Below are 101,060 nucleotides of genomic sequence, written 5' to 3'. Positions count from 1 at the left end.
CCGGGGTCCCCAGCCACGCCGGCTGCAAGGACTGGGCCATGACAGAGCGGGGATTTTGCATGGGCTTCCTGCACGGGGGGAAATGGCCATTTCAGGAGCGCGGCAGGGGCCGCCTCTCCCCTGCTGTGCCTCCGCTCCGGGACCCTCTGCCAGTGTCCCAGCTGGCAGTAGCATGGCGCCTGCCAGGTTCTCCTCACCTCCAGGACAGGACCTCAGCCCCCAGCCTGCCCTCAGCCCCCCCCAGGACAGGCTCTCCTCAGTCACAGAATGGTTTGGGTTGGAAGAGACCTGAAAGATCATCTAGTTACAACCCCTGTGTTTTTTACATGCTTGCATAAAAAAAAAATAAAACACCATAAAATAAGTACCCCCAGGGCAGGCTCCCCTCAGCACCAGGGTCTCCTCAGCCCACCACGGCTGGATCCAGTCAGCCCACTCCAGGACAGGATCCCCTCAGCTTGCCAGGACCGGATCCCCTCAAGGACTGGATCCCCCCAAGGACAGGCTCCCCTCAGACCCCCATGACTGGATCCAGTCAGCTCCCCCCAGCCCGCCATAACTGGATCCCCCCAAGGACAGGCTCCCCTCAGCCGCCATGACTGGATCCAGTCAGCTCCCCCCAGCACAGGCTCCCCTCAGCCCCTCATAACTGGATCCCCCCAAGCACAGGCTCCCCTCAGCCCCCCATGACCGGATCCCCCAGCCCCCCCGCTCCAGCGGGCCCAGCCGGGGCCGCGAAGGGCGCCGCCACCGCTCCCCCGCCCTCCCTGCATCTCCCGGCCGCTGCGTGACGGCCGCCTTCCCCCCCCCCCCCCCCGCCACCCCCCCGCTCTTTTCTCCGCGGTGATCCGCGCTGATCTCATCGCCGCGCCGCACGACACCCTTCCCCGCACGTTAGGCGGCCATCGCGTGAGAGCCGCTGGGCGCCCGGCCCGCCGCCGCCATCACGCAGAGGCAGAGGTGGGGCGGCGGCGGCGGCGGGGCGGGGGGGGGTTAAGTGGGGGGGGGCGGTGGGTGAACATATGCCGGCAAGGCGCGGCCAAACGCCCCGCTCTCCCCGCCGATCAAAGGCGCTGCCTTCCCCGCCTCTCCTCGTTAAATACCCCCGCGGGGGGCCAGCCGCCCTTCACACGCAACCCCACCCCCCCCCCCCACCCCGCAGGCGCGGCGTGGGGAGGGGTGGGGGGGAGTGGGTGCGGGGCGGGGGCGAGGTCATGTTTGCTTGGCGCTGCGGGTGACATTCCCACGCCTCACCCCCCCCGCCCCCCATTCCCATTTCCACGCGAGACACGCCATCTGCATCCCCTGACGCTCGCGTTGGATCACGAAGAGGTTAAAGGTGGGGGGGGGGCGGGGGGGAGGGGGAGAAGCTGGGGCATGCGGCTCCGGTTGCTGCCAAACCGGGGATTAACGATGGAGCGAAGCAGCGAGGTCGGCACGCAACGTGGAACCGGTCACGCCGGCAACACACGCGACGGCTGGCGGGGGGGAGCCCCTCGTGGGACCGGCTTTGCGTCCCTGTATCATTCCAACAGCTACGCATGCAATTTTCCATTTTCTTTCCAATAAAACCGTCTTCCTCAATAGCACCCCCCCCCCCCACTCTTGCCCCAAAAACACCATGGCGCTGCCCGCCACTGCTCTGCAAAAAAACACTGCATCGCTGACGCTTTGCCCTGCACAGCCCCCACGGACTGAAGCTTCGCAGCCGATGGCGGGGTCCTGCGTGAATTAAATGGGGTTAACGAGGCCGCTGGAAGGTCGCCCCGTTTTTTCCACGAAGGCCTCTTTCTGGTTTTTAGTGGCTGTCACTAAATTACTTTTTTTTTCGGGAGGGGTGTCTATTTTTGTATCGGGCTTGTAGGAATTGCTTTGGGCATATGGGAATTACTTTGGGTACATATGAGTTGCTTTGGGCATGTAGGGAATGCTTTGGGCTTGTAGAAAATACTTTGGGCATGCAGGAATGGCTTTGGGCATACAGGAATTGGGCATATAGAAAATGCTTTGGGCATGTAGGAATCGCTTTGGGCACACAGGGCCTGCTTTGGGCACGTAGAAATTGCTTTGAGCATGCAGGAATTTATTTACCAAATAGAAAATGCTTTGGGCATGTAGGAATTGCTTTGGGCACGCAGGAGTTACTTTGGGCACGTAGATATTTCTTCAGGCATATAGGGAGTGCTTTGGGCATGTAGGAATTGCTTTGGGCATGTAGGAATTGCTTTGGGCACGCAGGAATTGCTTTGGGCATGTAGGAATTTATTTGGGCACGCAGGAATTGCTTTGGGCATGTAGGAATTTATTTGGGCTTTAGGCATATAGAAATGGCTTTGGGCAAGCAGGAATCTCTTTGGGCACATAAGAATTGCTCTGGACATACAGGGAATGATTTGGGCATGTAGAAAATGCTTTGGGCATGTAGGAGCTGCTTTGGGCACACAGGATTTGGTTTGGGCGTGTGGGAATTTCTTTGGGCACATAGGAATTGCTTTGGGCACGTAGGAATGGTTTCGGGAGGCGAGCAGCCCTGCCGTGCTCACGTCCCCCGTCCGGCTGTGCCAGGTTCTGGTGGAGAGGCCCGGGCTGCGCCGGCGGCCTCCCCGGGGACGGCAGGGACGAAGCAGATGGCCGCTGCGGCACGGCTGATGCGGTGCGATAAAAACGAGTCTCAGCTCAACAGCAATTCATTATTTTTGGCCCGTGTTGAAGGGGCTGCACATAAAATAAGCAGGGATGAAAAGGAGAGGCAGGCAGAATGTGAAATTAATTCAATGGGGTTATACTGAGAAGTCCGGATTCTCACATCTTTTGCTGATTTATTTGATTTTATTGCTTCGCTGGGAGCTCCAGCGGATTTCATCGGGCGCTGGCAGCGCAGAGCCGGTTCACGCGGAGGCCTCGGTGGTGACAGGGAACCGACCCAGGCGCGAGGGCCGCTTTTGGGGCGACGGCTGAAAACGAGACAAAGGCTTTGCCGTCAAACCGTTTTCCTCCCCCTACAGAGCCAGCTCCCGTTCCCAGCTGTTAATTTTAATTTTAAACAGGGCCGGATCGCCATGGCGGGCGGCGGGGCACCGCGGCCCCCTCCTCGCGCCGCCTTTGCGCGAGCTCAGGCCAAGGGCGGCCCCGCCCACACGGCTGCGCATGCGCGGGGCGGCCCCGCGCGCCGTTGCCGTGGTTACGGAGGAAGCCGCGGTAAGAAAATGGCCGCCCCGGGTGCCTTCCCTCACCCCGCTTCCCTCCGGCGCCTCCCACGGCAGGCGGTCCCGGCTCGGGGGCTCCGCGCCGCCGCGACGCGGGGCAGGTGCTGTGTCCCCCCCCTACCTCCCTTCCCCTTCCCTCGGCCCCCCGCCGCGGCCTGTCCCCCGGGCGTGGGGAGGCCTCTCGGGGCTGGCCTGGGCCGCGTGTGGCATGCCTAGGCGTGCATTTCCGCGCGTGGGCCCAAGGAAACGTGTGCGGCCCCGTTGCTGAGGGCGGGTTCTGACCCTTCCCTGTCACCTCTGGCAGCTTCCCTGACCCCGCGGCGGAGTTTCGGGAGGCCATGGAGCGGCACGTCCCCGTTCACGCCCTGCCCGAGGAGATTCGAAAGGTACGAAGTCGTGGAAGTACAAAAAATTCCAGCACGTGGAGACTGGATACTGCAGTCATTTCGGGGTATTTCCCTGGCCTTTGAACACTGGTGCATTATCTGGTACAGTCTGGTCCTGGTTTTGGATTGGGCATGTTCTGAGTTTCATCACTATATACCAAGTGTAATTACACACTGGTGCTATGGGAACACTGCAGAGGAACATACTCGTTCTGTAATGGTGGTGTCACTGCTAGGTGAGTTTCACATTTTACCCCGTATGATGTGTTTTGTTGCCCTAAGTTTGAAGTGACCGCAGAGCATAACATGTAATTGTCCAGAGGAGTGTCAATACAAATAGGAACAGAACGTTCCCCTTCATATTTTCTTGTATCTTCTCTTTGTGTGTGAAGCTGCTCTTTTGTTTAGGAGACAAATTATCACCGAACTAATAGTGCTGCTGTTTATATGGAGTAACTTTTGAGGAGGCTCTTTGTATGCGGTGATGCACGCAAGCAGAACACGAGTCGCTTTTTGTAACACTGTGAAGTTTTTACTTTGGCAATAAAACAGCCTGCTGTCCTCATTTTTTTTTTTGGTATATGTCTAATAATGAGCATGTCATTAAAAAAAATTCTGTACTCAGGCTAGCACAGATAGGAGAAATTCTCTCTGGAGTAGTCCAGGAAACTGTTGAGACAATTTCTGAGCCATCAGCGATGATTTTGGAGAGTTCAAGGTTGGGTAAGATAGCCAAAGGAAAGGAAAAGGGAGAACTGCCCTTAAAGAAGGAGAGGGGAAGAACCTGGGAAATTTACAGACTCATTAGCAGGAAAGATACAGATGTGTGTGTTTGTTTATAAATTAGTTTGCAAGCATCAACAGGATAAGGTGGTTAGCAAAAATCAGTGCAAGTTTCTCAGAAAAACAGTTTGTGTCAAACTGTTGGATGGAGTACATCAGGAATTGTTCTGGACCTAGTACTGCTCAATATTTCCATTAATGACTTAAGTTTGGTGGCACTTCAGCTGCCTGTCTTTCATTTGGATGAGTTCCTGATCTGTGTGCTACACGTATGCTAGCACAAGGAGGAAGCAGGTGTAAGCGCAGGCACAAACGGGAACAGAAAGGGGTGACATTATTCCTTTTCAGTAGGAGTGTCGGTGTTTGCTGGTTTTCCTTGAGCTGGGACTCATTAATCCTCGGTAAGGGCTGTTAAGGTATTGGTTCTGAGCTGCAGACTTTAAGAAAAATAACACTACTAATGAGAATCTAGACAAAAAGAAAGAGCCTAAAAATTCTGTTGTTCTGGGAAAGGGTAGTAGAACTGGGTTTACTTATTCTAGAAGATACGTGAGGGCAGAGTAACAATATTTGCTTGTGTGGGAAGATGGTGGTTGTCCTTCATCTCCAGCTGCAAGTTAATCTTGTCCTCACCTTTCCAGACTTCCCTTGGTTGAGTGTTGTGGAACTCGAGATGTAGGGGTGGCTGAGCGCCGGAGCAGCTCACAGGGGAGCTGTGGAATTCCCCCAGTGGTACCGTGGGGGACAAGTAAGGCAAACTTCTGCTTTGGAGTGGAGGGCTGGGCAGGCAGTGTCTCCAGGTCCTTCAGTGCCGCGGTACGTGTTTAATGAAAAGATCGGTATGCAGAAGGCACAGTATTTCTAGACAGGTGCGTGAATAGGCTTATATTCCTGTCCCATCCTACCCTGTCGTCTCAGTGTGGGGTATGTGAACTCTAAGGCAGTGGCAGCCCAAGATTTTGGGATCAGTGAAGTGTCAGGGATTTACATATCCTTTACTGCTGCGCATCTCTTCACTCAGCTGACTCGCGTTGTAGTCACAGTACAGTTACAAGATAAAGAGCTTGATTACAAGTCATTCTCACAATTTCCTGTCCTTGTACTTTTTATCTTTTATGTACACATGTTCCTATTCCCTTTGCATTCCCTGCTCCTTGGATTTTATAGCATCTCCTTTGGAGTCTTTCCTTTAGATGGCTCCTAACATAAGCAGAACTTGTGCCAGCTGTAGATTGCTCTGCCAAACTGAGCACATGCTCCCAACATGCGCCTTGCTGGCCAGAGGAACGTGTGTGTCTGGAGGGAGCATGTTAAGCGCTGTGATTTCAGCTGCGGAGGGAAGAATATTCACTGCTAGGTGCTGTTCTGAGCTGGCTTGCTGGAGGTTGGGCTGTAGTGCTGACAGCAGATCACGCAGCTGTCTCAAAAGACAGGATGCAGACCAGAGCGCTCGTTGTTCCTCTCCTCTGTGCTCCTAGCAGATGGAGCTTCACGAGCTGTTTATCAGTACTTGGAGCAGTGACGTCGCTGCCTCCAAAACTGGACTCTTTTAGGGGATGGTACGGAAAGGGGAAGGAGCATCTTGTGTCCACCTGGAACAGCCTGTGCTACTGCCAGAGAGGAGGACCTGTTAGAGTAACGCCATGGATGCCATGGCAGAAGCTGATACAAATTGACCGTTTGCAGACTGGGTCCAGTGGGTGCTGCCTGCTGTCTTTATTAAAACTTCCTTTAAAATTTATTCTAGAGGGGAAGAGATTTCATGGTATTTTGTTAATGAAATGATAGATATGAAGGGACTTAGATTCCTCAGGTTCTGATCAATTTAGAAAAATCATGTAAGAATTTTACATGTGTCTCTTTTTTGTTCTCTCTCTCATTCCTTCTAGTGCCCTCATGCTTCTTTAACCCAATACGCATTGCAAGATGCATGCTAAATGAAAAAAAAAAAAAATCAATGGATAAACAAACATCCACATGTCAATTATGAAAGCTTGTAACGTTTTTTTTTGTGTGTGTGTTTACAGTTGCATACGTCATAGAAACTGACTATTAGTAAAGATCTAAATCATGGTTTGCTTCTAAAAAGGAATTAAAACCCCAGAATTATGACTTTGCCTGTCAGCATTTTGGTTACCGCACTGAGCAACATTTGTCAGGGTTAGAAGTCGGCAGGAGTCGGTTTTCCCTGCGAGTTCGGAAGGAAGCTGTGCCACATGGTGTGGTGGGGATGGCGAATGTGGAGAACAGCTGCTGCCGTTTCGGCAGCCAGCACAGGAGAGCTGGTACCTTCCCAGGAGGGAGATAACCAAGTCAGGCACTGGCAAAGTCAAGCAATGGCTTACGTTCTCTGCTGTGACACATTTTGGGGACGGTATTCTCTACCTCTTGGCCTTTTTACGGGTGCTTGTGTACTTCTGGGAGGTGATGCTTGCAGATTTGGTGTGCCAGGTAAGCAGATGTTCTAATGAGCTGAGTAAGCTGGTTGGTCTGCCGCAGTAAAATGCTACATTTTCTCTAACTCTGTTGTCACAGGACTGTAGAAATAACTTTGCGGAGATCGCTGGCTTGTAATGCCGACTTTTTCATATATTCACGTGTCTTAAATTTTATGGCATCAAGCTCAGTCTGCGAGGTATCATAGACTCCCAAATGGTTACAAAGAAGTTAATGTTTCCTTTACTCCAGTGTTATGATGGATGTGTATTTTGGGGGAGTTCTCTTTGTTGTTTGGGTTGCTTTGATTTGTTTTGTTTTGTTTTTTTCTTCCTTCTTGAGAGAAAAGAAGACTATCATATTGCACCTGATAGTCTTCTTTTGTTGCTGTTGCTAGTGGTGGACAAATCTTTTATATGCTTGTGAGTTTGTTCTGTTTGTTTCAGCGTTGTTGTTGTTCATTCAGTGTGAGTAGATGGGAAGATGCAGTTTTGCCCTGAAGATCTTAGTGAAGTGGGAAACAAATCAGCAACCACCTACATAAGACAGTAAAATGACAGCCTGAGCCCTCGGAGTACGAAACAAAAAGTTATATTTAATTTTATATTTTATTTGGCAAATAAGTAACCTTTGCTTAACATCAATCATAAAATTAATTGAGCACAAGATATCCTTACAGATCAGTAGTTCTCTCACCCGAGGAGCTTAGGAAAGCAAGCAGAGCAGGAACTTTGAAGCTGTGTTCTACATCAGTACAGAATGTTCTGTGGTATCCGACTATCCACAAAACATCACGTACATTACGAGTAGCAAATGGTTACTCATTAGTCGTACCACGTGTGCTATAGATTGAGCACATTATGATATCTTTATGAGCACATTATGTTATCTTTAATTTTCCCTGCTGTCTTTGAACCTGGGGTTATTTTTTTAATAAGTTCTTACATGGTTCCAGTTGCATTCATTAGGTCAAGAACTTGGCCTGTCCACCAAGTTAGCTTTGTAGAAGCAAACAGCATAGCTATGTATTTAGTACCTAAAATATCAATACGGATTTAGAAGCAGCAGCATTTCCATTTGTGCCTTCCAGGTAGTATCTACAGACAGAATGGCAGGAGGTCTTTTCAGAGTCCTGTTGTCATTTCCCTCAGGAATGCTTCTTAAGGTGACGTTCATAAGTTGCCCCTGTGCCCACAGAGATTTTCAGTATTTGGCTATAGAATTCTTAGATTTTTATTTCATTGGGATGACAAGGTACAGCTGTGTGAATATTCCAAATGGCTGTAATGTGCTTTGGAAATGTTAGAAAATACCTGCTTGTGTTTGGAATATGCCCACGTGTTACAGTCTAAAGATTTGGAAAGCTCTCAACAGTGAACTGGTTAGCCATGGACCCGTGGATGACGTGGGACAACCAACCCCCAGACAGTAAAGGCAACCTGCTTTGTTACCGCTCCGTATTGTGGTATCAGAGGGCTTGTGAGAGCAGGTCTTCTGAACTTGGGCAATGATCTTCCCTTCCTGATGTGAGAATCCTGGGGTCACCGGTCGTCACCCAGGGCAGCAGAGACTTTGATCTTTTGCTGTACTCACAAGGCTAGGACTGTACTCACTGTATTCAAGCTTTTCTCATATGCTTAGGGCTGGATTCACTATATTCAGGCTTTTCTGTACCCTTTCTGCAACCGGCGTCCAAGTGCGCTGCCAGGAACTGGAGGGATTGCAGTCTCTCTTGCTTCACAGGCAGTTGGGTTGCAGCCAGAAGGGGCTTCCCAACTGCTGCACCTACAGATGCAAAAAGTCAGTATTGCCAGGCAAAGATACGGTTAACAATGGGCTAAATTTTCTTTTCTCTGCACAGGCATCGTTTTGTTGCAGTGTCCTGCGGTTTGGTTTATAAGAACTCTCTGCTCTGTGTTGTGCTGGAGAGCCGGAGTGTGCCGTAACGCATCCTGAAGAGTTTACGGGTGCCAGGAAGGTCTGCCTGGCCTGCGGACATGTGTTAGGTATTTGCAGGGCTCGTGTGAGTGTGTGCAGTTACTAGCAGCGCACCACAGTCTTTTATGATTCATTAGTCTGCTTTACTCACAGGCAGGAAAAAATTAAAGCTACCTGAAATCTGAGTATTATTTCCTGTCGTGACAAGCTGGTTATTTCAGGGCATGTTTTGAATGAAACTTTTGAGAGCAGGACATTCTGTTTTTACTATAAGCCCGTTTCCTCACTATTCATATGTATTCAAAGCAAGTACTGTGATTTTTATTTTGCAACTCTTATTTTATGGAAGTGGAGCAAATAATTATGTATGCAGCATGGCTTAGCATTACAATCTGTATTACTGTCTGAGCAGATGCTGACTGAAAACTTGACTCACAATAAGCTTTTTTTAAAGAAGTGAAGTTTCTACTGAGACTCCTAAAAATCTTTTAATTAAAAAAAATATTTCAATTAAATAACACCCCAGTTTTGCACATACAGCAGAAGACTCCACGTTCTTCCTGGAATATCAGCTGTGTGGTTTGAGTAATGATTTCTTTTTGTGTGATAGGGATTAGCTAGTTTGTCAGGAGAGGGGCAAACATCATGAGAGAAATGAAAATAGCATGGCAGAGGGGGAGTAAAACAAAAATAAAATAGATCAGGTAGACTAAAACAATATACAGAAATAATTTAAAAGCAACTAGCTGCAGCATGATGATTTTTTAAATTTTAAGTTTTCTGTATTGTTCTGCTACAAGTGTAGGTCGGACAAATCCTTTTTGTTGTTGTTATTTGGCCAGTCCTTGCTAAAGCAGTCTGGGTCCTGCTTCATTAGTCCCTCAGAAAACTGGGGAGGGAGCAGGAGCTGTTATTTCTGCGTTGTGTGGCCTTTGTTTTTATTTCAGCAATGCGCAGAAACATAGTCAAAGCTTTTTAAAAGCATTTCATTAGTTGAGGAATTAAGTTCTGGCTTTTAAGAGTCATGGCTATTTATTAGCTGCTTGTAATGGACTGCTTCTAGCAGAAGTGATCCATATGCTGGATGTCGTAATACCAAGGTGCTGCTCAGTAAGAAAGCAGACTATTTTGCTCTTAACAAGAATTTAGCTCTTTATGGTGGTAATCTTTGTGGGTGGAATCTGAAATATCAGAGGAGAATAGCAGTGCACAGGCTGATGCTCCCTGTAGCTATTTGGGCAAGTTGAAATGATGTAAATTCCTGTCTTGTCATTCAAAAGGCTATACATGGTCCAGACCACCAAAGGCTTTTTTTTTTTTTTTTTTTTTTTCTTCTTATGCTCTACAGATGCTTACAGTACTGAGCCGGGCAGATGTAATTTGAGTGACTATCCATCTTGGCTCGGTTCTCCATTTGCCCTTGGTAGCGACAGAAATCTATGTAACCATGGAATAATATTAGTTCTTCCAAAAATGAACGCAACTCTGAGCTGGAACTACTCCCACAGATGCTGTAGTGGAACAGCTGCTGGAATATCGCAGCCAGAAATGCTACCTGGTTTGTTCTGGTACAGCTCTGTATGGTTTTTTCTGGGTATGGCTCTTGTCCTTTCTGTCCAGCATCAGTGACGTGGATCAGAGCTGTAGCCCAAAGTCATATGGATCAAATGTGTTCCTAGCTCAAGCACTTTGTCCTCAGTGAGTTTTGGTTTATGTTGTTGTTGATAGCACGCAGTGCTGTCATGCTAACTCAGATAGCAGGGTTTTTTAGTATCCCTCTGTTAGCTTTTTGTGTTCTGTTTGCTCTGTTTCCTTGTCCAGGCTGACCAAAATCACAATACTTTTAGTTTTGTTTTGGTTTTTAGTCCTAATTGATTTTTTTTTTTCTATTTGCTGCTTATTCTCACTGCTAAGGACATACACAGTCCCATTTCTAGTTAGAGCCCTCAGAGCTTCCTTTTTCTATTCCTGCCAAACTCTGCTTTCCCCCTGATTTTTTTCCTGCTTTGCATTTGAGAAGATAACGGTCCAAATGTAAATAGACAGAACGGATTCCATATTTCACTGTAATACACATTCTTAGTGGTTACTCAGTGAAAATACTATTTCAGAAAAGGTAACTTTCTAAGCGTAAGAACTAATGAAAACTTGTTTTCTACAGACTTTTGTGCAATGGTTGATCAACTTTGGTGTCTAAGATACAAGGGCTAATGGAATCTCTTCTCCTGGATGGACCATTTATAAGGCCCTCTCCTGGCTGGACTATCTGATAAGGACTGCGCACACATTCCAGAGCCATCTTCAGCAAGGAACTTAAGAAGTCTTTATTGTCCACCTGGCTAAAACTTTTAGACACTTAAATATTTCTGCCCTCAGTGTCAGAATTGGTTATAAATGACCAAACATTCTGGTTCACAAATGATTGAAGGGTGACAATACAGAAATATACACGTAGCCAATAGTGATTTTCTATCACATCGCATAGTGATGTTATATTTCTCTTGGAAACTCTACAAAACACCAAAACATTTTGTTTGTAAGTAGCCTTCGAAGTTACAAAATGCTTTCTGGCTCTGACCTTTAAATCAGTGTAGCCCTAAGATAGCTTTGTCATGATTTTGACTGAATGCAATCCAAATCTGCAACTTGACAGCATTCCTCTGCGCCTGTCTGTGGTGTGAAGCTTCAGTAGCTCCTGAAAAATGTCCAAATAGCTCAGGAATTTCAGGAGGCATTTTAAGTATCAGTATATTGGGCATAAATATGCTGGGTTTAAATTAGTTAGCTTGCTTATTGGTGTTAATCTACACTGCAGCATGGAACGTAGTTTGGGCTAGCTTGCCTGTTGAGCATCACTCAGCCCATGCCAAAGTTGCTACTGGTATTAAGAAGCCAGTACTTATACTGCAGAGAGATTGCTTAAAGTAAATTTGTGTCCATATAAAGTGTATTGCCATGGTTGCACGATAATTGTGCATGTGCAGAAGCAAGGATCTGATTAAAAGACAGGACTTTCTTTCCTTGCTGCAGTAATATAAAGCCCTCGGGCTCTCCTGTGATTTCTGACTCTGTAGCAAATACTTTAAAAATCCAACCTGATCTGAAGTGCTTTCCAGTTTTTACTTCACCTGAGGAATGGACGTGAAGAAGAACGGGACTCTTCCTGCTAAGTCCAGATGAATAATATTTACTGTTCTGTGACTTAATTTATTTTTAAGCTCAGTAACAAAATTGAATTTGACAACTAAAATGTTTTAGTACTTGCATAAAATACTTTCAGTTCAGGTCTCCATTTGTTCTATTTTGTTTTTAATCCTTGTACCCAGTGCAATTTCTATAACTGTTTATTTGAAAGACAGCAGTGGTGATGCTGCAAGAGAGCACAATGTTCTTTTGGGATAAGAGCTGCACTCCTGCGCTCCTTATAACAGCTCATTTTGTCCTCTTTCAGTATAGTAATTCTAGTGCTTTGGAACTTTATGGTAGTTATCCTGAATAACAGTTTCATATTTCCAAGCACAGTTTGCAGCTGCCAGGAAAAATAAGCTTGCATTTTCAGCTCCTTCAGAGCAACTGTAACTAGGAGTATTTTAAACTGGGGCAAAACTAAAAATTGGAAAATAAAGCTTGGCCTGGTATTTCCAGGCCATCCTGAAATAGCTTTTTTTATCAAGCTATATTTAAAGTGCTAATGATTATTGAATCATAAGATAATGAGTCTCTAGTTTATAATTTTTGAAAGCTGTTTTTTTACCTATGTATCATTTCTTTGAGTTTATCCCAATGTCTCAATGTCTTTTTTTTTTTTTCCGTTACACAAGGGATTCTTACATTCTTTGACTTAAACCACTTGCAGTTATCCAGCTTTCTGATTTTCGTAAGTCATTGTGTTAAAACCCTTGTAACAGTGGATAATTGCAAGAAGCGTTGAAGTGGGTTTTAAGCTCTCAGTACACAAACACACAACTATTGCAGCTGCCACCCATTTTCCATCTTTCCTGTCTCCAAGCTTACCAATCCCTTTATATTTGGTGCTTTGGGGTTGTCTCTTTAACTGTGTTATGAGCGTCCTCTGTCTAGTCTTAATTCTAACCGTCTCCTCTCAAACGCACTTGTGATCTGTGCCGGTAAGCAGATGCTCACGTCCCCTCCTGAAGTGTCAGATCTTGGGTCGGTCTGGCTGGTTTATTTACTCGATATCCATTTCTTCTGCAGGTTCATTTCTGCATCACTTGTAAACTCAGCAATTCTTTCTTGAAGTGAAAATTATTAAAATAGACAGGAATAACTGATATACTGAGTAGTAAGTACGTATAAGAGTCAGAGGCCACCTGTCTGTTCATATTTGTGAAGTCTTGCTCCCTGCAAAGCTTAATAATTTGATCACTTACAAAAGCGTGTTTCTCAATTTAAGAAATGGTCTTTCAATTAGATGCATATTACGTACTCTGTATTTTTTTAATCAGCAATGAATACTTCATACCTGGCAAATGGGTTGTATTTTCCACAACACTCAAGTGCTGTGGGCAATACATCAAAATAATTAGTCTCTTAGTAATTTGAATTATTTTTGTAAAAGCTGCTGGACTACGTCACTCTATTCACTTTCCACTCTTCATCTTCCTACTTAATTGGATACGAGTTGTCAAAAAACCACAGTAAATAACATTTTTCTGGCTCAGGCGATCACAAATTCATTAAAGAGATAGCTTTGTAAAACACAGCATTTTCTCTTAAATTAATACATCAAACATAATTCAGAGGTCTTTCGGCTTACAGATCCCACGGGAGTTCCCACAGAGTAAATGGCACAGTTGATATATCTTGTGAAGTTTCCAGTAAGCAAATGTACTGCTGTAGCTCAATTTCATTTTGCTAATGTAGAATTTTGGCTTTATTATTTGGTAAAGCAATAACATCATCTATCATAAATGCTCCAGAGCAGTAACCAGTTTAAACTATTCCAGACCTGTTATGATTATTTAGTGTCACTCAGGTTTTTTGTGTTCAACTTATTTCTTACAAACAATCTGACAATTTTATCTTTTTCTAGATGTCCCGGGATGAGACAGTGTGTAAATACTGTGGAGTCAGCTATTTGATACTTCATGAATTTAAGGTGATGGAAGAAAAAGTTAAAGCCATGGAGAAGGAGATTAAGTTTTACGAAGGAAGCATAGAACGGGAAAAAGGACTTCAAGCAGAACTGCAGTCTCTTTACCAAGACCTCGAACGCTATCGAGCTGACAGTGAGTCAAAAACAGAAAGGTCAGAGCATATTACCTCGTCTGATGTTATTCTCCTGTGTGTGCATTCCAAAGAAGTTTAAAATACAAATAAGATTTGTCTGTCTTTTGTCAGATGTAACATATATACTGTAATACTTAATTTAAATCACATTTCCTAGTATTGTCTAGAAGCAAGCTTTGAATTCTTTAATAATTTAGGAACAGTCAGTATATTTAAAGTGAAAGAAAGGCCAGAAGGCATTTCAGAGGTGTTTCCCTCGCACACACTCCCAAAGGGAAATGGTCAAATATTTCATCTTATCATTTTGTAATAAAATAGTTGTAACATTTTAAATTAAATTCCACAGTATTGGACGTTTCACAGTTCTGAATTTTTTACTTATTCTCTTACAGTAACATAGTAAGAGTTACTAGAATTCTTACCCTGAGCTTACAGTTCGTGCTCTGAAAGGGTGGTACAGAATGCTAAAGCAATTATGAAAATCTCCGTACTGCTTGTGTTCCTCAGAAACAGGAGTTTGCAAATGCTTACTGGCAGGTATGTGAAGGTCCCAGTTAAAGGGGAAATTTTGTGCTCTTAAGAACTCCAGTACTTAGCAGTAGTCCTCAGAGCCAGATTTATATTTTTAGGGCATGATGATTAGAACTTTTAAGTGTTTTCTCTCTCGCCCACACTTACAGGCTTTTGTTGTGTTCTACTTTATCACATCATGATAACTTTAAACTTGGAACAGGAAGTCATACTTCAAAAATATTTGTCCTTTTGATGAGCAGGCAGTGTATTTTGGAATATATTGTTATATTCCGTTGCTTACATTAGGACTGTCAACTTTAATATTTATAGTTGGCTAATGAAAGATACTCTATAAAAATGCAGTTTCTGAAGTTGGCTACTGATAGAATAATGAGGCATAAACAAGGGCATCAGAAACTTCTTGGTAATTTCTTGCTCATCTGAACCAAACTGTTTGTCAAAAGCTTTTTGTGAGAATGAGATTATAATTTTAATTATCGGCTCAGTCATTTTGATTCTAACAATCCCTAATAGGAGTGTTTCTTGCATGACTGACTCATACCTCATAGCAAGTGATCTAGAACTGATAACGTGGGGCATTTTGAGTGTTAAGGTGCTTTCCAGAACTTGAACAGGAATGCTTTGGAAATAGTACAGAAGAAACAACTGCAGCTTGTTTGTATGTGAAGCACTCCAATCCATTTATGCTCAAATCATAGAATCATAGAATGGTTAGAGTTGGAAGGGACCTTCAAAGGTCGTCTAGTCCAACCCCCCTGCCGGGAGCAGGGACATCTCCAGCCAGATCAGGTTGCTCAGAGCCCCGGCCAACCTGGCCTGGGATGTTTCCAGGGATGGGGCATCCACCACCTCTCTGGGCAACCCGGGCCAGTGCTCCACCACCTCACTGTAAAGAACTTGTTCCTTATGTCCAGTCTGAATCTACCCCCTTCTAGTTTAAAACCATCACCCCTTTTCCTATCACAAGAAGCCCCAGTGGGAAGTTTGTCCCCATTATTCTGTTACTAATAAAAGATTCATTTTAAAACACACAAGCTTACACAAAGTTGAACAAACTTAAAATTTTCATTTAGCAGACTTTTTGTAGCATAGCTGGAACAGTTAATAAAAATTTTATCTCTGCATTTTTTCCCCCCTAAGGCTCAACGTGATTTAAAACCTCCTGAAATCAAATGGAATACTTTCAGTAGGCTTTCATTCAGGCCATAAATCAACTCTTGTGCCTTGTTAAGTAACCTGTCTAAATATTCCTTATCTCCTCTCTACTGTCCTGGGTCTCTCTCGTTACCTTGTGCTGTTGGCATGAACTAACTGTTCAGCATACTATCTTCTTGTTCTTGCAAGGCTGACAAATCATTCCTCCCAAACGGCAAGTTTTTTTATCAGAAGCCAAATATGCCTTTTTTCATCTCTGGTAGACCAAGAGATTTAATCTTTCTTGCTAGTTGCAGGCTGTTTCATTTTTATATTTCTTTTAGGTTACAGTATTGCTACTGTTTGTACCTGTGGTTAACCCTGAAAGCCACCTGGGAACCTCAGCTTTTGCGGAAATTAGTTACCTACCCTTTAGGGTACACAATTTATCTATTCAAGTCTTGTTCCAGGTTAAAATTGCTTTAATTCCAGAATACTTGCATGACAGCTGTTCCTGAAGGGCTGTGGCTACCTTGAAATAGCAATTTTTATTTATTTATTTATTTATTTATTTTCCCCTGGCAGTGTCTTCTGATATTTGTGACACTGCGTGAGGGGTACTCTATATTTGTGGTCTGAATCTTGATCATTCTCACAACATCCAATATAAGAGATGTAAAATAGATTTAAATACTGAAGATGTTTTTTAAAGGTACAGTGATGAATACCAGCAGTGTGACAAGGAAAAAAAAGTTTTCATTATGTTTAAACATGAGAAGAAGTGTTTAGATATCACTTAGTGAGTCCTATACCAAAGATCCCTTGTAAAAACAGATTCTTGAAAACTTTTTTACAAATCTAGCAAGAGGAGGTACTTGTTGGTTACTACCATGAGACTTAGACTGCTGCGTCATGCATCTAGATGCTGAAAATTTTATCCATAAATAACAAAATCTTGAAGATAATGTAATCCTCACATTTTAACTTGTGGAAACTGTATTTTTCTGTATTTGTGCTTTTTCACATGTGTCGTCTTGAGTTTGTTAGTTCCCACCACAATGGCAAAACTTAACACCATGGAAAATGTTTTGTTGTTGAATTTGCCTAAAACAAATCTTTTTTTTTTCTTTTCCCAACATGATTGCTTAGGAGAACAACAGCAACTACCCGGCTTGGTAAAGTCTAAACTCCTGGTAAAACACTGCAGTGATAACAGCACAGTGCTCTACCCTTAGCTACTAACCTACGCAGCACTTTGGTGGAAATGACGTGTGGTTTCTTGTCTTAGGAGACTGAAAATCCTGGAAGTGGGGAGTGGTACATGCTTTAAGAACTCTGTCACCATTTTAAAAATAGATTTGAAGGGAAAGAACACAAGGCAAAAAGGTCATATGAATAGATTTTTTTTTTTTTTTTTGTGGAAGTGGGGGAGGAATGTGTCTGTTTCTGTTGAATATTTAGTGATAAGTAGAGTTGAGTTGGTGTAAAAATCACTGAGAGCTGCATCTGGATGAAATAAACAGGGGTAAAGAACTAACCGCTCCTTTTCTGGTTTAGGGCATACAGTTGGTTATTCTTATTCTATACCATCCTGTGTGGGTAACTTGGGAGATGCACATCTTATTGACTGTTGTAAAAAGCATGAGTAATGAACAAAACACTATAACCACTGCAGAGCTGTAATGTATTTTCAGAATGATGTTGGTGTGTCATCTAACACGTCAGAAGAAATCAGTTGATAAAGTAGTGAATGAGTGTTGTTCTTCATGCTACAGATGTTCTGTGCGCATCTCAGGCGTGTGGTCCTTCAGCGGCTGCTGGGAAGAGACAGGTGAATAAACAAGCTGCCGAGAGCTATCAGCTGGGCGTGGGATCCAGTGAGTCCCTGGGTTTTGCACTCATCACTTCCCAGCAAAAGGAAATAGTGTAGTGGTTTTTCACTGTAGGGAGAATATAGAGCACATAAGTGCTGAATTTTTCTGGCTCTTTATGCGTTTAATTCATGTTAGGAAGTGCGCAAGAGCTGGTTTGTACTTGGAAGTGCCAAGTGCTTGTGAGTTCTCTGAAGAGAGGGTACAAAGTTTACTGAGAAATAGCACCTTCAGCTTCTTTATTGAATCTGTTTTAGAAATCACAACGTAACAGTACGTACTTCTCTGATTAGCTACATGATAACTTACTAACCAGGAAAAAGCAGAATTGTGTATAATACCAGAGTGTTTTAATAGGTTCTTTCTAATTCTTGCAAACTGATTTGTATGATCTGCCCTGATGGTGTCGTCATGATGGCTCAGGTATGGCTCAGGCTTGTGCAGAGAGCCAGCAAAACTGCCCAACGGGGTTCAAGTGAGACCCCAGCACTGTGGTCACTCTCTGTACAGCAACGAACTTCACTTTTATACTTGAAAAAAATCACTGACGCATCCTGTCGCAGTCTCAGCAATCCAATCAGCACAGACCCTTGGGGGAGTAACATCTCACTGTTCGATCCGTATGTAAAGGATGTTGAAACCAGCGTCTTGCCAACAGGACGCGTGCTTTTTGCCGCTGGCTAGCGATAGCTCAGTCCCGCTCTCGATGTATTAAAACTGTGGTGGTTCCAGTTTTGACAAGGTTTTTTCTATTAACAAGATTGAGTGCTGAGATTGATTTTTAATAAGCATGACAAATTTGTTCACAGAGAGAGTTCAGAAGAGTGATCAATGAGGTTGCAAAACTCTGCAACAATGTGCAACCTTCTCCCAAATTCCTGATAAAATGAACTTTCTTTCGGCGAGACAAAATTCCTTATCTGGAAGAGGCAGTCAGTGGAAAATGCAAAAGGCAACATGAAAACTGCATTTTTGCTTTCATGCATACTTTTCATGTATATTTCATTAAAAGTATTTTCATATTTAATATGCAACTTTAAATTTTAAAGTTGGATTTTTTAAAGTTTTCATGGTTTTTAGCATCTGAGAAGAGCCTTGAGAGGTGTTTACTACCAAGAAAGCTCCAGCAAAAATTCCACATCAGTCTATATGGGCCTTCAAAAATGGCTAACTTTTCTCTGGAAAGTACAAGTAGTTGATCTCCTTCAGTGCAGGGTTTTGGATTAGGCATGTATTTTCAGTTCTTTCTCTGCTTATTGTTTGCAGTTTCTGCTGCAGTTCTTGAGGTTTTTCCAGTTTCAGTGCTCGCCACCATCTGCAATTACGGGGACCAGTTCCTCTGTTATCCCCTCGCGTGGTTCCAGCGCTGAGTCCCTGCACAGCATCGCGTACCACGACAAAGGCCGTATTTGCTCATTTGCTGGGGAAAGAGATCAGCAGGTCACTGTATAACTTAACTCACTGTGGACAGCACAGTCACATATTGGAGATTAAAGTAGTTCTTAGATATTATTTTATTGTAACCTGGTTAAGGTATTCATAAGCTGTGAGAGAACTGAATTTGTGTTTAATATCCTGTATTGAATGGTAGATATAAGAAAATGGTGTGATGCATGTTTGTTTAGCTTTTTTTTTTTTTTTTTCCTCTACTGGGGATCACTTACTTATTCACACTATAAACTCAAGTTAAAACTTTCAATTGCTTGGGTATAGTAAGTTACTATCCATGTTGTGACCGCTGATTAAAAGCAAGAAAGCAAAAATGCAAGAATCGCCCGTCAAGAAGGTTTTTAATAAAATCATTTTCATGCCTCCATTTGCCTCCACTTTGTAATTTGATGTGAGATTTGTAAGCTTGAGCTGTAGTTGTAAAATGATCCTGGGCATAACGGCAAAGCCTTAAACAGTTTCATCCAGCCTGTGCTCAGACAGAATGTCTGGCTGAAGCCCACAGGGGTTCTGCTTTATGATCTTTTGAGTGACATTTGGTTATTTACCGAAGAAGGTTAATATGTTGTGTGTGTGCGTGCAGGACAAGGTGTTAGGTTCTGGAGTTCTCTATGGCCACATGGCAGTGAAACCTGGATGGAACCAGAGGGTGAATGAACTCGGGCTAATCCCTGCATACTGAGACACCTGATTTCTCCTCTGTTTCTGACTTCCATTTGCTCTTGACTCCGCTTTTAAGAGTGCAAAACAGGAAGATGGCTACCCAGAGAAAAATCTGGGGTGAGCTCTTTTTGACCGTGGCTGCATTCTGAAGGATTCTCTAGTGAAGGGAAGAGGTGAGTATGGGATAGATGAAGGTCACTTGCTGCTCTCCATCACTGGGCTCTGTGGGTTTGGAGGTCAGGGAGCCTCTCATCACGGGGAAGATATGGAAAAAGAGGCTTCCTGTTTGGCAAGAAAAGAAGTAGTGAAAAGATGGGTTTACTCAGATTGTGAACATTTTAGACTTCAGAGGTAACGTATGTAACAGAGCTGACTTCATCAGCAAGACACTGGCCTAGTTTGAAAAAAATCCAAACACACAAAACGGAATATATTTGTATTATGTTAGGGAAATGTGTTGTCTTTCTTCATATAACTATATCCTCTCTACTGTACCTGCAGATCTAGGAACTAAGAAGATTTCTGCTTGGGAAGTATACACAAACATACACCTTGGGGAAACTTATGTTTGAATTTGCTGGTGCCAATTTGTAGTATAAGGATAAACTCACCTATCAATTTGTCTTGGCACCATTTCTTTTTTTATTCAGTCACCGAATTACTCATAACTGCAATCTAATTTTTTGAATGTGAATCAGTATAACTCCACTGGCTTCTAGGAAGTTACTCCTGATTTATACTGCTCTGACAGTACCGAGTGTGACTGCTATGACTGAGATTATGTAAACTGTAGTTACGGTAGATGAAACTGGTAGCTGGATTGGTAGGTCTAGGAAATTAAATACTTGGTTTCTTCAAATATAAATTTTGAACTGCTTGTGACAAGGCAGTCTTCTTTCTATCATTGTTTTTCAGACTTGTTCTAGAGATTTACCTTTGCTGGAGTAAAAATTATCCCATCTGTGTTTGTAATACGTTTTATATTTCTGCTGAGATAATAAAGATAGGTAACAATTAATGCAAGATTTGAAATGACTGTCAGCCTACACAAAGCTTGATAGAGACCTTCACAAAAAGCTGCTTGAGTGATCGTCAGAGATGATTTTCATTTGCTGTCAAATTGGGCCATATGCTAACCTGCCATCAAGAGGTGAATAATTCTGTAGTGGCAAATGAAAACTATTAAATAGTCTTGTCTGAACCTGAATAGTCTGTGCTGAACAAAATAGTAAAAAAACCCAAAATTATGAAGCAGTTTGTGACTGATGGTATGCGCAGTGAGTTTCAGACTGCAATTTTACACATTCTATGCCAAGTTTATGAATGAATACTCAACTTCACAGGGCTGCACCCTGACTTGAAGGGATGCACCATGGTGAAATGAAGATGAACAACTGCTGGCTCTGAGCAGGTCCTAGAGTTCCACGGAGCTGAAAACACTGTAGTGAAACTTTTCCACTGACAGCATGTTCCAGCCTCCTCTGCGCGTACTGTCCCTGCTGACTCCAGGCTGCTGGGGATGCAGTTCATTCAGGCTTAAATGGGTCCTACGGGGACTCGTAACGGGGCCATGGACCATGTAGGCTGCAAAGGTTACTTCTGATCTTGTGTGAATCGCGACGTCTTAAATCTGAACAAACACAGTCATTGCTCTTGTCGTTACTTTTAGGACAACGAGTTTATTTGTTTGCTGGCAGGAATCCCTTGCAACTACTTTATTTTCTCATGCTATTCTTTCTGTTGTCAGCACTAGTAGTTAACATGTTATAATTCACCTCCCACTCTGGGCAGGCTTCCTCCTGTGTTCATGAGGAAACTATGCGGGCAGCAAAGACAGGATGCTAACGTTCACATTTCATGTGAGCTATAGGATAGAGGCCGAGCTCGCTATGTTCTCACAATTCTCTCTTCATGCCAGCATTTAATGATCCATTGAGCTTTTTCCTTTGTGCTAAATACCACCAGAATAACATGTTTATTTTTCTTCCTTCTTATGGTGATGATAGTAGAGAGTGCAACTGTCTTGCCTTCTACGCCTGGCCTTTTGTGTGCGAGTGGCCAGGACACACTGATAACGTCCCCCTGCGCTCTGAGGCCGCGGTTCTGTGCTGACCTCGTTATATCAGATCTCTGGAATGTAAAGAGTAGGAAAATGTGTCTGTACTTATTTGCAAGTTTCTTTTTTAAACCAAAATGTCTTCAAATACTGCGTGTGCTGGAATGAGCACGAACAGAAAATGAGCATCCAGTTTTTCATGGATCCCAAGGTTTGGTTTGCTATTGTTCAGTGATAATCACTGTGTTTTTGAGGTTTTTTTTTTTGGTTTTTTTTTGGTTTTTTTTTCCTCTCTCAAGGGATAGTAAACAGAATATATCATCTGCAAAAGTAAGTTTGAATTTATGCGAGTGTGAAGGGGGTGGCCGTTTCCACATTGCTCAGTGACACCAATCTGGTTCTACTCCCAAATGCAATCAAACATTTTATTCTCTCCCCTCCTGCATTCACCCTCAAGAAATTTACAAGTAGGTATGGGTAAATTTTCCTAGCAATGTAAAACTTTCAATAAACTTTCTCTTTTTTTTTTTTTCTTTTTTTTTTTGCAGTGATCATAATTTAGTAGTTGAGTCCAAACAAGTTGCTTTTTGACTACCAGATGTTAGGTTTTGGTTTTGGCAGAGCTCTACAGATCCAGGTTTCTTTATCAGGACTAATATTTTTTTAAGTTTGCATTTTGGTGCAAATGTGTTAGAGATGACCTATCTGATAACAGTAACTAATGCACGTTAATATTATGGCTTAATTTATTTTTTAGTATAAATCATTCTCATTTCCTTTTGCTTTTTAAAATGTAAGCAAAGGCTGACGTAATGCATCTGCCATCCTTTGGTTTTGTAAAATACTTGTCGATTCAAATATTACTTATTTACTCGTGACAATGAGTCACCAGTAGACAAACAGATCATTTACCCTGCTTGCAGTAGGGTAGCAGTAAGCACTGAAAGCTTACAAAGGGACTGGTTTTTAATGGTTGCGTATCATTGTAGTCATACTTCTGGGGATAGATTATATTAGAACGGTGGTAGCTGTGCTTGAAAAATAAACAGGTGAGAACTGCTGCTATAATGAAAAAGTTCAAAAGGTAAACTTTAGAGGCCAAGAAAATCTTACAGGTCAGCCCTCTGCTTTTTTGAACTGGGCACCTGTTTGCTGTGGCTTGGGGTCCAGCACGAAGGTGGAGACCAGCACGTGCAGCTGTGCGCAGCTGTGTGGAGACGGAAACCTCCCCTCTGCTTCCCTGGGGCCACCCTTCTCCTCTCCTGTGAGCCCGCGGTGGTCGTGAACGAAACGCTGGTCTGTTCTCCTGTGGGGCTGATTTTTTTGGTAGGTTTTCGGGGTTTTTTGTGTTTTTTTTTTTTTCTTTTCTTTTTTTTTTTTTTTTTTCCAAAATATATGTGCAAAACTTGAAGCAATTAAAATGAGAAGATTGCTCAGATGTTAGCAAATGCACTGAGCGGGCGGCATCTCTACATGCTTCCAGGTGACCACAGGAATTGTGCCCGACCTCAACCTCTGCTGGGTGCAAGAGTGAGGCTGTGAGGGTGGGAAATCCCCCAAACGGGACAAGCCCTTGCTGGGTCAGCCTCTTCTGATGAGGCGCCTGACTTCATTCCCTCTTTTTCTGGGTGGGAAGCGCTGCAGCGGCAGTGCCCCTCCTCCCTGGCTGGGGAAGGCTGCTGTGTGGCCGAGGCACAGGCTGGTTAAGCAGCTCTTTGTGCTGCAGTGGTGAAAAATATTTTTTTTCCCCCCACTTTACACTTGTATACCTCTTGAGTTGAATATTCTTGTATGTAACCATGAGCATGTATGACTTATTTCTGTTTGCTTTTCCGCCTAGTGCAGATATCTGCAGGGCCGTAATCTCATGTAAATAAGCGTAATTGAAGCACAAATGTGACAAACGTTAATTCGAATTTTTAATGGAAGGGAGAGCGCACAACATATTTGACCCTTGATATCACTTAGCTTTCCTTTTCCAAACCCGGACTCAGGATCTTTTTTGGTGCCAGATTGGAAGTGAAATGCTGGCAGTTGTCACCCGCACTGTAACTTAAAAATCCATGACGTGCTCTTGTGATGAAGCACCTTGGAAGACCAAGGAAGAGGAAGCTTTGTGATCAATTCAAGGCAAATACTTAGCGAGGGTGTTGTGACAGAGTTTCCTTCCATCCTCTTGTGTAAGGTGATTGCCTGCAGGCGTCCTGACACCCAGTCAAGATTTGTCACGTGGAGCCACCAACTCACAGCCTTCCCACCCCGTCTTGTGCTCAACAATGTTCCTGGCCCAAAGTCTGTTGGGTGGGATTTCTTCTTCTTCTTCTTTTTTTTTTTCTTTTTTTCCCTAAAAGGAAAAGGGGCGGAAGTAAAGAAAAATAAATGTGTATTCTCTGGCATATTGTGGGTCAACCTGGGAATGTGGAAATCGAGTTTAAGTCCAGAACTTTCTGCTGTCTCCTGAAGTCTTCGTTAAGAAAAATGTAGGAAGATAGTCTTAATATCTTGACATTTTTGATCATTTTTATGCTAATGTTATTGCCTGCATGCATAGAATTAACATCTGGTGGAAACATTTTTTGTGAAAAGTTTCTCTTTAGCTCCTTAAAATGCCATTGTCAAGTGACAAAGGCCTGAATTCCAGTTGGTGTGAAAATAATGGACAGGAATATATTTCACATGTGTATTAATTCATTCAGGGGTGCAGAGGTACAGTTCCATGAACATAAATGTGAAACTCGGGGCAAAGGGAAATGAGAGTGACTAATTGGGATTAATCTTTTGCAAACGTCTGAAATTAAAGAGAGAGATAAACAATCTGAATAGGAAAAAAAAATATGGTAACAGTAACCACACATTCAGTATTTGACTTCAGAGAATTTCCCCTTCGGTGTAGGTGAGCTCTCCATTACCCTCTCCCACACGTCCCTGCAGTTGTGCATAGAACCCACGCAGCTCGCTGGTACCTCCCATCACCCCACTGGGACAGGGTGCTGCCTTTTAGGAACTGCAGCCCCTAGGCTAGGCACCCAAGCTGAACTTCCAACTGAGATTTTCATAATAGCGGATGTTTTTTTGGAGGATGTTCTGCGTTGCCTCTGTGAATGAACACTAGATTCTTAAGATATTTGTGTAGCATTGCATACGAGCTGATACTGGACACCTGCATTTCCACGTTAGTTTACAAATGTATTATGAGTGTTATTTTGAAGGAGTTGCTCAAATGGCTCATGCAGTGGCCAAATTTAAAGCTGAAACCAAAGTTAGAAGTTGGTTAGTAGTGAAAATAATCCTTTCTGATTATTTTATTTACATCTATAGAATAAACCACCTAACAGCGGAACTTAAAACCAAGCAAGATGAATTAAAAAATGTGAAAGAAGATTTGCAGTATTTCCAAGAGGAAAAGGAAGCTGCCTATAAGCAATCACAAGTGCTCAGGTAAGAACCCCAACAGAAATGCTGATGTTGTGAACACGAACAACCAGTCGAGAGGATTCACTGGAGATGTAGGCACAGGCAGGGAGGATGCTGTGAGCGAGAAGAGTGTTTACAGCCATCCTAATGTTCCTTGCTTTTCCAGAAACTTACTGCATATTTCATACACTAAATGACTGTAACCCAATACAGTATAAATTATCATATAGCAGAAAAGTAGTTGCCAATTTAGTTTCATTCCCAAGTCGACTAATAGTATTTTGTCACTTTAAAAATGTGCATCTGGTGTTATTTTTCTGTCTTGCAGAAATACACTGGAACACCATTGCTCAACTCTGAACAAGGCTGTCTCACTGTTTCCTTTTATCAGAAGTGAACTAGACAGTATTAAAGAAGTCATCTCCAGTAACCTGGAGAACTGGGCCACCATGAAAGAAGAAATTTCTCTACAAATAAAAACTGTTAGCAAAGAAGCTTTGACAGGTAAATCATCTTGCAATAATTTTGGGTAAGAAAAAGTATTTTTTGGTAGTTGAGTGTAACACAGTGAATTAGAAGGTAAAATTAATTAAATAAGTTATAATTCTGACATTAACTTGTCCAAGTCCAAAGTATTAGAAGGCCTTATCTATTGCTGTGGCACCGTGCAATCTGAGTTGAAGTCAGTCCAGTTCCTATCAGATTGGTGTGCTGGACCAATTGTTTGGTTAGCCAAGTCAGACTGAAATGGGAGTAATATAAATACTTACCATTATTTGTAACATAATTAATATTCTTACTATGAGTATGTGGACATGATTGCAGCACAAAGACTTGGAGATACTGTAATTTGCCTTGTGTCTCCTGTTGCCAGTTTCTCGCACGTGCTCACGTATGCACGCGATAATACATGGTAATGGTGTCATATCCCTCTGTGGAGCTGCTTGAGGGTCCTGCGGTGCTGCCTCCCCGTCGTGTGGGCAGGCTGCACCTCTTCCCCTGACCATCCTACTGGTGTACACACTGGATTGCCTTGAGTACATCAGCCACTGCGTACGAGCAAACCTGCACCCAGCATGTAGCAACTACTCCCTCCTTCCGTTTCTGAATAAGAACAAGTAATGCTCAAATACAGCTGTCTGTATCTGAGGGGTCTTTGGGATTGAAAGGGGCACGGAGCAGCCCACGGGCTGAGAATAATTCACTTGGCCCACAGCCCGCTTCCGGCTCAAACAAGGGCAGCCTTCAGGAAACGAGAAGCTGGGAGCAAGTCACAACCAATGGCTTGTTCATGAAGGTCGTGCCCAGCCCTCAGGCTGGCGGCCGGACTTGAAAACTCAGATTTATCCTTGAATACCATTTTTGCTCTGCCTCAGTTGAGATTAGTTGTTCTGAAAAAAGTGTGCGGTGGTGTAATTACAGACTGTACCATCCAGGGCATCCAAACAGAGACCCTGTGTTGACTTCTGCAACTGTATTAGTCTTTGGACATAATTCATGTGCGTATTCCTTTCCCTATAATTTTTCAGAGTGCTCTGTGCGTGTGAGCTGATGAGCTGTTTGCTCTGGAGGTTAGTTCTATCGGGGTTATAAGGTACCAAAGAAGTAGGTGAGCTGATGTCAATGCTTTCTGTCCTTGTGAGAAGAACATAAGGCCATGGTAGGTGATGTGCATCTCCCAAATCACTCTGTGGTGAAACCATGTGAAGTCCAGTTCAAATTCACAGCTTAAGAGAAACCTGCGTGCGTGGATTGTCTCAGAAAATATGTAGCTTCATTTTAAATAATAGCTTCCCAGTAGTTCATTCTCTCTGTAAAATTAGAAGTAATTTTTGATGGTTTCAAAGATTGCTTTGTTCGGACTGGGAAGAAGTAAGTGGGGCAGCTGTGCCGCAGGAGCGAGCAGACACGCATCCCACTGAGACAGTGCCTGGGCCGGAACAGAGAGTCCAGGGCATCCTGAGCCCAGATTGCCCAGAAGGGAGGAGGGCTCTTGCCTGCTGAAGATGAGCGTGACCGGAAAATCGCTCTTTAGTATTCAGTTTTTGTAAGAGCAATTAATTGAAATGTCAGTGTCAATATAACGCATTTTGATTCATGACTTCATCTCCTAATTAGACTGGGTATTGTGAGTTCCTAAAGATTCCTCTCTTCCTGTGCTCATTCTCTGTCTACTTCCAGCTAATAAAGGGAGTATGAGTTTCTGCAGACTCTTCAGGTTCAAAGAGATTTGTAACACTCTAAGGCTTCTTTTCTGGAGTATCCCTTGTTTGATTTGTTGTAACATTGCAAATGTATAGAATCCCTGTGTGGAAGCAGAAGTGCAGCTGTCACACTCTTTCAGTGGTTATACGTACCATTCTACACGCTGCGTGTCCCTGACTGCATGCAATATATCCCACCGGGAATAGTGTCACACTGTGAATATTGCATACATCCTTAAATCTAGCTTTCGGAATCAGAACAATTTAGTCACGCTATTTTTTTTTTTTTTTTGCCTATGAGTGCCATTCAAAAGCTTTTATATTCTGTTTTACAAGTTGTTCATTCAACATATGGTAACACATTGATATATAGTAATTTTAAAATTTATTTTACCTTACTGATTTTGCAAGATTTTCAGAACTTGTGTTCCTTCAGATTTTTGAGAAGAAAAATGTTACATGTTTATACCTAGACCAGATTGCTTGGTTAGTTTGAAAACAGCTTATAAAAGCCCTTGCATATTTATTATTTAGCCTTGGTTAATTAATGGCAAGTAGAAAGAAGTGTAATAACTTAAAATCTTTTGGTATTTACGTCATTTAGTCTAACAATAAGTTAATTTAAGTGTGGAGTAGTTGGGAAAGATTGTAAGTAATGAAAATATTTGCACCACAAAGAATTTAAAATTTGCATGTAATAGGTGACTTGGCAGTGAAATTAGACTTCATTTAACTTGACTGTTGTCATTATTAAAGTAAATAAAAGTGATATAAGTTCTTTGGACAACTGAACACTTAGGGCTGTATTCATAGAAAAGAATTGCAACCACTTTTGGAAATATTCAAATGCACTCATCAAGGATAACTGAACTCTGGGAAGAATATGAAAATGCAGGAGAGCCATTATACCCCACCCGCGATTTACTTATTTACCTTGCAGTAGAATCTGCCTGGGAAACGTCCTTGGGACTGCTGCTCTTCATGTTGAAGAGCAGATGAAAGCTAGGGACCAAGCCTGTCTCCTACATAATGAAGATGCCCTTTGTCATTACTTTAACAGCAGTAGTCATCTGAGGAGTGAGAAAATAAAATGTAATACACGTGCCCAAACATCTTCTGAACGAAAAGTTTCAAATTGAGCATTAGCAGAGGCTAACCCCCTTGAGGTCTTCTCAAATTAATTTCAAAATCAGTCTGCAATTGGTTTTGCATGTCAACAGTGGTTTGTGTATCTTCCTAAGATAAAAGACTTGGATTCAAATATTTTTATCACCCATTGTGGTTTCATTTGGAATATATATACATGTATTTTAAATGGATTGTGAGATCTTAGAGGAAATGCATATTATTGCTTAGACGACAGTCTATAGGATTTTTTTTTTTTTTTCCTCCTCAGAAATACCCAAATTGAATCAAAGATTAGTCAAATCCCAGAGAGAGAACGAATGCCTCCAAGAAAAGGTGAAACATCTGACGTTGGTGGCCGACACGGTTGAGCTGAAAACTCAACAGCTTCAAACTTCACTTCAGCAAGGGAACGAGCTACAAAGTAGATGCCGTGAACTACAAAAGGAAACGCTAGGTAAGAGAATTTTCACATTTCAAGCCAGCATCCAAGTAAAATGAAATGCAAAAAAAAAATTTTTTTAAAGCACCGAAGTTGTGGCTGTTACTGTAAAAGCACTCAACAGCCTCGCTCAGCGCCTAATAAATGTGGATGTTGTGCAGTCAGACAGAGAGAATGTCATCCTGAGGAGTCTGTTACCCTGCTAGGAGCATGAGTCAGCTGGTGCGGGGGAAAACGAAGGAAGGAGGAAGACATGAAGATGGCGGTAATACAATTATGCTGTTACTTGTCAGTCTTATGTAAAACATCAGGGAGAAGGCTCTGAGGTTATAATTAACAGAAATGCTCTCATTTTGAGTGGAAGGCCAGGAAGGATTTTTGGCTATCAGCAACAGAACTGAAAAGTAGGTTAGCCTAAGCCAGTCTCTTTTCTCATAGATTCATTAAACCCGAGACTGCCTAATGATTTACCCTTGATAGTGTGTCTCGAGAGTCCTCTTGAAAACTGTAAGAGCAGTGATAGCACTTGAAATTATAATGTATTGTAAGCTCTGGGAAGACAGATTACAAAAAGATTACTTTTATCAGTATTTCTGGAATCTCTTTTCTCTTTAAAGCAGTACTGCGTTCATAGTGCTGGCTCAGAGGTGTTTTAAGACCTTGAAAACATATAGAGGCTGTGCTGTTCAGGGCAGTTTTGAGTCATCAAATTGGCAGAGCAATTACCGTGCTGCCTTATGCACAGTGTGTAATGTCAAATCTGAAGCAGTAGATCTCCGTGCTAGTCGTGATGAAGGCATTTCACTGATCCTTCAATACCGGCGATGATCTCAAATGTGAGACTACAAAGTGAAGACTGCAGGTACCATCCAATGAGTTATCAACCCATGTTGCTGAGAGCAGTCGTTATTTTTGTCACTGTATAGCAATACTGTTAGGAAAGGTCCAGGGCGATGTGTCTGAATGTAGAAATGGGCAGATAACGCCACATCATTTTCCACACAGTGTCCATATTAGACATAGACTTAATATGTCTTCCTTTTTTGTGATATTTATTAAAAATCCCTAACTTTAAATGACTGCACCATCAGTTAGATTTTGCTCTGACAAGATTCTTCTGTGGACTGTTCACAGCATCCACTTCTGCCTTTTTTTTCTCAGGGAGCTACTAACTATTCCAATATTTTAAAAACTTGCCCATGAAATTTTCAGTAGGCTCATTGTCTGATTGTGGACATTGTCTCTTGTTACTTAGTCCTCTGTTCAGAGAAGACTCTGCCAGGCAAGATTTAGGGAGAGGTTTGCCTTAAAAAATGTTTAGCTGTCAGTCATTAGCCATAGTGTCTCATTCTGAAGACCTGAGTAAATTGAAAGAAATGCATCGATTCTATTTAAATTTCCTTTTTCAAGACAAACTTGAACACACTGTTGGACAGTGTGAAAGTTTGTACCTTTTTGTTTGGCTTGTGTGTAAAATCACTATGAGGGACTTTTTTTTTTAGGAGACATGAAGTGAAATGCTGGTAGTACATAAATGGCATCTGCTGTGTTGATTTTTTTTGCAAGAAAAGTAGACAATCTCTGTATTATATATGTGAGACAAGTGCCTGGGTAAAAAATAATAATAAAAAACCAAAATCTCAAATAAGTTCAAGATAACGTTGCTAGAAAAGATGAAGCGGAAGTAATTAACTAGTTGCACCGGTTAACGAAATCACATTGCTTGTCCCAGGAGCAGAAGGTCACCTGTGACTCCTCATGTTTTACTTGAAACTTGTTTGGAAAAGATGCTAAAAATGGATTAGTTTCTTTTGAAAAGACAAGTGTGTTTCTCCTGCGTTAAGAGATTAATGTTTTATCCAAATAATCTGGGTATGTGCATAACTGCCAGGTTTGACTGTTACAATGCCACTGTCCAAAACTTGGAAATTATATACTTTAGAATATTCTGTCTGTTTTGTTTCTTAGTGTTCACTTTCTGTCTTTACTTACGCTGAAGTAACTCTAGAGATTGGGCTGAGAGGCTCTTACAGTACTGGAAATCGCTCAAGCGGATAGTATCACTCAAGAGAAGATAGCCAAGGTGACTGGCTCAGAAACAGCACTAGCGCCGCAGATCCTGCGATAAAACCTACAGCAATAATTTACTACGGTGGATTAAGCTTCCCTTTCTCCGCTAGTAGAGTAGCACTTATGGAATGCAAGTTTGTTTGGTCTTCAGTGTGGTCTTGTGCCGTGCGAAGAAACGGAAAGTTCATTTGTACAGCAATCTGGATATTCAGCTACAAGGGGTGATAATTGCAGTGATATGATTGTCACAGATACTCTTCAGAACCCATGCACCAGCGTTGTGGTGTGCTGCTTATGTGCTTATGTAGTGTGATGTTTTGGTCACACTGGTTTTTTTTTGTTTTTTGTTGTTTGTTTTGTTTTGTTGTTTTTTTTTTTTTAAGAAGTAGTGGACATAAAATGCTCATTTGGCCCTAATACTTGCCTTTTGTGTGTGTTAAATATAACCAGAAAACTTATTTCCGCTTTCTTTTTAGGAATATCTTGTCTTCTATATTTGTATAAATAGACACAAGTAGTGATAAGTCATAAGCAGTTAGTTCATTTATGATTTACCTTTCTCTAGAAGTCTGAGCTTCTGCAAGAAGCTTCTGTCCAGCACCTACCTACCTTGAGGAAAACATAATTAAATTTGACGTGCATTTTTTTAGGTGGAAAAATTAGTCAAAATGAAATAATCTCAGTGCAGAAGTAGCTCGTTCTCAAGTATACTTTGTTATTTCATTTGTGTTGAAAAGTGGTTTAATTTAAAAAAACTCATGAGTGACACAAGTTAAATTATCAGTGCTGGTGTGCAGACTGCTGTAGCTCCTTAGAAAGGCCTTCGTGCAATTTCTGCAGCTGTAGATTTTACTTTTTATAAGGTGCCATGTTCAATGTAACTCAGAATTTTTTACTGAGCTGAATTTTCTTGGGAGGTGGCTGTGTGTGGGCACGTGAAGCTGTCTGAGCTCAGCGGTAGCTCACAGGCATTCTTGGGAGCTGGAATGTTGGCACGCGCTGCTGTTGTAGAAAGTCTGAAGTCCATTTAATTCCGTATCCTGTCCTCACCACTGAAAGGCACGGCTGGTTCAAAGGAAGGAGCAGGAACTCTAGAAGAGCAATTATAGGATAATCGATCTTCCTTACGTGTCTCGTCTTGATCTAAGAGGGTTTTGAGCCTAATACGACAATCTTCTCGGCTTTGAACTATGTGGTGTAGTATCCTGACATAAGATACTTGTGCTGTTACATTTGTGCTGATATGAAAACTACTTTTAGTTAGGGTTTCCTTTTTGGTTTTGTAAAGCTGTTTAGTTCAGAGGTTCCTGTAAACGGTGAGTTTATCGTTTGTTCACGTGTAAAAATACACTTTCTTCTTCTTGTTTTCCCCACCTTTAATTCCATGGAGAATTTTCCTGTTCTTGTGTTAGAAGACTAGAGAAGGGTCCTCGCAGTCTGTAACTCTTTTTTTTTTGTTTTTTTGTTTTTGTTTTTTTTTCTTTGTGTGTTTTTTTTTTTTTTAAAAAAAAAAAGAAAGAGGACTTTAAGACGGGAGGTTTGACAGTGTTCCTGACAGAGAACCAAGTTAAGCTGACTTCGAAGCCTTTGGAAACTGGATAGGTATTTTGTGGCGAGGTGGCTGAGCAATCTGTGATTTCGGTTTGCCAGTCTCCAGAACACAAGGGTGGGGCAGCGCTTTCCCAAGCCTCGTTTGCTCCGTGGTGCTGGGAACAGGACGGAAGGCCAGGCAGCCTGTCCGTGCTGCGCGCCCCGGGCCCTGCCTGCCCCGCGCCTTGGCCCCTGCGTGGGGCAGAGACCCGCGCAGGAGTGCAGAGGTTAGGCCGCTGTGACGAGGATATCAGGGAACCTGGCTCGCCAGCTGCTCTGGCATGAGCTGGGGAGCACGCCGTGAAATGCCAGCCGCAAATAGCTGGAGGTCTTTCATCCTGTGTGGCGACAGACGTGGGAATCCTGGGAGGGAAAGCAGTATGTGATTATGTCCTGAACAAATATTTAGTAATGCACAGTTAATAAAGCATGAAGAAGCAGCTGATATTTTTGTGTGTTTGACTGCAGCACTCACCACAATCACTGGTGCAGTTCTTGAGTGTTGCACTGTACGTATCTTACCCTGCATCCTAGCCTGCACACGGTCGTTGTTCAGTGAGAAGTGTGATGAGACCCGTTTTCTTTTTGTTCTGAGACCCAAAGTCTCCTGACCTGTTCTCGTTTTGAGTCATCCCCAAAATCCATGGTCACTGCAGGGTGTTCTGTGTTCACAGAAGGAAGCGGGAGCAATGTGTTCACAGAAGTAACTTGATTTGGGTAAAATAGCTTGCTGCATGGTGGCTGGGCGGAGGGTGCTCTCAGCAGGGCATGTTGAAGGAGCCAACGAGAGGGTGGCTGGAGTCAGCGTCCTCGTCTGCGCTGCAGCCAGGGAAGTGCAGCTTTCTCCAAGCTTCGTGCTGTGAAAGGAGATGACGACTACAAAAGGCTGTATGGGTAAGCACAGCAGGTACAGAGGGAAAAGCAAAAGATCTTTTCCTTTTTCCCGCTGACCTGATTCCAGATGAATTTAAAGGTCAGCAATGGTTTGTTGCACTGTGTGTCCTCAGCTGAACAACAGCTCCCGAGGCCTTTTCGAGCACTTCAGTTCTGGTTTCTTTTCTTCTATTGCCCGTGAATCGAGGAAGGGAGTGGAGTGTACCTCTGTGCCGTCACCAGGAGCCTAATGATCTTTTCATCAAGAGAAAAGTTGTTGAAAATGTCCCCTTCATCTGCTTCTGATGAAAATTTTACTCTGTCCCCATAAATGCTGTGGATTTACATTTGTATCAGCACTACTGGTGGATTTTGTTTCTATATTTTCATGTTCTCTGCTCCATAGTTGTGGTTTAAGAAGCTGTGCGTTGTAGTTTCTGTAGTGATAGGATCGAATTCCCCTCGGATGACTGGGCATTTGAGGCAGTAACTGGTGCCACGCACCACGTCTGTGCGTATTGCCTCCTTTTGCCTTTATTTTGTCCATCCTGCCTCTGGGTGCCTCCAGGAGTGAAGAGTGCTCACTGACTTTTCTTCCAAAGAGTGTTAACAAGACTTGCACATCATCTAGTAAGCCTCCTGACCTCTCTAGGAAACTGCAAAGTAAAGATATATTAACCAGCAACCCAGGTGGGAAGTGTCATGTCTTGAGGATGAAATGTAAACTTATCATTAACTGTGCCTGAGCTCCCTCCAAAATCACTCCTTTCATCCAGAATCCTCCTCCGGGGTAATCTGGGCAGGACATTTGTGATTCAGCTCTCACCAGGGATGCTGCTCTTGAATTCAGTGTCAGTCTGGGCAACTGCAGAGTTCTGGTTTTGACAAGAGGAAAAAACTTGGGATTTATTCTAAATTATTGTTTTTCACTTTGATGTGACATAACTGCAAGTGAAAGTATGACTGTTGAAAGAAGCCTAAAAGTGTTAGAATATTCTGAAAGAGTTTCATCCATGCTTACATCTTTATTATTTTTTTTTTCCACTGCTAGCATTGATAGGAAAGAGCTATCCAAGAGCTGCCATCTCTGTTTTTGTCTTATTTCTATCCACTTCAAAGGAATATTTTGGAAGCTGCTTGTTTATGTTTATAAAGAGATTTGAAAATTTACAGTGGCAAACAAAGCCATTCCTTCCTTTAAGAAGTCTATGAAGTGTACTGCCACTCCTTCTCCATTTTTAAATATTTTTCCAGAGAAGAGGGAGTGAGGGGGAAGAAAAAAAAAACAACCAAAAACATATGGAAGAGGTTCACTGGAAGTTATCTCGGTGGTTGGTGTGACCGTGTGGGTCTCGGGCATCTGGGCAGTGTAGTACTTGAGCAGAAGGGTCACCCTGACCCCCTGACGGCTCATCCTGCCGTGCTGTTTGACTCACCATTGCCTTATTTTGCACATGTCAGGTTTCTTTTTTAAACTGCAAATAATAAACCTTGAAATAGCAGAGATTTTGTGGAGGAAACACAAATAAAACGTCGTATGTGGAATTCATACAGAATATTAGGACTCGGCGAAATCTTGATGAACAGCTAAAACATCAGCTAAGCAGGTCATTTTGTGCGAGGCATGTCAAAATTTGTTTTTATGAATTAAAAAATGTAGCAGTTACTTAAAAACAAATCAGTTATTAAGAGGCAATGAAATGTTTTACGTGGATACCCAAAAGGAGATTTTAAGGCAGAAAGATTACTAGCTTAGGCTTTTTGCCCGTTTTTTTTTTTTCTTTTTTTTTCTGTACCTTTCTGATAGATCAGTAAAATGCAAATCCATATGGATTTGAAGAGGTCTGCCTACATGGAAATCGTTGCTGGATTGGGGTAATGCAGTCGGCTAACACGCTGATGATAAAAATGTTCTCTTTGAAGTACAAAACATTCCTCATGAAACTAGCATCAAATATTATGAGATTGCCATTGTATTGAAATAAATTAGTGGGAACAAACAACACTTTTTGTTTTTTTTTTTAATTGCCTCACTTGATCTGAGTGAAAATCAATTCTAATCAGTGGATTTGTACCATATAAAAGCAGGGTGTAGGAAACCAGCTGGATCTAGAGTGTCCATGGTTTGGCGGGGAGGGGGTGGCTTTTTGTTTCAGTTTGCTTTCCCCTCTCCAAACTACTTTGAATCTAATCTCCTGCTTTGGTACTGAAATAGTTCAATGCTCCAGGAAAAAAAACAAACAAACAAACAACCTACCGGGATTTGTGATTCACATGTTTTGAAAGGATTTTTCTTTCTGCCACCAATGTCTTCAAGATTCTTGTTTTGTGTATTTATCACAGAATTGTAAATTATTGAATATTTCATATCCTAGCAGTCGCTTGCAAGAGCTGAAACTAAGCATTAGTTTCTACTGTTGTTTCTTCATTCTTGTTCTTCTCATGACTTTCTGAAAATTATCTTTGAGTTACGTCTTTCCCAAGAGGTTAATGTGCTGGTTTCATACCACTCTTCGGACTCACAATGCATCATCCAGTTAGCAGGAGATGACAGGGCTTGCAAAATGCTCAGCGGAGGGTAAGCTCTGGTGAATAATTGTCTAATCAAATAAGCTCACAAAAAAAAAAAATCAATAGTGCCTTGTGCCTTGTCATAGTGTCTGTGTATTCTAAGGGTCAGGAGCGGCAGAGGAGCTGCAATAGCGTGTGCTCCTAAAAGAGAAGAGCTCATACCTGTACTTTAATTTTTATTACCAGCCAAATCCTTTCCTCCCCTTAATCACAGATACAGAATAATTTTTCTTCACAAAGTCATTGCTGTTTTTCTTTAGCCCACTTAGAGTCACAAGTTTACCCCTGTATGGGTTTAAATTGCTGGCTGTGCACATGAAATCTGTCTTTTAAATCTTTTGATGCTGCTGCTTCGTAGGCTACTTAAGTTGCTAAATATAAACTTAGCAGCGGTCCGCTGCCATAATGAGACTAATGAGAGCTGATTGAAAACCGCAGGCAGCTGCGGGTGTAGCAAGGTAGTTTGAGTGGGGAAGGCTTGCGCTTTCCGTGGAAAGAAGGAGCAGTATTTTCATCTGCATGAAGTGACTTTAATGACGCTTTAAAGACGGCTTTGAAAATCCAAAGAGAGAACAGTTTCCTGTAGCTTTAGGTAGGCTGCAGTTCAAATACTCACTATTCATACTACAAGTACTGCTGAAATATTTTTTAATTAATTCCAGCTGTGGTACCAAGAATGGGAAGGGTAAGAGCTGGGGAATGCAGTGTTGGTGTTTGAACAGAATTGACAAATGGGTGAGACGAAGCAATGGCTCATTAGCGCTTTTCAGCAGACTCTTACAGTGGAAGAGGAAACAGATGAATGCGATGGAAAAACCAGCGTCCTTCTCTTCAGCTAGGTGTTGGGATAATGCTGGGTTTCAGTAGGGGCCCTACTTTGCTTCTTGATGAAAAGCAGGAATCCGTGTTAAAGGAAATATGTTTATTATATTTTGTTGCATCTGCTTGGCCTAAACACGGAGAAAGAAAATCTCTCTCCAAGGAAAATGAAGGTCAGAAGCTCTGTTTTCTCACCCGCAGTTTCCCAGCCGATAGGTAAGTGGTGGTGTTTCAGATCAATTTTAACACAGAGGAGAAGCAGGCGTGTAGGAACACCTCTGACACATCTCAGTTACCTTGGGTTCAAAAAGGCAGGGACGTATGCAGAAAATTCAGGTTTAAAGACCGAGTCCTTTGAGGCTGAAGTGTGAACCCTGGCCCCGGCTGAGCAAATACCGTGTAAGCTGTCTCTAAGGCTGCCAAAGTGCTTGTCACACGTCACACGTGCGCTCGGGGAGCAGGGGGAGAGAGGGGAGCGGTGGCTGAGATAGCGGTATTTCTCTGAAGAAGCACTTCGTAACATTTTGGAAAAGATTGCCGTCACGTTTGCACGGTATATGCAGTTGCTGGCTTATTCTTTTGAGGGCACTTGGGGGTGTTCTCGATTTGTACCACTCAAAAAAATTTAGAATCTGGTCCCTTCTCTTGCATTTTCTGTACTTTTTAAATATGTAAACATGAAAGACCCAACATACCAGTTCAGACCTGAGCTCTAGCAAGCTCAGTCCTGGTCAGCAACATGTGTTGGGGGAGATAAGAAACAGGCACTCCTTTTTCTGGCACATCCTCCCCGTTCCTGGCAGCTTTTCGTGATTTAGAGGCTTCCTGGTGGCACTGGTCAGATTTCCAGAAAGGATGTAAATCTATACGGCTGGAGTCCGGCCCTGGGCTCTTTCCAGACAGGCTTGTGCTTGTGAGTCACAAATAAAAAGTACTTTCTTGTGTATACAAAAAAATAATTTATCTTAGAGAACATAGTACATGAAATATTATAAATAAAAATAAATAGTTCTGTCCTGTGCGTGCATGGACTTTGATTATTTAGCTCACTTCTTTGGTCTCCTTAGAAACATACAGTGAGGCAAATTATTCCTCATGTGACACAGTAATTTTTCAGCTATATATTTAATATTTCTCACAGCTTCTCTACTATATTTTTTAAATAAATGTACTTAACAGTATCTGTGTTAAGTGTACATCCTAGTTTGACCTAGCATTAATGTTCTAAGAAAATGTAAATATTTTTACCCCTTTCGATACAGCTCATCAGCCAGTATTCGGGGCTGGGAGTAGGAGTGTATATATGGAGTAAGGCTCTGAAAAAGATTGATCCTGAAATGAGATTAATTGCACAAAGGAAACCATATCATGGAAAGAGCCGGGCTGGTCCCAGCTGGCCGAGAGGGGACCCAGCAGTGGTTTGGAGGGGAGGGTGGTGGGTCCAGACTCTCCTGGGGAGTGGCAGGTGGAAAAGCAGGGGATGCTGGCCATGGCTTTGGGGCCTGGGAGCTTCGGGACCCTGGGAAAAACTTTTTCAGCAGAAGCTGCCCAGAGGGCTGGGGGAGGCTCCAGCCTTGGGGGTCTGCAAGGCTCAGCTGGATAAAACGCCAGATAACCCGCTCTGGTTCTGTCAACTGCTCCGGGCGGGAGGCTGAGCTCTGCAGCGCCTGGAGTCCCCTCCAGCCATCCGCTCTGTGAATCTGCACCCACTGAAGTGTGATAGGTGTTTCTTAAAGTTTGATAAAATAAGAAGACCTTTTAATCTGCAGTTGTCTATTGCTGGCACACATGCAGTGAGACTGGGTGTTTCTAGTCAGCGGGACGGGAGGGCAGCACGTGCAGCCTACACAACCTCTCTGCTTCTCGCTGAGAGCACCAACGGGGCTGCCCCGGCGGCTCGCTCTCGTCAGTGACCGGTACGGTGAGTCAGAGCTTGTCTTGTTTAAACCGAACTATCTGCCTCTTGTTCTGCAAGCCACGCTGAAATAAAGGGAAAATGAAACTGCTTTCTCCCTGGGCTGTTTTCTGTGTGGTAGAGTAGTGATGTGGGGAGAAGTAGCAAAGCCACTTGTTTGCCGTCCCCAGGCAGGCAGTAAGCAATGCTCTGTATTTCTGAAACGGTAAGCAGATAAACTTTGCAGACATGTGTTTATTCATAGGTAGGCACAGTCATTTTAGGCCAGAAACTTAGCAATGCAGAGCAGTTTCATGCCACAACTGGCATTGACCTAACTAGAGCTGTGCTGTTGGGTTTCTGTCCGCCAGCGCCTGGGCTGGGGCTGCGGAGGGTCCTGGGTTGACTGGGGTCTGCATGTCTTCGGTGGCAATAGCTGTCTAAGCTGTGCTTATTAACCTCTCTGGAAAGCCTTAGCTGCTGGCAAAGTCTTCCTTTCCTTACACGCGTATAAACCACTCAGCTTTTATTTAGATGAGACCAATGTTTTCAGAAAGTTTCTTGGCTTTTTTTTTTTTTTGTAGGTTTTACAGGAAAAGTAGAAAATTAGTGTTCTATCACGCGTGCTTCTGAACTGATATCACTGTGAGTCTGTTACGAGTTAGCTGCAAAATTGATGGCTTCCAGAGTGGCTGCTTCCCCAACATGGATATCGTTCACAGTGGCTTTTTTTTTTTTTTTTTTTTTTTTTTTTTTTTCCCCCCTGAAAACTTTACCAGTTGTTGCTATTTACAAAGCAGGAACTGAAGCCTGCATTCAGTGCCATGCCACGGGCTGGGCAACTGGAGACAAACTGGGTGGCCAAATTCCTGAAACCCATTTCTGGGCTATGGTAAGATCCGTTGTGAGTCACAAAGATAAGTAAAATGAAACTTGAGCAACATTGAGATGTTTTTGAACTGAAGATTCTTTAAAATGTGGTACTTCTTAAAGCTTTAAAATGAGTATCAGTATGGCAAAGCACAGATGCTTTTTGTTGTTTTTGCGTGTTTTGCAATAAGCTTTATTTTAATTACTAGAGAACACTTTAACATAAGTATTTGAATATAATATTTTTCTTTATTCAGCAAATTTTCAGTGTATGTTTCCACTTGCCGTTCTCCTTATTAGTTTCCTCACCAGTACTACTTTTTTCAAACTTGATGGAAATCTGTGTTATTTAGCCTCTGTGTGTGTGTTTTTGATCCCTCAGACTTTCTCTACCCAACTGCCGTTGACTTTGGTGGGAACTCTCTCTAGAGAAGACTTGCAGAAACCAGCTGTATAATTGAATCCATCTACTCCCTCATGAAATACTCCCGCCCAATGCTCAGTCATTATGAAAACTTCTCAAAACAAATTGAGTAAAAGAAAAATCAGAGCTGAAGGAGACCACCCAAAGAACTAGAACCAAAATAACCATTATCCCTCTCCTTTTCCTTTATTCCAGAACACGTGTCCATACTCCCACATCTAGGAAGAGGAAAAAAAGACCGCAGTTAATAATAATTACCAGAGATCTTCTATAGTAAGAATTTTTTTTTAAATTGTCAAAAAGTGTTTCTGAAAAGCTGCTCTGTAGGAGCCGTCCCCATGAGACAAAAAGCAAAGGGCTCTCCTTCTTGTGTTGTTGATCTACGGCAATTTGGTCTTAATCTGTTTGAACAGAGCAGTCCCATTGCAGTAGAACTTGCTGTTGTCAACGTTAGATTGTTCCCACATGTTCTGTCTGACATCTGCTTGGTGTGCGAAGCCAGAGTTTCCCCTATTTATATAGACGTTCAGAGCCATTGGCTTCGTAAGGAATGTCAGGATGAATGGCAGGAAATTAAAGTTGAATTATTTAGCTTTGGAAAAGTGTACAGAACAATACATCACTGAAGAATGCCCAGTTGAAGAAACTAAAGTAAACGAAAGCAACTGCAGGTGGTCTAATCTGTCCTTCGTGTACTTGGCCACGGCTTCCCGTTCCTAGAGAAGGTGAAGAGCTCTGCGCCGCCCATGTCGCAGCTTGGGCCGGGTTTATTGTGCCTTTTTTTGACGCAGATAACAGAACTTAGATAACATAGTGACTGCATGGCTTTGATTACAATGGGGATTTGTCAGAGAAGTTTTTGAAACAACTGAGAGGAAGTTTTGGCAAGAACACTGTCACACAAACACAGTTTTTAAATAGTTGTCGATGTTTTATTTCTATGGGTTCTGTTCAGCGAGCATGGACACTCTGTGGCTCTTTCCCAGGGAACTAGGGGAAACGTGGTTGGCCTTCCAGGCACAAAACTGCAGCGGTGAGAGAGTACTAAAAGATTATAAACCACTGGTTCCCAGTGGTTTTGACAAGCAGTTAAGCTACCCTCGCCATTTTCTGTGGTCGTGCACTACCATCAGACTTTGGGCAGAGCTGACAATAGCTCCTTCCGTCAATTTGAGGAGCACAGTCAAACCAAAGCACCTGAGGACTTGGTATCACAGGAGTGGCAGGGACAAACAGGGATAAATGCAGGATACCAGTTATTTTGTGAATATTACTCCAGGTGTAGTCAGCATTCAGTACATCAGAACAGGGCTGCAGCCACGAAGAGCTGGGAATGTCCCCTAATTGAAGTAGAAAAAGAGATAATACCAGTCTCTTATCTCTTTTTTCCCTTAGGAGTCAAGGTCAGCAGTCTGGAAAGCCAGTAACATAAATTATTTAGATGTTTCTGAGAAGCTGTAATGTCTAGATAATTTTTTGCCTCCTGCATGATTCTGTGCAAGGTGTTGTGTGAGTATCTGTGATGAATAATGTATATATTAAATGACAGCAAATATTCACTCCCTTCAAACTTCTGGAACTTATTTCACATTACTCAAGTAGACATTGTGACAGAATATATATATATATAAAAGTAGTCTGAAGCTGTGAATTCTAGTTTTTTTTGTCATAATAAGAGGTTTTTTTTCAGTTACAATACTGCTGTATCAATTTCAATTTATCAGTAAGATAAAAATACTTACATTTCATAATTTTATTTTCTTTCAAGACTATTGCTGAAAAACTCTGGGGAATGGAAAACATGCATGAATATGCTTGGGTTTTGATATTATGCAAATAATGTCAGGTGTAGAGAGGCTTGTGACTCTCTTCTAATCCCCCTCAATGAGTAACCGAGAGTGCTGGTTCCAGATTCCCCACCTTCACAATTCTACAACTTTGGGCTAAAATATTTTTCATGAAAATCTATTCTGCACAGAGAAAAACATAAGGTGTTCTTGTATTTTTAAAAAACATTTCAGCACAGAATTATGAGGACTACTCTCTTCTTTCTTCCCATGCTGAGAAGAGGAAGAGGCACAAGTGCTTGGGAGGAGAGCCCTGGGTGAGCTGGTATGAAGGGTTCCCGGGCAGCCCCCCGCTTTCCTGCTCCGGGCTCGCGCGCAGGCAGCCCGACAGCGCCCGGTCGTTCCTCTGGCTCCCTTTTCTCCACCCACATTAGCAGCGCTGTGTGAAAATGTGCAGTCACGGAATCGTACAAGCATTTTGGAGGTGATACCGCTGCACTGCTACTGCAGGAAGTTTTGTTTTCTGAGTGTCTCTCTTTTTTGAAGAGCCTTCCGAGAAACAGCCTTTGTGTGGTTTGTATATTCACTTCTTCAGTAGCATTGGTGAGAAGAGCTTGGGGGTTTGTGTTCTGCTGCTGTTTATTGCAGAATTACTGGCGCATCCGTAAAATGGGCAAAAATAAAGGTAAGCTTGTGGTTTTGTCCAGCCAGTGATTAAGGACATATTTTTATTTAAATAGTGGACTTTCCTGTTCCTGAATTTTTTTAGGACACTCACTCACCAAATGATAGCAAAATTCTTAAACCGGAAATAAAAATTCTATACTCTTTAGTGATAAAGCAAGGAGAGCAAATTTACATTACATTTCAAAATGAAGTGAATTTTCACGTACGTTTGGTTGCTCTAAACTGTCCCTGCTGTATTCCTTCACCATGGTGGTGACTTTTTTATAAAGCATTGTCACCTGCTACACTTCGGTGTAGAGGAGGCAGGGAATTTGTTTGATAAAAAGCTGGTATTGCTGGAGAAAGCAAAATGAGAAAATGGAGTACTTCAGATACAATCATCCCTGGAATGGAAAATAGAGTACAGAGTGCAAACGATGAAGCGGAGCCTTTGAGGGGAAAAAAGAAAAAAGTCTGCTCTTCAGGCTGGAGAGGGTTTGCTGTGCTTCCCACCGCGGCCCTGGCCGGGCCGAAGGGGGCTGCTGTTCCTCTCCGAAGGAACATTTATATACACACGCTGTCTTCAGTATGATGCTGCCGTGAGCTATACGCGGTGATGAAACACACTTCTGCCCAGCAGTACTGTTCTTCTCAGCCTGTTCCAAAGTTGCCTTTTCTGTGATGTCTCACATCCTGTGGAATAGGTTGAGCCGTTTCATTGAGACAAAAAATAAAGGTGGGTGACATCAACCTGAGCAGCCCGCCGTGTGCATGGCAGGGTGCTGTCAGCATCGCCTGCGCGCTAAAACCGAACACATTAATCCAGGAGGATCTGTCACGGCCAGGTCTGTGTGCTTCTGTCGATCCGGGCTTGTACTGTGTGAATCCATTCTCATTTACTAAAAGGCTTTTTTTTTCCTTTAATATCTACTTACTCTTCTCTTCGCTCATTTAATTATGTCAGCGATGTGAATCAGAGCAGGAGCTGCTTCAGTGTAAGAGATCAGCAGCGTGGCAATATCTGTTAACGACTGTAAAAATGGACGCGGCAGGACTGCCTTAGTATTTTTGTGTCTGCAATGTATAAACCTGATGGCAATGGTATCTTATACAACAAAGTATTTTATTTATTTTGTTGTCAGTGGCAGGTGGTTAGAAGGTGCTTCTGTAGCTAACTTCCCCTGGCTTTTGCAAGAGAAATTGTAACTTTATCTTAAAAAGCGCTTTATAAATGCTGATAGTTTGGGAATGTGTCTGACAAGTAGTGTACTTTACCCTATATAATTCTTTCCCTGATTTATTTTTTTGTTATAGTCTGAGATAACAAACAACTTTCCTGTTCCCTTTATTGAAAATGTGGGAATCTCTCTCGTAGTAGGATTTAGCAAGATAAGATGTGACGTGGGGCATCGCTGGCAGGAAATCCCACACTGCTGTTATCCATCATCATGATAGCTGCTGGAAATGACTGAAATGGGCACGTAGGAAAAGTTACAAAAACTCTCTGAGTTCTGGTGTCACAAACGATACATTTAAGATCAGGAATCACAGTGAGATTTGGCTTCTAGGAGGATATCTCGGAGAAGTTGGAAGACGGAGAGATTGGGCTCTCTTTGTAGCGGCTCACCTTCAGGGAGGAAGTTGGCTCGTCTAGTTTGCTGTTGCATTTTGAGGGAAAATCTTGGTTTTTCCTCCACTCCTAGATTTGTTGCAATGTTCTATCGTAGATTTTTTCCCGTGTAATTTATGATGCTGCTTTTTTTTTTAGAGGCAACTGATTTCTGGTCATTCTTATGTTTTCTTGAAAGCCAGCTCTCCTTGTTCATGAGCATGTTTAGATACATTCATCAGGATGAGAATCAGGGTAAGGTACGTGCTCTTATGTCAGTTATAGGGCTTCAAATCTTGGAGTTATGACTATGCTTAGGAGTTCTCTTTTTAAAAAATGGGTAACAGTATGCCACACACAGAACTAGACGAGGTTTCTTTGATAGGTAGCTGTTGGAGAAGGTTGCAAAGTTTGAATTATTTGTTATTACGTTCTTTGAGATAAAATGGTGTAATACATGTCACGAAGGGATTTTAAGTAGGCTTTTAAAATTGGTTTGCAAATGGTGAGACGTTTGTTCCGTTTCACCAGCCTGTGTTTTTGGATGGCGCGTGCTTGTAACCGGTGTGCAGGAGGACGCGTGGTTCCTGTGCAGACTGACGGCCACCTGTGCTGCCAAGCCGTACTTGGAGAGACACGGCTTGCTCGGGGCGTTGAAAGCGAATAAATCGAAGGTGTTACACTGTCTGCTGGGGGTAAATTCATCACTTTCTCATTTACAGGAGGCTGTGCAGAGGGAGTGATGTTTAACAGTTCTTTTATCTTTGCTCAATATTTTCTTTGGATTTTTTTTTCCCAAGTAGGGAAAAAAAAAGATAATGAAAATAATTGTACAGATGAAAAGAACTGGGATATATACTGGAAAAAAGGCAGTGGCTGATTGAAACTGATAGGTAATGTGTTCAGAAAGATAACATTTAGCTAAGAGAGGCCAAGACAAAATAGATAGTAGCATTAAGTCAGTGTCAATGGTTTCTATGAAACAGCATTAGCAGGTTATTGTTATGTCGACCTTCCTGCATGGTGTTGCTCTCAGCATTATGTACAATCCGCATGACTTAAAGCATTTCATATTTATCTTTAGTTGAATGTGATGTTTCCTGGTAGGATTAAAAAAACCCAAATCAACAAAAAAACAGCTTCTTGCTATAAAGCCAGTCTCTGCTGGGGTATGAATAAAAACGGAAGGGCTGTTCTGGACAGAAGTGTACAGCGGTGCAACGACATTCCAACCTTTTCAATGAAAGTAACTTGTTCTTCTTAAGTAAATGTAGGGTTTGTAAGCAGTGAGAAGTCAATTCCGCTGTTACAAATCAGAAACCTGCGCTCGTCACAGATGGCCGTTCTGCATTGCTTGGAGCTGGGCAGAGCTGGGACCTGCTGCTTTCCCTGTTCGAGGTGGCAGTGAGGATGTCTGAGGTGCAAGATGCATCAAAGTTATTTATTTGGGTATGAATACAGACACGAAACCCATGTTTTCATTTTCAGATTTGACCAATCAAGTAGAGACAACTGAGCTGAAGCTGCAGAAAGTAACAGCCGAAATGGACCACTACAGAAAGCTGTTAATGTAAGATTTCTCCTTGCTCGATTGCTTTGCCACTGTGTATAAAGCTGTAACAGATCACTTTTTCTTTTTTTTTCTTTTCTTTTTCTTTTTCTTTTTTTTTTTTTTGCTTCTCATAACGGTTTGAGGCGATTATGACCAGCAGAGAAAATACTTTCTCTTCCTATTCGGCAGTTTGTGTTTCTAACCGCCCGGCTGAGCATGTCTGTCTGTGGAAGCAGGATGTTCTTCCTCCAGCTGTATTTAATGATATGGTGAAGAGGAAGGCTAGGTCAGCTCCATCTGACACTTCATTTAACACGCAGTCTGAGATACGTTTTGTGAAATCCACGTCACTTCTGGACTGAAAATGCCCAGCCCACCCGAAAGGAGCGGTACCCGCAGCTGGGCCTGCTCTGCTCCGTCCTGGGCTGCAGCCCACGGGCTAAGGGGAGAGCAGAAGGGAGTCCTCTGTCAAAACCTGAGGAAATACGAAAAAAGATGCACTCCCCATCCCTGGAAACGTTCAAGGCCAGACTGGCCGGGGCTCTGAGCAACCTGATCTGGTTGGAGATGGCCCTGCTCCTTGCAGGGGGGTTGGACTGGGTGGCCTGGAAAGGTCCCTGCCCACCCAGACCAGTCTGTGATTCTATTCTGAAATGTTATTGTGCTCCCTGCCAATCTCGAGACCAGCTGTCATCGGTCTTTCTGTGTCTTTTCCTGAGATTTAAACAAGGATTCAGTCTTTGTCATGTGTACTTTCTGGTTTCAGTTCCTATATTCAGAGGATCTGATCATAACGAAGTTGCAAATATTTGGAATGCTTAGCAACAAAGTATTTGAATGATAATACAAGTATTGAGTGTGAAAAAAAGATTTCATGAACGCAGTTGAATAAACAGTAAAGGCTTTCCAAATGCAATATTGAAGTTTCAATGTAATATGAGTACAATTTAATAACATAACATATTCTGTATCTGTTTAAATGTAAATATGAAGCTTAACCATGGTTATTAATTGGTGAAATGATGACATAATGACAAGAAATCTGCAAAGTTTCCAGCCCTCTTACTGATTAAATTGTGATTTGTTCCTTTTATTGCTATCTTGCTTGAACCTTTCATCAGTGTCGCAAGATCTCCCTTTCTTTTTCGCAACATTAAATTTGTTGTGATCCTGGGTTAGGCTGAGTTGGCATTGGAAGTATAAATTCAGCTACTTAAAAATGTTAGCTAGAACTAACAGAGTTCTTGTTGTCTGCCTTTTAACTAAAATAGAAAATGCAAGTTAAATAATGTGGTAATAAACCTGATGTTCAGATTACTGCCTGAGTAAAGGCTGTCACTTCTTTGGACAAGTACAGTTTTCTTTTTTAATGTTTTCTTAGGGTGAAATCAGCGGAACTTGATGTCTGTCAAAATGAGCTGAAAAAAATGAAATATGAAAACGGAATTTCTGAACCAAGGTAAATGCTGAAATTATATGTTGCAGCATACAGATTTCTAAACAGTGAGAGCAAAAAAAAATTATTTTATTATTTTAATGCAGCTTTTATACAATAATTTTTTTCTGGTTTTAGTTTCTATTTTTGTGTTTGCATCACTAGGTTTAACTTCATCAAGAATGCATACATTTTTGCCTAATATTGTATTTTCCAGGTACAAATTATTTCTGTCTATTTAGTTTCTATCTGTAAATAAGAATATAGTAACTACCTGCTGATACCTTTTTATTTTGTCTGTAGACTTACGAAAGAGCTCAAGGAAAAGGAGGAATCTCTTCTAATTTGCCAACAAGTGTGCAAACACTTACAGGAAGAGGTGGCTGAGAAAGAAAGGAAAGAAGATGATCTCAAACGAAGAACCAGTCGATCGGAAAGCGAGCTGGAAGCGCTCAAAGCTCTTCTTAGACAAACGGAGGAAGAGGTAGTGATGCTGAAACAAGAAAGGTACTGGGAACTGAGTCACCATGGGTCATCTCCTGGGACTGTGCGTTCAGCCTAGGCTGGTTTTTTGGAAATCTATTAAAAATAAAACGTTCCTCCTCTGACAGATCCTCAGCCTCTCTCGCTATTGCCAGAGGAAGAGATTCTGTAAAGCACCAGGTGGTTTGTGCTGGTCGGGATGCGGGAGGACAGGTGGCGGAATGAGGAGCGTGGCTGTGGCACTGGGCAGACTGGGAGGGACCTGCTGGTCCCAGCTCTGTGTTCTGAAGTCACTGCCTTGCCCGTGTGCTCAGGACAGTCCTGCCCTGACACTGTGCTCTCTTATCACCTGCTTTTACGGCAAAACTCTAAAAGCTTTGGCAGCCCTGAGCTCATATCCTGAAATTTTGGAATTCATTGGGTGAATTTTTAAAATTATTACAGTATAGACAAAATTTGAATGAAAAATAAAACATCCTATTAAAAAAAAAAAAGTGAGAAAAAAATATTTGCTTTGCAGCCCAGGGCTTCAGCTGAAGCTTAATCAAAACACCGATTTATTGCAGTTGTTATAGCTGCTATTTCTTATGTGAGGCTCGCACAGCAAAAGCCCTGGAGAGTTTAAATTCTTGTAACTTAGTTATTAGCAACTTGCAACCTGCAACGGTGCTAGAAATATTAGTGTGCCAGGTTATTGGATGTGGCCAAGTATTTGGTGAAGTGTATGGACAACTTTCTGCCTGTCTAGTCTTATTTTGGAGGTTCTCAGATATCAATGAAGTTGACATTTTCCTTGTAATTACTCTTCAGGCATTGAAATAAAGCCCTGAGCTTCTGAGGATTGCCTTTCCAAGAATGGGATCTCGTTTGAGTGCTTTTTTTTCAGGCTTCTGCACTTCCCAGTCTAAATCCACACTTTAAAAAATTGCTTTGAGTGTAATCTACATAGCCAGTTTGATTCCTAACAGTCACAGGCTTGTTTTACTATTTAAATGTTCTATTAATCAGTTTTCAGTTACTGATAAAGTAGCTTGTGTATTATTGGCAAAATAGAAAGTGCTTTCCCCTACTTAAGAGATGGCAGTACGTTATTTGAATACATGGAAAATGCATTCGGAGAAGTGGCTTTGGGAGAAGGTAAGTGTTTTTTGAGTGATGTACACCAAGAGGCAGTAAGCTATTTTCATATTTAAAGGTTTTGAATATTCCCTGTACTTTAGCACTTGCATGAAAATATATTACATGTTAATTGAAGAATATTTCCCTTCTATGTAAACTCTGGATATGTGAGTTGTTCCAGGTGGTACCTTGCTAATAATCTACAAGTTACAAGAATTTAAACTCTCCAAGGCTTTGGCTCTACAAGCCTCACGTAACAAACAGGAACTCTAACAACAGAAAGCACTCAGTGGTTTTGATTCAAAACCTATTACAGTTTTAAAATTAACGATGGTAATATTGCAAGTTCGTAAAATACAACAATTTGTTTTGAATATTATAGCAGTTTTTCAGTGTTTTTCAAAATTTGACTTGAGAAATATTAAAAATATTTGAGGTTTAAATATGTGTGTCTGGAAGAAAGATCAACTATGATATTTTCTTTAAAACATTACATTCATAAAGGCTGTGATGGCATTATGCAAATGCTAAGTAGTGATTACTGCTGTGCCTCCGGGCTCCGGGCAGAATTGCTGGGCTTATTGCACGGAATACGAAACCAGGAGGAGAAGAGGAGCCTTTGCCACAAAGGACTTAATTGCAAGAAAATGGCATACCACCAATCTGGGCAGAGCCCATATTTACATACGAGTTTTTGTGGTTTCTAGGGAGTTAATGCTGATTTCTCATCAGAACAGAACAGAGCAGCTGCAGGAAACATTAAGACAGAAGATGCGGAATGAAGATAACTGGAGGGAGAAGGTAATGCTGGATGTGCAGTTGGCACCCTTTCCATTTCTTCTTTATTTTTTTTTTTCGGTTGTAGTCAGCTGTCACAAATCGTACAGTAAGCCAGATACCTATCTCCTCAAGTGCAAACACGTCAGTAGTAGTCTTTGTAGGAGAGGCTTTAACGGGTGATCTCTGTACGTCGGCTGGGACTGAACGCAGAAGGTATTTCGGATGAACACTTACAGACTTGGCAGGCGTTCAGGTCTGGTCCGGACTTCCCAGGTTTCAGGGTGTGTGCGAAGTGCCTGTGTAAGGAGCGCAGTCCCTGAAATCCGGGTGGGAGGCGCAGGACTGAGCCCACCGAACCTCTCATCTTCCAAGCTCCATGTTTTCCCCGTGTGCTCTGCAGGAGGGGCTGCAGCAGAAGCCCACCAGCTGCTGTCCTAGCCAGCTCCAAGGAGGTGAACAAAAAAAGCCCACCCTGTTCTGTGTGTAACTGTCTGGGTTGTGAACCCTGAGCCAGAACTCTGCATGGGGAAGCGCATCAGTACCTACCTGGCAGAGAAGCATAGGAAAGCACATATCTAATATTGACGAAGCTTCCCAGTAAAAACGAGCTTGTGTGTTGTTGGCAAGGTGGAGAGAATGCAGAGACTTCCTCCTTGCAGGCTAGGTGAACTGAAACTGAAGATTGCTATTTGTAAAACAAATCTCAAATAAAAAATAAGCGGATGAGCAAAAATGTCCTTTCCTTAGAAGAGAGGTATTTGCAAACCAAAGCAGAGGTAAGCAAACACGCTGTTGCAGCGTAGTGGTTCTGGAGCTGTCAGGAGCTGTGGAGCAGGAGAAGGCAGCAGAGTTGTTGGCTGTACAGCTGATAAAGAGGGTGAGAGGTGTGTGGGTACCCTCCTGGTCCTAAGGCAGCTGTGATGCAGGATACGGGCACATGCCATCCCTGGGACGGTTCTGTCACTCATGGCAGTAGGCAAGGGAAGAGGTAACATGATGGTTTTATCCTTTCCGAGCTCTCTCTGAACATGAAATTTGTTGTTTTGATGTGAACCCATATCGTTCTGCCTGACCTAGCAGGCTCTGCGTGTCCCAGGCTGAGCAAACAGCTCGGTGGGAGGTGGGTACGGCTTGGTGAGCACACGGCTTGGAACCTCGGCAGGAGGGAGGTCGTGCCGGCCCTTGGCTGCAACGGGGGCTGGGGAGCACGCTGGGTGGTGGAGGAGCGTGGTTAGACTTGGGGAACTGGACGGGAGCTGCGGTAGCAGAAAGAGGCCATGAGACTTGGCCATTCGCTTCAGCTGGGGGTCATCACAGTAAAAAGGAGTTAAAGAAGTTGCACGGTGAAGGTCCTGGAGCTAGAGCGGACTTTTAGGGTGCGAAAGGCCTCTGCCCTTTCTGTTGACCTCTGGCATCACCAGTTCTGTCAGGCAGTCCCATCTCTGCCAATCAGGCTCCTGCTCATGACTCTGCTAGGTTTTTATTTGCCTTCCCTTCAAATCAGAGCAGTATGAAAATAAAGACTTCAGTGAAATTTCCTGTGACAATACTTTTGTGACTTGACACTCCTGTGACTTGGCTTCTCTGTGACATGGCCCATCCTTTGTTCTTTTCTTCATTGACTCTTACAAAAGCCTGCAAAGCCACTTGCATACGCCTTCCCACTTTCAGTAACTGGGTGGTGATTCCTTTCAGGGCGAGGAGGAAGGGGAAGGTGGGAGGAATGCTCCTTTATATGTGGCTGTTTTTCCTTTATTTAATGGAGTGAAGGAAAAAATAAATGATGTAAAGGCTACAGATGAGAAGGATGGTTAAAATACAGCCGGGAGGACCCCCCAAATTCAGAGAGTAACTGCTTTGGTTGGGGAACAGAATGGAAAAGAGATCCGGTCTAGTCCTGGTCCGTGGATGTGGGGTGCAACGTCATGAAAATGGCTCAGATGCAGGGCAGCACGCCCACCCTCAGAGCACCTCGCCGTGCCAGTGCGGTACGCGTTGCACAGGTCAGTTCCCCAAGCGTAAACTCCTGCTAACGCGCGTTTTCGTGGCAGGAGGGTTTCCCACCGCTAGCTGGTATCCTGAGATGGCATTACAACAACCTGCAAGCTTGGGTTGTAATTTGTTAGTCATCTCTTAATATGTGCTTGGCTTGGGGATGTTTAGTGGAAGAATATTTTCAGCTGGTTTAAAAAATAAATGTCTGTGCCCCCTGTGTGTGCTAATTGGACAGGTTTGTTAGCTAATTGCACTGGTTGGAATGTGGTGATGCTGCAGCTCCTGGTTTATACTGACTTTGAGCAGCCTCACCGCGTAACAGCGATCTCGGGGATGGGGACCCCTGCACAGATCACTTTTTCTTGCAGTTTTGGCTCCCACTGGCAAATTCTGAGCTGGAGCTTTGACGGGGGCTTGAGAGTCTAGCTGCCAGTCCCTTCCAGTGGGATTTGGAAAGCTGTTTGCCATAGCTTACCAACAGCTGCGAGCATGTAAATTCTGTTTTAATCTGCGACTTTTTTACATCAGCACAAAAAAAAAACCCAAACTGAATATAAGAAATTAAAAAAAAAAAAAAATTGAGGAAAAATTGAAAATAGTGTTGCGCAATAACTCTGCCTTTTCTGATTTAAGCCTTGCATAACTGGTGACTAAAATAACTTTCCTTTTGGTTCAGTACGTGATAAGTGTCTGAAAGCTGTATTTAGTCCCAGGAAAATTTTTTGACTACTAGCAATTAAGATCAGTTACATCTCTCTTAAAACTTCTTACCCTCTCTGTGGCGGGATATAATTTTAGAATGAGGTCACACTGGCTGCATAATCACACCGGGGTGTTCAGCCTGACATTAAACAAGATAAAGGCTGCTGCTAGGAAGGGAGAGCAATTACGGCTCTGGGATCACAGCCGGTAAAGAGCAGCGAACGGCAGGCGCTCGCAAAATGCTCTCATCAGCCTGAAAACTCAGAGATGTGACAGAGTGACAAAGTTCCCTTTCTCCTGGGTCAGTGTGCCATCGCATAAGTATAAAGTGTCCCGCTTTCCTATTTAAAATACAGATAAACATTAAAATTGTTTTAATGGAACAAAAAAAACCCAACGTTTTTTACAAAAGATTTGAAGACTGGTGTAAACATTTGCTATATGGACTTTAAAATTACTGATTAATGAGGGGCATGTGAGTGGTTTGAAAGCAATTAGTAGCCATTATGCTTTCTTTGAAGATCAGCTGCCGCTTTATTTCCTGTTCTGCTTCTCAGCTTTATTAGCTTCAAGTGTTAAATGTGAAAAATGCTTGTAGAATCTTCAAAGTGAGCTCAGGTTTTTATACTGCTTTCATTAACTTAGTCTTTGTAATTAAGTAGCCTCCAAGTTATGATGTCCTTCTATAATAATAGGTAGAGTTAATAAATTTGTTTCTCTACGATTGGAATCCTAACTCCCATATCTAATAACGTAGATGATATCTCAATAATAATAATAGTCTACTTTGAGAATCTTATAAATAGCCCAGTTTTAGGCCAGACCTTGGTGGGGATTTATGCCTATTCCATGCCCAGAATTTGGTATATTTTGATTTTTAAAAATAACAAAAAATATTTCCAGTTTATCTTTTCCCCAAAAAGAGTTAGGGAGATTTGTTAGATTTTTTTTTTCTCATAATTAGTGTATGAAATTAGATAATTAAGCTCATTCTGGGCTTTTCTGCTTTTAATAATTTGAAGTAATTAGTCAGGTGTTGTGCATGTTTAATGTGCCTTTCATATTCTTCCAGCGTGCTACAATTAAGCCCATTAGAATTCCGCCTGCAGAAATGATATTGGCACACTGGTTTGGAATAACATTTTTGAAAATACGGCCATGTTTCCTCCAGAATCCAGGCTTTTCTTTGCAGGAAATGATGGCTGAATTTTCACATTTGAGTTTATAATATTAAATAACGTGAGGTGCCCGAAGGACTGGGATATCTGACCCGGAATTTGCCACTCTTTCACTTGGCTTGCAGTGCTAGCCTGCCCTGCGCTTCTGAATCGCAAGGCAGCACACGTGGACAACACCATCCGACAGACGTTTTCTGTGGGAAGCTGCTGTTCGCCCGCCAGGCCGAGTGGCAGAGCATGAATAAAAAATGATTTTGTAAGAAAGAGTTAACATCGTTGTATTTTAATATTGAGCTCGTGGCCTATTTTTAGCACAGTAGGTGTCACTTACTGCAAAAGGCATCCTTTTGCTGCATTTAAAAATAATAATGAGCTGAGTTTTACCTTCAGAGCAAATGCTTCCAGCAAAATAACCAGCTATTTTAAGAAACAGCTAAATATTTTGTAATTTAATGTTTTCCTAGTGATTTAGCGCGAAGTTCAACTGCCTAAATCGAGGCATCTTAGCACCGCTGGAGACACCGTGCGGCTTGTGAGACGTTTCCTGGGGTTGCCGGGGGCGCGTTCGGCGCCCAAAATATCAGTCTGCCAAATTTCCCATCAGATTTCACATCACTCCCTTTATGGTGGTGCGGAACGCGAGAAATATTTTCAGAAAAGTTGCTACACATCACTAAAACCTACTTGTTCCCCAGATGGAAATTGATCTGGCTAAAGGTGAAGCACGCCACAAAGAAGAGATTCTTAAAGTCAAGGAGGAAGCGAGAGCGGAACTAGACATTGAAAGACAAAAACAGCAAGAATTGGTCGCAAAATATCAGAGAGAGCACGAAGAGCTCCAGAAGAAGGTGTGTAACACTCAGGAGAAAAGTTTTGTGGCAGTACGCAAAGTAAACTATTGAAAAATAGTATCTAGAGGAGTAAAACCTTCTTTATTTGTAGTCTTCTATCTAGATGGTACAATATTTTTTTTCCCAGTCTCGGTATATGGCATATGTTTCTCTCTCCCCCCCTTTTTTTTTTTTTTAATGAAACAGAGTAAAAAGCAACTATACTAATTAAAGTTAAATGGTGTGGAAGTTCTTCCTTTTCTTGCGTTGTTGCTACCTAGAGTTCTAGATGTTTCACTGCCTCGATGTTCTTGTCTGTACTGGTGGTTGTGTCACACACAGCTGGCTGTTCCCAGCTACCCAGACCTACAGGTTTTGGAGTTCTATGTGCAAATTGAAAGTTGTGCCTCTAACCTTAGTGTTCAAAAGATTTGATGCATTTCTTGAGAGTTCTGGAAAAATCAAAGGAACTTTATGAAATTGTATTGTTATTTAAAATTTGTTACGTTACACAGTGTTTTAAAGAGATGAAAATAACAGTTTGGCTTAGTTCACTCAACAAATATTTGACTGTGATTTTAAAACCCTGAGGAAATACTGGCTTGCAGTAAAGAAGCTAAGTTTTCCCATTTTTACCTCTGTTTCTCTGTTTGATCTTGGACATACTAATTAATCTCTCTTCTGAGTGAGTTTTAGCTAATTTATAGCTCTCTGAGGATGTGTATGTTTGCATTTGTATTTTTTTCCTGAAGCCAACATTTATCTGATAGTTAATTCTACGTATTTAAAGATATCCACTGAATTTAGACTCATGCAGTTTTGGTCTACTCTCATGCAGATACCAGGATTAATATCCAGTGCCACCAATAGCTTGAGGATGGAGACAGAAATTCTTGAAAAGAAGCTACAAGATGCCCAGATCAAACTCGCAGAGAAAGACGAAGATAAGGAAAAAGAAATTCAGAGCCTTAAAAGAGTAATTACTGAACTTGAGTTTCAGCTGACGATGGAAAAGAACAGTAATGAATCACTTCTGGATAATATGAGGAAAGAAGTTAAACACAAGTCAGATGAACTGGAAAAGTTAACCCAGGAGAGGACACAGCTGATTCACAATTTGAATCAAGTTCAAGAGGAGGTAGGAGCATGACCGAGGAAATGCCTTGCTATTTTTGCTGAGAGACATGTGACTTCTAAAATAATTCACAGCATCTATGTTTCAGACCGGGTTAAAAACCATTTACGTACTGGGTTAAAAACCATGGAAATGAAAAGATTTATGAAACAGCTCCATCATCATTTCATAAACGTATCACAAAAGATGTGAAATTTTTACTTCAGCAAGCACTTAAAATAGTGTTTTATTTTTTAAAAGTGTGTATTTTTCAGGTCCTGCAAGACATTTCTTAGTCTCTAGGCTCACGTCATGCTACATAAACATGAGTAAACAATAAAGCGTTCTTCATGTTTTCTTCATGTTTTCTTCATGTTTTCTTCATGTTCATTCTTTGAACAGGACAGCAGCAATCCTCCCGGTAATCTTACTTCTTGTGGAAACCGTTTGGAAGAAAAATCTTCCTGCTGTCAATAGGGACGAGAGCGGACACAGTCCTGTTGTGGGGCAGAGGTTGCATCTTTCACTGTGGGAGTGCCCGTGTGCATCCCACCTCCCACCAGTAAAGCCATTTTCTGTAACACAGGAATGCGTAAAAATTAATCAAATGTGGAGAGAAATGTGCCTGATGGATGTTCTTACCACAAGCATTTCCTGGGTGTTTGGACTGGAATGGGAAGGGAGGAGGGAGCGCTGTCCTGCTGTGTGAGAAATGTGAGCGCGGTGAGGTCAGGGGCAGTAGATAAGATTGGACTGGAATGTCCAAGGAGCTAAGGGGCAGAAAAAAATTGGTAAACAGTGAAAATGAAACGCTTCAAAATGAGTCAGGGCTTGGGCTGATATGTATTTCTTCCTTGAAAAAGGTTTAGAAACACTGAATTAGTGAAATTGGAATGATGTTGATGGTCGTTCTCTCCTGTGCCTGTGGACAAGGCTCTTGGAAAGACACGCACTCTTCAAGTACGGGTCAGGAACTCCAGCGGAGTGAGGAACGCTCTGTTTTACCCTCAGTCATGAGATTCTGCCAGCTCTGCTTGTGCTCTTAGTTTGCCCCACTCTGAAGCAGAGTTCCTCCTCTAATGGAGGAAATGGGGAGATAAGAACGGTTGAAAATCGAAACTGGTTTTAATGTAAACTTTGCACCAGGATACTTCCTCAGATTTGGAGGTAACACTTTCCACATAATTTTGTGGACTATCAGTGACCATCTGAGGGGGAAAGTAGTGTCTAACTTCCTTTCATTAACTTGTCTGCAGAGTTAGGTGTTCAGAAAATAAGTTTTTTGAATATTTATGTCTCTCCCACTTCTACTTCTGGATGAAGTAGGAGATGTTCCTTCTCCAACAGCTGCTTCGCCTGCAGTTAGCGCAGAGGTTAGCCACCCTGAGCAGGACTCCTGTGCTTCCAACTCTGTGTCCACTCTGTGTTTCCACTCTTACGATAACGAAGTGGCGCGGTAACGCTCAACTTCTGTGCGTCGCTTTTTCCTTCCCAAGAGCAGCATTCCCAGTTTCCCTCAGGTGGAGGACGGGCAGATCAGAAGTAACTTCTGATAACTTGCCTCATATTTTCCGCTGTCTCCTGGGGGAATGAAGCGTGGGTAAATGCCGATGTGTGTCCTTTGAGAAACCAAAATACGGGGAAGTACTGAAGGATTTGTGTGCATCAGTACCCTCCAGCCACCTCTGCCTTAAACCCGAGGAGTTCAATGAGCACGCTTTTTGACAAATGGCATTTTATAAAGCCAGTGTTTGTTTCTGTTTGCAGAACACTCTTCTCCAGGAAACGGTGCGCAGAGAGTGTGAGGAACGCTATGAGCTGACTGCAGCTTTGACTCAAGCCAGGGAACAAGTACTGGAACTCAAAAAACTCAGTGGAAACTTCCCGTTATCGCCATGTTCCCTGACTCAGGGCAGCCTAACCTCTTCTGCTGCCCTGCTCGGTGATTACGGACAGAAAAGCCACGCGAGCCCCGGCGCTGGGAAGGAAATCAATCTCTCTGGACAGTTTGGTCTTTCAAGAGCTGCTAAGGCACCCACCTCCAGCAAGCGTAGCGGCAGCGGCGCCATGGGCTTGCCGGCTCTGACTCCGGCGCAGCCCGCACGGGGAAGGGCGGCCTCGCTGAACGAGCCCAGGAGCAGGATTGGGGCAGTTATAAGGAGGCAACTGAGTCAGCTCTGACAGCTGCATACGCATGCGTGGTGCGTGGGAAGCCATTCCAGTGCACCTAGTAACCGTTTACTTGTGTATCCTCGGGGTCAAATCTTGGCAAATGCAATTCATGCTTTTCTACAACTTAAGTTAAACATTTTTGTTGCAACAATGGTTCTTTGACCATTACATAGCAATGTAATTAAATGCTGTCTACATTTCAAGATGAGAAAAGCAAAAAAGGAAAAATACTGTCTCTCCAAGAGGAGCGCATCTTCAATAGGTGTAATTAAAATAATTGCCAATGTCAAACACTGTTTTCCCTGAGCACTTTGTTGGAATTTTCCTATTTTGTGTGTTCTCCCCTGTAACTTAATTGCTCATTTCTGGTGTAAAAATGCGATTTGTTCAGTTAGAATCAGGTTTTTGCCATTATTTAATTAAGTAGTGTTACATTTGCAGAGAATCATGCTTAGGTCAGTGAGACTCGTAAGTTTTGGGACTGGGCTTGCTCTTCGCTCGGAGTCATGGAGCTGCTCCTTCACAGGACACTTTACTCATAAACCCAAATTTATTTATAATCACACCACGAACCTTCACCTTGATACTTCTGAGGGATGAGATAGTCCTGTGTGTGACAAAAGGACAGCAGTAGGTCTTCAATGCTGGAGAAAATTTAAAAATTAGGAAATTGATGAATCCAGTGGCACAACAGGGAATGAATTTTATTCAATACAATTAGTGGAAGGAGTGACCATTGTAGATTTAGCCTCTGGAGCTAGATTTGAAAACACACTGAGTCAGCTTCTGTGCCCACTGAAACCATCAGTAAGCCTTACCTCATTTCAGTAGTGAGTTTGTCTGAAAGCTCAAAAATCCTCTGTTCACAAATCCCGAAAGCACCAGAAAAATCAGAATTGTGGCAGTTACTGTGGTAGCTGCTGCTGCGTAGGGATGGCGTAGGTACCCTGCAGCTGGCTGGCAGGTTGAACGGACCTGAGCTGGGAATCTTCTGTGGTCTGACTTCAAAGAAACTGCTGCTCCTATTTTTCTTAAAGATGTTGAAAATTGGAAATGTCAAAGATGTGAAATAAATTCCAGTGAAACACAAGCCTTCATTCTTCAGCAATTCCAGAAGTGCAGAAACAGGGGTGGGGAGCACTCCCAAACGCCTGCGTGGAGGATGGCGGGGTGGTCATCTTCTCTGGCTGGTGGTGATGCTCATTTTCTTTTTTTGAGGGTGGTTTTTGGTTTAGTTTGTTTGTTTTTTTAGGAAAGGTCCTGACTTCTTCAAGCTTGAAAATACTGTCCACCCAGAGTCTTCCTGTGCCGAAGTGACAGATTTTCATTGAGGCAATTCTTAAAACGATGAGCTGCAGAGCTCTACTATGTAGAATTTTCATAAAATTTTAGACTAACTTCCATTGTATTTTACACTCTTACAAGAATTTTTAAAGTAGGTAAATCCAGTAAACGCTATGACGTAATTTTACGCCTTTGCATAGCAACGGAACAGGAGTCGCGGCCAGCCCCGCGGTAGCTGGTGCCGTAACCTGGAGTTAAACGCTGGAATGTTTGTATGGAAGAAGAGGTGGGAAGTTTACCCAGGGACCGTTCTGGTGGAGATCACCGCTGCGCAGGAACGTCTCTGTGCCTACAGCCAAGCCCGAGCACGGATGTGGAAAGCAGCCTGTCCCCGTCGCTTTATTGCTGAAGGTAAGAATGAATCCCCAGCTCCGTGCCGTGGCAGCCGCTCCTCCCCTGGTGCTGCTGGGGCCGCGGAAACAGGGCGGGTGGGAAATCCGGGCTCTTGTCCGCTGCCTTGGTGTTTGTCCTGTAGCAGCAGCAGTAGTGAAGAATGACTTCATGGGCATAAACTGCAAATAAAGGAGTAGCACATAAAATAACGAGAGTGGTCACAGAAATAATGTTTCTAGCACAAGGGAGCCCATAAATCATAGATCCCAACCTGGTCAAGAGCAAATATTTCCCTTATTTCCCCTCCCTCGCAGAAACCCAGAGCTCCGGCTGCTAAGCAGTAAATATATAAATGTCAGGAAACCCTTTATACCAGCTTTTAAAAACAATTACATGAAGCTCACATAGTAGAGGAAAGTTTACAGAGTATTTCTCGTAGCGGGATGGAACACCAGCAGAAAGTACCGCAGAGAATGCAGACACCTAATTGTATCACCACGTTTTCGGGAAATAAAACTTCCTGGAGGCGATGCCTCTTGAGGAAGCAGTGTCACTTATGAATGGGTTTTTCATGTGCTGGACCTTGCACTCCAGGACTCATGGCACAAGGGAATACTAAAAAAATCTCCAAGCTTGGAACAAATCTGCCTCTGTGGGACCCTGACCCGCTGGCTGTAGGCAGCAAGCCATCCTTTCACTTCTCAAGGTTGCGAGGAACCATCCCATGGCAACGCGTTGTCTTGTTCTTGCCTAATGCAAAGGCTTCTGTTTGCTTCCCCGACAGAGCCGATATTGTTGCCTGACCGAGAATAGGCGCTGGTACAGCCCTAAATCTTTCCATAAAGTATTAATCCCGCTAGCAGGCTGCCGGTTTGCGTGCCGGGATGGCCAAGGCACCAGCATACTGTGTTATTACCCCATTTCTCTCTCTGTTTTTGTCCAGTAGTCTTCACTTCCAGAGAAACTTCAACTGTTTAGTGTCTTACTAGTAACTGGAGAGAGTCTACGTGCGATGGCTGAGCATTTGCTGTCACGCTCCTGGGTGGGAGAAGGAGACCGTGCCCAGGTGGGTCCCCTGTGAGACCCTGGCCAGGCTGAGGTGGACGCTGTGGGCTGTGCCGGCCAGTACTACCCCACACTTGCCCCCTCCAGCCTGCCCACCATGCCCACCCTGGGCAGGAAAATAAGAGTCAGTAAAATGGGGCTGGTGCTTCAGAGATGACTTTGTGTGAGCCAAAGTGGGACAGAGGAAGGAGACGAAACCAGGTGGACATGGCCAATATCATCTTGGGGGGAAGCTCTGGGCTGGGGACATCCTGCAGGTCAGGAGGACGGGAGCTCTTCTGGAGATTCCTTGGTGCGAGCTGTGCTCAGAGTGGTGCCGTGGCTTCGTCGCAGAAGGAACTTGCTGGTTCAGTCTGACAGAGAAGCAGGAACAGGGGAGACTGATCAAGGACCTACATGTATCCTGGACTGGGGCTGGGGACACGTCACACTTTTATTCGTAAGCCCCGTGCGTTACAAATGATAAACGGATCTTAACTGAGCTGGTGTGCATGATCTGGCGTCCCAGCCTGTGGCTCGCATATGGAGTTTTTTCCACACAGGAAGAAACTAGAAAAAAAAAAGCATCTTAATGTCTTAGCAGCATTGAAAGTACATGAAAATAGAAACTGGAGCCAGACCCGATGCCATACAGCTTTACAATGCATTAATCAGAGAAAAAGACTGCTTGTCTCTCTTTTCGCTTAAAGAAACAGTGGTGCTGTGAGATGTTCTCTGCTTTAAATTCATGATGTGGCGCCCAGCACTTTGTAACTGGTTTCCTGCAGGAGCACTGGACGCTTCTAATAAAAAAGAAAGAGCAGAAGAATGGAATTGGGGAAATGTCTTTTCTCAGACAGCCCCCTCCCCGCCCCCCGTGTTTATTTTTAGTGATTTAAAATGGGGATTTATTTAGATAATGAAAATTTGATCTTAGATTTAGTCTTTAGTTGTTCTAGGCGGTTAAGTGTGTTCTGAGGAACGAACAAACTCCATGTGCAACTGTGCTGGTGCGAGACAACCCAGCCAGCTGTGCCTAACACTTACGTGGGGATTTCTCGTCCTCAAAGCACAGTACAAAATTAATTTGGATGGGATAATAAAAAGGATACTGCGAAAGATTGATGTTGAAGGGATTTTTAACACCGGAAATACAATTTGTGTGATGGAAAATATGAGCATCTGGCATTGCACTGTCAACTGTTCCCAGATAATGAAAAAAAAATCTTCCAGGCAAGCATGGGCAGTTCCAGTTCCCGCAGAGCATCCCTGCTCGTCTCTCCAGAGAGACCCTCTGTCCTCTGAAACAGCCCGCGGCAAACCTTCCCTCCGTGCAGCTTTCCAGCTGGAGCCGTGACTGCCTGGTCAGCTAAGGCCAGCGCCAGGCTGTGGCCGTGTTTCTGCCCAGTAAGCCAACGGACGACCAGCGAGCAGCCAACCAAAGCAGAACTGGGGGGACTGGTAGGAGCTGGGGCAGGGAGTGGAAGCTGAGCTGGCCGCGGGCACCTTGCTCCATACAAACTTATTGAGAAAGCGGAGCAGGAACGACTGGCAGGCTAGCAAAATGGTGGCATTACCAGACTGGGATGTTACTGGGGTGTGGACTGGGCTGTTGTGGGCGTGGATTTTACACTGTTGGCCCGTCACTGCTCCGCGTGCGGGGCAGCTCCAGCACGTGGAGAGAAACAAAAGCGGTTCATCGTCATCCTTACGCAGCCGTTTGTTTGCTTCTGAAATGTCAGCGCATCCCCCTTTCCCCAGGTCAGGAACAAACAGGTTTTCCCCTTGGGGTTTCATTTGTGCTCTGTTTGCTGTCATGCACAAAACAAAATTGGGAAGAAAAGGGATGTGCTAACGGAGAGGCCGTTTCAGTCATGACGCCTGGCTGATTGCACCAGAAAATGTCGCTGCCTTGGGTCTGAGCGCTGCGCCAGCCTCTTCAAAATGGGATTTCACTGGTGCCCGTGTGAGTCACAGCCTGGCGTCCTGAGTGTTAAATGCTTATTGTGAATTTACATTTTATTCCATTTGGAAAAAATGCAGAATTAGTGAAACGTACAGGCTTTCACTTCAGCAAACCTCAAAGTTTCACTTTTCCTTTTCTTATTTGTGGAAACCTGAAGCTCTGCCAGGGCGGGGAAATGGCATCTTGTGTGATTTGGTACTGAAACCCCGCGCTGGCCGTCGCGCCACAGGGTGAGCACCGCACGTGGTCGGTGCGGCCGGGACCTCGTGTCGGTGCCGCGGAGCGCGCCGGCTGCTGCTGGCAAGGCCTCAAAGCGCCTGCATTCACCGGTGTGAGAGCTGAAGAACACTTCTGTGTAAATCGGAAGCTGATTTGCTGCGCACGTGGAGAGAGCCAGCTGCAGCCAGCGGTGTGCAAAAGGTCTTCAGCGATGCAAACGGCTTTTGGACGAAGCGCAGGGATAATGCAGCCGCTGGCTCGGAACGCGTGGCAGGCAGACTTTTTTGGGAGGTCTGTGCTGGAAACGGTTTGCTCAAGGCACAAATGCCTGTAGATAACCTCAAGTCCAGCTCTTTTTCATACACATTAAAAAAAAAAAAGCCCCCCACGCTCCCCCAGCTCAGCCGTCGGCACCTTAACAGCGTTTCTCGCTCCATCTGAGCATCCCTGCGCCGTCCCTAGCAGACTGCTCTTGAAATTAATATTCTGTGAGGCTCAGGAGGGGGAAACACCTCGCTTACCAGGTCCTTCACTGCCTCTCTGTAAGTGCAAGCATCCAAGTGATTTTTTTTTTTTTTTTTTTTTTTTTTTTTTTTGGCAGTAGAGCAGAAGAGGGATCCGGAGAGACCTGTGTTCTCCGCTTCCTGGCTGTGGTTCGCTGCCGGATTTGACCTTGTCGCTGCTTGGTGACCTCAGGCAGCTGGCTCAGCAGTCGTTTCCAGTCGATGCAATCAGCATGGGTTAATTATTATCTCACTATTATCTTTAGCAACGGATTCCATGTGCAAAATGCGATTTCTTGGAGCCGGATTTTTAAAGCTGGGTGTCTGTCCTGTAGCTGCCACACTCGCGAGCGCGGCCAAGCAGCGTGCGCGGAAACTGCTGAGTCTCGGTTCTGCAATTTTGCGGGCAGAAACGGCTAAATTGGCCCTTCTCCTTCGTGAGCTGATCCCGACTCGGGCCACCTGCTCTCGGAGAGCCACGCTCTGAGGAAAAACAGAGCCACGGGAACACAGTATACGCAAAAGCCAGTCGCCGTTTCAACCCAGTGCCAGGAGACGTGACTCATGGCTGGAGGATCTCCCCGTGCCGCCCCGTTAATTTAGAGGTTGTCTGGGTTTGTCTGCGTGAGGCTGAAGACAGTTTGCCCAAGGTGTCTTTGTGGCCACCAATCTGCCGCCTTTTATCTACGGTGGGATGTACCTGCAGATCAGAGGTACCCAGACCCCGTGGTGATGGGTACAGAATGGAAACTGGGGGTGGCAAACAGCAGCAAAAGGGTGGGAGAATGCGGGGTGGTCCACCATGGGGGTAATGGGATGACGTTTAGCAAAGGAAAATTTTGGTGCAATACAGAGGAAAATGTCCTCAGATGGAGTTGTGTTGGCCATGGAAGATCTCAGGGGGAGCGATGGAGCCCCTGTGCTTGAGTCGTTCAAAGTGGATGGGGGGGAGGGGGCGGGGAAATCTGTGGAAAATGAACTGGCAGGCACTGGTAAACCTCATGACCTAAGTGGTATTTTCAGTCTCCCAGTTCATGTGACGTGGAAAGTGGTTTATTCTGGCCTCCCACCACTTCACTACAGTGAGTAAAGCCCGGCTGGCGCGTACCTGCTTTGAGCTCCAGGCGAAGAGGCCTTGAAGGAATCTGGTGGTCCCGGGGCACTCAGGTCCCCTGGTTCTCCTTGGGGTTGGCCTGAGGCCCATGCTCTGTCCTGCCCAGACATCCTGGCCAGAGTCTCTGAGAAATAAAACAACCAAAAGCATCGATAACGCGTGGGTTGCCCTCTCTTGACTTATGAGCGCGCTTTTTTCCATGTCCAGGTCAGCTGAGAAACACTTGACGGGCAGCAGAAAATGGAGGTGACACATTCCCCCAGCGCCATATTTTGTAAATTCCTGCTGTTCCGCTAAAATGGCACGGGATGCTGGGGGCGGGCGGTGGGGCAGCGACCCGCAGAGCCGTGCACGGGGCCGCGGGCGCCGTCTGCGGTGGAGGATGCTTCTCAGGAACCCGCGGCCAACCCCGCTTGCTGAACACCGGTTTTCGCGAACGTTGGCTTTTGTGGCAATCCGTTTCGGGATCCGTGTATCCAGCTGTTTCCTGGGGGCGGGAAGCGCCGTGCTGGCTGCAGTGTTTGTTTTAGGTTACCAAGACTGGGCGGTCATTTTAATCAGCGTAAAGTTCTGAGCAAAGAACAACGTGTGCGTTTTTGGGAAAAGTACCCAAAAAAAGGATGACCAGCAGCAGCTGGGAGGTGTCTGGAGGCAGGTGGGCCGCGGGGAATGATTCATGGGTGCCGTGGGAGTAACCAAGTAGCAGCATCACCTCAGCGCTTTCGGAGATCGCCGCTCGCCAACTTTGTCATATTTGCTGATGTCGTTTGAGGGTTTTGTTTCTGTAGAATCCTTCTGAAAATAACAAGGGTCAGGGAGAAGCTCTGCAGAACATCCCGTCGCCACCATGGCAGCCCAGTTCACAATTTAACAACCATTAACTCTACAGAGATGGCTGAAACGCCAGCACTGTGGATAACAGCGGCGAGCGAGAGCCGTGGCGGGAACGGATGAGGTTGCGTTAAGGAGATGAGCAGGAGAAACCAGGCTACAGCACGGATCCTGGAACGCAAAAGTCCCTGATGATCCCTCCTAGCCCAACCCTGGACCCTAAACCTCCTGACGACCGTAACCCTGAGAGCCGAGCAGGGCACAGCATCCGTGTTCCCTACCCTAAACCTTCCGAACTCCATCTTAGCCCAATTTCTGCGACGAGTAGCAGGACGGAGACGGCCTACTAACCCGCATTAAAAGGAGTCTGACCTCAGGTCCCTTTGCACATCGGGCACCCTAGGATTTAGGGTGGCATTCAATAATTTTCGTTTTCACCCACTTCTCCTGCAGCAGGGAGTGTGTCCAGACACGAACGCGCATCCTTGTTGGGTGGCCTGAGTTCTATTTTATGCCACGTGTTTTCTTATTGCCTTGGTAAAACCCAGGCAGGCTGTCCCGCTTGGTCTCGCTCTGCGTCTCCGGTTGATCTCGGGTCACTTCCAGGGGCTGAGCCTGGGTTTCCCAGCCGAGGGGTCTGCCGTTGAGGGGACATCCTGCTGTTTATTCATCTGCCATCACTTCAGCTGGGCGGCTCCCGGGACATCGCGCAAACGCAGCTCGTCTGCTGCAATTTTCATTGTCTATGAGTTTTCAGTCCCAGAGCTGGATGGCTATGAATTTGAGAAGACGAGTCAGGGCTAGGAAAAGAGCATCCTCCACTTAAAACGAGAGGGTTTCTTCTCTTTTCACCTGATTTTGTCTTTGTGTCTAACAAGTAAGTCTTTACAGGTGGAAGCAGAGCCCAAAGGGCAATCGAAGATCCTGGCATCACTTGTCTGATGCAGCGTGGTGAGGAGCGTACGAGAAGACGTGATGAAGCTGGAGGAGATGTAACGAAGCTGTTGTGACAGCCTTGCGATCGCGCAGAGCACATGGATCGCTGGCTGGCACAGTGCTGGTGCTTTTCCAACCCCTGCATTGTCCTGGTGAGCTTTGAAGGTGCTCGAAGTCCGCAATCTGGGTTTGGCCTTAAAAGTTGAAAATATTCAATATAAAAGCTGAAAGTCCACGTAACTTCCTCAGAAATGTAGGTGCGGATGAGGCAGGAAGGAACCTGAAAGCTTCTGATCTGAGTGTTTTTCATGTTTCTTCCTTGGGGGCTCAGGAAAGGAGAGCGCTCCTGGAGACATCTTTTTTCCTTAGAAGCCTCTCCAAACTCGCTCGCTCCACACCGTTTTCATTTCATACAACTCAGGTTGGAGGGCGAGGAGGTAGAAACTTCCACCTGAAGAGCTGGAAGCCCTGGACGAGCTCCAGCAGCCCTCCCTGCCGTCCCACTCCCATCCCCACCCAAGAGGAGCCTTTCAGCGGCCGCTGAGCCTGGGTCGTCCTTGGCCGAGGAAGCCTGGAAGATGCTTTCTCCCCGTTTACCTTTGTGTTCGTTTAGTTGCCATGGAGTTGCTCACACAAATTCCCCTGCTTACATCATATCAGCAGCTGTTGCTATTTCATATTTTTCTGCGCTGAGAATTTTATTTACACCCACTCCGGCCCTTCCCACCCTGTCGCTGTGTCATCCTGTCCCCTTTTGGGCCAGTCTCCTCGTCGAGAAGGGTGTCCCACCCCCCTTTTGCCCAGCTCTTGCTTCCTTATTCCCTTAACTCAGGGGAGTTATCGGTAACGCTCCCCTTGTTTGCAACACATCAACCAAAAAATGTTTGCGGTCACTCCCAAAGCTGGGTCCCAGATCCTTGTTCAGGTGCCTACCCCAAAGTAAGTGGGTTTTGGAAATGGAGTAGCGATGGAGCTCGGTGAAATCCCTGGAAGCTACAGCTGCTTGGCTTTTCTGTGTCAGGCCACTTAATTTTGGGGGGGGGGGGGGGGGGGGGGGCGCCTGCACAGCTGGGCTGCTGGGAACATCATGCTGCTGAAAGCACGCTGCAGTGTGCAGGAGGACGTCCATGTGGGACCTGCGCTCCCAGGCAGCTGGGAGTCCCTCCAGTCACCTTGACACCTTTCGGTACCCATCCCTTTTTTTTTTTTTTAATCTTTTGCCAGTCATTCAAAAAACCCAGCAGCTTCCCGGGCTCTCTTGGCAATGGGGCCGTGCTTGGCTGTAGCCCCAGCACATGAGCTGGGGGTACCGCAGCAAACCATGCTCTCTGAGATCTTGCTTGGATTTTTGTCCACTTTTCTGTTTTGGCCACTTCCAGGGGATGCACAGCATCCTGTAGGCAGGCATTGGAGGTGGCTGTTATCCCCGAGCACAGTTCTTAAAAGCTTTCATATGTGGGTTTTGGGGTGGTGGTGTTTTTTTTTGTGTTTTTTTTTTTTTGAAAGTGTGGGTGGGATCCCATTCCCCGACAAGGCTGGCCGGCCTCGGAGTGCCGGCAAAGCGCCGGTGCAAGGTCAACGCCTGCCGACCTCCACGGCCAACGCCTGTACTCAGCTGCCGAGGATGCGGCAGGGTGGAGGGGAAGGGCGCTGGGTCCTGCCGTTGTGTTTGAGCTTCGGGATCCCTCTCGGCGTTGCTGTTTCTAGGGGATCCCGCAAGCAGTTACGACACAAAACCCAGCCCCAAGGCACCGTGTGTCAATTAACGCAACAGCCATGTGTTGGCGGGAACAGCTCCGTTTGGTGCTTGCGGTTTCCTGGATGGCAAACTACCGTGCGATAATCCTTGAGTGTCCGACTGGGTTAGAAAATTGCCGTGGAAGAAAAGATGAAACACCGAGGGTACTCGCTTGGGGCCGGGCTCGCCCCAGGCTTTGAGCCCCCGGAGTGCACTCGTCTCCCGGAGTGCACGTGTGTTATTCCGTGAAAAGGGAGGCCGCTGACAGCGCCGGCCCTTTCTGCTCCAGGCTGGGCTCATCAGTGGTCTGTCAGCCTTGTCTGCGTCGTCAGGCCGGGGTCTTCTCAGCGCGGGCAGTAAAATTTGAAATATCACTGATTGGAATAAGATGCTTCAGGGTGGGTTGTTTTTTTTGTGGTTGTTTTGGTTTTGTTTTCTTTTTTTAAACAGAGATATTGGGGCATATAAAAGCCTACAGGCTTTGAACAAAACTTCAGCTCACTCTGGACCAATTTAAAGCGGGACTTAAACCTGGCTGCAAAAGGCATTTGGGTACCTGACTCCCAGTTAAACCGGTACGAACCTGAGGATCCCCAGTCACGCGGGTATCGGAAAGCTGCGCCGCGTCACTGAGTGGATAGATTTGACTAAGGCGACCAGCAGCAGCAGCAGGCCAATAACTCTGCCTGGGTCCGGCTCCGCTGGTTGGTGGGTAAATAGCATTTGGCCGATCGATGCTCCTTACAGCCCCGCGGAGCCGTTCCGGGCCGCTGTTTGAGGCAAGATGCACCAGTCGGCGTCCCCACCACGCTGCTGCGCCCGCACCCTCAGCTCCCTTCGCGCGAGTGCGCTCAGGCCGCTCGGCTCCCAGCGAGCCAGGCCACTTAGTCAGCTGAGTGACCAGTTTTGACCTCAAGGAGGGAGAAAAGACTCAAATTGCAGTTGTACGTGGGTTTTTCCTACCACGTTAAAAAGCCGTGCTTAAAGCCGGGCGCCTATTGCGCAGGCAGAGCGCTCCCAGGTTGCGCACCGTTAAAATGGGAATGAATTTTGCCTTCCAGTTGGCGAAGTCCCGCCCATTTGCCTTGCTCACCAGGTATCCACGCTCCCGCAGGTGTATTTTTGCTTTCACAAGAACTCAGCAGAGGGCATACGTACAGTTTTTTATTTATTTTTCATTTTTTTTTAAAACATCAAGGTGAAGGGACTCGCTCCTCGTGCTCCACCGCCGCTCTGCACGGCGAGAGCGCGCTGCCTTGGGCAGCACAAACCCAGCTCCAGCAGAGCCTGGCCGTGCGTGTGCACGCACGCATGTGCACGCATGCACACGTGTGCGCACGCAGAGGGATGCTCATGTCCGCTTCGCAATGCTTCCACCTACAGAATAAAACCCAGAACGGCAGCGGCAGCAGCCCCGGGAGCAGAGGGTGCGCAGCGTGGCGGGGGGCGGCTCTGGGGCGGGGGGCGAAGCAGAGGACAGCCGCAGAGGCGCTCCCGAGCCCTCGTCCTTCCAGCAAACCTGTGAAGAGGGATTAGCGGGGGATTCTCCTTCTTGGGATGGAAGTGGTAATTTTTGCAATTTTTTTTTTTTTTTTTTCTTCAGTATTTTTTCCTTCCACTGGAATACAAAGACTTTTTATTTCAGGCCAGCTTTACCAATTGTAACAACTTTTTTAAAAATTTTTTCACACTGGCCTGCTGGGCTGTGCGCAGGGAGGAGAGGGGAATGGACAGCTGTTTCCTCTCCAGAAGTGGTACTTTCCTAAGCGGGGCGTGATCGCCGGTGCTGCGCTGCGACAACACCCAAGCGCTGCACGGGCACACGCCAGCCCCGCAGCAGAGAGGGGAGCACGGGGCAAGGGGCGCCTGCAGCAGGGGCGGTTCCTGCCCCAAACAGCTTGCACATGAGGAGCTTGTGTTTTGGAGACTGGAGAGCCATGGACTTGGCCGCTCGCAGATGAGGTTGATGTGAAATGATGGATTTCACCACACTTCCTGGCAGGAGCAGTGACCAGGGAAGGATTTCCTGGAAAAGGGACCCTTATCGCCGTCAGGAACAGCGGCACACGAGGCGCACGCTGCTTGGCCCCAGCCCTGAGCTCCTACCTGCCAAGCTCCAATTCACGCCCCGCTTTACCGACAGAGCTCCCCCGGGCTCCCCGCACCTCAGGCGGCAACTGAGATCGGGCGGCTCGAGGCTATCGCAGCCTCTCGCTGTTAGACCAAGTTATTTTGGGAGGCACCCAAGCGGGGGGCTGCGTGGTTCCTGTTCCTGCCTGGCCCCGGCTGCCATCTGTCACTGGAGCAGGACCGCGTCCGCTCTGTCAGCGCTAAGCAAACATTCGCCTGCGGCCATCTGGGTTTGCGCTGCGCAGCCTGAGCAACCTGGCGTGCTGGCTGTGCCCGCGAGCCAGCCGTCGCTGAAAACACTGCAAAGACGGTGAGGAAGGACCTAAAGATCTGCCATCGCGCTTCACCCACCACCGTTTCTTGTCACTCTGGGTGACATCTCTTCCTTGCAGCACTGACCCCGGACACCTGGGCTTTGAGAAAGAGCCGCTGCCTTTGTTTCAGTAACCAAACCCATTCATTTTGCACCCCGTCGTCAGCGGGGACCTCGCGTGGTTCAGGCCACCATCCATACAGCTGGCCAAAGATTTTTTTTTTTTTTCCCCCCTGTGGAAGAACAAACACTGAACCTCGTGGTAGCTGACTGCGAGCTCACCGCGTAAGCGATCCACAGCAGATGGCGTCTAGACACTCAACATCTCCAGATGTTCCAGCTTCACGCGGAACTTCTGCTCTGCAGCGCTGGAGCGAGGGCACTGGAAGCACAGAGGGGTAATTAGTGCTTACGCGTAAACACTGATCCAGGGGCCGAGCCCTCCCGTTTCACCCCCATACGCAAACCCTGGCCTCCAACAGAGCTCGAGCCAACTCAAAGCTGTGTTTTTATCGCTGCCCCGAACATCTAAATACTCGTATCTAGGGAAAAAAGCTACCTTGATATCCATAGCAACAGATTATTTTTCCTGAAAGCAAACACAATAGTTACTGTACATTAAGAAAAAAAACATACAGAGGTAACTAAGAAACAGAAGACATTTATCTTTTCCCTCTTTTCAAAAAAACATATACTCACTTTTGGTATTTCTAGAGAACAGATGCAGATCAGGCCCGGCAGGATGCTGGGCAGCTGCTTACGGGAACGCACCAGTTCCAGCGAAGCTTTTGCTCAACCACAGGTTTTTCCTTTCCCTTTTGAGGGCTGCAGACTGTGCGGCCAGGACTGGCGCTCGCTCGCGCAGCGGCGCAGGAGGCCAGGCCCGTCGCAGTGCGGCACCAGCTTGTTTGGCCTCCGGCCTTGCCCCCTGCCGCGCTGCGGGCGGACACACCCAGCCAGAGCAGTTAAACTGCGAGAAGCATTTCAGGAGAGCAAACGTCTTTTTACACTTGGGAGTTTTCACCCAAGCTCCGGCAGCGCAGCGATCTGCATTGTTTAAGGCAGAGGAGTTTCCCCAAGCAGAGCCAGAGCGACCCTCCGGCCCCGCGCAGCCGCTCAGTGGGCGAGGGCGACGTGTCGCAGCCAGACACCACTGGCTGATTTGCCCCAGGGAGCTCAGCTAAAAGCTGCCTAAATATTACACGCCACAGGATCCTGCCATCAGCCCGCCACCAGTAAGGAAAGAACGGAAACAGAAATCCCCAAACTTGATCCCCCACCAGCTCCTGCCAGAAGCAGCTGCAGGAGAGAAGCCCCCAGGGAGCCTTACACCAACCGGAGCCCATCGCTTGCACTGCACATCAATATCCCAACGTCCCATTACCTGCAGCAGCCAAAGGGACTGCATTCACGAAAACAAAGTTCCGCTTCAAGATACTTAACATCCAACAGGCAGTAAAAAAAAAAAAAGCTTTATATTTTATTTCTTGTAAAAATCTTTTAACACATGCAGACTAAAACCAGTGTAAGAAAGTATCCACCATCGTTTAAACAAATAACTATACTTAAATATAAGTGTCTGCAATTGACTTGTATAAAAATAAGGTACATTTTGCTTTTTTACAGAAATCCATTCTCCAGTTCTCATCTCGATAAACAATACACAACTCTAGTACATATAATTTCACCTGATCCTTGTTTTCCACCAGTTTGATACTGCTAAGGTATTATGTGCAAAAGTTGGTAACAGTTCCTTTCCCAAAAGAAAAAAAAAAAAAAAAAAAAATTCTTCTACATGTTTTAGAAAATTAGATATTGGGTTTAAATTAATCAAATTCTAACCGGTTCCTTTGTTCTCAAATAAAGAGTCCGTTCACTGCATTATGTACAGGCTTAGCCAGAATCTGGCGCAGGCGCAGACCTCAGCGCCGGTGCCTGCTGTGTCCCGACCGGCTGCTCCCGTGGTGCTTGCCTTTGTGGGATCTCTCGAAGGAGCGGGATCTCTCACGCCTGTCTCTGTGGTGGCCCCGCTCGTGCCTGTGCTTCTTGGCAGCGTCAGAGTGATCCCTGGATTTGCTCTGCGAACGCGAGCGAGATTTTTTCCTTTTGTGACCGTGTCTATTTGCACTCTTCAGCTCTTCCCTGCTGTGCTTGGCCTTCAAGTGTGGCGAGCCGTGGTTGTGGTGCCGGCGAGGGCTGCCGCTGTGGCTGCGGGACCTGCTTCTTGATCGTGAGCTGTACGTCCCAGACAGGCTCCGCCTATTATTGTAGCTTACAGAAGTGTTAAAAAGTTAAAATGGAAGAAAACTTAAAAAAAAAAAATAAATAAAATAAAATCAATGCTTAGAACTCCCAAGTTACTGCAAGAAGTCAGAGACTATTTCTCCCAGAGAACTAACAATGACAAAAAGGACAACCCCCCAAAAACCCCTGCCCCTTCCCTGCAACCTCCCACCAACCAAACAAAAACCCAGTACTTACTGCCGCCTCGGAGTGTGGGAGCGAGACCTTGACTTTGTTCTTGACCGAGATCGACTAGCACTTCTGCTGCTTCTACTTCTCTTGCTTTCCTTTCTCATACTAGGGGAAGAAAAAAAAAAAAAAAAAAAAATATATAAAAAAAATCAGGTTACACTTCTGAGGTAGTTGTTACTTCCACGAAGTAGCTCTGAAGTACATTTCTTCAACTGAAGTACAGCAAACGCTTTTACAGAAGTCTCTTCATCAGGAAGAGATTTTTACCTACCCATTGTAGGGGCTCTTTGAAGCTTGCTGCCTCTCTTCTGGCTCTTTTTTAATGGTTTTGGTATTCACTGATACTGGAGTCTTCTCCTCCGTTTTTACTTCTCTTGGGGAAGCTGTGAATTAAATTCAAAATTAGGTACTTTATTCACAGACTTTGTCATACTGTATCCTTTGCACAGCTTCCTCAGTATTTGCACGAAATCTACGTGTGAACTCGACAGCTACTATTCCATCCCATCTCCCCATCCGTAGCGCACTCCTGGACAAGAGCACTGGGCTGAGACAGACAGTGGTTCAAAGCCAACTGCTGGCTGGAGGGGAGCAGAACACTGTGACCCTCAAGCCAAGCAGCCAGGCTCATCTGAGATTTTCTCCACCAGGGCCCAAGCGGTACCAAACAGAAGTGCCCTTATGGCCCACAAACACGTAACTTAAATTGTGACCTTGACAGTTCGTTTCCAGTACTATAGAAAGAACTAAGAACAAAGAGCAAAATTACAGATTTCATTCTTGGTGGTACAAATGTAACAACAAAAAAACTTGTTTAGTTTGTAATCTGTCTCTACAGACAGCTGACATGGCCCAGATGGATTCACCTTTTCAGGCTACTATGCCTTTGTATCCGGCCTGCTGACAGCAGGGCAGAGGTGCTGCATCAGGACTCACAGCGCAGCTTCCTCTTTCAACAGGGACCAGAGGTTTAATGTAAAAACACTGAAAGGCAGAATTCTGTCAGAAGGTTTCCCTCAAGTCTTCCAAAACGCCAGCAGAGGCTCTGCCTTCACTCGAACTGTTCTAACCTAGGCTCCCGCTTCACAGAAATAGGAAAAATCCTTTGCTGTTTAGGGAGAAATTTACACCCGCCAGCTCAAAGGCCTCTGGAAACTCTGATGCACTGTTAAGGAGAAACAGCAATATTTGTAGCAGTTTTCTCAGAATATGCTCTCAGGTTCCTGAAGAGGCCACATAACAAACACGGGCCCGTGCCTTCTACTTCACCTACCATCGCCGGACCAAAGCTGATGGTATCCTTTAGATTTTGTTGGTCACTGACAGAGCAATAGCAGCATTAAGAGGTAAAAGCGCCACGACAAGACTGTCTGTGCTTTGCATCACTAGAGTTCAGACAGATTTGTTGGCCGGTTCAAGATACGCATTACAACAATTGATTCACTCTCATGCCAAGGCAGCACTGCAACCTTCCCTTCTCCATTTCCTGACCACAAGCTGTATTCCTTCACCGCACTTGAACAGTTGACAAGTACATTAGAAAAAAAAAGAGAAAAAAGCAGAGAAAGGCATTTTGAGAGACGCTTGCTGCAGAAGGAACCATGAAGGCTATTTTGACACCCCCCGTCCCCAACAGATTAAATCAAGACAGTCTCTCTTCAAACAGTAATAGGCAAACTCCTGGGTCTAGACATTTTCATAACATCATCACCTTAAGGGTGCATGTTACTCATAAATGGCTCTCCCGTCTGTGAAAGTACAGAGTAAAGCATCCTGTTTCCCTGAAATCTGCTATTTCAAGGTATTAAAACTAGTTTTAAACATTGTGCTTCACAAGAAAGATTCTTCTTGCTTCTTAGGTTCGGCAAAAAAAGCCTGAACTGTCTAACAGCTCAAGAAGCAGATCTACATGGTTTTGAACACCTTAGGACACAAATTTAGAAGACTTATCCAATAGTACTATGCAAGTTTCTGTTCAGAAAGCAAACTTACATGGTTTGGATGCAGGAGAAAAGCCACCCAGTGTTGAGAGCGCTGGAGTTCCATCCGGATTTAAACCTTTTGCCTTCAGTTTAGCTTCCTGTAGTGCCATTTTCCTCTTTTCTACTTCTTTGTCCAGGAATTCATAATTGGGCTGTTAAAGTAACAAATGTGGTAAGAAGCTGAAGACTCATGCAATTTGTATTTTTATCTCATTTCTGAGAAATACTCAATTATCTTTTAATCATCTGGCTAGTGATGCAACCAAGTTCCATAATTCGTTCTCACACTCCCCTTGCAGAAGGCACACAGCTGAGCCTTTCCCATCAGCAGATTTGTACGCAGATGTTCCCAAACACGCGCAGACAACCACAAGACAGCTCAAGCTGCACTGAACAGGAAAACCAAACATTTCAAAGTTACCTTCTTTCTGGTATAGAGCTTAAGAGTCGTTAAACATATCTCCTGAATCTCCTCTTCCGTAGTGCCAAAGAGCAAGAACCAGTGAGGACGGGTAGGTAGTGGAATCTGAAAGTAAAACAACCGGAAGCTTAATACACGGAGATTACAGATCAGGCTTTTGTTTTAAGTATTTTCAGTGATTTTCTTGAAACCGAATTACTAGCAATAAATGCAATGCTAAAGACAGACAAATGCTCACCTGCAGAGCTCTAGCAGCAAGATAAATGCAAGCACATGCTATAGTCTCTGGCTGAAAGCGAACAAATACATTTGTTCGAAGGCTGTCATTCATGTAATTCCTAAGGAAGAGAAAAAAAAAAAAGAAATGCTGGATGTCAGGTTTACATACATTTATTTAGAAGATAACAATACTGGAGACTCAATTGACTTTATTATTTTTTCTGTTATTCTATTAAACACTTTTTTTCTTCCAAATTATCGTATTTGCTGTTTACGTTTGTTACTTCTGTAACAAAGTTTGCACCGCTGCTATTGTTTTGAAACCCCAATGCAATGCACAGTATGTAACGGCTACTTCCCAGGCAGGTACATCACGTTGTACCGTGAAGCGTCCACCGAGTTAACAATCTAACCAGGACTTTTCATCCATCCAGCTGTTTGCTTTAAACACCAGTGTTCTTGTATTTAAAAATCAGTATGCTTAAAACTCAAATAGCAAGCATGAAAGCATGGTATAGTTTTAACCTACCATTTTCCAGAAGCTAGATGCAACCTATAAAGTTCATAAAACATTGCATTTAAATTCTACGTGTGCCTTGAGTCGCATTAACTTCATCCAGAGAGAGAAGCATCCAATTTGCTCACTGAGTGTTGGAAAAAGACCTGCAAGTTAGTAACGGGTCTCCCACTTCACTAAGCTACTGTTCTTCCACCACGGCGGCACTGCCAAGCAATACATGCCCAGAGATACATTTAAGAGCAGAGACCTCCATCGATTTCTAAGTTACTGAGCTACAGGAAAGAAATGAACAGCAGTCAGTATTGCCGCTACAGAAAACCATGCCCAAAGTGGCTTCTAAGTGAACATGCTGCATGCACTATAATTTTCTTTTTTTTTTTTTTTTTTAAATCAAGTTTAGCCAAACTCTAAGTCAACTAAACAAATGTTGGCAGAAAGCCTTCCCCACGTGTCCTTTAAATAAACTACAGTATACAGTAGCTAGGCAACAAATACATTTAGAAACATTTTTAACAATTACTTCTAAAAGCAAATATACAAATCCTTTCGAGACCCAGACAGAACTAGAAGATGCTGCCCGATGGATATGGACCACTTCAGTGAATCTCGGATGAGAGCTTGCACTGGGTTGGCTGGAGAGAAGGGCAGCCAAACAGGCCATCCCCAGGTCATGGGCTGAGGTGCAGAGGGCAGAGCTCTATGACTTACCATCATGGACTACCCTTTAATTAAAGAGTAGAAAAAAGAACAAAGTTAAATTGAGTTCTCCATTACTATACTGGAATCAAGCCATGAAAATAGTAAGCAGAAACAAGCACTAAAATATTTTAAAAGCATTTATTTGTGTAATAACTTACATCTCATTGCTTTGTATATGGATCATCAGGCTTGTTATTTCTGCTACTATTTTCCTGGCTAGGAAAAGAATGGAAAATAACAACTTACCAGGCTGTCTGTACCAGGGTTTGATTACGTTCACATTCTAAGACTTGTAAATACATAACAATGATCTGAGGAGGAAGGGGGGAAAAAAAAGAAAAAAACACAGACTCAGTTTTAACATACAAAGCAACAGTAAGGAAGTAACTATAAACAGTGGTGTCTCCTCCCTTCCTACGCACACGCTGCAAGTTCACACATCATCCAACCACATTCAGACAATTCTTTATTTACTACTTTTCTGTGACTTTCAAAACCAGTCACCTTTAACATTTCCCAAGGAAGCAATTTCTACCAAAGTCAACAGGACTATTTGCCCAAGCACTCTGGCAAAAGCTTTCATCATAACTAAGGCACAGAGAGAAGAAATCAGGTCATGTTTACACCTGCGTTTCTCGTCCCACAGCTCACAATGACGCCATCAAGGCAGAATAACTTTTACAATTACATTATTTTTGATAACTCACCTTATGTGGATGCTTGACATGAACACAAAATCCCAACTCCTTCAGTACCCTCCTTTCTGCTTTGATTACTTGATTTTTGGTGTTTATGTAGTTCTGATCAAGTATCAGGGGGCTTGGAGTCCTACAGTTTGCAAGAAATAAAATCAAAACTGTTTTGCATATCCAACAACAGTATCATCTCTGTTTTCCCTTCCAACCAACTAATGGCAACAGAAACCGGTTTTCAACTCCTGCAAGCAAGTTTAAGCATTAATCTTGTGCTGTCCAAGTTTAGATAAACTAGTTTAGTTTCTGCTCTTGACTAGCTACAGATTAGATGGCTAAGGAAGAAAAAAAAAAAAAAAAAAAAATCTTTTGCTACTGTGTATGCAAACTACACTGATCCAGCCGCTGGAACGAAAGTCAACTTTACAGCGAAGATCTGAAAGAACCTGTACACTTCATGACAGAGGCGGGGGAAGGAGTGCGATACAGCTGCCTTGTGAGGCAGGACTTCAAAGCAAACGTCACCTAGAACACAGGTTTTTACTGGTATTAAAGTAGCAAGCTTATGCCTTATAAACTGCAGTTTCCCATGCACTGGAAGACAAAATTACTCAAATCTTCAGAAAACAAGACATCCCTGCTACTATGCTATACAGAACAGCCTAGTAAAGTGAAGAATTTAACCTCTGAAATAGTGACAGATATGCCTGATTCTGAACACTGCACCCACTACTCAGTGGCTATCACGTCACTCCTGCTAGTTGCATTTGCAAAACAAGAGCTCACTTCACAAAGAAAGACTGATAAGTCTAGCACAAGCAAGTCCTAATTCCTTCCAAATCCGACACCTGAACTCTCCAAAGCATTTTTTACCTAACTTTTGAGTATGCTTTATGAGCAAGTGTAACACTCCATTTTGTATGCTTTTCTTTGCCTGTGCTTCGACTTGACCCTTCAACATTCCACATCATGTATTTGAATCTACTTCCTCCCAAAGACAGACCAGCGTTTTCCATTTGTCATACGCCTCACATACTCCACACGCTTTCCAACACAGAACGGTTACTAGTTACACTCTAATAAACCACGGTCTGTTTACATGATAGAACTCGTACGCCCCAAGCACTGGTGACAAATTTTACATTATGTTCAAAACAAAAAGTAATGCAAAGTGGATTCAAAATACAGCTTCTGTTTTATCAGACAAAATATTTCATTCCTAACTTGTCTTTTTTGATTCCATGCAAATTCCACAAGTGGATCACGCTTCTCTTCCTTGATAGGTTACAAATAGAAAAATACCCCAGGAACAAAGAGTTAGTTTAACTACAAGGCTAGCAGAAGAGCTTCCCAGCTTCAACACTCCGCAATTTATGCCCAGACTTCTGCAGCCACCTGGAAGGATGCTTATTACCACTGGTCAAAGGATACAAGAAGCCAACCGCCTCACTAATAAAAGCGTCGTGTTGTATAACCACGCAGTTTAAGCATGAGCTCACCCTGCTCTTCCCAAGGGGCTCTGAAACAGCTCCCAGGAGGTTTGAAATGAACTACTGCAGCTTCTCGGTGCCAGAAGGACAATCTGAGAGGAAGTCTCCCAGGAAAATGTAGTGTCTTCCATGCTACACAGAAGTAGCTTCTCTAGTTAAGTGTTACCCTCACTCATCAGGGCGAGTCTACAAAGTCTGTGATTTCAGCTACTCTAAGTATAACCCAGTCAGAATATGTCTGTGTTTTTCCATAAATTAACTAGAAAAACTTGTAAAGCTTCTTCAAGGTAACTACTTCAGTAGAGAGCCTGTGATTTTACCTGAACGCTCCAACACTACAAAGGCTGAACACAATGCTCTGGGGTGGAAGACTGGAAGAAGCAAGTTGAAATTCTTCAAACCAGTGCAACTGATTCACTTGCCACTGATTTCAACTCACTACACTCGGGTTTATAACAACATTTCTTCCAATAGTGCTTTATATAATTTTATGTAGAGATCACTGGCATTAACAGGATCTGCAAGAGAGAGTTTAGGTGTCCAGGCTCAGCTTATCTTGTTAGCAGAACACTTCATCAGAGGTGACAAATCTTGCATGAAACTGTTAGGGCAGCGATGACTTCCAGCCTAAAAAAAACCCCAAAAATCAACAGTGGGACAACATGACTGCATGGGCTCATCCAACAACCTTCCACATGCCTTTGTATTCTCCGAAAGCTATGTAAGAAAGTCAGCGTTACGAAAACACAATAAGGTAGTGAGAAGTGCAACAGGAAAGACTGTCAGCGTTACTGCATTTTAAGTTTCTGCTGTCCTTCTACAGAGCCATAGATCAGCACAAACAGTTAAAACTTTGGTTGTACATGTTCAACAGCAAAGCTACTGGAAACTCAAAATTAAGACACTCTAAAGTGTGCTTTACTCTGTTGTCCCACGTTACTTTGGTCACTTATGACACACAAGTTCTAGAGATCTACAGCTCTAAGGAAGCCATGAAAAATATCAGTTTATCCAGACAGTATTTCCAGAAATAGAAAAACAAATGCAGCCTTTTATCCACTTGTACAAAAATAAAAATCTGCAGAAGGGTTTACTGCATCTTATTACTGGCAGAAGTCAGACTCCCCACTGTATTAAGATTTAAGAGTTTAGTACTTGTGCCATACATTCCGAAGTGTCACTACACAGAAGTATTTACAGGTTGGAAACTTCAGAGATTTCTCTTTGGAAAATTTCTTAGTTTCCCTATTGAGAAAAGAAAAAAAAAAAATGAAGAACTTTGCTACTGCAGTTGCTGCATCCAGTTCTCAGTCCCAGAAGTAACCATTTTAGGGCCAAGTAACAAACCAGAAAAAAATACTTTATAAGCTTATATATAAAAGAGAAGCTTCAAGTCCTATACAGCCAAGTAGTATTACAAATTCTTACTTTGAATCTGTTCTTACTGATCAGGATTAGAGCTCCAGGCAAGGCGTTACACTTAAGAACAGAGGGCACGCAGTGCCCACTCTCTGGTAAGTCAATCCAACACTTAGTTGCAAAACCTCATTGCGATTTAGTGATTGCTTAACAACCCAAAAGATTAACACACACCGTGATGTACTTTTAACAGTAAATAAATTACAAATACCCTTTTTAAAAATCGCTCTGATAAATGAAACTTAAGTTCTCGGAACAGAGAATAGTGTCATATTAAAATCTGATGCTTTTGGAACGTCTAACACTTTGGAAGAAAAGTGCCCTGCATGTATTTTTGTTCATAATGCAAAAAGTACTTCTGACAAGTGCAGCATAACATCAGCATCTCATGTCAAAGACCAGATCTCTTATGCCAGTCAATATGAGAGAAGAAAGTGAGTTCTGTATTTGCCTCCGACATTGTAAACACAGGCACCATTTACGGAACAGTCTGAAGAACGCTGAATAGCGTGCATTATTAACACAGGCCACTTCCAACAGAGCTGCGTGAACCTGTTTGCTGCAACACAAGTGAAGAATAGCTGACTGAGCATCTCAACCCCACAGTTGTGAGATTACACAATGACAGAAGTCACATTTGTTCCAGTCTCGTAAGGACTTTCTGCAGCTTTCAGAAACATTTAAGATAAATAAAATGAACTTCAAACTACATTCTACATGTTAAACAACAGTTGCACTTGGCTCAGAACACAATGTTTCAGCACACAATTTTAAGAAAAAGCATTTTCATAATACGAGCTTTTCTCCATGCACACAAACATTTTTACATGCAGTACTACATGACATATGCTCGTGAAAGATTCAAAAGAAAATACGCTTGTCCAAAACACTTTTTTAGCTTTTTCTTACTTCTCAGTGTTAGAAATACCACCTAGCAGTAACTCAGGTCTTACAAAAAGAAAACTTCAGTGCAATTCCCAGTTCTGCGAACACATACACATTAAGGGACTGCTTACACAATAATTTATATAAATAGCTTTACAAATTCAAGACTTCCGTATCCTTGTGGAGGCATGTTTTACTATGAATTCAAACTGTGATTATACAGAGCCAGAAAGTGGAACTAAGAACCCAAAACTATTTAAGAAAGCAAGCAAGCCTACTCAAACTACTCAAACTTCACGGGCAGGTTAAGAACTTCAGTTAATAGAGATACTAGACTAGAGGTCAAAAGAAAAGAACAGCAGCCTAACTGTTTCAGTTCTGGGTTGTGCGTGAGAAACTAACTACAACCTAAGTGTTAGCTTCAGATGAAAAAAAAAAAAAAAAAAAAAAGATAAAGCTAGTATTCTAAAAACCTGGACAGCAAAGAAAAAAGCTTATAACAAGATACAGGAGTTCTTCCAAATGGTTCACCAGCGGCCAACCTGTTAGTCCCCCGATTCCAGTGACCTATTCTCAGAGCACTGGCTTCTCCTTGGGGATTTTCGATACTTCACTCACTGTTGCCATGACGACAGCTTCATCTTTATGTACCACTCCACATCACCCAGGCTTTGGTAAATGTAGCTGGTCGCTGTATAGTCGGTTGCAAGGGAAAAAAGAGTTGAAGTTAATAACGTGTACAGATTATGTAATTGTAATCTTGTAAAAGAACAGAAAAATGTTTACATCCTGCTTGTTAAAAAAAAAGCAGCAAGCCTGAATGTCAGACTTCAGCATTTTTAAGATTAATTTCATGCAGATTCACTCAGAATCTCAGAGCAACAGTACTAATTTCTCCAGAAAATAACGGGCAGAAGTGCACAGTTTCTCTCGACATGATGCATTTCAGACACCATGTAACATGCACAAGTGACATTCTGATTTGGAGCAGGCTAGCTGGAAAGATTCAAGTTCATAGTTTAAGTTCTGTTCTCTGATCCTTCACACCGCCCAAAGAAAAAACTAATTTGTACTCTCATTGCAAAGATAAGTACTGCAGATGATTAATTAACCTTCACTGCCTGGATCAAAGCCAAAACATTACGAACCACTGAACCAGCCTCAGTAACTCCAGTAACCAGACTCCTTTATCATAACTGTGGTAAGAAACAATACCGCCGAATTCAGATTCGGCGTAACTTCACAAGATTCTCTTAGGGCCATCCTGAATAACCTAAGTTCCAAAGTATAACACCAAATCACTCTTTTATCTAAAACTAGCTAGGAAAATATGAGCACAAGGCAGAAGTTTTAGATTCAACAGATGCATCAGCAGTATAAAGACATCAACGGCTGGTTTCCCTAAGGGATTTCTACTCTATGTCTCACAAAAGGTTACGTGACACTAAAGTTTAAATTCCTGCTGTAACCTGGTGACAGAGAGCAGAGAAATTAAAGCGTGAATTTAGGAATCTAGCTGAAAACAAAACCCTTTTGTAAATATGGATTACCTTACACTTTAAGCAACTGGCGACTAAAAGTGGCTCCAGTCTCAGACTATAATACTGCTGCATGACAGATTTAAAGAAATTTGGTGTTTAATAGTAACTTGGAAAACTCCTTCTCTTCAACCACTCCTTCTTCCTTCCGACACATCAAGTTAACTTGCTTTACACAGGAAAACATACATCGCTTTGCACACAGAAAAGCGGTATTAGGCACTCACAACTGAGACCAGCTCTACACCTCCAGCAGACGATATCCAGATCTGCACACAGATCAGGTAAGCTTACACTCCAACTTCACTGACACAAGCACACGGTACCATGAAAAGACAAGGCTCACTTTTTGCAATTAAAGATGCCTTCAGCTTCCAAGACTCTATCACACATTCTTTGCTGAAGTGGTGTCATTAGAGCTGCAAACACTGTAGGCCAAACCATACTTTTCTTCCGATACTTTCTAAAATTGCTTTTTCTAAAAGGTAATGCTATAATCACTGAGGAAAGTTCAGCTATCATCTGTTGTTAACTTTATTGACACCATAACCACATTTGGACAGCTACACACTTACAAGAGAAAAACATTAGGACTACTGAACGGGCTTAAAAGCCTGGAGAATGTACAGCAACCCACTAATTAGCTACTGATACCTAAGACTACCTTTCACAAGCTACACGACACCAAAAAAAAAAAAAAAAATCAATTAGCAAGAGACCTAAAACTACAACTATGGACCTAGAACTAGGACCAATACTCATGACTTGTACCTATACAAAGAAAGAAAACTGGTCTACCAAGTAATCAAAAGTAACGGCAGAAGAAGTCAGCATCGAACTGTACTGCCTACAGAGCAGCCAATGAGCACTCCCTTCTCAATTTTAGGTCGTTGAACTTAGCCTGGAAAAATACTGTGAATTGAAAACTGCAGTGTACGTTAGTGACAACAGACAAGCTTATGTTCACAACGAAGGTAATCTTACCTTTTTGCTCTTAACTGACGCAAATGATGAAACACGTTGATCACGTCCCTTATACGACGAGGCGCCTCTTCGATCTTGGATGCGAGATTGATGCAGGCCATGGCAACAATCTGAAAGGAAGCCCCGTCTCCGTAAGAAATCGCATTTTAATCTCGGTAAGCCTAGAATTACACAACTAAAAAAAAACAAACCCAAGGCCTGAAGGCTGGCAGAGAGCAGCCTGTTTGGCATGTGGCTCGCCCAGAACAGCGCCTAGCGCTCTCTTCCTCCCCGTCCCCACCACCGCGGCCGCTTCCCCGCCAGGCCGTGCGGCGCTCACCTCGAAGCTGTGCTTGACGAATGACTTCGAATAGAAGAACCGATGAAACAGCACCTGCCCCGTCGCCATCGCCACCTACGGAGGTACAGGAAAGAAGAAGGAGCGGGAGTCAGTCACCGGGCCCAACCGCCGCCGCCGCCATTTTGTGTCAGGCACCAGCTGGCGCCGCCGCCGCCCGCCCCCCCCCCCCGCGGCCGCCTCACCCGCCCTTCCCGCCGCGCCACAATGGCGGCGACCGCCCGCCCTCCTCCCTTCCCCTCCCCGGCAAACGCCGGGGCGCGCACCCACCTGCGGCAGGCGGAGGAGGATACCGGCCGCCTGGATAAGCTCGCAGCCCAGGATGCGCAGGTCGGTCTCGCACTGCAGGTCCAGGCCGTCCTGCATGGAGGGAGTCGGCGAGAGGCGCTCCTCGGGGATGAGCGAGTGGTCGATGGTCAGCGACACCTCCGAGTACAGCCGGTCACCGATGAGGATGCCCGGAGCGGCGGGAGCCGGCGGGGCGGCAGCGGTAGTAGCGGTGGTGGCGGTGGCGACGGCAGCGGCGGCCGGGGGGGCCGGGTGCGTGGCGGCGGAAGCCATGATGGCGGAGCACCTCCGCTCCCGCAGCCGGCCACGCACAGACTAACGCGGCGCTGTGACGCAGCACACGGCGGCGCCTGCGCGCGGAACGCCGGGGAAAAAAAAAAAGTCCCCGCGCCCCGCCCTGGGCGCCAGCGATGGCGGCTGCTACGGGCCGGGAGTTAGTCACTTTTTTGGCGGCATTTTTTACTGCAAAAGGCTTTAAACAGCGAAAAATAACTGCGCTGCACACTTCACAGCAGCACGGACGGGAATCCCACTGGTTAAACTGCGTTTTGCAGACCCTCTGGGTTAACTGGCTCGGGCAAGCTCAGCCCGGAGCTGGTGGTCGGGGTTTTGGGGCTTGCAATATGTGACACGGGGGGGAAAAAAAAATCCATAAATGGAGTAAAAATGAACAGGATGGCTGTGGTGCGATACTGAGAGAAGGTGGGCTGTGCATTTCCAGAATGGACGCACACTCCAGCAAAAAGTTATCTTCCACTTCGTTTAATTATTACACAATGGTTTAAGTTAAATCCACGTTAAATGATTAGGAAATGGCCCCGCGCTGAGCTGCCGCCCGCCCTGTCCACGCCATCGCCCCACGCTCGTCCCGCTTGACCCAAGGACGCTTGGGTCCCCGGCCCCACGGAACGCGTCCCTTGCGGAGCCAGTTCTGGAGGCTCTCCCCTCGCTTTGCCGCTCGCCGCCTGACCGTCCTCTCGCAATGCGCGGGGTGAGGGGCTGCCCGCGCCATGATCTACGCTCGCTGAGTTCACTCGCTAGAAATTCGTTGTTTTTACAAAGCTGCCACGTCTTCGTTACATCACCTAAGGCTGCCTGGTAGCTCTGTGGATTCCTGACGACAGCTGTGCCGCATACGACACGCTTATTTCCAGTAAGGAAGCATTCGAAAGCCAGAAACACTCCTCTTTGTCGTTGTTACTGTCATAAGTTTCCACTGCAATCTCACGCGCTGCCTGAAAAAGATTATTCTGACAAAACGTGCATCATCTGGTTGCAGTCCTGCAAACCACGCAAACACAGCACCAGGATTTTGTAGCATTCAACCACTTTCCCCACCCTCCAATGTACTATGTGGCAGAAAAGCTACCGGGGTGTTGCTGTGGCGGGGGCTCTGCGGGACAGGGCGCGGGGGTGCGACCCGCCACACGGCCCCAGCGCCATCGCAGCGGGAAATTCCCGCCGCCCGCCCCAGCACCCCCATCCCTGTATCCCTCCGCGGCCGCGCGCCCCGGCCGGGACTAGCTCCCCGCGGCCGCCGCTGCACGCGAACTGGCAGGCAAGCCCCGCCCCGGCGGACAGCTTCGCAATCTGATTGGCTTGCGCGAGCTGAGTGGCAGCGCTCCCGCTCGCCCCCCCCCCCCCCCCCGCCCGACCGCCATGTTGTGTCCGTGTCCTCGGGTGTCCCCGGCGGGCCCCGCTTGCCTCCGCCGCGGGTTCGGGCTGGCTCTGCGGGCGGAGCCGGCCGGCATCGCGCCGGAGGGGGTTTCCTGTGGAGATCCCGAGTCTCTTCCTGTCGGCGCCTCCGCAGGGCTCCCGTCTGCAGAAGGAGATAAGGCTGGGCCGGCTGGCGCAGGCCTCGTCTGGAGCAGGGCCCAGCCCGCTGCTTTGTACTTACGCTCTGCCAGCCTAGAAGGGCCCAGTGCCCTGCACATTCGCAACAATGCCTCATAACCCCTCTCTCAGTGCCTCATAGCTGAGCGGCCTGATCCAGCAACAGCTCACCAAACAGCTATGGGACTGCAAAGCAAGAAAATAAATGTGACTGTGCTGCAGCATAGGATATCTCAAAGAGAGAAGCCCAGAGCCCGCAGGATCTGGTAGAGAGGACACACTCGCTATTAGCTATCCACAGTAATTTCATACATGCGCATGGGACACGTGTCAGTCGGGCTCCTCAGTGCAGTTCTGACCTTGTGGGACAGGCTGAGAGCTGCGCAGGGAGGGTGAGGTTGCAGTGCTACAGAGGGCACGGGGAAGATTTATTATTTTTTTCCATTGGCTGCTGAGGATGAGCAAATCTGATCGGAGCAGAGGGCTCACAGGGCGTAAGGTTGCCTAACGGCTGTGGTTGCAGTATAATTGCTAATTGCGCAAAGGGTCAGAGTAGTTCCCTGCTGCCAGGGTTTGCTGTGCCAAGAGAGACTAAGATAAAAGCATTTGTAGAGAGATAGAAATCCAAGATTTTTAACCAGGGGCAAGAAGGATCAGCACAGAAGCCAGGGATGCCAGGCTCTCACAGGAATGGCCTTGCTGAAGGAGGCTGAGGTGCATGTGGCCTGGTCTGCTCTCCCTCAGAGCGGCCAGCGCGAGATGTGGAGTTGCTGCGTGCGGCACCTTATTTTGTGTCACGGTTACAATGATTAGTCAAGCTTTCCTGGTTTTACAAGCAAGTCTTTTAGAAAGATCACCAAGTCCACAGAACATAACATTTGTTTTTTAGCCTTCCTTTCCATTTATAGTTTGAGAGACGGCCTGTAACCGTCACTGAAATAGTGGTTCTTACAGAAATAAGGCGTTTAATTGGGAGGTACTGTACTTGTGGGTTCATGACTCAGGGATTCTAGGTAGTTGGAAGGGTTCGTGTGCTCACTCTGTTTTCCTGGTCCCTTCACAAGCTCCCTCCCTTTAGGCATGCACTGTTCAGTGACTGAGATTTTAAAAACAACTTCACATAGATTAAAAAAATCCCACCAGCAACCTGGAACATCACTGGCCTTTTAGAAACCCGCAACAGTCTTCTGTGTTGTATTGACAGATCCCTTGGTGTTTGCAGAAGGCAAACAGCTCTTCCAGTTTCCACAGCAGTTAGCGATGTGTGCCAAACAGGCTGGAGAGAAGGCGAGACAAGAGTCATGCAAGCAGCAGGTGTCACTCATTGCAGTGGAATTTGCCCAGTTCCTTCCCCCCCCCCCCCCGCACACACCCATCTTGTATTAATTCTAATTTGCTCTGGTTTTCTAGGTTACACTTCGGTGTTTTAAAAACCTGAAGGGAAGTGTATTTGCTTTCCTGTTTAAAAATAAAGAGCGCAGGCAGCCTGCAGAGGCCAGTGGGCTGGTGCCTGATGTCTCCAAACGGGTAAACATGGAGTGACAGTAATGTTTTATTTTGCAACACAGTCGCAGGAGGTGGTGCCCATGGGAGCAGTCCCCTTACTGTCGAAGTGTACCCAGTAGACGACTTAAAGCTGTTAACGAAGCAGCGTAGTAAGTTCATGCTTTGTTGCCAGGACACAGAACGCTGCTGGAAAACAATGGTAATCAATAATTGCTGGTTGAGTCATGAATGTGAGTGCGTTAACGAGCCTAATCCTCTTGTGCCCTTTGGCCTGGAACTGTACACATCATGGCAGCTCTTTCTTTAGATCAGCTGTATGGCGGTAGCTACCGGCATTAAAACGGATGCTGAAATACGTGTGGTTGGTGTCGTTCACACATAATGGCCTTCAGTCCCGTACAGCGTTTGCTGTGTTGGTGCTCAGGTAGATTTGGCATCAGCGCCACGTTGCCTCCAGCTTTTCGGAATCGCTCTCCCTTGCCGTCTGTGGTGTCTGCAGCCGCTAAGGCTCCCGCGCCAAACGGCACAGGGCTACCAGGAGGCACCGTCGGAGCGTGAGCCCTGCCGCCAGCCCCTTTGGGAGGGAGCAGTTCCCCGGTTTGCCCAAGCAAGTGAATGGCACTGGGATATAGCAGCACGTGCCTCTTCTGAACCTGTGACGCCTGTCCTGCATCCGTACAGCTGCGCATTCCTGTTTCGTTCTTCCAGGCTTCCGACTGCGGTTACAGACTCCAAAGCTGAGCGACAGACCGCGTTGGCAGAGGATGGCTGAGCTGGGAAGAAGGCAGCACCAGCTTCCGAGTGAGCCTCCTGGGAAGGGAGTTTTAGGATCTCCTGAAACCTTTCTCCTAGGGGGTGTTCAGAGCACCTCAGTGCCTAAAATCCCCTGAGGATTTTACAGGTTTGTCAGCAAATGTTTCTCAAAAGACAATATGAGAAGAGGTTCTTCGCAAAGAACTGCAAATTGCAACATGCAATTACCTGAGCAGAACAGAAAAGATTTGTTTGGAACAATAAGAACCTGTGATTACAGGAAAATCTAATTTCCTTAAGCAATGATAGATGTCGGTATGCAAGAAGAAAATCCGGTGGGAAATTAGGCAGTAAAGTACTTTGACACGAGCTGGTACCCGAAAGGTTCTGCTCTCCTATCAAGTAGGCCAGACTGAGGGACAGAGACCATTGTTAGATCAATTTGCTCATTGCATTCAACCAATTTTTTTACTTTGGAGACTTTAGAAAGTTGATTTTTTTTTTTTAATCAAATCACTTAAGAGATTGACTTCAATTCTTCACGCTGAGTCTGATAAATTAACCGAGAATCTAGCGTTATCTGCCGTCTCAGTGATAAAAATATGCATTGTCAGCTCTAACAGGACTTCTGATTGCACGGGCACTGCCAGCACAGGGCGGATACTGAGTTTGCGTTGATATAAATGAGTTTGGCACCAAAAGCCTTGGCAGGGAAATTGGCTCAGGCAGGAGAAACTGTGTTTTACTCTGTCAGATTATGACTTTAAAGGGAGTTAGGTACTTCTATAAAAGATTTATAGAGACTGAGCCATTAATTTAGAGTCCACCACTGCAGAGAAACAATGAAGATTATTTGGAATCGTCCCCAGAGGGTGATTTCTTTAAACTCTTACTCACTGGTTTTGAAAGAGAAAAGAGGAATTGAGTGGCGTGAGTTACATCCTGCATGAATAACTTGGTATGAAACCAGAAGTGTAGTTATGAATACAGCCTTTTATAGGAGCGCTCCTCTGTTTCACCTTAACCGATTCTTTACCTTCCCCTCCCTACGTCTCTCTCTCTGCGGGTTTCAGTGGCATTCCTCCACGTGCCTTCTGGAGTTACTCATTTCTCACTCACTCCAGTGAAACTGCTGCTGGGGACTGGCTTGAAGTCTTTGTCATGAAAAGATTAAACCGTTGTTCCCCTGTGAAAACAAAACTTTTTTTTTTTCCAAGGATGCTGTCACCTAGAATGTAAAAATATGCTGAACTGGAGTATTTGTGTTCTTCAAACCTTGTACTCAAGATAGAATATTTGTTGCTTTTTGCTTTCTCAGTAAAAGTGTTTTATAGATTTTTCGGAATACTCTAGTGCAGGCTGTGTGGCGCTTGGATGCTACCTGAAGCCTGCATCTCTCTTTTGATTTTATGAGCTTGAGGCTTCAGGTTTCCAATCACGAAACACACTAATTGCTTAGCCTTCCATCAAAGAAGCGTAAGGCATTTGGAAAATAAGTTTAAATAAAGAATGCTCACTGCATATTGAAACTGGTAGGCTTTTGCTATGGACCAATGGGGGCCGGGCCCGATACCAATCCCAGCGTGCACCTCATGGAGGTAGGAAAACTGGGAAAACGGCAAATGGGAGAGTAGGACACTGAGCACAGGACGGATTCCCCAAACTCACAGCACAGCCCCTCACTTCGGCGAGAGGCTCTCGCACCCTGCGCCGTCGTGGCGGCGAAAGACCTTGCGTGCGGATATGGTTCTCACAAGCGCATCACGGCTGGTGGCCGGAGGCGTGCAAGCGAGGAGGCGCAGGGTCAAGGTGTTAACCTGGGACAGGTCACAGCAGAGCCGCCAGCGCAGAGTGCGAACAGAAGCAAGCGCCGACGGGACGGAAAAGAACAGGCTGTACCCTGAGAGAGGCACATCAGAGACAGATTTAGCTCTGGTTCACACAGGAGGGGATTTGTCACTACGGGGAGAGGCCTAAATTATTTTTAGGGGCTGCATCATGAGCCTGCAGCTTTAAAGGACAGAAAAAGAAAGATGAGTCTGGCTTGTCTGGTGAGGGCTTACCCCGCGCCACCCTGGGAAGCCAAGGAACGCGTGTCGATACATGCCAGCCACCAAGCGCTGCTGCAAGCGCGACGTCTGGTTTTGCTGTTACAAGTTGCGACGCTTGCAGTCTGCAAACCGCAGCATTGCACGTCCTGCCTTCATCTGGGGCCACACAAGCGGAAGTACAGCTAGCAGGCCGAGCCCACGCGAGCATTTCCTAGTAAAATCTGTCTAAAATTGAACGGCTTTACCTAGGAGCCGCCTAACAGAGGCGCGCGCTGTGTAGGCTCAGAGCACTGGGAGCTTAGCCTTGTTTTCTGCGCATCCGGACTGCGTCAGTCCGGCTGCAGCGAGATGCTCTGCTCTGACAGCCACCTCGTTCCGCAGCAGGAGGGAGAGGCGGCTTTCCCAGCCCGACTGCGGCGTTGCCTCCTCGGGCACGGTGAGGCTGCGGAGCGTGTTTGCGAGCCTGAGAGGCTCCGTGCTGCAGCGGCGAGGGTGCCGAGGCCGCAGGACCACATCCTGCTGCGGGGGACGGGGCTCGGGGGGTGGCTGTCCCCCAAAACATTATCTGATAGACTGCAGGAGCAGCTGTACAGGCTAGAAAACATCGAGCTGCAGCTTCACCAGGTGTTTCCCCTACAGCCAGCGACACAGTACAGAAATGCTTCAGCTCATGGAAACACCGAGTAAAGCTTTCACCGCTTCACCCATTTGCATATTCGTATTTACTGAACTGAAATGAGTAGAAGGCAGCGTTGGCGACAGCACTACCCGCGCGCCCGGCCTCGGGTGCACGCAGGAGTTACCAGAAAGGGCTTTTGGGTTCCTCAAAACTTCTCTGAAGGGGTGCGAGGGTTACCTGAGGGGCTGCACACCCCCTCCTGCTCCGCGGCTGCTTTTTTACAGCAGGAACTTCCGCTGCTCTGTTGGCGTGAGGAGTCATCATTTGTGTCTAACATAAACGGCTGCTGTTAATGTTGAGCAAAAATCGCTATTCCCTTAGCGTCCGAGAATTAAATAGCAGTTGGCAAACAGAGGAGGGGCATGGGGCAGAGGTGGTGGTGCTGGGGCCGAGTTAAACCTCTCAGCTGGGCTTCCAGCTCTATAGGCATTGCTGTGCAGCCTGCGAGCTGTTCAGGCATTTCTGCATGGCTTGGCAAGCTTCTTCTGCCCTTAAAGCATTTTCAAGTGTCTTCTTATGCTCAAGAGAGGTCTGTAATTCTACTTTTTCCTCCCTAGAGAATGATTAAAAGCAGAAAGGTCAAGTCCATCAGGTCCTTGTCTCTTCATCTCTGCTCCTCTGTCAGGGACATTTATTTCTCCTACAGCATCCAAGTAAAATCTCTGCCAAGCTCCGAGTCAGCGGCAAATTTCTCAAATTGTAGTAAAGCGTGAAGTTCTGTCCTTATGAGCAGGGTAGAGCTGAAGAATAGCAGTGCCTCTTAGAGTTTATATAGCGCATTGCCAAAGTTAACCCACTGCTACTGAGTATTGGACAAGCGTCACTCGACCACAGGCAGAGATTTACCTCCTTTAGCTGTTTCCCCGGCGTGAGCTGGATGTGCTGTGTTCACCTGTGGGCTTGCGCAGGCGGTGGCTTGCCATCTAGCGGGTTGTGGCAATTTTACAGAAAATCGTTCAGGCGGCGATTGCCGTATCATCCCTGACGGCACACGGCGGGGCGGGTGGAGGAGGGATGCCGAGATACCGTGAGCCTCGCTAGCGGAGGGAGAGGAAATTAAACTGCTAATATACGGGCAGGACTTTGCTTACCGATAGAGCCAACAGCAATATTAAACACGCACAGATATCGCCACGAGTCACTTGCAAATAAAAGAAGCCGGTAATTTGAAATAATTTGTTATAGCTGTCATCAATGAGCTCTGTCCCCATAGTGCTGAGGGAAAACTGGCAGGGATTTGGGATGCCACTGTCCCAGAGTATTCTCAGTACCAGGTAATTAGAAACGAGGGAAGAGTTGAAAATTCTCATTAGCAGGTCATTGAGGAGTGTAGGTGGATGGAGCTTGTTTAACGGTTGACATAAACAGGGATTGCTGTCGTTGCAAAGTGCCCTTACACTGTACGGCACCAGGAATTAGAGTCAGGTTTATGTTTAATGCAATTCCCCTTTTAGTCAACATAAATGAATAAGTTTGTCCCTAACTTTTGTAACAGATCACAGTCTGAACTAAGATGTTTGGTAGAATACTGGAAAGCTTATCCAGGTTCTGTGAAGACCCAAGCATCCCTCTGCGTTCAGAGGGATAAGCGCCCTGCCTCAGAGTACCAGGGGGTTTTTTGTGTAGCCCCTGCAGCCCCAGGCAGTTTGTTTCCTGCTGGGCCGGACAGTGCCCAGTGTGGGAATCCTGTTCCATTGCCAGCGGAGCACTCTCTGCAAAGCCCTTTCCTGGGTTTCAGGTGAAAGACAGACTTTATAGGGAATTAGCAAAGACAGGCTTTGTTCCGGGGCCTTTTACCCAGCAGGAGGCAGCACTTTACTACAAAACCAACCAAAACTCGGGAACACTGTGTCTGACCTTCAGTAAAACTAGATTTTGAAGTGAATTGAACTGGAAAAAAAAAAAAATAATAAATAAACCCCACCTATCTGGACAGTTCCAGTTCTCCCACATCCACACCACATCAATAACCATCAGGATTTCAAACTGGATGTACTGCACAGGCTGTGCTCCCCCAACTATTTCCTCCCTCCCTCTAATGACTCCAGAGCAGGATGAGGCTTCCCCTAAAGACCTTCGCTGCTTTGAAATAACTCACCGTGCATTCACAGCTAAACGCGTAGCCTGGCTAAAAACCAGCTGCCACACGCTCTCCTGCTGCGTGTCCAGAGCATCCTGAGGAGGTCAAGACTAAAGAGAGCCACACAACAGCTTCCTTCAGATGAGCATCCAGCAAACCCAGGAGCTTCGTGGACCAGAGCCAATAACATGGTACCTACCTTTGGGTGGACGTTTCTGTTCTATGAGCCTGCAGGAAACATCACCATCCAGCATTCCACGTGACGAGAAAGCGCTGAGCCACCACCTCATCCCAAACACCAGCAAACCCTGCCCACACCCTCCATGCCCCCAGCTGCCGTGGTTGCCTGTTTTATTGCTCTCTGCCACCTGCATCTTATTACCTAAACCCCGGCGGCCGGTCCTCTGTTAGCTCCATCAGCCCGAGCACTCCTCTCTGTATCCCCACCTCAAGTGCTGTTGCTCCTTCGGAGGTGAGAAAACCTGGATTGCGCAGTCGTTAATGGGAACTTTCCAGGCAGTTTTGGCCAGTTCCAGCTGATTGCTCTGCAATGCCGTTTTCCCAAGTCACGTTTTGGGATGCAGCTGTGACTAAGGGACAGCGTGCTGCATAAGCTCACGCGTCAGGCCAGATAAATGACAGATGTCTGCAATCTGGGGGCCTGGCAGGTTTTAACCTTTTTTTAACCTTTTTTTTTAAAACTTTTAACAAGCTGCTGAAATCCACTGGCTGACAAGAGGCATTTTTGGCCTTCATGTCAAGCTGCATTTGTTACCCCAACATGTAATGATCACAACAATATGCGCACATCTAGGCCTTTCCTAAAATTCCCTGGCCCAGTGGGAAGTGCAGTGAATCCGTAACATTTGTTGACATTCTTACACCAGCAGCCTCGGGTGCGCAGGGAAGACCTTAGCGGTGCCGGTGCCTCCTGGATGATTTACGACCTACGCAGAGACACGCTCCCGCTGAGACTTTGCTCGTTGTTTCCTTATCCAGAATTACATGAAGGTCTGTGAAACTTCTTCCTTCCCTCTTGTCTCTCTCTAATCTCACCTCCTACAGCTTCATACCTGCCCCAAAAGCTTTCACCGTGCCTGCTGGGCTCGTGTGTAAGGAAAAGGAGGTAGGAACCCTCAGCGCCGGGCAACTGAATTACTTAGGTGCTTTCCAGTGCCTTCGTGCTGCCGTTAGAAGATTTGCGGATGAGGACATTGAAATGATCAAGCAACATGTAATCAAAGAGTGGAACTCGTAGCCACAGGATGTTGCGGAGGCCAAGAGTAGGGATGGCTTTAAGAAGGACTGGGGAAAATCCCGTTATTAAACGCAGCAATAGGGAAGAGACCGCCGGTGTTAGAGGTCTGCTGGTGACAGCGAAGAGGATGGTGCAGAGAAGGGGGGTTCACCCAGTATTTGTCTTGTCCTGCGTTCTCCTTAAGTATCTGCTACTGGTTGCTGTCGGAGGCGAGATGCCGGGCAGCTGGCTTTCATCGGAGACGTACCTTGTAGTTGTTAGTGGACAACGTGCTTCCACCGCTTCTGGTGCTGATGTTGGTCCTGATCACTTGCTGGTTGGACAGCGGGATGCAGAGGGACTTCATCGAAGCAGCGGCCACGGCAGGGTAGCTGAAGCAGGGCTGGAGCGAAAGGGACCCCGGTTTTTTTTTCCTTCAGAATTCCTGATCTATTTTAGATTCACTTCTTCCCTTCCAAAGAAAAGAGCGGCTGTACGGGACTGCTCAGGGCACCGCCATTCGGAGAGCACTGCGGGTCTTAATGAAACTTAACGAGTCAAGGAAAATAAACCCGGTGGATTCCTACCCATTACACCCAGCACAGGACTGTGAGTGTTTCAGCGACAGGAAGGAGACGTCGCTAAGGTCTAACAAAGGTGAGAGCGCGGAATCGAGACCATGGAGAGGGGGAAACATTGGCGATCCATCCGATGGGAAAGCGGAGCCTGGCAGGCTGCGCGAGCGCACGGCCAGGATTCAGCGCTGCCCTCGGCGCGGCACTGGGCCCTCCGAAACCCCGCGGTGGCTTCTCCATCTCAGAAGTGAGGCACAGTCATGGACAGCTGGAAAAACACTCTGCTCTTGCCTAAACACCACCTGCATGGAAGCGAAGGGTCTTCACACTTGCCTTCTTCAAAGGAAAACACCACTGCTTGCCACGAATGTTTTCCCTGGGGCTGGAAGCCCCAAACCACGACCTTTGGTTGCAGATCCGTTCTGCATCTTGTGACACATGGCCTTCTACTGTTGTTTACTCTGAAATAAAGAGTCCTTCCACCAAATACAGGTTTGTAGCCATTGAGAAGAGTGTTAGATGGTAATGCAAAGTTATCTTTTACAAAAAAATACGTAAAAACAAAGACACACTCTTAGAAATACACGTATTTTCCATGAATAGCTGCCAGTAACTAGAAAACAGGGTTGTTTTTTTTTTGGCTCCCAACCTGGAGGCGTTGCTTCCCTTCAGTGGTGATGCTTTGTTAGTGATCTTTAACCACGCACCGCACGGGACAATCAGCTCAGCACCACCCGGGGGGTGACCGTGGGCTGCCATGCCGCCCACTTCAACGGGCGATCTTCTCGGAGGCTTCCTGCCGGCCAGAGCGTTGCCTGGAGTGTAAGGACCCCCTCAGATTCCGGTTTCCCCGTGCTTTACCTGCAAGACAGGCAGAAATCACGGGTCCAGGTTGATTCCCCTGTTGAGGAGGAGCCAGAAGAAGTGGAGAGCAGAGATCAGCCAGCAAAAGTTGGCTCTTAAACAATAGCTATTGCTCAGACATAGCGTATACTTCTGTCCTAGAAACGCCAAGTGAGTACTGAAAGTTGCAGTTAATTAAATGCCAAAATTACTTTTTGGATGCTTTCTATCCACAGAAGATGGACAGGGTGGTTGTATTAAAGTATCCACATTTATGGAGGTAAATAAATCTAAACCTTTCGATGTCCTGAGGTTGTGTGAGACCTGTCAGGGCTCCCTGGGGCCGGGGGATCCCCCCGTGGGGCCGGGACCGGCTCCTACAGCATCGCTGGGGCAGGGAGAGGCCCCGAGCTGGGCTGGGGTCCTGGGCAGGGGCGGGGGTCCCAGGTGGGGCTGGCCAGAGACGTCCAGGTCCCGAAACAGCCAACCCCAGCACAGGCAATTTGGGAAGCTCCAGGTCATTTCAGTGGAGCGGTTAAATGAATGAACTCTGATTTTGCTATTTTCTTTACCTAATCAGACAACGGAGAGATTTACGGTATAATTGAGCCAACTCCATGTTTCTGTAATTTGGCATCTAATCAATCAACGTCCGGTTCCTCTGCGGGTGCAGTACGAATACTTCCCAACCAGTGCAGACATGTTTCTAGTAAAAAAAAACCCCGAACACCAAAACTCATTAAAAGATCTGATTTTTCCTGCTTCCTCCTACCATTTCAGAATGAAAAGCCGGCCGGAGCAGAGTCACCGCCCCAAAGCACGAGAAGCAGCGTTGGCGGGTGGCCGCATCCCCCAGGCCGGCTGGCCGCCGCGCGAGGGTGATGCTCGAGGCTGGCAGGAGCGAGAGAAGCAGCTTTTCCCACCGAAATGCTCCTTCTGGCTGCAGAGCTGCTGCCCGAGGTTCGTCAGCGGGGAGCGAAGGGGCTTTGTGTCCGCAGCTGGACAAGTCCCGCGGCCGCAGGGAGCGGTAACGGGGCCGCTACGACGGGCAACGATCCCAGTAAAATCCTGGCCCTGTTAGAGTTAAGAGGAATTTTGCGTTTGACCTCAGCGAAGCCAAGGATTTTACCCGAGGAGCGTTAGTCATCAGCATCAAGATGAATTAGACGGCTTGTCAACAAGAAGCAGGCAAGGTTATTCCCATGGGCTGCTGAGCTCGGAATCGGAAAAGCTGGAAAAATAATGTCCAGCTTATTCCGTTTATACCCACGATGCATGCAATACCTAAGCATTTATCACCCGTTTTATTCCGTTCCTGTCAAACACGCTGGGGAACGCTTTGTTCGGGGCGGGCGGGAGGGGATTGTCGGGTAAAATTTCCTTGGAAAACTTCCCAGAACCGGGCTCAGCTCTCATAAACAAGCTCTGGGAAGGCAGTTTCGGTGTACAACCTATGGTTCATATGTCCAGGAAACGATGTCAAGCGGAGCTGCTAACGGCCCCGTGGAAGCGCGCGCGGCTCGGAGAGCGTGCAGCCCGGCCAGCCCTGCCGGCACGCTCCCGCAGCGCTTCCCTGGAAAATTGTTGCTCGGTTGGTTTTGAGAATGTGATCCGCTTGAGACTCAGTAAACACAGCAAAAATGTTAAAAATTTTAAATTGGATTTTCGAGCGCAGGCAGTTCAGCGCTGGGGAGGAAACAACAATTGCGTAAGGAGGGTTGTGGGAACCCGCTGTTGTTTGGCGTCTGGCTCCGGAGGGTGCGATCCTGCCGTCCGGGCACAGAAACGTCCGTCGGGGCGGTGAGAACCGGCCAGCACCGCCCTGGTGCCAAGTGATCGGAAACAGCCATTTGTGAAAACTTCCCAGGAAGGAATACAGGAATTTTTCAGGAAAGAAGAGAAGAAATGTATTTGAAACAAAGAATGATTTGCCTGTGAGCCACAGAGAAATAGATGAAGTAGTTAAATTTGTTAGCGAAATCAATGATTGCGTCTCATTTTTCCCACTGAGGGTGGTGGAACCCTGGCACAGGTTGCCCAGAGAGGCGGTGGATGCCCCATCCCTGGAAACATCCCAGGCCAGGTTGGCCGGGGCTCTGAGCAACCTGATCTGGCTGGAGATGTCCCTGCTCCTTGCAGGGGGTTGGACTGGGTGGCCTGGAAAGGTCCCTTCCCACCCAAACCATTCTCAGAGCCCCATCCAACCTGGCCTGGAATGTTTCCAGGGATGGGGAATCCACCATCTCTCTGGGCAGCCTGGGCCAGTCCTCGCTGGTCCTCTCCACTCCTCTCCCTACGGCCACGGGCAGCCAAACCGTGCAAGACGCCAGTGGAAAACGGGAAGGTAAGAAATCTGTAATGTCTGTATTTACTGATTCTGCAGAAGAAGGGAGCCAGCAGCAGAAGGGCTGCTGCACTTTGCACATCTCGGGCGTAGCTGCCGCCCCAGGCACTGCGCGGCCAGCCAACGGGCGCTTGCGGGTCCCTGCTCCGACCCACCCAGGGCCCGGGTCCGTCCCTGTGATCAGGTGGATGTCTCGATGACCGGAGTCCTCAGAGACACGGATCTACACAGGAGAAACTCATCTCAGGCTTATGGAGATTTTCCCCACGAGGAAGTTTTCCACAGCAGCTCGTTGCTAGCCATGCTGCTTACAGAGAACTCTGCTCCTCGTTTGCCCTTCTCTTAGCGGTCATCGCAAGAGGAAAAACGCAGGCAGCTGCCCCCACGCAGCGCAGCGAGGCTCCAGGCGCTACGCAGTGCCGCGGCAGCGCTTCATGCGTTGTTTTAAAAGAAGCCATGGTAGCTGCCGGTACATTTTTGGCAGCCCTCTTGCCCCGCTATAGATCATGGAATAATTTCCGCTGGAAGGGACCTCAGGAGGCCATCCAGTCCGACCCGCATTCACGGCAGGGCTTGGCTCCAGCAGATCCCCCGTGGATTGCAGCGGTCGGTGCTTTAGGCAGCCGCAGACCGTTGCCACGGCACGCGGCTGGGAGCCAGCTCACCCCGCCGCTGGACACCCCGCTCTGCTCCCACTTCACCAGCTCCCACTGCGAGCGGGAGGGTCGCTCCCCGCGTTGCGTTCGCCCGTGGACAGGGCTCGTGCTCCTGTCTCCTCCGCAGAAGTGCTAGGTGATGGTCTGTAGCCCGAGAGGTGCGAGCCAGCTCTTCTGTGCCAAAACCGTCAGCCCGTTCCCCTTTGTTGCCGTCCCGTCAGGCGGGCGAAGGAGTGATGCTGAAGCACCAGTTGTTCTTGAGTGTAAGGTGAGGCCACACACTCGCCCAGACTTGGACTCCTCAAGGATACGTGTGAGGTGGCACAGACGTCATGGTGGACATCAGCTCTTCCAGGAGAAAGCGGACTGTTGTCCATCCATAAAAATGTGAACTGGGGCCAACGTTTTGAAGAATTATGTTTCCTAGGGAGATTTTGCTGATCTGCAAAACTTGGTTTATGTTTGGAAATTGCTCACATTCAAGTGTTCGGGCCTGGATTTTGGTCTGGTCTCTTAGCTGCGGGCTCAGGTTTAGATCCTAAACCTCCCTCTGTCCCACTGGGATGCAAAGGGCTGGAGCGGGTTGGTTGGGGCTGGGAGCCCTCCCCGCCAGCAGCCTGGGCTCCGGGCCGCCGTGTGCCACGGCTCTGGGAGGCGATGCCTCGCCGCAGCGGGGGGAGCGGCTGGCTGAGCCCCGCATCACAGCCAGGACCCCCCAGAGCCGGCCTGATTTCACGGACCGCATGGAAATGGTGCTGCCGCTGGGCCCCTGCTACGCGGGGTGGGTGTAGGGGGGACAAATCCCACCCTTGTCCCTCTCCGGAGGATCCAGGCTCCGGGGGTGGTTCCTGCGCACAACGAGCGGGCAAACCAACAAACGCCGCACAGCACAAACTGCCCGCACGTTCCCTGCTCAGAGGGAGCGGCTCTTTAAATCCAGAGTGTTTTGATACGTGTTATTTAAAAAAAAACCCAATAAAACCTATTTATACAGTTGCTCAAGAGGAAAATTTGCAACAGTGGGATTTTAACTTTATTTTTTTTTAAATCTCCCTGCTCCCATCATAATGAGATTGATGATTGCTGTGTTTCTCCTTTTAGGAGGACGACTAGAATAAGTTGCCAGCTGAATTTCTCTTTTATTTTCATCCAAGTTTTAATTTAAGACAGGAGAAGTGTGGCTGAGCTTCTTATTTGATGCAGTTATTTTTTGGCGCGGAACGCGGGGTCTCTGTAACTGCACAGCCATGCACTCCGTGTTGTTCCAGTCGTGGTGAGGCTGGGAGGAAGGATGCGAGCGGCGGGTGACAGCCGAGCGCCGGTGGCGAAGCCTCGAGAGAGCAGGGGAGGCAGAGCCGCGCTGGCCCCGCACGCGACTGTCACCCTCGGAGCTGGAATCACTGGGTGGTGAAGCCCCGATCTGCAAACCCCGTGCTCTGTCAGACGGGGCACAACGTGCGTTTGTGCCTGCGCACACCGATAGGCAAGTGCATTGAACTGATAAATTTAATTAAATTTCCCACTGAGGGTGGTGGAACCCTGGCCCGGGTTGCCCAGAGAGGCGGTGGATGCCCCATCCCTGGAAACATCCCAGGCCAGGTTGGCCGGGGCTCTGAGCACCCTGATCTGGCTGGAGATGTCCCTGCTCCTGGCAGGGGCGTTGGACTGGGTGGCCTGGAAAGGTCCCTGCCCACCCAAACTGTTCTGTGATTCCATGATAATTTCTGTAATGCATAGGTGCCAGACTGAAACCTGGCACCAAGATTAAGAAACACAGCCTGTTTTGTCTGAAAAATAAGCTTTTAACGGCCAACTCATGGAACGCCAGTGCCATCCCTCACTGGGTGAATTCAGAGTTTAGTGTGGGATGTAATTCTGGAACTTGAGCCCATAAATCCACAAGTTCCCACCTGGGAATTAACTTCACCGCTGTTAGACCCAGTGGTGTGTCCTGTGGGCACAGTAAGGATGCATCGGCCCAGATATTGAAAATTAAACGACTGAAATCTCCTTTGCTCGTCTGCCAGAGAGGCCATGGACATTTCCCACCACACAGCTTTTCTTACCTGCCTGTAGATCGAGGTATGAACATCGTATGCAACTTACTGTAGGCTTCTTCCCCCCGCTTACGTGCCGCACGACGTCCTGGAGCGCGGGCCGTCTGCATCGAACCTGCTTCACGCTCTGTGCACGAGCCACCCCGAGCAAAGCATCCCGAATCAGCAAGAGAACCGAAAAGAAAGGGTCACAGGCGAAAAGGGGGCACTTCCCCCCCTCAAAAAAAAGCTGCTTTTGGTCTTCAGGCTCAGGCTTGGGTTTGACTTCATTTAGAGGGGTGAAGGCAAAAGACGCTGTAAGGACTATAATAATGACAATATTGTATTATTGGCGCAAGGCACACCTAAACGACCGGGAGCTGGACTCCATCTGGCCAGGCAACCTGCGCAGATGTCCATGGACTTGCTTGGACACACTGGTCCCAAGTGGGCTTTCAATATTTTCTGTGACTCAGTTTAGCTTTAACAGAGTTGTTCTGATCGCCTTGCGACATTCTATGATCTAACACTCATCTCCACGTTTTAGTTGTTACAGGAATTTTCAGGAATTCGAGCATTTCAGTGTCTCTCCGGAGCGCCGAGAGCATCGGGAAGTCTGGAGC

At 45.5% G+C, this 101,060-nt stretch overlaps 2 protein-coding genes across 3 annotated transcripts; one reads left to right on the top strand and one right to left on the bottom strand.

The window, feature by feature from the left end:
* Nucleotides 1–851: 851 nt before the first annotated feature.
* Nucleotides 852–66,370, top strand: LEKR1 (leucine, glutamate and lysine rich 1). Of its 2 annotated transcripts, XM_086754787.1 has the most exons (15): nt 852–960; nt 3,511–3,592; nt 13,803–14,017; nt 25,025–25,144; nt 25,449–25,624; nt 28,721–28,906; nt 45,553–45,634; nt 46,998–47,075; nt 47,355–47,558; nt 49,361–49,454; nt 54,004–54,156; nt 54,977–55,276; nt 57,020–59,119; nt 65,670–65,866; nt 66,136–66,370. In XM_086754787.1, exons 2-13 carry the CDS (start codon nt 3,545–3,547, stop codon nt 57,431–57,433), a joined length of 2,070 nt encoding a protein of 689 aa, XP_086610913.1. In that variant the 5' UTR covers nt 852–960; nt 3,511–3,544; the 3' UTR covers nt 57,434–59,119; nt 65,670–65,866; nt 66,136–66,370. The 2 variants fall into 2 exon arrangements, with proteins under 2 accessions (XP_086610913.1, XP_086610914.1); XM_086754788.1 differs by lacking the exons at nt 65,670–65,866; nt 66,136–66,370 and having other exon boundaries at nt 49,391–49,454; nt 57,020–57,715.
* A 4,992-nt stretch (nt 66,371–71,362) lies between these two features.
* Nucleotides 71,363–84,235, bottom strand: CCNL1 (cyclin L1). The gene is made up of 11 exons (XM_086754789.1): nt 83,827–84,235; nt 83,539–83,613; nt 83,220–83,329; nt 76,919–77,039; nt 76,458–76,522; nt 75,012–75,111; nt 74,774–74,878; nt 74,363–74,504; nt 72,642–72,753; nt 72,377–72,475; nt 71,363–72,166 (listed from the first exon to the last, which is right to left on the bottom strand). Exons 1-11 carry the CDS (start codon nt 84,115–84,117, stop codon nt 71,818–71,820), a joined length of 1,569 nt encoding a protein of 522 aa, XP_086610915.1. The 5' UTR covers nt 84,118–84,235; the 3' UTR covers nt 71,363–71,817.
* Between the last annotated feature and the right edge of the window lie 16,825 nt (nt 84,236–101,060).

Source organism: Chlamydotis macqueenii, chromosome 9 (assembly GCF_036417535.1).
Source record: "Chlamydotis macqueenii isolate bChlMac1 chromosome 9, bChlMac1.mat, whole genome shotgun sequence".
In the NCBI taxonomy this organism is placed as follows: Eukaryota; Metazoa; Chordata; class Aves; order Otidiformes; family Otididae; genus Chlamydotis; species Chlamydotis macqueenii.
The sequence above is the reverse complement of the archived record's forward strand: the minus strand, read 5'-3'. Positions and strand labels throughout refer to the sequence as shown.

What these genes read in the sequence shown, in the direction of transcription:
- LEKR1 (XM_086754787.1), top strand. Translation starts at nt 3,545, where the DNA reads ATGGAGCGGCACGTCCCCGTTCACGCCCTGCCCGAGGAGATTCGAAAG. An exon ending in GTGATGCTGAAACAAGAAAG is followed by an intron (nt 47,559 to 49,360) that starts GTACTGGGAACT and finishes TGTGGTTTCTAG; the next exon opens with GGAGTTAATGCTGATTTCTC. An exon ending in AAGATAACTGGAGGGAGAAG is followed by an intron (nt 49,455 to 54,003) that starts GTAATGCTGGAT and finishes CTTGTTCCCCAG; the next exon opens with ATGGAAATTGATCTGGCTAA.
- CCNL1 (XM_086754789.1), bottom strand. Translation starts at nt 84,117, where the DNA reads ATGGCTTCCGCCGCCACGCACCCGGCCCCCCCGGCCGCCGCTGCCGTC. An exon ending in TCGTCAAGCACAGCTTCGAG is followed by an intron (nt 83,330 to 83,538) that starts GTGAGCGCCGCA and finishes GCTTCCTTTCAG; the next exon opens with ATTGTTGCCATGGCCTGCAT. An exon ending in TTCTCCTGCATCCAAACCAT is followed by an intron (nt 72,754 to 74,362) that starts GTAAGTTTGCTT and finishes TTTAATTCACAG; the next exon opens with CTTCCCCAAGAGAAGTAAAA.